We start from the raw sequence: 144,179 nt of genomic DNA, 5'->3' as shown, positions 1-144,179 counted from the left end.
CGGTCTAGTTTGAACTTGCCGCTTGCTAGCAACTGCTTTTAGCGCGGAAGCTTTGCGACTCAGATCAATATTTCATTATTTATATCAATTATTTACTTAAGTGACAAGTAGCCCTGAAATAAGCGGCATAATGTATATCCAGTCGATTGTTATTGCAGAATAAACCCCTTCAGATCGATGCAAGACCTGATCACCCTGTCGGGGTTTATTCTGAGATGACAACCGGCTGGATGTACATTATACCATACATAAATGCTTATAATTCAATACTTTCCTTTAGTGCATATTGTATACTGCATACTATTTTTTTAAGTATTTAAAAACATATATTTTACACTGCCTACAATTTTTCATAGTAATATGAGTGCACCATCTTTGAATATCTGAAGTCTTTGATTAAAAGGCAGACCCACCCCAAACTCATGCCGTTGTTTGAGTCAGAGGTTGACACGTCAGGCATGTTCAGGACATCACCCAACCAATATGTTAACTCATATTTGTTTCTGCGAATGAATCAATGAGAAACATTTATGATTCTGTTTAGCAACAACACAGATGCTGTTATAATGAAGGCAAACCTTGAGCAAGAGTGTCAGAAAATGCACTTGAATGTGTTTCCCCATCGCATTCATCAGCGTCTACAGTGACCTCTACTGGTGGAGGCTGCAATAATTCTCCACTAATGTCCGCTCATCTGTCAGAGAAGTAAGATGTCAAATACTATTACGTCAAACACCAAACATCTCTATCATTCTCAGGCGGACAGAGAGCAATAGAGAGATTTAGAGAGTCATAGCAACAGAGAGCAAGTGTTGCAGTGGGTTTCGTTCACACCAGACCGCAGGCTGCATCTAGGGCAGAAAGCTGTGCTGATGAAAACCGCTTTGCAAACAGTGTAATATACAAATAATTGGGTGGGGACAGGCGGTATTGTGACCTCGGTGACCTTTGAGGGGAATCAGTGTTTTTGATCCCAGATCAACACATGGATGTCCTCCGGCAAATACAGACATGTCCTCTGGTTAAAGACATGATAACACATTCAAAATACGAGTACAAAATCAAACATGCCCAATTATCATAGCTGTGTCTAATTATGTGGTCTGTTAATGCTATTAAGTCCACATGAAATCAAAATTGACCATATTTACTTTGTTTGCCTAAATTGATTGTTTTGTGGTGAACAATTCACACAAAAACATTTTTTGGCTTCGTAATCTTTAATCAAAATCTGAAAATGCCCCTCCCCTCTGCTTTGGAGGACCTTCCCTGATGACGTATGTTTGACGACTTGGGTTGGGAAACGCTTAACCACTCCCCTCAAACCGTTAGTCTGTTATGAGAAGAGATGGAGAGGAGGAGCGCTAGAGTAAAACCCTGCCCTCTGTTCAATATTCCGTTTCACTAGGAAATACGTCACAACACTGGAGAAAAGTCGTTTGCAACTTCCGGTTCACGCGGACTTTAAGACTGTGGTGCACTAATGGTTTCACCTTAGTTATGCACTGGAGGGTCTGGATCTAAATGGTCTACTACAGGATTCAAACTAAGGACTCTGTCGGGCAACAACACAAGGGTGCCCAGGTTTACCGTCCTGTACAGTTCCAACCAAGAAAGCCTATAATACCCGGTGAAAGCTATATAACAACAAAGCTGCCCAGATTGTGCAGTATTACTAGCGGGTCTTTCATGCTTTTTTGGGATAAAATAGCCCACAATCCCTTGCGACATGGATGTGAAAACGTTCAGGTCAGTTGACGAGGGAAAAGTTATGAGAAATTAAATGCATGAGCCTAAAAGAAATAAGGAATTTTAAGGAAATCAAATTAGCTAACACAAACACGCAGATGCAAGCATTAGGTGACATCGGCTCAACCAATCAAGGGCAACAGCGTCTGTACACATATTCAGCAGCCTTCATTCCGGAAATATGTTTTTTTCAGCCATTTATCCCATAGAGATTTTTTTTTAAGTCTTACTTTAAACGTTATAAACCATGAACCACACCAACAAAGCTATGAGGTGAATTACAAAATTACAAACTTTGATTTAAAGCAAAAAAACGTTTTGGAAAATTGGAAAAGACGAAGGTACACGACTGTGAACAGCTTTAATGAGAGAAAAACTGCATTCCCATGAATCATTGTGAATGACATAATTAAATGAAAAGAAATGTATACACAATACACTTATAGTATGTACTAGGGCTGTAGCACTCGAGTCCGGTCTTGGACTCGAACCTCTTTGGGCTTGGTCTTGACTTGGACTCGACAAAGGTGGTCTTGACTACAGCCCTAGTATGTACTCTACCATGTATTGTATGAGGTTTAAAATATTTTTTTGTCATCCAACATCGGAGTCTGATAGCCCTTCCCTTCCACTACATAAGTGTCCACACATTCCACACTCGGTTTTGTATAAGTGCATCATCTGTTTTTTTTTTAAGTAAATGCACTTTTTCTTTTTGGAACTTTCAGTGTGAACACACTTCTGACATTATTATTACAAAATGGCAGAATAGTGCATAAGTAGCCCCTATGGAAAAAGTAGTAAAAGTTATCTGCTGGATTTCCACAGTAGTTTCCCAGTTGGAAGTCCGGCTTGTTGGCATTCTATTGCACTTTTCCAAGTAGGACGTTGGAAATCTGTGGAACGCAGCATGAGCACCCCAGATCTAAAAGGTTTTATTCAGAGGTCTTAAAAACAGCAGCGCTTCTGTGGCATCTTACCGAGCTCATTAAATTTCAGCTGTGTCTACGCGCGCGCGTCTGGTCCGCAACTTGCATTTCTACGAAGCGATGATTATTTAATCAAAAGAAGTCTGTTTCTAAATCAGAGAAAAGCAGCGGAGGCATGCAGTTCGACCCCGAACCTGGCTTTTTCCTCATCGTCATTCTTTTTCATCGTACGGTTTGAAGTTTGATGTCTTAATTGAATCTGTTTACAGAGAAGCAGCCTTCCTTCAATCTGGCAGCAACTGGGTTACCCTGTTTAACTGGAGAGGCTGCGTCCTCTGGTTCACCCCTCTCTCTCTCTCTCTTTCCCTCTCTCTCGCTGGCTGCCTGTTCTCCGCTTTGATCCTTCTCTGCAGACACCAGAAGAGATGACAGCTTTTCATCGAGTGTGCGCCACTGAGAAGGAGAAAAAAATCAGCCAGTTTTGAACATTTTTATCACCAGGTCACATGTAATGCATCACACGAGCACCTTGATAGGTTATGAATGTCTAGGACCTGCTGAGAGCGGATGACACACTTCACTCACACATGCACATGCAAACACGCACCTTTGACGTCCTGGCTGGGTGGTGGCAGCTGACACAACCTGACATGTCGCATTATCGTTTGGATTCGAGAACATAAAGCAGATTTCCCTAACAGGTGGCTGATGTCTATAGAGACAAACAGTTATGACACAATTCAGAATGTCTGTTTACTCACACTAACATATGGAGAGAGCTGCCGCTCATTTGCCTTGCCAAGGCAAACGGCTTAAAATCAAACAATTACATTATGTAGATTGGGGGCCCTTGAAATGCATGTCAACCAGACAGCTTTATGATATGGGATCTATTTGATGAGGATTTAGCTCTATTAGACTGCATCTTGCACACATACATAGACTCTGTGCTGTCGCTAAGGCAGGCATCACTATTTATGAGGAGAGATGTTGCTTATGGAGTGATCAGGCGATAAAACCGCTGAAAACAATACCAAAGGGACCCAAGCTATATCACGCACTGTAAAAAAATATTTTTCAAAGCTGTAAATGAAATAGATTATATGTTTTAGAAAAAAGTTTTTCTACTTTAAAATTACATGTTTAATTCGATGTGTTATTTTGTAATTGTTGGGGATATTTACTAGCAATTTAAAATTGTTCCTGCACCTAATTTTATTTTTCACTATATAGACTTTGACCAATAAGCAGCCGCCTAGAAATATGGATCCTGTACTTTTATTAAAGCACTTATATTAAAACTTAAAATACAAAAAGAAATTATTTTAGCTGTAAAATTACATTGTTTGTGGTGGCACTACTGTTCAAAGCAGATAAACTTCTATGTTACAGGCTTTGCATGATCATGATCATTACTGGATATAACTTTGAACAGACAAGATTAGTAAGTGATTTTATGAACTAGACTTATGTGCACAGCAAAAAAAAAACTAGATATTGAAATCCAGTTTTTCCAATCAAAATACCTTTTACTTGAGAAATAAAATGACTTGATATTAAGTCTTGTTTTCTGAAAAAATCATCAAAAGTAAGCGAGTTTATGCTTAAAGCAAGAAAATAATATCTGCCAATGGGGTCAGAAAAATAAACTTAACTAAATAGTTTTTAGCCTGCTGACATATTTTTTCTTGTTTAAGCATATACTCACTTTTTTTTTTTTTTTTTTTTTCATAAAACAAGACTTAATATCTTCTCGAGTAAATGCATCTTGATTTAGGAATTGTTAGATGTACTGGAAAACAAGACAGAAACACTGAGTAAGAAATAAAAATTTTGCAATGTGAACATCAGAGTGAAATGCATTTTCCCACAAACCTCCATTGTGAGTGCATTACTGTAAACACATGCCACATTTCCTGTCAAAAGACACTTTGTATTGAACACCTTACCCACCAAGACTACCTTGGCCAACCAACTTCACCATAAGAAGAATATGCGTACTGATATCAGGACCTTTAGGTTTGCCTTTTTCTCCAATTGTACAGACTTAATGGAATCCTTTTTAGCAACAGCACTTGACTGTTAGAAATGAACATTCTAAAGATTTAATAATTTAAAGATTTTATCTATCTGTGTGGAAGTTTTTAAACCCTTCAATACGGCTTAAGATTTATTTAAAATGGCTCTCTTGGAAGTTTCAAAGGCATTAGCATTGAATATATTCTAGCATTAAAATGCCTTCTGGCTGAGGAGAATGTTTCATCCTGGAACGCCTTTGTTCTAATTTAAATAAGTTGCTTTGCGGGGTGTTGAAGCTCTGCGGCCCATAATTTTTCAGTCTTGTTGGTTTCAAAGTCCTACTGCAAGCCATCTGGAGTTTACTGCAGATTAAAACTCAATGCTGCTATCTATAAAATGTTAGTAAATGGATCATGGAAACTAATTATTTTCAGGATTAAAGCAAAACAGAAACAAAGAAACGGCTCCTGTCTGGGGCTTCTTGCAATTTATGTTCAGTGACTTAGTGTGAGAAATTAAGTATATCTGGGCTATATATAAAAGGGCCTTATGGAGCTTTTAGAAAATAAACTGATTTTAAAATATCATTTTCAAATCTCAAATAAAATTTTGTGTTGGAATTTACATTTTTGATAAAAAGGGTTCTTCCTTCTCTTAATGAATAGCTAACTCTCTCTAAATAATAGTTAGCTTTTACTAATACACTAAAATAACATTCAAGTTGTCATGAAATGGAAGTTGTGACAGTCTCTTCTTCCCTATTGTGATGTATATCTAAGTGAAATGGCTTTTCAAACAAAAAACAAATACAGGCCGGGAGTTAGTCCATCAGGAATTGATTGGATCGTTGGATAGCTGTGGTTTGCTATTGGTGGATGCTACAGGTTGTCCCGCCCTCACGCCAGTAAATTCTTCATCAGAGAAGAGATGTAAGCGGGGGGGAAAGTTATTTTTGATAAAGGTTTACGACGGCACATGAATTACAAAAAAAAATCATCATGAACATTCATCAACACACACATCAGCTGTGGTAAACGGAAGCTCAAGCATGTTTGCTTGACATGCGAGAACCAATGAGGTTCATTCTCACGTGTCAAGCTGGTTCGGTTGAGCTTCTGTTTATGTTCGCTGATCAATCTTTATATGTGAATTAAAGGCTAAATTCAATCTGTTCATCATATAAAGCGATCAAGTCTGTTCAGAAAATTTGGACTAAACCACTCAATTCATATGGCTTAGTTTTACGATCTCTTTATATGAAATTTTTGAAGCGTCAAAGTGGTAGTTGCGTAGCTGTCAATGGAGGGACAGAAATCTCTCAGATTTCATCAAAAAGATCTTCATTTGTGTTCTGAAGATGAACGAAAGTCTTATGGGTTTGGAATGACATGAGGATAATTAATTACCTTTTTTTCATTTTTGGGTGAACTATCCCTTTAACCCTCTACTGCATAGCGTTGCCCTCAGGCAACGGAAAGTTTTCTTAAGCCCTGTGTTCAGTACATTTTTCTTTAAATGATGGCAACCAATTAGAATGTTTGAAAAAGTATCAAAGAACAGTCCAATAAGGTTTGGAAGTCACTATCAAGCACCATTTGAAGGCGGGACGTCCTTTTCTGACACATGGTCACAGGAGCACATGGTGTGAGATGAAAGCAAGATTATTTGCTTTAGTAATCATATTTAAAATGACATGAACTGTACATAAAAAATATGTGTGTGTGTATGAAGGTGTAGAGAAGCCTTTTGGCAGGTTTTGTGATTTTTTTTTTATTTTGCATGTTCACAAATTCAGTTTTTCTTTTTGTTGCCTCAGGGCAACGTTATGCCATAAGGGGTACTTTTCAAGGGTCTCTTGGACAATACCTCACAATGGCAAATAATGTGTTACAAGTAGGGAAGATGTAGGGTTCCTGGGTGCACAGGAACGACCAAAGTCACCAAAGTGACGCTAATGTGCAGCATCCACAGTCATTTTAGAACAGAAAGGGGCCATCTACAAACTGTTCCCACAAAGTTGGGAGCATGAAATTGTCCAAATTGTCTTGGTATGCTAAAGCATTAGGAGTTCCTTTCACTGGACCTAAGGGGCAAAGCCCAACCCCTGAAAAACAACCCCACACCATAATCCCCCCTCCACCAAACAACCCCACACCATAATCCCCTCTCCACCAAACAACCCCGCACCATAATCCCCTCTCCACCAAACAACCCCACACCATAATCCCCCCTCTACAAAACTTTACACTTGGCACAATGCAGTCAGGCAAGTACCGTTTTCCTGCCAAACCCAGACTCGTCCATTGGATTGCCAGTCAGAGAAGCATGATTGGTCACTCCAGAGTCCAGTGGCGGCGTGCTTTACACCACTGCATCCCACACTTTACATTGCACTTGGTGATGTAAGGCTTGGAAGCAGCTGCTCAGCCATGGAAACCCATTCCATGAAGCTCTCTACAAAGTTTGGAGGTCTGTAGCTATTGACTCTGCAGAAAGTTGGCGACTTCTGTGCGCCTCAGCATGTACTGACCCCACTCTGTGGCCTAGTTGCTGTTGTTCCCAATTGCTTCCACTTTGTTATAATACCACTAACAGTTGACCGTGGAATATTTTGTAGTGAGGAAATATCACGAATGGACTTATTGCACAGGTGGCAACCTATCACCGCGCTTGAATTGACTGAGCTCCTGAGAGTGTTTGTTGAAGCATCTGTATGCCTAGGTTCTTGATTTTAAACAACTGTGGCCATGGAAGTGATTGGAACACCTGAATTCAATGATTTGGAGGGGTCCCAATACTTTTGTCATTATACAGTAGTGTATATGGGGTTGATTAGGATACATGAAGTACATGATATGACATGACGCACTACATGATACAAACCTATGTCAAATCAAGTATATTAATGTGTTTCAAGTGTTTTTCCCTTTTTACTTAAAAAAATAATAAAAAAATGTCAAGAAATCATTTATTTTTGTATTGCTCTCTGAGAATTGTATAATGATCATTTTCTCTATGATTCTTTACCATTGTTGCATAACGTTGCCCTCAGGCAACAAAAAAATATTTTGGGTTGGGGGGGTTGGGGGAGGGACATTTTTCAATAAATCAATAAAATGTTCCCAAATGAGCCAGGAAATGATGTGAAATAATTTTTATCATGTGTCATCAAAATTCATGCAGTAGAGGGTTAAGAGCGATCCATCATAAGTATTCTTTAATTTGGCATGCTTCAATAAAAAATACTTTTGCCCGCCATTTTCTCACTGCAAGCCTCCTCTCATTTTGCTGCAGGGCTCTTGTCCAAGAATAGTCTCCCAGCAATTGTAAATAAGTATGCCTTAAAATTCAAAATCCCCAGACTGGGTTCTCGCCTGCGTGTTTGTGTGTAAAGCGGGCTGCGGGGAGTTGAGATCTATTTGAATAAACTCCCCACAGCACCGAGTGAAGTGTGCTATCAGAGGTTCAGCGATGGGACACAGCTGCTTCTGGATACACGCTTCAGGACGGAGAAGCTGGATGGCGCTGTGGCGAGAGAAGTCTTTCAAAGTGTTTAACTCAGAAAGATATGCATGCTGTTTAAGGAGGGTTCATGCTAGAAAGTACTAGTTTGGGTCTGGTCTAGCCAATCTTAGTCTTGCTGGTTAATGTCCCTGCAGGTTCAATACAAGGCTATCAACAGCATCTGTGCATGCATTTGCAGTAATTCACCTCAAGACATTATACATATTGTAACATACGCAACTATAAACTCTATAGCTTAAACATAACATATACTTACAAAAACACCAGAAAGGGTCTGTTTACATACAGTATAGACCAATAACCATAACCAGACCTACATAGCATATACAGAGCTATTCCATCCAGCTATAACAGGAGAGCTAAATGACAATTTAGACATCTTCAATATATATATATAGAGAGAGAGAGAGAAACCTTGGTCTCTGTATTTTATAAAATGAGTTTCTGTCTCAAGTGGTAAAAAATAAAATAAAAAAAAGAGTAGAATATGCACTTACAAATTATATGAATACACTAATAGCCAAAGGATAAAATAACTTTTTAAAGTGGTATAATATTCTGAATTCACATGAAAAATATAATGGCAATTTAAAAAGCATGGATGTCATTGAATTAGTTATAGCAAACCCTCTGAAAAACTTGCTTGAAAAAGAGTCCTTGTGCTGTCTTTAAAAATAAATGCCTTAAGGTTTGATATTTTGTGCATGGCTTAAATGCTCAAATCCTTTTTGTAGCCTGGTGAGCAGAGGCTTTATACAGAGCCACATAGAAATGACACTAAGTCAGACAGTCTTAATATAATCACAATGGTTTTGCACATGAACTCACTTGAAGAACACACACAAATACTCACATTACATAACAGCTCTATTATTCAAAGAGCCATCTCAGTAAAAAAAATGAATTAAATTGTCTGTGCAAACCATGTCATAGCAGTGCCATACTGCCCTCTCGTGTTCCTTCATTAGCATTGCAACTGTATTTTGAGAAAAGTAAAATGGAGAGGCAACTATGTTATTTGCTTTGCTGGGGGCATTTTAAACATTTTGGTAACAATTCACGTACAACCTTTATACATAGTTCATTATAAAAGTATTTCAATGCATTAATTATGCTTTGTAATGCACCATGTAATGCATTGTATTTTCTCATGAATAATTGTCACCACAATTGTAATACTCATCTATTCATTGAGCACATCTTCGGAAAGTATAATGCATTAAAACACATGACAAACAGCCAATTTCTGATGTAACAGAGAGTCTACAAATATTATTATGCATTTTAACCTACATTATGATTCCTACCTGGATGAATCTCAGTAAGTCCAGGTCACATTTCACCCTAGAATCAAAAAAAGCATGGTAAATTTAAAACAAAAGGCCTTATTTGTTAACATTAGCTAATGCATTAACTAACAATTTAACAGTAAACAAAATATTTGATATTTAATATAACCTTTGCTAATATTAGTTAATAAAAATGTTCATGTTAGTTCAGTGCATCATCTAATGTTACCAGACACAACTTTTGATCTTAAAAATGTATTAGTAAATGTTGAAGATTAAATTAGATGAATAAATACTTTCTTAATAAAGCTTCTAAATAAAAAGTTAATGTTAACTTATAAAAAATGAAATCTTATTGTAAAAAACAACAACATATAGGCCTATGCATTTTGACATTATTTCCGTGCACATTATCTTTTCAAATTCTTAATACCTGTTCTAGACATTTTACATTCTATTCTTTAATCATTTTTTTCTTTCTTTTATTTAACAGGGCTCGACAATAAGGACCGCACACATCCGAAGTGCGCCCACAGAAAGCCACCTCTCAAACAGCGTGAATAGTGAATTGAGCTCTTTCACGTCTTCTGACACATGTCAAATATCAGTCTCGGAGAGTATCCTTCCTAGTAAACAGTCAACGGGTGTGTCTCTGTCAACTCCTCCAGTATTCAGGGCACTGATCAGGGAGTCGGCCATTTTGAGGTCTGTCTCAATCGCAAAAATCGCAAAATACTTCCAGCGCACTGAAATGTTCGCGCCCTAAAAAGTCCCACAAAGCACTGTGGTAACCAGGGAGCATCGATGCTCATATGTCTGCGTCCGAAATCGCATACTCTCTTAAATAAGTACTTTGAATAAGTTATTACTTCAAGACCACTAAAAAAGTACGTTCTATATAGCATGTGTGTAGGATGAATGTAATCTGGACGAACTACAGTACATTTGCCATGTTGCCATTATCATGATGTGACCAACAAGCGTCAGTTATGTCGCTTCACTGTCAATCACAAATCTTCTCCTGTGGCCTCATGGGATAGTAAAGTGTCCATCGTATGCACACTTCAGAATCTCACCGGAAGTAGTATCATCCGGGTGCTTTTGAGCGATCGTGTCTCTTCAGGAAATTTGGACTACACCGCTCAATTCATATGGATTAGTTTTACAATCTCTTTATGAACTTTTTGAGGTGTCAAAGTGGTGGTTGCGTAGATGTCAATGGAGGGACAGAAAGATCTCAGATTTCATCAAAAAGATCTTCATTTGTGTTTCTAAGATGAACGAAAGTCTTGTGGGTTTGGGTGAAAATTTTGGGTGAACTATCCCTTTAATGTGAATCAGACAACAAAGGACAAAGAAAAAAAAATCACACACTGCTCTTGACTGAATAACTTTTTTAAACTTTAATAAGGATTAATCTATATTTAATATATACAGTGAGGAAAATGCTGTGTTATTTTACATTGGATTACTTAATTTTTTGTAGGATACCTGAAAACTACTGTTAAACCAACCTGACAAACCTGAAAAGCATTGTATTGCTCATAATTTGATTATTTGTTTTATTTTATTACTGTTCGCTTGTCTTTAATGGGTCAAACACAATGAAAACAATAACTATTTTAATTTATACCTTTTTTTTGTGGTGGGGCCAGTGAAAATTCTAGCATGGCAAGTTAAAATTTGAACCAAAAATATAATAAATCCTTAGCATTAAGCCCTGAATTTGTTCATTTATTTTTCACATTGCAAAAAAGGAAGGGAATGGTCCTAAAACATGCTTGATTTATTGATTTATTTATAGATTTTAAAGGGATGTTATGACAGGATTCACCCACATTAAGATTTAGTTCATATCAGATCAAATGAGTTTTTGGTCTGACACACAGAAACTAGTGATTTAGTGATTTACTAGTGACTACACTGCACTGCACTTTGCCCATGAGCTGTGAGCAAACACAAGTTTATGCATGTGGCCTCCACACATATGGTGTGATAGCCATTTTTTCACATGTCCTACTTTTTCTGACAGCATTTGTCTTCGAATTTTGATGTGATTTCTGTGTGCACTCCAGGGAGAAAAGTGAGTGGTTGCTGTGGCAACAGATGACATGCATCCAAATAAACAAAAGCAATATGAGATGACTGACCCTCGATAGTAGCCGATTTCCTTCTCAGGAACTCTTCCAGTGATGTTTTGGAAGATTACGGAAGGCTAAAGAAATGAAAACACTGATGGATGGGCGATTAAATAAATATATAAAAATGACGAGAATCATACCTGGTTGCCATGGAGACATACCTTCTCCTCACTTCAATAACTGCTGAGCAGAGAGGATTCCAGGGTCTGCAGCGGAAGACTAGGGGAATAAAGAGGAAGAAATCCCTTTTCCTGGAACAGAAATAAAGGGAAATACACAGTCACTGCATATGATGTGAGAATTAAAATCCTTTGAAATTACATGTTAGATACATTCCTTGTACCTCTGGAGACTGAATATTAAACAGCCTATACTGTTATTCACATTCATTTCCATCAAAATAACAAGGGCAAATATTATTAAAGCTATTACAAAGATCAATATTGAAGTAATGCATTATTATATTTGCAATAATATTCTTTCAATAATTATCAAGTTAGGTCACATTGTCAGGGTAGAAAGTCAACTAAAATCAATACTTTATGGGTTTTAAATCTTTCTAAAATCCTTCTTCTCAAAGCTCTCAAACCATACATTAATTTATGTAAACTTAATTTCAGGGGAACACTCAACTAAAAGTGGACAACATCAAAATAGGACCATTTCTGAGCAATGCTTTCAACAAAACAGCAAACCATGAGGGTGGATAGTCTGGAGACATTAGAATCGACTACAGTACTTTTTTGTTTTCACTGCGATTTAATCTATCACAAAATTCAGCATTTAGAAAAATGGGAATGTGATAAAATATCCAAACATTTATCTTATTTCCCATAAAAACAATAATTAACATTATTATAATATGAACTTTAATGATGGCATATGATATTAGGGTTGAATAATGCTAGTAACTGTTAGCATTCAAGCAACATATTCCTGTTATCAGTATTGCAATAATATAATTTAAAAAGTGATCGAGTTAGGTCTGATTCTAGGGCGGTAGACAACAAAATGTATATTTTCGAGGTCTCAAACCTTCTGTCGTGTGCTTTCGCTTATATAAACTTAATTTCAAAAGAAACAAACGACACAAAGTTGTTCTACAGTTAAACTGGGACATCTTGCATATCGTGAGGGCCTCTTTTTGTTTCTGAGCCGAGCCATGCTGTTCAACCTATCCGCAAACGAGGGGGAGGGTAAATGCTTTGGAGACACTACGTTTGATAGACAGCCACAAAACCCAATCAGAAATCGAACAATCGTTTGAACTGACCAATAGCGTCGCTCTCTGGGCAAATCTAGCAGAGTGGGCTGAGTTTGAACAGCAATGCCCGCCCTCCATCCAATCGTTAGGTTGCGCGAAGGCTGCAGTTTCAGTTTGTTTTATTCACCATTTTGAGTAGCTGAAGGTAAAATTTAAACTAAATACCTTCATAGAGCTGGAATATCTCCCGCATTGTTTGATTTTTACCACAGGGAGAGGGCGTTGGTTTTGCGACGTCACCTCTTGTGTTTTAAAACAGCACATTTTGTTTGCATTTTCCCTGCTTTTCTTTTGCTCTTTCACAATTTTTAACCTCTACAGTATTCCTGCAAAATGGCAAGACCAGTGAGGTACGTGGGTTTCCATTCGTCCTGCTGATGGCTGCTGCATGCACACTGACTTCTAGGCTTCACGCATGTGCCAGGCATCATGTTCTTGTTTTAGAGCTCGATTTTGTAACATTTTGGCTCATTCGTGCATGCATTTTGCTCGTTGTTTCTTCCCCAGTGGCGGAGGGCTGTGTCTTTTACATTTATGGGGATATCGTGCACGTTTCTAATGTGCATCAATCAGGATTCTGAAATCTGTTATTCTTCCTGCATCTTCTACCTAAATTTCAGAATATATTTGTTGTTTGAGAAGCACTAAAAGGCTTCATGTTTCCTTGTAAGCCAGTGAGAATATGGCTTCCCATTCATCCTCGCCAAAGCTTCAGGAGGGGTAATAAAATCCCATTGGAGGTGCACATTGGCCCATTCAAGTGATTTTGTAACCTGTAAAGCGCACATATTTGCGCAGATTTCTCAACGATGCCGAAACAATAGATTGCGAAAGCCCGTTGGTGTTTTAGGGAGGGAAGCGCGTTTTTGATGTATTTTTTTTTTATAGCGGTAAATTAACACGACGCGTGTGACGTCAGAGGGGGGCGGGGTGGCTGAGAGCGACCACACCTCCCGTTTGGTGTTATGTGAAAAACGTGCACAAAATTTTATGTTCAGTGTCCCTATTTTGAGTTCAAATGGCAAAAGGAGACTTATGCGTTGTCGACCGAGGGCCGACATAACGAAAAAAGAGCAAAAATGGTGCGCGCCTTCCTCGCATATCGACTGTAACGTTACAGAAAAAAAACGTAACACGCTGTGCTTACGATCATTAGGTGGTGACTATATGCAAATATAGCGACTCCCGATTTATTACTTCATTATAACTTATTAAATAAGTTATTTTTTAATTTGATATTAGCCACCACAGTTATTTATGAAAAAAATCATTAATAAAATGGCAGATTCTGAAAAGCCTCGTACTGTAATAACTATCACCATGGCATGGTAAATATGAGGAATTACGCCAAAAGAAGACTTGCGATTAAAGTTATTTCACAAAGTTATTTATTTTTTTAATGTAAAATATTTTTTGCATAATTTGAACAAAATCCCTAGTATTTTGTCCGATTTGACTTGGTTAATGGTAGTTGTTGGGGTGTTTTTTTTTTTGTGGTTGGGGGCTGGGGGGGGGATTTTTCTACGTGTGTCACGTGATTGATACTGTGAAGGGTTTTACTGTTTATAAATCAAAATCAAATGTATTAATGAATGTATGTGGCATGTACATGTAGACAAAATATGATAATTACTAGTTTTACATGTCATTATGTATATTATCATGTCCTTTCTGGATTGATGATTCAAGTATTGCAATTTATAATCCAAAACGTCTAATTACTTTAAAGTAGCTTGTGGCTTTTCAAGCATCTCAACACCATGTCTGGCCTGAGTGGTTAAATGGAACAAGACTGCAGTATTAATGAAACCCTCATTGAAATGCTAATTGAGGAACTATTTAACGATCATTAATTTAAGTAAACATAATGAAGCGAGGCATGTTAAATGAACTTTGGTTTTCTGCAGAAATGCTGACCACCTTCCGATGGTCTGTAAGCCTTTAAAACAAGAATTAACGTCACATGCACCGCTGCATCACAAACTCTTGTTACAGTATTTTGTCTTTCCTACAGGAACAGAAAGGTGGTGAATTACTCCCAGTTTAATGAATCCGACGATGCAGGTAATAAACCATCTCTAAAACCTGTAATTTTAGCTGTCTGAAAAGTATTGATGTGCGACAGAATTTCTTTGCAAGTTTACTCGATATTGGAATGCAAATATTCTGCAGGTCGATTGGTGACCTTTCAGAGATTGTTTTAAATAATCAGTTTATGCAGTCATGTACTTCATGGTTCAATCCATCTCATTTCTGCCTCCAGATGAGGACTATGGGAGAGACAAGGAAACAACTAAGAAGATACGTGCTCCACCCCGTGAAATCAAGAACAAGAAGACTAAGAATTCACAGGAAGAGAGGCAAGAATCTTGTCTTTTTCCAGCTTTGGTGTATAACAGTGTATTTGGTGATTAGAATAATGCATTTAAAATAATTTTATATGTATTAAATGGTGAATTTCATGACAGGATTTGTGTGTTTTGGGATCCCCAGGGATCATGAACCTTTTTGAGATCCATTTTCTCCTTATGACCCACATATATGCTGTGGTTAATTATAACTAGGAAATAAATGCCACATACAAGGACATTCTCCTTCATAGTTCAAACTACTAACAAACCTTTTCCGTTACAGCGAGGATTCAGATGACAAACTGTCCAAATCCAAAAATGACTCCGCAGGTAAATTGTGTTATTTCATCTAACCGCAGATGATTTGATTCAAAATAAAGTGGCATAAAAAATGATTAACCTCTAACCTTGTGTTTTAAAGATGACTTCGGTAGTGATGAAGACAACGACTTTGGAGAGGAAGGGGAAGAGGAAGATGGAGGAAGTGACTATGATGATAAAAAGGCCAAAAAGGGAAAGAAAGCAAAGGTGGAGAAGCCAGGCAAAAAGTCACTGAAGAGGAAACGAGGTGGAGGTGAGATGTGGACCGTCAAAAAAAAAAAAGTTATTTCTCCTTGAATTCTCATGCATAAAACATAAAGCAGCAGATGTTAAACTATGAGCATAAAGTTTAGTCTTATTCTGGCCATTAACTGCCCATTTAGACTGAAAAAGACCATCTGACTAACATATAAAGCAACCACAGTTTAGGAGAGCGTGCTCTGAAATGCAAATAGAGCATAAATGCGAATGCATCTGTTCTGCATGTTGTTGACACTTGTGATTCCTCTGCAGATGATAGTGATGATGATAAAGAGGTGAGCAGGAAACCGAGGCAGGTGAGGCAGGCTGCGTCAAAGGCCGTGTCCAAACAGAGAGAAATCCTTCTGGGAGACGGTGGCAGTGAGGATGAGGAGAAAGATGAGGAAGAACAGGCATTCCTGGACCGTAAGTGTGCTGCTTTTTAACTGCAGTGTTCAATATGTTTGACACTTTGACTAAGCATCACTATTAATATTGCTCATACTTGGACTTATGATTTTGGCCTGGCGAATGATAAAACTTTGCCAAATTTACACTGTAAAGGTGGCACGGAAGCGCTTCTGAAGTGACCATTAGGATCCTTCACACAGACTATTCAATGCTTCTCAAATGCATTTACAGAGCAATTTAATATAGTATACTACTACTAACTATATAATATAGTTAATCAATAGTATACTTTTATACTAGCAGTTGAGGTTGCTAGTGGAAAGATGCCTCAAATGAACAAAAAGCCAGTTATTAGACACCCATACCGCCCTGGCAACTTAACATGACATTAACTACTCAGAATCCCTTAGTAACACCATAGCAATGGTTCACATTACAGTAGTATTGCGGTGGCCATTTTTGCTCAGCCAAGCGCCACTCACATTTCATAAAAACTTACTTTCCGATTTTCTCTGCAGAAGAGTCTGGCAGTGATGAAGACTTCATGGTTGATGATGATGATGACAGTGACTATGGGCACTCCAAAAAGAAAGGCAAAAAAGTGGTGCAGAAAGGAGGAAGGAGAGTTGAGAAGAAGGACAAGAAATCCCCTAAACCCCGGCTAAAGGCCACAGGTAACCACTGACGCCGCTAAGATTTTCATGGTTACGGAAAAGAGCAGCTTGGACAGGAGGGATGTGCGCCTCAACTCGTTTAAATGGAAGTTTTGTAACCGACTAGTCTAAAAGAAAGAAATCATCTAAAGACTTGTGTATATATGATCTATTTGAGCACTTAATCTATGAATCAAACAGTCAAATCCCATAGTAAACGCGGCACACTTGGCGAATAAAGCGATGGGCATTTGCTACTAGTTGCAGCTGTACCGTTTAATTGACTAGTTTTGCACATCCCTAGTCTTTACTGTCACCTTTGATCAATTTAGTGTCCTTTCTTTAAAAAACAAACTCTTAGGCCTTGTTTACACCTGGTGTTAAGATGCGTTTTGGTTGATCAGATCGCAAGTAGACGAGGGAGACACATTCCCGTTTACACCTGGTGTTTTAACCCGTCTCTTTTGCCCACTTCTGTCCTGATTTCTTCGAGGGAAGGGTCTATGGGCAGGGAAATACATTGGTTTTTCAATATAATGGACAAAATAAGCTCATGTAATTCACATATATAAACGCGCCCGGAGATGACAGGAAAACACACGGAGAGCAGCAGATTTCATTTCTGCTCTGACAGTCACAATACCAAGCTGAATACTGTGTGTGTTAGAAATCAGGAATGTTGAGAGAGCTTTTCTGTGTGTTTTTCACCTTAAAACCAATTTTGTGTTTCATCCGACAAAGTATAAATCTCGTCTGGCTAGTGCGCTTCCCATAATGTGTTCGCATCCGATCATTAGGCGTCTTTTGTGGCTGTTTGAACACATTCGACCATTTGAGGGTTTACACTACGAAAGCAATGGCGTTTTCAACCACTTCTGGAAGTGGTCGAAAGTGGACAAGCTCAAAATGTTTTAGACCTCGTTTTCACCTGTATTTAGTGTCATCCACTTGTGATCAATCGACCAAAACGCATCTTAATACCAGGAGTAAACAAGACCTTACTGACTCCAAAGTTTTAAAGTTAATGTGAACGTGTGTGTTTGTTCCTCAGTGAACCCCAGCCCCATGAAGGGGAAAGGGAAAGGTCGCCCAAGTGCAGCTAAAGCACTGGAGAAATCCTCACCTAAAGATGACGAGGAACCCGAGAGCCCCCTTGAAGACGAGGAGGAAGACGAGGTGGAGAAGAAAGAGTCTCCTCCCACCAAAAAGACAAAGGATGACACCCCCGAAGATGAGGAAGACGAGGAGGAAGAGGACGGCTCAGAAGAGGAGGCTCCATCCGGGGAAGACTAGCCATGTTATTAACGGCGTCCCTTTCTTCTTCTCTTTCCCTTTACACTCTTTCCTTATCTGCATTTTTTGGGGTGGGGGGTGGGAGAGGGTTGGGCTTGTTTGCTTTTCAGATTTTTTTCATTGTCTGTTGTGGCCTGGCTCAACGGTTTGAACTTTTGATTTCCCTTTTTTTTTTTTTTTTTTTGCCTATAAATTCCATATCGCAAAGGACATTTTCCCAGAACTTGTTAGCGTATATCTATATATATTATTGAGTAAAATGTGTCTGAGTCTGTTTATTTATGGGTATATAATCTCGAGGGAAGCCCATCGTTCCAACCAGTAGCGCCGCTGCTCGCCCAGGGTAATCACATGACCGTATTCTCAAAAAATCTTTTGCTTTAGCGCTCTTGTTCATTTCGGTAACATGTATAAAGCTTATTGCCTACTCTGCATTGTTGCGACCGATGTTCCTCATTCATGAAACAAAATTCTGTGTAAAATATTCGTAAAACCATTCTTGCGTGAATGATCTCCTTTCACACCGCGCAAACAAAACAAGTATTAGTGTAATGGCTTATTGGAGTGTAAATGCAATCGTTTACAAATTATCGCAGTCGATTCGCTGCAATTTGCGCAAGATTGGCTTTACGAACCAATTTTGCTTGCGTTTAACAAATGTCGCATTCGATTTGCGAAAGTACATCATTTTAACGTATGAATAGTTTTGCAAAGTTCTGAAACAGTGTTTAATTAAGGTCCAATGCGTTTGTTGTGTAGTGATTCCTCTCTAGAAAGCCATTCGTTAGGAAGTTTTGCAATCCGTAATAGTTCACGCCGTTTGTTTGGATACTAGCGGCTCTGCTTATCTGAGGATTCGTTTTGTATTTATTCAACATGCGCTCGCTTGGATCATCTGCGGAAGATGGAGAAACTGACATCTAATGCTCGTGGTTTGAGAATTACATTTGTCGTGGTACACTTTATCCAGGGTTTGCTATTCAATTTTCAGTTTTACCTTTTAAATAAACAGTCTCAATTTCTGTAGTTTGAACCATAATGCAGTTACTGTTTTAGTAATATTCTGGATTAAAAATGTCAAAGTCTGCGACATTACCACAGAAAATAATTTCAATTTGTACCTCAGTTTGTTGTGTACTTACAATGGCAAGTGTCTGATGTTTGCCCCATTGTAAGTTCATTTCTTGGTGTGTTTTTTGTTGTTGGTTTTTTTTGCAAACTGAGGTACGAGTTGCCATCCATCAAGCTAAACTCGTTTTGAACCTGGAATATTTCTACAAGAATCATGAATTTAGTTTTTTTTTTGTTTCTCATCCGCCAGATCATCTCATATTAAGGCTGCAGTATGAATGCTTTCATCTCTTTTCTCAAAAGAGGCTCGCAGTGAGCATGCTGAGATCGGGCCTTAAAACGGTTAATTGCACGGGAAATGTGAATCTGATGTCTTTCTGCCTTACCAAGCCTGTTTTTCAAAATCTTGTACCGCAAAGCTAAATGTTCAGAAACAGAGGGCATCTTTGACTCATGCCCGTTTCGCCCAGAGATTGTATTGCTCAATGTTGGGGATCTCTTCAACCAAGCAAATAATGTTTTAAAAAGGTCAAATATTGTTATTCTTCAGCCCTGGATCAGATGTGTTTGTGATGTCCTGACACAGAGAGGCATATTTGCACTGTGAGGATTGAGAAGAATTGTACTATTCATACCTTATGTGTGTTTGCTCATTAAATATAGATTTCTGTTGCTGCTTGTTTTTAATTCCAGACACATATGATGTATATCCCATGATGCATTTCAAGGGGCTTTTCTGTCTACAAGTGCACACATGGCATTCTGACATGGTCCGATCCTTTCTGCCAGGCATCTCTGAATATTTTCCACTCGTGCTGTCTATGAATTGGTTTTTAACCTAGCTGTCCAAAAACGTATGAATGTTTTGTTTTTTTGTGCTTGATTTAATTTTAAACTGGTTTCTTTTGTTTCATTTTTCCTCCTCAGATTTTTTTTGTATTGTTTGTTTTTTTAAGAAAAGAAATAAAATGTATCTTCATTTTAATGAGAAACTGTTGTACGGTGTCTTATTGTCTCTTACAGCACTAGTGTTGATATCATTTAAAGGGAAAGTACAGGTAAATAGTTATGGATATGTTTAGGCTTATATCAATGAAAAAACTATAATCAGAAGCATAATCGTGGAGATGTTTAAGCCTATATCCAATGAAAATATTATAATCAGAACCATGTCCAGCAGTTGCAATACTAAATTCCAACACACTATGCCAGTGTTTTCAGATTTCGACTGAGTTGCCTTCAGTGTATGTTTATCTGCAAGTCTGAGACTGTTCAAAGACGAGTTAAAGGAGAACTCCGGTCAATTTTAACATTGAGCTAATTTTTTTGTAAATTTGGAGTGCTGTCAGTACAGAGAACAACCACAAAAATCGGTGTTGCCTACACCGTGTTATCCTCTTTTTAAAATTTGCACCCTGTTGACTTCAATGGGGCAAGTTTTAAACCTGCTTTTAGCCTCTTAACATCCTTGATGTGTCATTACAAGTGCACAGAAAATGTGAGTGATTCCTTCAGAGTGATCACGGGTGAATCTGACTGCAGTAGATGTGAAAGATATGAATAAAAATGATGTTATTTCAGCCAGTGCTCATACCTGTATTTTCTTCCTGTTTTCGGTCGAAGTCCAAAGTAATCGATTGTCGAGTTCACGTGCGTGATCATAGGTAACTAAACCTATGCGCGTGAACTCGACAAGCGATTACTACGGACTTCGACCGAAAACAGGATGTAAATACAGGTATGAGCGCTGGCTGAAATAACATCATTTTTATTAATATCTTTCACATCTACTGCAGTCAGATTCACCCGTGATCACTCTGAAGGAATCACTCACATTAGCTGTGCACTTGTAATGACACATCAAGGATGTTAAGAGGCTAAAAGCAGGTTTAAAACTTGCCCCATTGAAGTCAACAGGGTGCAAATTTTAAAAAGAGGATAACACGGTGTAGGCAACACCGATTTTTGTGGTTGTTCTCTGTACTGACAACACTCCAAATTTACAAAAAAATGACCGGAGTTCTCCTTTAACCACATTGTGAATTACCAGTAGAAAAGAAAATCATTTTGTAGCAAAAGTTAGCATCAAAATATAATTTTTACTACATTAAAAGTTAACTACTTATCAAATATTTTTATCACTGCTAATTAATTATCCAAATTTTGAAAATGTTTCTAGAAAATGTAAGGGAAGTTTAAAGAGTGACATCAGAAAAACCAGAAATGGCTGGAGGGAGGCCAGAGGTGTGAAACAAACGGCGTGAAAAACGTCAAGTTAGTCTGCTTGAAAATGAGAAACGCACAAAACATTTAAGCACGAATTTATGTTTCAGCATTTCTGCTCACTGAAATCAGTTTTTTAAACTCTTTTAAACAATTTCACAGTAGTTTTTATGTGCTTGATATTGTTTTTTGTTTTAGTCAGCATGAAACAGAAGACTGTGTGCGGTCATATGATCAGCAACAACACTGTGGTGTTTAAACGATCCTCACTAAGGGCCCAAAAAATATCCGCACGCCATTACACTTGTTATGACTGACTCAGAGCCATAACAAGAGATAGGAGACCAAGCCACGAGCAAATGGTGCAACTAACACAGATTTAAACAACAAAACCAACAATGGGGTGTGAGTGTCAGTATCAGTAGTGTAGGGTAGGTGCATGGATGTATTGTGTGTGTTGGGTGAATTCACAAATACAAGACATGAACTTAGACGGACTTAAATGTCCAACTATGTGAAGTCCTGGCGTCACGAGCGAGGCGTGGACCCAGACAACATGAGCAGCGTTCGAGCCTTTAGCCACCAGACCAGAGCAGGAAGAGATCAATGCAGCGGAGGAGCTCCTATTTAAACACCAGCCTCCCAGGTGCCAGCAATTAGGCCTGAAAGAGAGGAGGAGGAGGGGTAGGAGAGCGACCAGAAACAGGCCAAGGGCCGTAACACCCCCCCATGTAGGCTCTGTTTTGGCTTTGTGTTAGTTCTGTTCCTGTTTGCCAGTGTGCCCTGTCATTTGACATAGTTTCTAATGCCTGCTACATTTCGCCAATCCTATAAGATCATTTATTGTACGACAATCCTATAAGCCAATCCTATAAGATCCACACTGTACGACGCAGATCTAATAAACTTGGGTATGACATGTTTGTAGACTTTACGATGATGACACCTATAGAATCATAGGCTACGACGCAAGTTAATATCAAAGAATAAAACATCATTAGCATGCGCTAGAGTAGAGCAAGATGAATCCCGCTTGTGGTTTTTAATGCAGGAAGCGAAAGAGGAGAATATGGACACGGTCATGGCTAGGGAAAAGTGGCCAACTTGGTATTCCAATCTTGCAAATGGAGCTTGAGGTAAGTAGTTTTAAGTTTTAGCGCCTTGTTGCGGTGATCAATACGCCACTTCATGTTGCATTGTTATTGGCTAGTCAGTAGACGTCGGTCGTAGCAGCAAACACAGTGAGTGCTTCTCGATACTCAAAGTAATGCTTCTTCATTTCCTCGCTCCTCCATCCTCCAGCCCGTGACCCGGAAACCGATCGAACTCAGCCATCTTGATGGACATCTCAATTCTCTAATTGCACCACGAGGAGGAGAGGAATGAGGAGCGAAAGATACACCTCGCAACCTAAGGGGGTGGAGCTAAGACGCGACGAAAGGAAACGAGGATGCACAAATAAGAAATGAGAAGCACCCACTGTTAGATGATCATGCTAAAAGGAATTATGAAAATTATTGCAGGCTCTCTTTGGTCACAGGACCGTGACAACGGCAGTCTTTGAACCAACTCTTCTGATTATTCTTTTCACTCCTCTATCAGAAATCTTGCGAGGAGCACTGGTCGAGGCAAATTTATGGTGAAATTATGGTCTTTCCACTTCCGTATTATGGCCCCAAAAGATTCAGAAGCTTAGAATGGCGCCTATAACCAATGCCATCATTATGTTTTGCAACAATTAGGCTGCGAAGGTCTTGAGAAAGCTCTTCGCTTTTACCCATCATGAGATGTGTCTTGTGTGACACCTTGGCAATAAGACCTTTTTGTAGGCCATCATTTGGGACTGAACCAGCTGTTATTAATTTCCACTGACAGGGGGCTAGATTGCTTTTTAATTACTGTAAGTTTTCAGCAGTTATCTTGGCTTTCAATGCCTTTTTGCGCCTCCCTTTCTTCATGTGTTCAATACTTTTTCCCTGTGTCATTTCACATTATTACACATAACTTAATTTCTGAACTTATTTTTGTTTGTTTCTTTGTATGTATGGCTTACTTGGGTTGTTACCAACATCTGGTGAAAATTTCATGTCAATAGCACTTTTGGAAATATATTTACTGAGAAAAATGATGATGTGTTCAATACTTATTTCCCCAGCTGTAGATAGATAGATAGATAGATAAATGCTGTGATAGATAGATAGATAGATAGATAGATAGATAGATAGATAGATAGATAGATAGATAGATAGATAGATAGATAGATAGATAGATAGATAGATAGATAGATAGATAGATAGATAGATAGATAAATGCTGTGATAGATAGATAGATAGATAGATAGATAGATAGATAGATAGATAGATAGATAGATAGATAGATAGATAGATAGATAGATAGATAGATAGATAGATAGATAGATAGATAGATAGATAGATAGATGCTGCTGCTGTGATAGATAGAACACCTGCTGTGCTGTACTTAAGTGGACCTGCCCAAAAATCCACCAAGAATGTAGAAGATCGAGCACAGCCTCTGTGATGTGGCTTTCCAGACGTGTGTGTTCTCACAGCTTATCCCGCCCACTTCCTGCTGCGCCTGGAACTACTCCTCAAACTTCTACTGATGTCACTTCACGGTGTACACGTTCACATGAGAATCAATAAAGACACAAGAGACGACAACACTTGAATTTACACTTTCAGATGGAGATCAAACGTATGTATTTCAACTGTTGTTTTCTGTCAGCATATATCTTGTGTCTTTATAATGGGTTATTTCATGATGTGTAGCTGATGATGCACCTGTGATTGTAAAACCATAAAATCATCAAAAAGGATTTAATAATAATTAATTATTCAAATGTTGTGTATAAGTGTGTAAATGTTAGTGTTAGTGAATTATATTCCTTCACAGACCAGTAAAAAATAATATTTGTAATACTTTACAAAACTGGTCAGTTGGTAAAAAACTAAATAATAATAATATTTAAATGCTTGTTTTAAAAAATGCTTGTTAATTTTACCCTAAAACAGGTGAACTCATACATACACAATATCAAACAAAAGGAATCGCCGGTGCAGCACAGATGTCTACTGATTAAAATAATTTATTAAAGGTGCATAACAATAAATGACTAACGTTTCGATGTGGTTACATCTTCATCAGAGTCCTTGACAATACACAATATCAATTTGAGAAACAAAAACAATTCCAGGACCTGAAGTTCCCTCTGAAAGGCAGTGTCAGGTAAGATGTGATGCGCTTCAGTGCTTTGTCCTGTCTAAAACCTTTTCATGGCTCAGTTATGGTAAACTCAGTTTATATTTAAGACAGGGGTCCGGTCTATGTGGTTGACAGCAAAATAAAAGAGTGTCACCTCTAAGAGTTAAATTTGAATGAGTTTGCGCATGTTGCACTTAAAGACGTGTCTTCTTCCTTCCCAACAAGCTATCTACGAACTGTGAAAAGAGGAAGTTAACAGTTGCCGTTAGGTCAATGAGCAACTATATTTACAAGTAGAGGTTTTGAACTTAAGTGACCTCACAATATTTATGTACACTTATTTTAAGATTATGAATGTAGTAAGCTTTAAAATGTACATTATAGCATTCAAAAGTTTGGGGTAAGATTTTTATTAAACAATTGTGCTGCTTAAATTTTTTTATGGAAACCATGATACATTTTTTTTCAGAATTCTTTGATGAATAGAAAGTTCAAAAGAATAGCATTTATTAAAATAAATAAATCCAACACAATAACATTATCACATAAAAGCATGTTCAGGTTGCCTGCAAAATCATAGGAAAACATTGAATTATATTTTGCATTAAAAAGGCTAAATATTATATATTTATATAAATCAAATAATAAATATAAAATATAAATGGAATAAAAATATAATTAATTAAATATAATGTAAATCAATTAAAAAACAATACAAATTACTAGATTATAGCCTAACTTTTTCATTAACGTAATGACATTTCTGTGGAAATGTGTTTGATTTTCATGAAAGTAATGTCATAATGCAAAAAACAAACAAAACAAAAAAACCTCTCAATAGTCCTAAAACATACTTCAGTTCCTTATTCTTGAAAGCTTTTGTGAGATTCACCCATTAAGTGAAACAGGAGATTTACGGTTTGCTAAATGGACTAAACACAGTCGTGCGTCATTCAAACATTTGTAATTTGCGTCAATGTGAACAGGGAACTCAAATTTTTCCAAAGAAATTTAGAGAAATATTCCATGAGTCTGTTAAACTGGAAAGATCTGAGGAGAATAGCCAACAAACACAGTCTCTTAAGGCAACTAGAAGTCAAAGGCAATGCTAAGCTGACACCGGCAAAGAAGTTGCCTATTGTGGAAATTATTGCCACGTATGCCATTTTTTGTTTGTTGTTACCATTTTAAATGCTTAATAACAATCAAGATGGTGTTATGTCTACAATCAACCATAAAGCTGCTCTGATAGATGTACAGTGTACATAATGTCCTCACAACCCTCCTTAAGTTAAAAGATCATTGGTTGAGTGCTAAGGTAGTCATCATTATTTTATAGTCCTGAACAAACACACTGTGTTGACCAAATGGGTGTATCTGTCACACATCCTGGAGTCAACGCTCACAATCACATGACTGAAATTTTGATCTTTGTCAGCATTAATATGAAGTTCAGGTTTGCGTTCATACATGTGTAAAGAGGCTAATGGAATTCTTCAGAGAAAAGGGAAATGGACTAATCTAAAAAGGACCACATGATTCACTTAAACTATTCTGAGTCTTCTGAATGCGTGAATAATAGCATGAAATTTAAGTCATAATGTTGGATATATGCATCAATATATATTCCAGCGGCTAAACAGCTTCTTTCGTCACTGCAGTGTTTAGAGCAAAGGAGGAAAAAGAGAGAGAGAAGAAGTGAATGAGAGGAAAATCTGGACATGCATGGCAGGATCTCACAGTTGTTCTTGATTAATGCATTAACATGTGGCCTGGAGGTGTGTTTGGCTGCTGGGACCATCTACATCCCACCTATGCTGCTGGAGGCAGGGGTGGAGGAACGCTTCATGACCATGGTACTGGGTAAGTGACTCAAAAAGAGGTCATTGTCATTGTCAAAGTTGTTTTTGGAGGCACAGTGGGTATACCAAGCTAACAACATTCTCAGAACTTTGCTATAACGTTCTGGCAAGGTTCAATGTTAATAGAACATTTATTATTTGAATTATCAGGTCTTTAAAGGTACACTATGCAACTCTTTGTTGTTCAAAATTAACTACATTTTATCTAAGAGTAAACACATCATCAATCATTCTTCCAAAACATGTTTTTGTCCTACTGCATTTCACTATGGTAAGCCTATTAATGGAGAACTCCGGTCAATTTTAACATTGAGCTAATTTTTTTGTACATTTGGAGTGCTGTCAATACAGAGAACAACGACAAAAATCGGTGTTGCCTACACCGAGTTATTCTATTTTTAAAATTTGTAAAATGAAATTAATAAAAATGAAGTTAATTCAGCCAGCGCTCATACCTGTGTTTACATCCTGTTTTCGGTTGAAGGCCATAGTAATCGATTGTCGAGTTCACGCGCGTGATCATAGGTATCTAAGCAATTAGTGGTGAACTCGACAATCGATTACTATGGCCTTCGACCGAAAACAGGATGTAAACACAGGTATGAGCGCTGGCTGAATTAACTTCATTTTTATTAATATCTCTAACATCTACTGCAGTCAGATTCACCCGCGTTCACTTTGAAGGAATCACTCACATTTTCTGTGCACTTGTAATGACACTTAAAGGATGTTAAGAGGCTAAAAGCAGGTTTAGTACTTGCCCCATTGAAGTCAACAGGGTGCAAATTTTAAAAATAGAATAACTCGGTGTAGGCAACACCTATTTTTGACGTTGTTCTCTGTATTGACAGCACTCAAAATGTACAAAAAAATGAGCTCAATGTTAAAATTGACCGGAGTTCTCCTTTAAGCAATAATATTTTATATGGGCGGGATGATTTTCGCGGGAAATTGGATACTTACATCACTCGCCCAAGCTCATTCTCGTTAATGGAAGCTGTTTAAGAGCCATTCCACCGAATGGGTGACATTTATGTCCCCAGAACATCATATGTAAAAAATTGCATGAAAATAACTCTAAAATACATTTTATTATTAAGCAAAATGTCTTGCATATTAATCTAACTACAAATTATAAAATTTATAATTAAAAACATTAATAAAAACTACATAGAACACAAAAAATAGCATTTTCTGCATGTCCCCACTCTCTGTCTCTAAACTTTGCCATGAAATATAATGATTAAAATCCTTCAGAAATCTTAAGTTTTGGGGATTGTTGTGTGACTTTATATCCAATGTATTTAAAATGTTTGTTTGTTTTTATGAGAAAAAAATATTTTATCTAATATTTTAGATAAAATACACATTTTAGTCATGTCCCCGGGTTTTCACTCAGTCCTGTTACCCTAACACATTCCCCCCTCTGAAAAACTTGGAATATTCCACAAGACACATTTTCAACAGGAAGTTGCATCATCTTGATCTTCTAAAGGCAATGGGAAGACCATAAGTTAGTCCTCTTATTTTAATTTCTGTATATTTGATGAAATTGTAACTATGACTGAGAAGGTCAATCTCAACATACTATCCTGTTACCTAAATAATTTCTTAGAATGTATTTGTTTATTTTAAAGATATTAACTTTTGTTAAGTTACTAGAATTTGCTCAGTGTCCTCATGCTATTTGCATGTATGCTATGTGGCCATATGTCATGTATTTGATAACTTTTTGCTTAAAAACTCAATCCTGTTACTTTCAGTCCTGTTACTTATATGAAAAAATAACAGGAGTGAGTTAACGTAACAGGAGTGAGTAGAGTCCTCTGTTTTGTTGATTTAATACTGTAAATATTATTTCTCTTTCCACCTCCTTTGCTGTGAAGTACTACTAGCATATAGTACATCACTTCAACATAGAAATCTTATGCACACACAGTCATGTACACTCTCTCTCGTGCACACACATATGGACACTCATTCCTGTTACCTGTTCCTCATTCCTGTTATGAAATAGTTCATTCCTGTTACCAAGTGTTCAGTCCTGTTACTATTATTTATTTATTTTCTAAAAAAATAAAGTTAAACCACTTTTTTTATCAGTTTTGTTTGGTCCATCATTTATACAATTGTTTAATAAATTAAATTATTAAAAAAAATGTATAAACTTGAGGCTTTGGTCTTCTTTAAAATGAAAAAATGGCTTTGTGTTTTTTATTAAAATACACTTTGCCTTAATAGTGATTTTTTTGTCACAAATATCAGTTATTTGAACATATAACCAACAATATCTTTAAAATAAACACTTTCTTGTGGGGAAAACAAAGGAATAATTGACATGCTTTTAAACATGCTTTTTAAATGTCACATGAGTTTCGGTAACAGGACTGTGAAAACATGCATCCATCTTCTGCTTAGAAACCTTGTAAAAAATTAAATAAAGTTGCCTGAGATTGACCAATACACATTTTGAATAGGTAAATATTTGAGTATTAGATTCAGTGTTGAAAAAAATTAAGTTTAATTTTTAAGAGTTACAACAAGCAAATGTCACCCATTCGGTGGAATGGCCCTTAAAGCATAGGCCTACTAGGCTAGGCTACTTTTTTTAATGTTCAGAGAAAAATCTAAATCTAAAAATCTTAGGCTATAAGGTTTTTTTTTTTTTTTTTTTTTTAACTGCACCTTTGTAACGCACTGGGGACATTCAGAAATAACAATTTCAACTTAATGTAACCAAAACGTTTTTAAAACATATTTTTGTTAGCTGGTTAGTTTAGTGGTGTAGTCGTTAAAGATCTGGACTGGCAACCACAAAGACTGGAGGTGTTGGAACTCCATTTAATGGATTATCATCATGAGTCATGATATTAAAATTCTTTGCAGTTTTCGCAAGTGGAAATAATCGATTTGACTTTGCGAGAAATGCATGCGTTCTTACCATGTCAGAAATATAAAAAATACAATTTCTTAAATTCAGTTAAAAGGTTTTTTGAATTTGTACTTACAATATCGTACATGTCGCCCTTCCATCACAGCAGTTTCCAGTCAGAATCGCTTTTTCAGCGGCGGCGCGTTGACGTAAAAACAAATGTATTATTTGATTCACAAACAAATGACTCTAATGAGCCGGTTCTTTTATCAAATGGTTCAAATAGACGAAAAAGCTCAGTATAGTTACTGGTTTGACTGATGAATCTTTACTGACTGAATTAAAATAAACCGAATCTGCTAGACCGGTTTCTGAACATGTGTTTTTATTTTAGAGAACTGTTCATTGCGTCAACGTTGCTTGACTTCCAACAAGTTTATTTATAAAATAGTTTCAGTTGACTCACTTACTGAACCGCAAATACCACGTCAATGCATCACTTCTACCTCAGGGGATTACAAAATGCTTAAAGCCTATTTTATATCTTCAAATGTAAAGTCAGCTGTATGCTAAGGGTAGGCTACTTTAACATGCACAATCCTATAGCCTACTGCGTGAAAAAAATTATAAGCGTGAAAATTTAGCCTAATTAAATAAAATTAGGCCTAATATAGCCTATAATTTATCATTGTTCAACAGCAGAACAAAATATGAAACATTAGCTGGAAACATTTTCTTTTTAATTACACTTTTTACAATTGTTTAACATAGTAAAAATGTATAGGCTACATATAGGGATGAATTCAGGGTGTTTGGGACATTTTTGCCATCGAGATGATTTGGAAAAAGTGCCCCAATCAACCTGAATTCGCCCATACACATTTAATTAATTTAGCAGACACTCATATCCCAAGTGAATTGACATTTGATGTACTAAACAATGTTATTCCCTGATGTTTTATGATTTTATTTTTTATTTCAGCTGTGGGACCTGTGCTGGGTTTGATCGCTGTCCCTCTCATTGGTTCAGCGAGTGATAGCTTGAGAAGTAAATATGGCCGCCGGCGCCCCTTCATATGGGTATTGTGCATGGGCGTCCTGCTCGGACTCTTTATCATCCCTCAGACGTCCACCAATGTTACCCTGCTCACAAAACAACAGCAGCATTGGCTGAAGATCCCGCTGCTGGTCCTTGCTATTTGTTTGGTGGAATTCTGTGGTCAGGCCTGCTTCACCCCTTTGGAGGCCTTGGTTTCTGACCTCTACCCTGGAGAGGAGGAGAGTCGTAAGGCTTTCTCCATCTTCTCCCTCATGCTCAGTCTGGGCGGATGCGTTGGCTACCTGCTGCCCGCGGTCGACTGGACCACTTCAGACACCGTGGTCTACATGGGTGGACAAGAGGCCTTCATCTACGCTGTGTTGACCTTCATCTTTCTCACCTGTTTGATGGGCACAACCTTCATCTCCGAGGAGCCGACAGTACGAGAAAGGCTGGGGGAAGTTGAGGTGTCCAAAAAGTCTGAAATCCTGAAGGCTTGCTGCTGCAAATGTGTGGTGTTTCCCAGATTTCTGCTTTTACGAAGGACGTTCTCTAGTGCCTTTTCTGTGGTTCCCCGACTCTACTCGCTTTGCAGCCGCATGCCAAAAGTCGTAGCAAGGCTGTTCATCGCTGAGTTGTTCAGCTGGATGGCACTCATGTCCTTTATGCTCTTCTACGCAGACTTTGTCGGAGAGGGATTGTATAACGGCGTTCCCAGTGAAGAGCCAGGCTCCTTAGCAAGGACACGTTATGATGAAGGTGCAGTAAAATACAGAAAAAAGTATTAGTCTTATTTTCAAAATACACACAAATACACACACGTATATACAGTTTTATATATATAGTTTTACTATTAATATACATTTTTAACATTATTAATATGTATAATAATATGTATATGTGTAATAATATATAACCATGTAATTTAGAAGCTTGGGGTCAATAAGATTTTATTTTTTGAAGTAAAAATTAATACTTTTATTTAATATATTGATCAGTGACAGTGATAACATTAGTTATTATTAACATTAATTATTAATGTTACAAAAGATTCCTCTGTTCTTTTATATGTTCTATTCATGAAACAATCCTGAAAAAAATGCATCATGGTTTAAGCAAAAATATTAAGCAGCACAACTGTTTTCAACATTAAAAATAATAAGAAATGTTTCTTGAGCAGCAAATCAGCATATTAGTATGATTTCTGCAGGATCATGTGACACTGAATACTGGAGTAATGATGCTGAAAATTCAGCTTTGCATCACAGGAATAAATATATTAAAATAGACAGTTACCTTTAATTGTAATAATATTTCTCAATATTACTGTATTTACTGGAGAGAGAGAGAGACTTCTTTCATTAATATATATTTAAAAAAAATCGTACTGACCCCAAACATTTGAACTGTGTCTACAAGTATATATAATATAAGTATTTTGTGTGGTTCTCTGTCACAGGTGTGCGAATGGCCAGTCTGGGTCTTTTCCTACAATGCGTGACCTCTGTGATCTTCTCTTTGGCGATGGAGCGTATGGTGTTGTGCATAGGAATTAGGAAGCTGTATCTGAGCAGTGTGGTTCTGCTGGCCGTGAGTACAGCGATTATGACCGTGTCCCACAACATTACACTAGTCACCATCATGGCCGCCGCTACAGGATACACTTTCTGCATCCTGCAGATTCTGCCATACACTCTCATATGCCTGTACCACACCAATGCACAGGTAAGGGATCCTAACAAAGCATTATGCAAAAATGCAAAGAGTTTTTACCCTAACCAAATGGATTTCTCAATTTCCAGGTGTTTTTCTCCAACGACAGGCGGATCAGATCGGCTGAGATACAGCAGAAACGATCCAACGGGTGCCCAGGTGGAGCTTCTTATCCGATACCCTTCCAGAGCCATTTCAAAAGTTCACATTCACAATCAATTGATCTGTCTGTCACTATCGACCCTCGTCCTGCACAACCCTCAGCCTTCAGAGGTATGGGTACAGACATCGCCTTGTTGGACAGTGCATACCTGCTGTCTCAGGTGGTGCCGTCCCTCTTCATGGGCTCCATCGTGCAGCTCTTCAGTGTGACCGCATACATGGCCTGTGCGTCTCTGCTCAGTGTTGTGGCTGTGTATTTCTCCAGCAAGATCATCTTCGAAAGGGCGGATATTGATGCAAGTAGATGATTGAGATGTTACCTAGAGCAAAGGACTCTGGATAGTGAGAAAAACCATAAAGGCTAGCTGGTTCTGTTTAATGTTTTTGGAAAGACAATGTACAGTTAAAACTGGATACTATTAATGGTACACTATCGCTGAGTCCGAAATCGAATACTCCCCTACTATGCGAAAAACAGTATGTTGTATGTCATATTTGAAAAAAAGCAGGCTAAAAAGTACGCGGATGACCTACTATTTCTGATGAGATTCTGAAGTGTGCATTTGATGGACACTTTATTATCCCATGAGGCCACGGGAGAGGATTTATGAACGGCAGTGAAGCGACGCAACTGAGGAAAAGACAAAAACACGTTTTGGAAGAAGGATTGATGCTGTACTGACTCATAATTTAATTTTCTTCATTTTGAAAAAAAAAAAAAAAAAGTTACATAGTGGTAAACAATATGGTCATACATTTTAAAAGGGTATTTTTTGAGCTTTAAATGCGATAAATGATCATTTATATATTGTAATTAATAGTTACAGAACTTTTGTTGTCTAACCTGTGGATTACAATATTATATTTGCAGTATTGAACAATGTTACATATAACGGAGAGCACTTACACAAGAAAATATGCTGAATGTATGTTTTAAAGAGAAAAATTCAAGCTTTGAACCTTGTGACACAACCTTGTACCTGTAAGAAGAAGTGATGTTTACAGATTTGGTGCAGAGATTATTCATTATCTTAAGAGAAGAATAAGTCTGAAGATTTGATGGTTATTCTTTTTATTATTATTATTGTGCTTATTTAATTGGAGAGAAAAAAAAGCCGAGTGTTGTAGCTGTGTATTTCTCTTGTAGGATCATCTTTGAGAAGACAGATTTTGGTCTCACTTTGAGCATTAAATGATATAAATGATCATTTACATTTTATAATTAATAGTTTACAATTCGTATGACAGAACTTTTGTTATCTAACCTGCGAATTACAATATTATATTTGCAATCTTGCACAATGTTATACTAATTAAAGGGAGCAATTACACAAGTAACAGTGAATTGTTAAGGTAGTTGATATGGGTGTATTGAAGGGCAGAAAAGTAATGCTGAATGTATTATTTCAAATGAGGATAAGTGAGAGTTTCAGCTTTGAAACACACAACCCTGTACAACCTGTAAGTGATGTTTACATATTTGGTCCAAAGATTTATATCTTTAGAGAAGGATAAGTCTTTTTGCTGGTTCTTCTTTTATTATTATTATTTATTGTGCTTAATTAATTGGAGAAAAAAAGTCTCCAATGCTTGTCTCAATGATTTATTTAATTTAATAACACTATAGTTGCCAGATAGATCTATTGCATTTCATTTGTAACAAAGAGTTTATTTTTTATGTACATTTGTATTATCGGTTTTGGTTCTAAGATATAATGTAGCAACTCTATCTAAAAGAAAACAACAAAAGAGTTCAAATGTGATCTGTTTATTCTTCATGCTCTGGATGGATTGCATCATTCAGTTCTTTATTATCAGCTACTGCCATCTAGTGTCTAGCAGCTGTTTTCATTTAGTAAACACTGAGATACTCCATCATCTTATTTTACCATTGCTGTTTTTCTCTTTTAGTTCTTTGCAACCACACTCAAATAAAAATTCTAATGGCTGCATTTTCTTTTCACCATCTTTGAAAATAAAATGTATTTAAAAAAAACAAACTCTTTTTGTATTTGTATTATTCTTTGACAAACATAAATAAATAATAATAAAAAATATAATCTTACTGCATAATATTTAATCTGTATCTTTATCCCAATCTTGTTAACTTTTAACAATAAAATTAAAATGATTTTAACAGTCATTTTTAATGATATAATTTAGTATTTACGTTTTCTTGAAAAACAATTTGAATGTTACATTAAAAAAAATTAACGATCTTTGTTGATTATAATTATGGATGCATTTTAAGTAGATATAAAGCATGGTTATATTTATTTTATGTCCCTGGAACATAATTCTGGTTTGAACGGGTCAAAAGTTTAGCTTGAAAATGATGCATGCGATGCATGTATTTAAATGTGCAGAAATACATTGAGTTTTTTTCTGTTGCTTTCGTTGGCTGTTTTTCCAACTCTCATAAATAATTCATGAGTTCTTTTACTCTAACCAATGACGTACCTCGTTTTGAAGCGAGCCTCCGTTACGCAACCAATCAGAAGCCAGGAATCGGATCCGTGCCCTCGAATGCATTGCGATGCGTGTCATGTGACAGGACTCTGCGAGAAATGCCAACATGGAACCGTGGCAAGGACGATGTTCTTCCCAACAATAACACTGAAAGAGACATCTGGATTCATCCTATGTCATACATCCACAATCCGGATATTTCAATCCATATTTACACAAGGTAATGAGACATAAATATATCGTTTTATGGTCGATAAAGCAAATCGAAGTGTATTTTTTTTAACAGAGGGTCAGATTCGATCTAAATGACCCCACTTTGTTGAAGTTGACACCTGTTTCTGGGAATGTTGTGGCTGTGTTGTCCGAAAGCTGCAGTTTTCCTCGGCTGTGTGTTGGGAGCATGTGTGCAGGCCTGTTTTCCTGCCCTGCTGACGCACTTTACTGAAACACATGTCTAGTGCCTCGTGTGTGTGCTGTAGTTCAAGCAGGGCTGCAGTTTTAATGCAAGTTTGATTATGTAGTTTTTCTTCTGAGTTTAGTGTGCATTGTGACTTATGTTGTGATGGTGATTTGTGTTGTGTTGTGATGGTGTTTTTACTGGCCCCTCCTCTTTCTGCTCCTCGGTGCTTTGATCTCTGAAAGCATGGTAGAGATGAGCGTGGGTGCATGTAAATATTGGCCCGTAATAGTATTTGGACACTTGTGCATTTTCGTTGATTCAGATACAATGTACAGAACTTAACTTAAATGAGACATTTTGTAACTAGCTGGCCATAAGCTGATGCTTATTGGATGTATGAATTAAGTTAACAACCAGAAAATGTGCAAATATATATATATATATATATATATATATATATATATTATTTATTTTTTCATAAAAAAAAAAATATATATATATATATGTGTGTGTGTATATGTATATGAAGAGTTCAGATGCAAAAACCTCTAAATGCCATCTGAAATTTCCTCCTAGAATGATCATTTTTATGAAGCTCGTATATTCAAGTTCAGTAATTTCACTTAAATGGCAATGAAAATTACCTATTAATTGCCATTTAAGTGAAATTATTGAACTTAAATATACGAGCTTGATAAAAATGATCATTCTGGAATCTGGAAGAAAAGGTTTTTTGCATCTGAACTCTTCATATATGTATGTATATATATATGTATATATGTATATGTCTTGGAAAATAAATCCTACTTGTTTTGATATATTGTTATCTAATGCAAAGACATTAATCATTGGTGAGTCTTGTCACAAAACCTGTCAAGAACATATATATTTATTAAGAATGAACCTTTATTTAACCAGGCAAGTCACTTAAGAACAACTTATTTGTAACAACAGAATATACAGTATGTCATATTTCACCCTATATATATATATATATATATATATATATATATATATATATCATAGCCTTCTATAATGTAAAGAAATATAATTATTTGAAAAATTAATATAAATAATACATCATAGTAGTACTGTACTGCTAATAATTTATGCAGATGTATTATTTAAATTAGATATAATAGTGCGTAATTATATAATTGACCATATATAGTACCAGTCAAAAGTTTGGAAAATTGACTATTTTTAATGTTTTTGAAAGAAGTTTCTGCATTTATTTGACCAAAAAATACAGAAAAACAGCAATATTGTGAAATATTATTACAATTTAAAATAATGGTTTTCTATTTTAATATACTTTAAAATGTAATTTATTCCTGTGATGCAAAGCTGAATTTTCTTCAGCCATTACTCCAGTCTTCAGTGTCACGTGATCCTTCAGAAATCATACTAAAATGCTGATTTGATACTCTTACTTTTACTCTTACTCTATACTTTTTATAACCTGTGATACTTGTGTAAGTGTCCAAATGCTTAAGCGCGCCACTGTACATTATCCTCATTATTTAACTCCTGACTTTCTTTTTTTGATGCAGTGTTTACAAACCGTGGCAATATCTTCAGCTTTCCTCTGATCCGCACACCAACAAATGGTCTCCATAAGTGACAAAGCGGTGGCCACTGCTAATGAATTGTTTGCGGACCATGGTTTGGCCACCTTGCCTTTCTTCGAGGTGGGCGGCAGTGAGAGCAGCGAGAGGGGCAGCTCCATCTCGTGCTCCAGTCCCGAAGCGGAAGACGCTGGAGCTCGACTCAGCTACAGCCCAGGCGAGGAAGACGAGGATGAAGGCCCGCTACAGATCTTTTTAGACTCCACCGAGGAGTTGTTGACCCAGACGCCCAGGCTGCCTGATTTCATACAGCAACTGCCCAGCACCTTCTCTCCAACCCTGGAGGACATCGAGGAATTCTTGATGGAGAAGATGGAGCTGGTGAGAGATGCTCCAATGAGTCCGGAGGAAATGTCTAAGGGCGATGAGCCTCCCATCCAGCCGTCTTCCCCCAGTGACGCAGAGCCGAAATCCAATACGACCTCACCGGCCCCTGCCACTCAGAGTGTTAACGCCACGGCTAGTCCTGCGCCGGTGCTCGTTGGTGCTCCATTTGTGCTTCAGTTACAACCACTCCAGCTAAGCCACACCCTCCAACAGCCAGACAACCAATCGGGCGTGGCCAACGGGCTCCGAGTGGCCCACCTGGTGCTCGGTGTCCAAGGGGCGCAGAACATTACCCTTCTTTCACCACAGGTGCCCTCAGCAACCTTCCTCCCCATCATGGGCGAGGCCATCAATCAAGACCAAAAGTATGTGAAGATCGCTCCCCTGCCCATTGCCGTCAGGGCGGTCGGAATAGCGGGTGCAGGCCTGGTCAAAGCCATCACACCACGTTCATCCAGGACCTCCACGGAAACCTTGCGGGTGCACAAATGCTCTCACCCAGGGTGCGAGAAGATGTACACTAAGAGCAGCCACCTGAAGGCTCACTTCCGCAGACACACGGGGGAGAAACCCTACCTGTGCAGCTGGCCAGACTGTGGGTGGAGGTAAGTGTTGAAACCAGACGGTTGGTCATAATAACATTCAAATCATCCAGTCAGAATTGATCCTATTTGCTTCCTTAATCCACATTTATGGTCTTAGAGATTTGTTGGCGCATTAAAAACATATGTCTGCATATTCTTTCTTAAAAACTTGCTCCATTTCTTTTTGGCTGATGTCATCAGTTAATGTTTATGCTTTAAACATTTGGGGTTTGTATGCTTTTTTGGGGGGTTGGTTTTATTTTATTTTTTAATTTTTTTATACATGCTCACCAATGCTGCATTTATTTGATAAAGAAATCGGTAGAAACTAATCTTGTGAAGTATTATGACAATGTAAAATTATTTTATAGTTATATATTGAATATATTTTATTAATTTTCATCATTACTTTAGTCTTCAGTCTCACATGATCCTTCAGAAATCATTCTAATATGTTGATTTGCTGCTTAATTTTATATTATTATTATTATTATAAATGTTGAAAACACTGCTTAATATTTGAATAGAAAGTTTAAAAGAGCAGCAATACAAATCTTTTGCAGGATTTTAAATGTCTTTACTGTCACTATTGATCAATTTAATGCATTTCTGATGAATAGAAATATTAATAATAATAAAAAAGTATTGACCCCAAACTTTTGAATCGTAGTGAATGGTAGTTTAAGAACATGAAAATTAAATGTCATTGAAATTTTAAATATATATTGATTTATCAAAACATTTATTTAGAATATTTATCAAATAATAAATATTTATTTATTGAAATTTTTGTAGCTATATTCAAAACATTTGATCGCCTTGCCTTGAAATATCTGTTTGCGAGTGCAATCTCTATAAAAGGAATTTTCTAAATGCTTTGGAGTAGTAAGTCATAGAGATTCATTGGTCGACTAATGCAGGAACCTTGTACAAAAGGTTGAGAGCTGATTAACATCAAAACCTGTGATGAACTGAGCTGACGTGTATGTCCTGCTGTGTTTCATGCTTTCAAGGTTCTCTCGCTCCGATGAGCTGTCCCGCCACCGGCGGTCTCACTCGGGAGTCAAGCCTTACGAGTGCACAATGTGCGACAAAAAGTTCGCCAGGAGCGACCACCTGTCCAAACACACCAAGGTGCACCGGGGTCCTCGTGCCGGCAGACTGGTCAGGGCGAACGTCTGAGCCCGGGATGAAACTGGAGTGTGATTCCTGGAGTCTGAGAGGGAAAGATGTGATATCTAAACGGGCTAACAAGCTGTAACCCTCCGCCTTCATTTTTCTCTCCTTTTCCTCCCCCACTTTTTTATCGTTTATCCAGATGTTTGTGTTTCTTGGTGCTACAGTCAGCTAACTTGAAACTCAGGGATGTGATTGTTAAGCTCAAAGCATATTTCTGGCTTTTTGGTGGGTTAAAGTAAAGCTCACAGTCGATTTCGTCGCGTTTCGTCCTTTGTTGGTGTAGAGATACAGGTTGAGCTGCAACAGATTACGAGATCTGTTTTTATTGCCTTTAAACCGAGGTTGCAGGAAATCTGGATATCTAAAGGACAATACGGAGTTTAATTTGAGGAAACTCGTTTCCTGTACATTTTGTGAATATTGTGTTATAGATCTAACCAGGTGAAAATATAAAAGGAATACAGTATTTTGGTTGGCTGTTGCACATTAACTGAAGCCAGAATGCTGCAGAATTTCCCTTCCTTTTAAATTGAGACGATATGCACTATGATTTAGGCTGTAATATTATGCATTATCAAATATGGCCTTTGTCAGGGTGAATCTCAAGAAAAATGTCAAGAAATGCAATATTATACCTGAAAAAAAGGAGAAAAAGGAAATGACATTTTTGTGACGTTATTTATATGACAGTTAAGTATATTTAACCCTCAAAATTGTCAGTTGTCATGCAAAAACATCTCATTTTTATTACTGTGATCAATGCAAAAACATCTCATTTTCAAAATTGTAATGCCCAAAACATCTCATTATCATATTGTGAAAAAGAAATCTCATTCTTATTACTGCATTGCTAATAAAATGCATCTAAATTGTAGTGTATAGAACAATTGTAAGAGTATAAAATGGTAATGAAATTACTTTATACAGATTTCTATTATCAAAACAAACAAGAAATGATAATAACTGTAATGCGAATGAGATTTTTCACTTAAATGTAATGGGAATATCGGGTGCACTTAACTGAAAATAACACCGAAATGCAAAACAATCTTACAATAAGCTTCATTTTATTTAATTTTATTCGACATTTCTTCGCGAGATTCACCTTTTTGAAGTACTCTGATGGAGTACAGCTTTTTTAAATACATTTTTATGATTAGGTCCGATGGCGTTATTTGTGACACGTCACAGTGTTTTAAAACTGGTGCTGTCAAATCAATTAATTAGCAAAAGTTTGTTTTTATATAATATATGTATGTGTGTATATATATATATATATATATATATAAACTGTATATGTATACACACACATATACACATATAAGCAGAAACTTTTATGTTAGATGCGATTAATCGATTTGACAGCACTATTTACAACACGTTTAACTTTGGACTTTTTCCGAATGTATCGAATGTTTAGTCCCCACCTCTTGCGCAAACCCAATCGTGGAATTTTCTCAGCCCAATCACATCCCTGCGGCAGCTGAAAGGTATTTATGCATCAAGTTGCTTTCCACGTTTTTTTCTCGTGCCTCATCTCTCTCAGTCTGTTGAGAGCGTATGCCAAAACCGTGGATAACATCACTACATGTATGGAACAAACTTATGTACTGTAAAACATATATAAGCTAGAAACAATTTTCTCTTCGATCTGTAATCACTCAAAGAAAATTGTTTCCTTTGTGTCGTCGTAATGTGCTTTGCATTAGATCAATGCATTTTTTTCTACTTAGTGCCGTCACGGTTGATAAGCTACAGTAAATCGCTGAGGACAGTTGTTACTGTTCATAAAAAACTGGCAGCTGATTGCTTCCTGTCGAAATGAAGCTATCTGGACATCATTATACCGATACGTCATTGCACGGGCTACTCTAGCGTCCATGGGACTGTGTTTAAGTTTCTTTCCTGAGAAGGTTCATGCTAATCTCCCTCATCGTCTTGCCTTTGTACATCTGGTCTTAACTACTTTATGCATTTTCTTCCCCGTTCTACAGTACTTAGTAGCTCATGTAGGCTTTCACGATGCTCTACACACTTAGTATCTGGACTTATCAATACTCTAAAGTTTGTAGCAGTTTCTGAACGATCACGTAGGTACATCCTTTTAATATCGCTCGAAGAGCATCCTAATTTACATTGTTTCGATTAGTACTATCATGGACTTCCTGTTTTAAGACTTCCTTTTTTTCTTGTTCTCTTCTCTTTTTTTGAAGGGAGATGTCTGTTTTTATGGGAATTCTAACTTTATAATTCCTTTGCAAGGGCTCATCCTTGATTTTTCTGCCACCACCTTCATCCCAATAAAAGTGTTAAATTATTTCCTATACCTATAACATCATGTTAATGCATTAAAGGCTCGTTCACACTAAGGACGATAACTATAGCGATGACGATAAATATATAGTTCTAAAAATCGTTCTAAATATTAAAGAATAGTCCTCAGCACAACAATAACGATAACAGCACAGAGGAACGATATCGTTGGGATCACTTTCAGAATTTTTTTTTTTTCAGCTGATGAAACATTGACAGCCAATCAGAATCCATCCTGCTCTAAAAAGATTGAGCAAAGACAAAACTGCAGTGCGCGCTTCTAATAAACAGAACGATGTTGGATGCAAATATAGTTATTGTTAGTTATTTTTATAGTTCTTGGTGTGGACGGACCTTGACTGTTTTCATTTACACAGACCATCCAACTATAGCTGCTCTTATACCTTATAGCTGGTCAAATTTAGGTTATATTTTTGAATAACAGAAAAATGCTATTTTCCTATGTAAGAAAATAAAGTAAAAAACAAAACAAAACACAACCTTTTGGAAAAGCTGTGATATGTCACCTTTAAGGTTTAGATGCATCTCGGCTATTTAAAGGAAAGCTCTGGGTTAAATACAAGTTTAAGTCACGCTGGTTTGACTTGTCTCTCGATTTGTAAAATAATGCAAAAATTGAATTTACTGCAATTAATAAACTTACAATGGAAGTCTATGGGGTGATGCATTGCGCCTGGTTGCAATGCAAACTACACACAGCTAAAATACACAGGTTTAAAAGTATAGCCACAATACTTAAATGATATACGTAATAGTAGTGATAAAATCAATGCAGTTTGTGCTGATGTTATCCAGTATTTCAACACCTGGTTCACCATCGCATAATCATTACAAGCAAAGTCCTTTTTTTCTCAGTGTTATTTTAGTATTATTTATATACTATTATAGTAGGCTATTCATTAATATTTTTAATTAGTATTTATATTTTGAATTTGTTTTAGTCATTATTGTATGTTTTAGTAATTTTTTTATTATATATTTCAGTTTAGCTTTAATTTATTTTTATTTCATTATTAATTTTAGTCTTTTTTAGTACTTTATCTTATATTTCTTAATTTTCGTTCTGGATTTTTAACTGTAGATTTTTCAGTATTTATATTTTATTTGAATTCAGCCTTATTTTAGTTAACAATAACAAAACTGATGCACAGAGTTTATGTACAGTATAGCGAAAAACTCACTTACAGGAATTATGTTAGCAATGCATAGCTTCACATTTCTCCTTCAAAACCCTCCGGAATGTTCCCCCCCCCAGAGTTCCATTATAAGTGCATTACTGCAAACATTTTTGATTTTACAAACTGAAGGAAGAGTTGATATCACAGATGAACCTGGACCATTCCTTTAAGAAATAATCTTGTTTTGGAGTTGTATGAACAATATGCATGTTTTTTCCCCCACTCCCTTAAATAAGTAATTGTGATTTTTATAGATCACATGGTTTTCTTTATAATGCTAGCACTTTTATTTTCTGACAAATGCTTATTGTTGATGTTAGCACACATTGCTGGAGAAGAACTGCAAATAATCGTCCACAAAAACCTTCTAGTAAAAGCATTAGTCACTGATCTTGTACGGCAGGAATGCTTGGCTTGTGCCTGCATTTATTTTCCATGATTTTTCCTCAGCGTTGGAATCTGTTTGGAAGGCGTGGTGGCTGGAACTGACACAGAAGACTAAAATTACACACTTATTCTGCCACTCTTTTCCTACGCACATGGCAAATGAGTATGAATGTGAAAGTGTTATAAATAAATGACGGTGGTGCCTGGAGGGTGTGGCAATTGGAGTGAAATATGGTAGTGGTGGTGTTACTGTGCACAATCTATTTGTAATAGTATTATTGTGTAAGGGGATTTACAGTTTAGGACCCAAGGACCAGATGTTTGAAAGAAGACCCGGAGTGAGAATTCTAATAAATTGAAGAAAAGTCTTACTGAAGATAGTTTGCAGTTTTATCAGCAGAGGTCAGCTTCAAGACTCCCACAGGAGTCCGTAGGCTGCCCCGCTTACAGTAACAAAGATCACAGCAGTTACACCCTTCACCAAGGTCTAAGCTACGTCCTTGCTTCAGGTTGCAGTTTCTGATTGGCTAAGAACACATATAGTCTTAGCAAATTTCCACACATGGATAGATGTCACCATTAGTCAAGATAGTTGTCGCACGATTCCTAGATTTAGGTGTGCGGTGACCTTGGAGGTCAGAGAAAGGCGTCCTCGGGTCTGTTGCATGCCGAAATGTCCCATATAGCTCCTATACAAGACCTGCACAGAACATCCAACGCACACACAAAAGCTCTAGGCCTGGAATCGCAGTTTTTCAAGGTTGAAGAGGGCCTGAGCTAACTATCATAAGGATAAACTACCAAAACATACATACATTCCCTCCTCAGTAAGAATACAGATACTATTCACTTTCTAGAGAAATACACATGAAAGAGGTACAATTCTGTAAATCAGGTGAAGTCCAAGTATAGTTGGACCCCTGTAACCTTAACTCACCACGTATAAACAAGGTATAGTTAATGGGTTGTTGCCAAGTAATATTGATTATGTAAACGTAAAACTTTTTTTTATCTTTATAAGAGAAATGTTATATTTGAGATGACTCAAACATCTATCTATCTATCTATCTATCTATCTATCTATCTATCTATCTATCTATCTATCTATCTATCTATCTATCTATCTATCTATCTATCTATCTATCTATCTATCTGTCTATCTATCTGTCTATCTATCTGTCTATCTATCTGTCTATCTATCTGTCTTTCTATCTGTTTCTATTCTATTTTCTATTGTTCTGTCTCTATCGTTCTATCTCTGTCATTTCACACCCTGTCATAATTCTATTATCTATGCAGTCATTTCTTATCTAAATGTCAAAGTACATTCAAACGGATGATACATAATATTTCAACACCATCCGAATTGATATTTGTTTCTTTTTTTTTTAATCAATAAGTGCACTATGTTTATTGATACGTTAAATAACTAAATAGTAGGCTAATATAGATGAAATAAGAGAGTCCATCATAAGATAATCTACATGCTTTGACTGGCTTCACTCCATTTCTCGTGCTGCTGATTTGACATCTGGAGGATATTATCGCTATTCAAACTACATGCACGTCATTTCTTACAGATTCATAAAATCTCAGTCTTTGTTCTGGAGTTTTATTGTGCGCTGTTAGAGTGTCTAATCTGGTGGGCTTGTTGCTTCCTGTTTTGTATTATTGTGGTTGCAGCTAAAAATATCTGTACGTGAGATGGAGAGACTCTAGTGTTGCTCTTTCTCTGCTTCTTTTTTGTCGTTCTCATTGTAAATGCGTCAGAAAACCGCTTTAATTAGTAGAATTAAATAAACTCTAGTTAGTTTAATGAGTCTAAAGTTAGCTAAAACTCCGTTAGCTAGCGGACTAGCACGCTACGCTAGCTGACCACCAAATATCTTTACACGATGTAAACATTCAAGAAAACATTCGGCATTTTTTATTTTATTTTATTACTTTTCTGGTTTTAATCTGTCGGAAAACCCCTCCAGGACCGACTCCGGAGACCACAAAGCTTCTCAGGTGAGTTTGACAGACATTAGCTCGATGCTAACTCAAGTTCTAACACAGGTTGCAGTTTAGTACATTCGCGTCTGTTTTCAATTACTTTATAATTTGCTAACTTTATAAATATTGTAGAGGAATTTGAAAACTAAAATGAATGATAAATGACGCACTATGACCCGTTTGCATTGTTAAATGTGGTTGAGTTGACGTGGAGGTTTTGCTTAAGCTCCTATCTAGATTTCTGAAATTTATAATTTAACTTACACAAAGCTTTACACTAACGAGCATAGAGTTTTATGTGAGTTTTAAAGGATTGTTTAGGGTTAAATGCACATTTAGCATATATTTCCATTGTTTTGCCAACCTTTGATACTGAATTTTCAAGTTATTCTCAAAATAATTAAAGGTATATTGTGTAAGTTAGTTTTAAATTAAAGGTATATGGTCATTTTTATGGATATATGAAATCTGCCATTATAAGTGTAAATTTAGTCTTTTTATTGAATATTCAGATAGGTGTATATAATGGCTATTGATGTGCACCATTATACCATTTTTAAGTGTAATTATGGTGAGATCCGGGATCATTTAGGTATTTAATATGCAGCAACAAAATGAGCATCTAATTTTAGCCATAAAATTAAAGATGCACAAGTGGTATGTTTACAGTATGCAATCACTATCATCATGAAACGGGCCATAATTTTGAGCTACATGTAATTTGTGATACCATCTCAGCCTAGACTCTTTGTGTAGTGTAAAATTCCTAGATCCTGTCTCCTACAGTCGGAGGAATGCTGTCACGTCTCGCCTCTTTGTTTCTATGTTTGTGTGTTCTGTTCTGTCAGATTGTATGTGGGAGACTTTTTTCGCTCCCTTTGGCAACTACCAGCTGGATATCGGATGAGTCAAGGCAGATTTAGTTTTATTTTAAGCTGCTTACACGCACACAGTCGGTCTGCACTGTCCACAGTGCCAGGATTACACTGAAGTCCAGTACCATTTGGTATTTAATATGGTGTGCATATTTACCATGGTTTTATGATTTCAAGAATGGTCGCTCTAGGTTTGGTTTAAGCGAAACGCTTCCTAAACATTTGAGTTTGCTTCATAAAGCTCTCCCTCTTGCTATTACTTTAAAATTCAATTTGTGATCTAATAGCATCTCGATCATTTATATTTCAGCCTCTGTCTGGATATTTGCCGGAATATGCCGTTACGTGTCGGCCAAGCTGTGAGCTCGAACAGGGTTCCGTAAGGTAACGTTTCCCCCACAGCCGTGGATCGAGAAGAACATGGACAGCTCAGTCACCCTGTGGCAGTTCCTGCTGCAGCTCCTGTTGGACCCCAGCAATGACCAGCTCATCTGCTGGACCAACGAGGATGGAGAGTTCAAACTACTGCAGGCCGAGGAGGTGGCCAGATTATGGGGCGCCCGCAAGAACAAACCCAGCATGAACTACGACAAGCTCAGCCGGGCTCTGCGTTACTACTATGACAAGGTGCGTAATGTCTTTGAAAAATAAAAGTTCAGTCATCATTTATGTTCAGCCAGCTCTGGAGATGATTTGTCCAAGCTGTGACTGAGGTCAGCAGTAGCTTTGTGTGAGGAACAGACTAGTCAGTATTCATAATATTCAATATTCTTCAGCATATGGATGCACAATAGGCTTAGGCCTATATCGGGACTGTAATGATTATTGGTCAATATTTGTGATTTTATGATTTTATATGACTATTTCCCCTCCAGAACATACGTACTTGTTTCTGCCTATTTTGAGATTTTAGGTTACTTTTGGCACCTTCTAGTGCTAATTTAGTTTTGTGGTATGATATATTAGATCTTAGCTAAGTTAATTGGGGATTTTTAAATGGTGGTTGATTTTAAATTCATAGATATTTAGCAATCATGTTCTGAAAATGGTGACAATAAAACTAATATTGCCCGATGAAGGTCGTGAGACCGAAACGTTGCTAATAAATTTTTTATACTCGTTTGATTTTTGACCTACACATTTGGTATTTTTTCCCACGCACCGATCACCTGCAGGTGTGCGATGGTGATTCATATTACATACTTTATACATTTAAGAGTACCCATGTGTTACACGGAGACATAAATTATAGAAAGTTGTTGACCGCTAAAATAGCTTCTCCATCTTACCGACGACACTCCACTACAGGATGTATTTACGGATCACATGCGCTCCATTGTCTTCACTCCTATTGGTTGTCGCTCCCGAAAGACACTCTTCATTTGCATAAAGTTTTCCTACATCCTGTCGCCAACGTTCACTGTTGCTCGCGCCACTGCCTGATATGGCCAGCTCTCCTTTTAAATGAATGTGATCATGTTGCTTTGTCGCTGTGTGACGCTGACAGTGTGAACGCAGCTTAAATGCTGTTGTGGTCATATATTTAAAACAGTGTTTATTATAATTGCTAGCTTTCAGCCCTCTCCTTGCCCCCACACTCTTCTTGTCCATCAGGTTATTTTGTTGTTGTAAACACACAATCAAGTCACTCTGAACTGAACAAGAGGGTCACAGAGCCCTGTCAGGTTTATTCTTGAGCGGGAACTGTGTGTTTGAGGGTTTGGCCTCATCTTGGCACCACAGGGCAAGAGGTATCGTTTTCCGCATTCTTCCTGGTCTTTGAACATGGGCTCGTTTACTTAATTGCATGTTATTTTGTTAGAGTGGGTAGAAGAATGCAACTGAAGGGTAAAAATGAACATATGAGGGACGTTTTGGGTGATTGCCTTTTACGTAGATATTATTAGATGCATGTTGGAGAAAGTCATTCTTCAGCTTTAATAAACATGCATTTTCTCTAATCTTTCCTTGCAGAACATCATCAAAAAGGTAAACGGGCAGAAGTTTGTGTATCGCTTTGTGTCGTACCCTGATATCCTAAAGGGGGATGGGATGGCCAGAATGGAGGGTGCAGACGGGGGCTCTGCCGGACCTCTGCCCCTCTCTGACAAACTTGCAAACGTCTCCAGGGATAAAGACAGCAAAGACGCCCCAGACCGAGGTGCAGGCACACCGGGTCAGTCCAAAGCATCCAACCGGAATGACTATATCAACTCCGGCTTGTACACATCCTTCACTTTGACTTCTTTGCAGTCAGGAACACAACTTTTTAAATCCATGAAGATTGAAAACCCAGGAGAAAAGCTAATGGACAAAAAGGCAGGCCAGGAGTCACCCCAGCCGTCCACAGTCATTAAATTTGGGACCATGCCACAGAACAGAAACACCACTCTGTCTGCTATAGGGAGGCCTGAACTTCTGGCACAAGCCGTCCAGGTTCCACCGCGTGCTCCGACAGAAAATGAGACCAAACAGAGCACAGTCTCGCATGTTGTGTGTGCATTTGTGGAGAATCCCACTTCAGAGAATGCCATGACTGGTTTCCCGCTCTCAAGAATCTCTCCGTCACTGCTCCCTCATTCCCAGTCGCCCTCTTCTTCTCCGATGACGGATTCCCAGGAGCTGGTGATTGACAGTGAAATTGAGTCCCTCTCCTCACAGCCTTCAGAGTTACAGTTGCAGGTACAACATGCTAAAATATTGTGTAGTTGTTCTGTCGCAACTTCACAAGATCAACAAGGTGCGTGGAAGAAATATTGGGACAATACCAGCAACACTCAGAAAATGGAGCTGAAAAGATATTACTCTTTATTTTGCCAACGTGTTTTGCTGCACAGACCTTCATTGGCCTAAATGAGCTTTTGTACACCTGTAATCTTTTAGCTCTGATGAGGGCCTGTGCGCCGAAACACCTTGGCAAAATGAAGAGAACATGTTGGAAATGAATATTAGAATGATGTTGGTGTGCCTTAATGGTAATAATATGTGTATATCCATGATGAAAATTTTATTTTATTTATTAAAAAAATATAATACATTTATTTTATTTTGTTTGGTTGCAGAACAATTCATTCATACATATATAATGTTTTTTGTCTTTTCCCCCCGAAATGTGTTAATTTGATTGTATTTATTTTTATACTATTTTATTTTTTATCTATATTTATTTATAACAGTTCATTCAGGTATCATTTTTTAATAATGTCAATGAGATACATTCAGCATTTGACTACAATCTGACTATATTTCAGGCCTTGATTCACTTTGAATAACAATTTGAATATGTAAAAAAAAAAAAAAATGAATATAATACAAATGTAAATATTTATATCAATAATTATATAAGTGTCCACCATTATTTTATTAAAATTCATTATTTAAATTAAAATTCTCTTTCTCTTTCGATCCGTCAGGTTCAGCCCTACTCTGTTTCCAAGGACACAGTAACAGCTTCTGAGATGCCTGACTCTTCACCCCGCAATCTCAGCGGAAAGTCAAAGAAACCCAAAGGCCTGGAGTTGATGCCCACGCTGGTGGTGACCAGCTCTGACCTCAGCCCTCTCAATCTGTCCAGTCCGTCCCTCCCCACGGCCTCTCTCACCCCAGCCTTCCTGCAGGTCAGTCTCCTCCTGACCTCCCCATCACACGAGTACAATGCTATTTTCTGCTGTCATTGGTTTGTTAGAATCATTAGACCATCAGCAGTTTTCGTGTTGGGTCACGATTTCCATCCAACTCACTAGAGGCGCGTCCTCTTGTGCAGTTATTTACTGTTGCTGTCTTATTTGACTTTGCTCATTGTAGCCCGAATTTTGGACCACTTTGCATCTTGTTCTGGCCAATAATTTCCCAATTAGATAGAAAACAGCTGTTTAACCAACATATAAAACAAAAAAACTAATAGCAGTTTGCTTTTTTTGTCATTTAGTCTTAAAGTGCCCCAAAGTGCTATTTTTAAGGTTCCTAATTTAGTTTTGGAGGTCTCCTACAAAATGTTTGCATGCATCCAAGGTCAAAAAACAATTTTCTCATAATATACATTTCACATCACCTCATTTCTCAAAGAGTCTGTACACAATTTCTTTGAAGGTTCATTCTATACCCCTCCTTTCTGAGAGCCTACTCTGCTCTGATTTGAATTACTGAGGATTACTGATCATTTAAAACTTTGCAGACCTCATGTAATATTCACAGCTATATTACATATTTGAAAAGCATAATAGGGACACTTTAAATTAACGCCATGATAGTAGTTCGCCATGCAACAAAGTGGCAGCTTATTTAAATAATTAGTAAAAGTCTCCATGTCATGTTGTACTGACAATTTGGAATAAATTAGTGCAAAACATAGATCTTGTGGTCAGAACATCCAACACCAATTATTTTGCACACAAAACTTAGCAAGTGAAGCAGAATTTTTATTTTTTTATGTGCATTATATGTACATTTTGGATTTTTATGTTCCGAAAAATATGCATACAAATATTTGAATGGATTTTTATGCAATTTATTCACAAATTATTTTTGCCATATTTGCAATTTGGATGTCAAAAAGCTTGTGAACGACCTGTTAAATATGCTTGCAAATGCTACCAGGCTTATGCACAAATACTAAAAATGACCACTGATCACTGTCTCTGAGTGTGGTTTAAAAGAAAATGGCCTATTACAAGCAACATATTTTTCTAATAATTTGAGGTTATCCTGCACAGGAATATGGTGAGGTCACATTGAAATCCTTTTGGTTATGTGGTTGCATTGATATTTCGAGGCACTAGAGGGCAATAGTGTACCATTGTAAGCAATGAGGCTCAGTCGTGCTGATACGCTTCGCAGACACTCATTGGCTGTTATATGATCGTGATCATATGGTGAGGTTTAGCTGGATGCTACTTTGATGGATCACCTCGTTAAGACTGCACAATCTTTGCATTTACGAGCACTCATACAGCCAGCCCCAGAGGATCACCCCCTGCTGTATCTTCAGTGAGATGAAAGATGAAATATACTATAATTCAAATCTATTATTTATGCTTTTTCAGGAAATACAGCACCCTTGCCCTGTGATTAATTCTTATTGCTTCTTAAAGTCTCATTAAGCCACTTTTAATTAAACATTTATATTTCAGGGTTATGCCTCTTGCAAATGCTTTGTGCTATGATGCTCACGAGTTTTTGGGAACGGCATGCTTAATGGAAAGAGAGTTACTTCTGTAAAAGTTCACTTTAATTTTTTTGTTGCAGACACCCCTGCTGCTCACCCCCAGTCCACTTCTGTCGAATATCCATTTCTGGAGCACGCTAAGCCCGGTGGCACCCCTCAGTCCCGCCCGGAGACAGGGCCCGCATACCCTCTTCCAGGTTAGTCACTTAAACTCAAATGATTTACTGATAAGCTGATGCCCTTTTCACACTTGGTCCAAACCTAAATTTGATTCCATCCTCCTTAAAGGGATAGTTCACCCAAAAATGAAAATTACCTCATAATTTACTCACCCTCAAGCCATCCTAGGTGTATATGAGTTTCTTCTTTCAGCTAAACACAATCTGAGTTATATTAAAAAATATCCTGGCTCTTCCAAGCTTTATAATGGGAGTGAATGGTAGCTTAGATTTTGAAGCCCAAAGAAGTGCATTCATCCATCATAAAAGTAATCCATATGGCTCCAGGAGTTAATAAAGGCCTTCTGAAACGAAGCAATGCGTTTTTTTTTTTATAAGAAAAAAAATATCCATATTTATAACTTTATAAATTATAATCACTGGCTTCCCGCAACAGCCGTATAGCCAGTCTAGTTCCTCAAGGCTCGAAATTGCGACCATTTTGGTCGCATATGCTCCTGAAATTTAATCTGTGTGACCTAAAAATATATTTGGGAGCATTTGTGCGAGTGCAGATAATGGTTGTGGTGCGACTTGTTTTCATTTCTCTACAAAACGTTCGCACATTTCTGCACAGTGTATACCTTATGAGCGCTGATACGCGGTGGCTAGACCATCATCCTATCCAACGTTACATAACCAATCAAACTTCATCCTTATGTTTTTAACTTTAAAGCAGATTTTAGATCGGTTAATATTAGCTGTCAATCACTCCCACTCCCTGTCACTGCGCTCCGTTGTCACGTGACATGGAGCTGACTACCACGTGAAATTTAAAAGGCTGAATAAGGGAGAAGATGAAACGAACGCTGACAGATTTCTGTTGTAAGGCGTCACCTAAAGAGGTGGAACACGCCAATGCTGATGGTGAGGATGTATATATTTTTTTTATAATTTTTATCATAATATACTTTGCTTGTTTCATTAACGGATGAATCAGAGTTTTTTTTAACTAATCTCTTGAATGAATGATTCAATAACAAATACATTTAAGTCACTTGTCGCCACATAGTGGTGTAAAAATGTAATCGATACAATTGTTATTTGAAGCTCCATGTTACTTTCAAAAGGTGCTTTTCTCTATTCCTATCGCTTAGACGTCAGTGTTTATATCCAAACTTTAATCTTTAATTCTAGTTCCAATTCAAGTTCTTCTGTGATAATAAGAATATTTGTAACACAGAAATAACTATACTGTGTAGTTGAATATACTCTCTGGGTCCTTAATTTTTGGTTGGTGCTCCTAAATTTAAAGTTGGGAGCACCAGTGCTACCAAGTAAAAAAGTTGATTTCGTGCCCTGTTCCTGTATGTACTTCCTTTGGGCTTCAAAATCTAAGGTGCCATTCACTCCCATTATAAAGCTGGGAAGAGCCAGGATATTTTTTTAAATAACTCCGATTGTGTTTGGCTGAAAGAAGAAACTCATATACACCTAGGATGGCTTGAGGGTGAGTAAATTATTGGATCATTTTCATTTTTGGGTGAACTAAGCCTTTAAGTCTGTCACATTTCATATTTGGATTCAAATCACGTCATCTGTGAGTGTCACAGCTGTTCCTTTTTGCCCAAAAGGGTTTTGCACACCAGCCTGTATTTCCACTGATTTGAGAGCTGAATAGTAAGTCTCATAGCTTACTCAAAAATAAACAAGTTTTGAGAACATATTTGAACAAGTCACAAGCTATCTTTGATGTTAACACTTAGACGTTACTTAAATATATGATGAGTAAAATTCACAGAAATCAGTTCACACATATAATATTTGTCAATTTATTTTATTTCAGACAAACAGGGAAAATTAAGTGGCTGGAATTTCTTTGTAGCAAGATGAAAATCATATGCAACACGATATTGTGCTTGAAAACAGCTTTGTTGATTTCAATGGGAGCAATGTCTTTGTGTTTTGAGGTTTTTAGTCGGTTTAGAAAGACTGAAGTGTGTAGGATTCCCATGGTCCTGGAAAAAAGTTTAAACACTTGTATAATCAGAATAGTTATTACCAGTGAAGTATTTATTTTTATTGCCAAATAATAAACTAATTATTTTTACAATTAGTTTATTACAATATTTTAATAGGTATTTTAATATATATTTTCATTTATTGCTTAGTTATTAATTATTGGACATTAATTTATGATTTGGTTTACAACAGCTTTCTTATCAACCTAATCAAAGCATCCACTCCAAAAACTTGGTGTAAAGTGTGAAAACTGGTGCTATTTTAATATTATTCATATATAGTATTTATTAATGTTTTGAATGTAGCTTTTATTTTATATTTACTTTTTGTTTTAATTTTAGCTTAAGTTTGAGTAATTTTGTTAAGTGCTGTTGTCATTTTTTTGTTAGTTAGGGTTAGTTTATTTTATATATTTCTATTTTTTAATGTATTTTTATTTCAGTTTTAGTAATGTAGTACTTAAACTTAATTTTATTTTGGTTAGTTGCCAAGGCAACATTCTAATTTCCAGTCCATCTCACATTTATATTTCAATTAATACATTTGAATAGTTTTAGTATTAGTTAACGATAATAACACTGGTGAAAACACCAGAGATGTTCCCAATAATGTAACAATATTCCAGAAAGCATGCGTTCAGTTTTTTTCATTCTGTTTCTCTTCTTTTTATCAGTTTCCTTCTGCCCTGAGTTCCACGCAGTTCTCTGTTCCCGTATATAATTTGGACGGCACCAACACTCCCGGCCCTCTCACACCTGACCCACAGAAGACATAAAAGGGGGACGAAATCTTTTCCTCGTGTTCTTGATTGATAAATGTGGATTAACCTCATTCTGTTCACCTGAACTGGTCCTCTTCAGGTAACAAAGATTTATGACCAGCGTTTAAGCGTCAGTTTGACTCTTGAACCTTTGTTATGTCACAAATACTTTTCCTTGGGATGTATATCAAGCCATCATACAGTGTCTGCAGGACACTGTAAATCTTTAATTCCTGTTTTTTAATGCACTGGTCTTCAGGGATTGGCTCTAGTGTGACTAAAGCTGATAGCTGTTGATCTCCACAGCTGCCAAAAGGGGCATCATGTGTGTGCTTTACCATTGTGTTCCTAATTGGGATTCTGAATTCTCACATCATTTGTTTGTATAGCCAGATCTCCGTTCTGCATCGGAGAAAGAGGGATCGTTTTGTACATAATCCAGCAAGTTCATTTCGTCTCAACTCATGTTTTGCCTTTTGTCTGGGAAGTCCTCAAACAAACCTGCCTTGCCAAACCAAACCGCCCCTTCGCCTTGTGATTTTGATAATGGTGACCTCTGTATTATCTTGTATCTTTCCTCATGCTGCACTTACTGCCATGTATTTAAAGTGTTTCGTCATAATAGCCACATGATTGGCACTTAGATCAAAACAAGCTGCACTTACTAGGGCTTTTGCACCTACTCATGTTTACTAGCCATCCAGAAAAGTAGTGAACTTGTCGGCAGGTCAGTAATTACCTTGCGACACAACTGAGAAACGAAAATGCCAGTGAAATGAGTGACTCTTGATTCGTTTCAAGGTAATACGCAAATTTTGGTTTGCAAGTGAGCATTATAAAGGAACTCAGTCGATCTCAGATGTCCGCAGCACCAGCACTGTTTGTGAACGCTTTTCGCTCCAGGTTAATTTCTTCATAATTCCAAATATAATTAGCTGTTAGAGCTTATTATACAACTAATGTCACAGTCACACAGCTACTTTGGGACGCAGTTTGTGTACAGACCATTTTCCTTCTATTGTGTCTGCATCTACAGTCCAGTGCGTCACCTAGTAAAACTAACCGACTAGCTGGTGCAAATAGTGACATTTTAGACAATGTATCACAATCAGAAGCAGCAGAAGTCAAATTTCTTTGTTGTGGTTCACCAAAAATGAAATTCATGTTGTTCCAAACCTCTAAATCCGTCTTTTTTCCGTGGAACGCAATGTTTTTGAGAATATTTCACCTCTTTTTGTCCATGAAACATTACTTTTGTTGAATGGACACATCAAAATATCTTCATTTGTGTTGCACAGAAAAAAGAAAGTCACACAGATTTGGAACAAAATGATATTTCATTCATTTTTGGGTGAACTCTTTATGAAGATTGAGGCAGTCAGGATGTCATATTCTTTGAGTAACCCTCAACATTGGAACATCTTAAAACATTAAATCTACCTGGTGCTTTGACCATGATGCACATTTTTGAGAGGGCATTTAGTAGGCCAAATTGTCGTCACCCTCGTTGCAATGCTTGATGGCGACTGCGTAATGAAGCGTGCTTCCAAACGCCCCAATGCCATCACCGTAACACACCAGATACGCCACTGCGGCAATGCTTAGCATACAAATCTTTTCATAGAGACCATTTTCCCTTTCTGAAAGACTGAAAGCCATTAGGAATGATTTCAGTTGAGTGGGAAAATCCAAGGACTTGCTTTACTCCAATAGACTGGAGATTCACCATTAAGCTAATGGAGCGTACACAGCGTAAAATGGAATGGAACGGCACCGGCTCAGTGCTTAAAGCCTCATCCCACCATTAGGATGGTTGGATTGGTGGAGATCGGTTGGATGTGTACCGTAACTGGATGGCTGTCTGTAGAGCTCAGGCCAAATGCTCAAAACCATTCTTGCATTTGTCAGCTTTCCCGGTGTTGTGCAAGATTCAATCCCCCCGCAGAATACAATCTACCTTGAACAAGCCCAAGCTGTTTGTAATGCCCAGCCAGAAGAGTCTGTCCTTTTGTAGCTGGTTTGGCTGGTTAACCCAATCCAGTGAACCCCCGCTGGTAGAATATACCATATATGTTCTCCCATTGATGCTCATTCAAAAGTTGCTGTTTTCAGAAGGCAATGCATACATTTCATATATAACATTGCACTATAGTAAATGTTTAGTGAAATTTTTTTGGGGGTAATGATTTTATAATGATTTATTTTCATGGTTAACACTACTTAAAGTAATTTTGTGTTTCTGATCATACTCAAAACAAGTTCTTGAATCATTTTAGGGTCCATGGGGCATCGGATTCTGTGAGATGTCTTGCACGACACCGGCAAAGATGCTAGACGTCTGATTCTACAAGCCCCTCTTTGCAGTCCTTATTTGATGTCAGTGTGTGTGTGTGTGTGTGTGGAGTGTTTGGCAGTCTTGCCTCTCCACTTATGAACCAATATAGAAAATAAATGGCCATATGTTGCACAACATAAAACCCTACCTCTTAACAAACTCAAGCCATGATTTATAACTGACATGCGTTAAATACAAAACTGGAACAAGGCTAAAATGCTGACACTCAATTTGCTGGAACTGAGCTCTGTTAGTCCCTCCCTGTAGGACCACTTAAAGTGCAATGATTAAAATAGAAAGGGAAATTATCAAAAGTGTGTGTATGTATAGGAACTGTTCAGCATCTCAAATTCAGCTCTCAGGTATTGTATGATTACCCACAGTCCTTATCCTTACCAACAGACCCAACAAGTTAAAGAAATGGCTTTTTACACCCATGCTAACATGGTGCCTTCTAGTCTTATTTGTTGCCAGTGAAACTAAAATAGGCAACAGGTTTGGTGATTGTTTCTATTCTGAACGGCTTTTTTGTCATTTGCTGCTGAAAAGAGCTACTAACTGAAATTATAGATATTTGAAGGATTGATCTGGTTTCAATACAACCATTGACAGCATTTGATCAAGAAATTAAGGACTTTAATTGTATTAAATTTCTGTTAATGTTGTTTTTTGTGTGTGTTGAAGGGATAGTTTATCCAAAAATGAAATTTATTGTCATTTACTGACCCTCAAGTTGATATTTTGTAGAATGTTGTTAACCAAACAGTTCCTGGTCCCTATTGACTTCCATAGTGTTTGTCTTTCCATACTGGGGACCAGCGACTGTTTGGTTTCCAACATTCTACAAAATATCTTCATTAATGTTTAACAGAAGAAAGAAACTCATAAACATTGATTAAATGAGAATCAGTTTAATTTTTGGATAAACTATCCCTTAAGTTGTATTTAACCCAGAACATTCTTTTCATGTAATATGTATCATCAGCATAGATTATAAAAGCTAGAATCTGTATTCAGATCCAGTAGAAAACAGATCATATGAAATATTGTTTACTCATACTTTCCAGTACTAGTATCAGTTCATATTTTCAGTCTGTATGCATAAATCAAGAATAGGAACATTTTGTTTCATTTATTATCTGCCATTGTAGTGCAAGTGTGCAAACATCTAACATTTATTTTGTTTTTTTTTTGTTTTAAATCTGTTGTTTCAAACCTGCATGATAAAAATTAGATGTTTTGCAGAAAGTCTTTTCCATACACAAACATCAGTAAATAAATTAATATGTAAAATGTAAATGTATGATTTGTGCTTTGTTTTTTCTGATGCACTGTTTTCTGCGATGAAGAGACTGAAATTTGAACAATTAACTACTCGACACTTTAAATTGTGGGTTTTTTTGGACCTTGAAAGTATCAATCTTCCACTTTCTTTGTATGGAAAAAGAGCAGCTTGGACATTCTGCAAAACTTCTCTTTTTGAGTTCCACGGAAGAAAGAAATTCATTTTTGTTTGTTTTAGGCGGGTTTTTAACTATTCCTTTAAGGAAATGAGTTAATTGTACATACAGTAACACGTGATGGGGTGTCAGTAGCATTGTGCTGTTGTTTTGTAGTATTTTCACTTTGACCTGTAGCGTCTTCATTTGTATTCCTGCAGCATTCAGACTGAGTTTGATTGCTCTTGCCTGTATCGTGAGCACTGCACATGCAATTGCCTTCTCATCGAGGGGATCTTGAGTTGCTTAATGCCTTTTATATTTTGAATAATGGATTTTGTGCAGTGTGCAATGACTTTTTTAACCTGTTTCCATTATTTTAGTTTAATGCTCTCTTACCCATGTAGTAGATTTTTTTTTTTTTTTTGAGGAAAAAGCAGCTTAGTTTGACTGCACATTTTACTTCATTAAATAGTCATTTGTTTTGTTTCGATGAAAATTCACATTTTTCTCTGTAGGATCAAATGGGTTTGTTATATGTGTTTAGCTTTTAAACAATGATGTCTTATGTTTTTTTTCCTTCTCTGTTTGCTTGAGTTTTGTTCCCCCCCCCCCCCCCCCCCCCCCCCCCGAGCACATTTAACTATTGTAGCCATACTGAACATCTGTTGTACTTTAATGTGAGTCTAAAGCACTTAAACATTTTTCCTCTTACCGGCACTTTGTGTTTTTTAGAATCTGTTGTAAAACTAATCTCATCTTATTAGTGACTCCACCACCCCAAACACTCACATTTTGGTTTTGGATCAACATTTGGAAACTATGCATTCAAGCTATTTGCTGCACAGAGATTTTGTAATGAATTTGAAGACTTTCTGGCATGATAAAAAAAAAAAAAATTCATGATTACTTTATCGATTACTAACAGTATATTTTCTCTTACTCCAGAAAGTCTAAAAGCCCTGTTTTTTACTACACTTGAAAATAAATGTAGAGAAATTGCACTTTTCACGAGTAGGGTATACTTTTTTTTTTAAGCGATTAAGGCTAATGATGATCTTTAGAGAGAACTATTGTGTTGAATAAAATATTGTCTTAACATAGTTAACATGGCATGAAAAGTAATTGATATTCAATTAATTATAGAAATAATTATTTACTGTTATGATGTAACATTTAGCTGTTCCACTGTGCTTAAAGGGATAGTTCACCCAGAAATGAAGATTAATAGAGTAATCATTAATTACTCACCCTCCTGTTGCTCCAAACCTGTAAGATTTTCATTCATCTTCGAAACACAAATGAAGATCTTTTTATAAAAGCCTAAATTAAATCTGTTCAAGTCTCTTCAGAAAATTTGGACTAAACCGCTCAATTCATATGGATTAGTTTTACGATCTCTTAAAGGGGGGGTGAAATGCTATTTCATGCATACTGAGTTTTTTACACAGTTAAAGAGTTGGATTCCCATGCTAAACATGGACAAAGTTTCAAAAATAAAGTTATACGTTTAATGGAGTATTTCTGTGGCAAAAATAGTCCTTCCGGTTTGTCACAAGTTTCGGAAAGTTTTTTTTTCGAGTATGGGCCTGTGTGACGTCAGATGGGGCGGAATTTCCTTATATGGGTCACTTCTCCCGGAAGGGTGCGCGCGCACCCGTACCCGTAGACCAGAGCGAGAGAGCGAAAGCAGTACGCCCATCAAAGCGCTGTGCTCGGCTTTAGGGAAGTATTTGCCGGATTTGCAGATCGTAATGCTTAAGGATGGAGCAGTCCCAACGATAAAGGTTCACGGTCATGCATTGGAACCGGGCGGTGAGTAAAACTGCTTCAAATGTCTGTGTTGTTAGTTAGCTATCGGCGCGTAAGCACAGCTTTAGCTCCGCCCACACGGCACGCCTCCAGCCGCTTGTTTTTTTGTGGAAAGACTCGGTACAGCCTATCTTTCTTTTATAAATATGATAAAACTAAAGACTTTTTTGAGAGATGAAGGATCCAATACTACTCTATAGGTACTCTGGATTAACATGAGATTGACTGAAACTGAGTGTTTCACCCCCCCTTTAATGAACTTTTTGAAGCATCAAAGTGGTAGTTGCGTAGCTGTCAATGGAGGGACAGAAAGCTCTCAGATTTTATCAAAAAGATCTTCATTTTTGTTCCAAAGATGAACGAAAGTCTTACGGGTTTGGAACGACATGAGTAATTAATGAAATAATTTTTATTTTTGGGTGAACTATCCCTTTAAGAGCTTATAAGCACATGATTTTCAACCATTATTTGGACTCTTCAGTAGAATGACAGAATGGACATTTACATAATCTCATTCCACTGTCAATGTGTACACTATATTCTTATCAACATGACTTTTTTTCTTGATTTATATGACATGTTTTTCATTGACTACAAACCAACATATGGGCCAAAGAAACTATCCTCTGGTGTGTGAGAAATGAAATTTGTAATTTGTATTTCACATTTATTGCAAGAAATCACAAAAAAAAAGTTACACATTAGTTTTTAAAACCATATTCAGACATTTTCCAAATTCTGATAATGGAATAAAAGGAAAATGCTATACACAATAGAAAATGAATCAACATATAATAATGTATTTAATATCTTAATTCTTCTGAAGTGGACAAACTTTTTCTGCAGAAAACCTTTTAGATTCCTATTTTCTACCCTATTCATGGAAAGTGCCGATGCTAAACTTTAAGACACTGCCCTGTAACAGAATCAGATTTTCTCATCCTCTAAATGTCATGACTGCACTGTATTTTGAACAATATTTTGTTTCTCATGAGCAAAACTATGTGAAAAAAAGGATGTTATACTCAAAAGTGTGACTGTAATGGTACAATAGACACCAAATGTTTTCAATATTTTTGTGCAAATGTATTTTCAGATCATCTCTGTCTACCAGCTCAAATGTTTACAAATATATGTTCATTGGCGTACCTGTTGTACTAATCTGTGGATGTTGGAAGGGAAGGAAGATTTCTATAAAAAAAATAAAAAAAGTGTAACTTTTTTTTGGCCTGTGTCTTCATCAAATACAGCTGCAGAAAGCTGACCTCATTTATGCAGCAATTGTGTTAACGTTAGCATGTTTGACACCTGCGTAAACCAGAAAAAACAAATACAATGTTACCCAGGCCAAGAGAAATCCGCTGACACATCAACCTCTCACAGTCAGGCTGGCCCACCTGAACGCCGAGGTCACTGGCTTTAGAGGGACCGTCGAACCTGAAGCCACACAACACAATACAAGGAAACTTTTCCAGGAAGACAGTAGGATGTCCTTTTTTAACCTCTATCTCTTCACCACAAACGTGTTACGAGCACACCGGCTTTGGCAGAGAAGAACTGATCGACTGATTTGGCAACTGATCTGTGCATTAGACGGAGCGTCAGTAGGATTTGAATGAGGTTACGAAGAACAAAATTAATGCAATCCTCCCAAATCCAGTCAAATTATTCAGATTCATGGAGTTGCTTTAAAAGAAAACATTGTAGGGCCTTTACATACAGGGTTCCCACACCTTGGTTAACTTCAAATTCAAGGACCTTTCAAGGACTTTCCAGGTCCAATACCCTCAAATTCAAGGACTTAATGTGGGGACACATTTGTTGTGACGTTCTACAACACAAAGTACCTCACGCGGGAAACATGTAACGTAAATCAAGCAAGCTAGTATGCATAGACCATGAAGTGTGGGCGAAATAACACATTAGGGGACCGGAGTGAATATGGATTTTTTTTTTCCAGAAAAATTGTTGCACAAAATAAATTCAAGCACTTTCAAAACATTGGGTCTTGAAAACATTTTTTCAGATTCACAAACTTTCAAGGATTTCAAGGACCCGTGGGAACCCTGTACATAATCAAAATATATTTCTATTGTTACTTTGATCCAATAAGAACCCATCTTCTTCAAGCACCAGCTATATTCAATTGCTGATTGGTCAGTGTGTTTCTGACAATAAACTCTAAACCATTTCTTGTTAGAAAAGCTTTTGTATTGCACATAACATGACATTGCAGCCATCAAGTATGATTAGATAACATTTGTACATTCATTCATTCATCAAAAACATTTAAATACAAAAATAAACCTTTGGTTCAAGATCTCTTAACACTCCATGTTGTTTTTTTAGCTGTGAAAATCATGATTTTCATGACTGTAGGATATGTTTGATCCTGTCCCATTAGCGATGGGAATGTCCCTGAGTCAACGACACTATTGCTCCTTTGCCCCTGTCATTATTTTCATCCAGCTTCTCCGTTGTTAAGGATCGATGGGTTCTTTCCGCTTTGACACGTCCCATGAGTTCGGCACCGCGGCAGAACAGGTCTTGATCCCATTTTGCTCAAGTCTTTCCGTATAGGAGTTATTGGGGAAAGCTGTAAAATAATTGAGAAAATACGTTAGAAAGTGACCTCTGCATCTCACGAATGATGAGAAGTGTTATTTGATAAGCCAAACCAGGGATGGGCAACTTCAGTCCTGGAGGGCCACTGTCCTGCTAACCCTGATGAAAACTTCACCTGTCTGTAGTTCTCTAGTTCACTCTGGTTCAGGTGTGTTCGATTGGTTAGTTCGATTAGTGACTGAAGTTGCCATTCCTTAGGCCAAACTGTACTGGTTTTAGCTCACAGGACAACACTATTTTTATTTTTATTATTTAACTGGTAGAGCATGGCACCCTCAACGCCAAGGTCATAGCTTCGACTCCCAGTGAACACACAAGTAAGCTGCTCTGATTAAAAGTATCCGCTAAATCAGGGGTGTCAAACTTACGGCCCGGGGAATGATTTGAACAATACATAAAAATAGAGATGCACCAGTCGACCGGCCATAAATCTGAATGGTTTTAAGTTTTTTTTTTTGGCCGATCTCTATTCCAGACTTTGCAATCTTTTCCCAAAATGTAATTTGTGTGGGAATATTACGTATTAATATTAATGAATATTACATAAGTCTGTAAACAGGATGTCAACAGTGGGGAAGACGGACGCAAACAGGACAACACAGCAGAGCAAAAATTGTACCAGGCACAGAAAACTCAGTTTGCGAAATATAGGAAAAAAATATATAAATATTGAAATGGGGGTAGGGGTTTATATGAATGTATCTATGAAAGGGAACTGTCTTCAGCTCCATATAAAGTAGTGTTTATAGACGCAGCGCTGCTTTGTGGATAGCAATGAACATGGAAACGCGATATTGCTGCTGTTCCATAAGCGCCACCTACTGACAGAGAGTGAAGTTGCAGTTTCATTCAGTCTGTCTGCTGTTCTTGTGCTGGTCTCTTCTAGCATAATTTAATTTCACAAAACAGAAGTCAGACCATTATGTTTTTTGCTTTAAATCTTGAAATTATACAATCTAATTAAAAAAAAAAAACTGCTTATGCTACATGTGTAACATCTTTGTTTGGATCTTGATTGAATTAAGTGGTTACCTCATTTCAAATGGCTACAGATATTATAGAGCAAATACACAAGTCATTTACTTAAAGAAATTTGCAACCGATACCAGAATTGGCCAATTTGCTTATAAAAAAAAAAATCGGAATCATCCATGAAAAATCATTCCTAATAAAAAATGTAAAAAATAAATTCATTAAAAAACAGTTTTCACAGAGCAGTGTTTTATTAATTTGTAGTTTGTATGGTTAATAATAATAATGTAGGCTCATTGTCAGTGTATTAGGTTTTAAAAAAGGTTATATATTATTAGCATTATTATATGTGTTATATATTTCCCAACCTAAAATGAGTTTGACACCCCTGCACTAAATGCATTAGAAATTCGGTTATGAGCGACTATGTGCATTCAGAGAGTCAGCGCACCTTCCGTGACGTCTTTGTGACTTTGCTGGACGAAGAACAGCAAAACGAAGGATACGAATCCCAGGCAGCCGAAGATCATTCCGCACAACAGGAAGCTGAAGCTGCCTTGATTGTGCATCACCTGAAGGAGGAAAGAGACTCAAATCAGTAAAATTACATCACAACATTCCGACATTGCATTCCCAATGCAGTGCAAGTCAGACCTACCGAACCCACGAGCACCTGGAGTACCATCTCTCCCATCCCTGCGCTGGTCACCAGGACCGTGGTGGCACAACCTGAGGATGACACACAACAGTCAACTCGGATTTTCATCTGCCGCCATCTTGCCAACAGTCTGGCAATAAGTATAAAAATACTTCAAAAAGGCAGAAAACTCAAACTGTTTGTCAAGATTATGTTGCCAATAAAATGTAATGACAATTGTACAAAACTTCAGCTAATGACGTTAACTTCAGAGCGTGCGAGTTGGGGAAAAACCTAAATGGTATTTTTTTTTTTTGTATAAAAATTTTCGATTGTGATTTAAAATGTGATTAAAAAAAAAAGGTGCTTGTCTGTAGGTATGCACAATTTGGCAGAGGATTTTGTGATATGAAAATTACTAAGAAAAAGAATAATAATTGTGAAAATATTTACCCCAAAAATATTAATAAATTAAAAAAAAAAATAATAATAAAAAAAAAATATATATATATACATATATATATATATATATGTATATATATATATATATATATTTTTTTTTTTCCGAAATGTGTTAATTTGATTGTATTTATTTTTATACTATTTTATTTTATATTTATATTTATTTATAACAATTAATTTAGGTATAATTTTTTAATAATGTCAATGAGATAAATTCAGCATTTGACTTAAATTTGACTATATTTCAGGCCTTGATTCACTTTGAATAACAATTTGAATATGTAATAAAAAATATATATATATATTTTTTTATATATTTTTTTTTATTGGTTACCTCATTTCAAATGGCTACAGATATTATAGAGCAAATAAACAACAAACACATGTACTTAAAGAAATCTGCAACTGGTATCAGAATTGGCCAATTTAACCCATCTATCAAAAAACTGATTGGCTCTTTTAGCTCAAAGCAGCGATGGGATTTCTCCCATTTATTTTTCTTCAAGTGGTTCATCTCATCTTTGGATTCATATGCATTTGTAACATCTGCGACAGCTGCAACCGTTCATTTCAGGTCCAGATCTGCAGGATATTTTTAATATACTTTTAATCACTCTACCCTAACCAAACCCCCAAAGTTGCAGCGTACAGAGAGCGCTCAGTAATTAGCCATTTATTTTAAAATAATTCCTCCCAGAAGCTTTGACCGCTGGGTTTAAAAAGGATGGTCTCCGCTGTAAGACACAAGACCTGTCAGGCCGAACCTTCCAATAAAGCCAAAGGCCAACAGCGAAGAATTAAACAGGGCGGCTCCTGTTGCCTTCGTCTCGGCAGTAAACCTTGAGTAAATACTGCACAACCACCACTGGCTACAGTCAAATCAATGAAAGCCATAGAAAAGAAGGCGATTTAACATTGCCGGAGACAGCGGCGGTCCATCTGGCGCAATACCTTTGTACTCCAGGATGTCTTCAGTGAGCGCTAGCATGCAGGGGAAAATACTGCTTATAAATAGGCCGAGACCGCAGGTGCCGATGAAGAGGAACACACTGCTGTTGCAGAAGATCAGCAGAAGAAGAAGTGTGACTATCACACCCACCTACGACAGAACACAAGGGAGAGGATTTGCATTTGGACACGCTCCAGCAACAAAGCCTTTATTGTTTGAGGTGAACACCCCTGCTTTATCTGCCGAGGAACGGAAATTAAGCGGCCCGCTGTCATAAACTTTTGGCGCAAATAAAAGCGTGACATGACAAAGGACCAGATTGACAATGTCCCTACTGGACGGGGCAGAGCAGGATGCAGAATAAGGATGTTTGGTTTCCCTTGGTGCATCGTGGGTGACACACCTTTTTTTTTTTTTTTATAGTGTAAACCACTTTTATAGTCCACTGGATTTAACACGAGTCTGTGAAGTGACTAAGGAAAGACTGTAGTGGACTGATAAATGATGTTTCTCTAAGCTCCGCCCCTCTTGGTTACCGTTGCCAAATCAGACAAGTTTCACAGATCATCCCAGAAGAATGAACTTGGAAATTTCCATTACATTTCTACAACGCATTCATTATGATACTGTGTACTGATGATCAAAACTGCCAAAAGATTTACATAAATAAATAAATAATAATAATCATAATACTTACTTAAAATAATAAATAATAACATTCTTTATATTACATTAAAATTAAATATTTTTATTCATTTACTATGAGCCTGTTCATTTTTACAATTTCACTTTCACCATTGGGCAAAAGTTTGGAAAATATATATATATATATATATTTTTGAAAAAAGTATCTTCTGCTCACCAAGGCTGTATTCATTTGATCAAAAAATACAGTAAAAACAGTAATCAGGGTTTCTGCAGGTTACTGAAGTCAAATTTAAGACCTTTTTAAGACATTTTAAGACCATAAAGATTTAAATTTAAGACCTACATAAAATGTAGTTAGCGGGGTTAGCTAGCTAATGCTAGCGGGGTTAGCGGAAGGGGCGGGACTTACCAGCTCTATAGAGCTGGTAAGTCCCGCCCATCTGTAAAACCCGCCCATGTGAGAAAATAATTATTTTCTGGTCCCGTTTGAATTGTGCCATGAATGTGAACATATGTTGTCTGTGAATTTTTTATATAATTTTTCATGTTACGAGTTTGACAGTATATGGTATGATTCTTCGGCTAGCAGTTGTGGAAAAGACATAACGAGAAAGACTACATGTCGCCTATGTGGCGTCACCCCATAAAGTTGACTTAGCCGTGGTTTTCGCCAACCTCAACGATTTTGTCCTCTCCCTGAAAGAAGGCGGTGCCTTTTTTCCCCCCTACTATGTTATGTCATGTCTTTTGTCATTTCTCACATTTTCACACAAAAAAATGAGGTCATGTGTCATTTCAACCATAAAAAAAAAAAAAAAAAAAAAAAAAATTACAGACCCAAACCTTTTGGACGCTAGTTTAAATACCACGTGTCTTACAATTATAAGTGACTTAGCAACAACGTATTCCACATTTGATCAAATAATTCCCATGAAAATGTGCACACCTGATTGACGATGAGCAGTCGGATGGGTTTAAAGTGGTAAGACAGAGGTATGGCGGACAGGCGGCCGACGGTAATCGCCGCCCAGAAGACGCTGGTCAAGTACCCGGCGGTCTTGTGAGGTAGATCCATAGGGGGCGCCACTGCGTAGCTGTACACGAAGCCTGTGTATGAGCCCTGAGGAGCGAGACATTCAATAATACATGAGTTCAAGTAATTAAGCAAATGCTCTTAAATTACAGAGCTGAAACGGCTGTGAAGTGCTAATCCTGCTTACCACTATACCGTCAGAAAAGAAGAGCACCAGACCCCCGAGGATATGGATCCAAAAGAAAGACGGTGGAAAGCTGTTCGCGTTGCCAAGGAGACAGCAGCTGAACAAGCCTATATGGCCTGTAGAGACAGACACAAGAGCTGGAAGATTACAACAACATCCTTTCTGGCTGTTATGAACATCTAACGGCATGTTTCTGACTTCATGCACTTTCAATCACGCTCATGTCTGATCCAACATGGTAATTATTTCATCAACTTCAGTGGTGCAGGAGTGCTTACTTCTGGAAGACTCTTTCTGATGTCCAGCTTCTTCCGTCAGACCTGTGGTTCCCCAGGTTTTCATCGCTAGCACGTCTCCATCTAGTAAACGTCGACTGGGGTCTGATCCGCATGCGAACAACCGCTCATAATACATCAGGATGAAAATTGCGACTGGTACTGGGAGCTACACAAAGACAAGACAGAGTATAAAGATGGAAATTAGGGATTTTTGATTCATTATGGAATCGTTCTTTTGAACAGGTGTTCTTAAACGACTTTTTAGCATTCATAAAACTCTATAATAAAGAAGTCTTGATGGAAACTGTAAAAACCATCTATCTATCTATCTATCTATCTATCTATCTATCTATCTATCTATCTATCTATCTATCTATCTATCTATCTATCTATCTATCTATCTATCTATCTATCTATCTATCAAATATTGTCTTTAATAAATAAGCAAATATCCAAATATAATTTTTGCTCATTCAGTGGAAAACATCCCTTGATTATTTAACTAACATTTGTGTACTTGCATAAACATATATTTATAATAAACTTTCGTCATTTTTATTATAATATATAGATATACTGCCATTCAAATGTTTGGGGTCTGTAAGATTTTTCAATGTTTTTCAACTGAAATATTGTGAAATATTATTACAATTTAAAAGGACTTGTTTTCTATTTGAATATATTGTAAAATGTCATTTATTTCCATGATGCAAAGCTGAATTTCCAGCATCATTACTCCAGTCTTCAGTGTCACATGATCCTTCAGAAATCATTCTAATATGCTGATTTGCTGCTCAAGAAACATTTCTCATTATTATCAATGTTGGAAACAGTTGTGCTGCTTAATATTTCTGTGGAAACAGTGTTTACATTTTTAAATACAATTTTTAAAGTGTTAAAAAAAGTGAAAAAGAACAGCATTTATTTGAAAGAAAAATCTTGTATAATATTATAAATGTCTCTAATGTCATTTTTTAAACAATTTAATGCATCCTTGGCTAGCTGAATAAAAGTTTTTTTTTTTCGCCCCGTGGTTTAAAAGGGACACAACAAAAATAGGGACACACGAGAAAGCCGAAATAGAATGCAAAATTTATTAACAAAATAGAACTACACAGAAAAATTCATAATCCGTGCACGCTTTTGCAATTGTTGTTTTGTAAATCGTTCTTTCGCAATAGTTGTTTGTAATATTCAGTTACACAACAATATGCTGATTGATTACATAACAATATTTGGATGTAATATTCAGTTCCAGTAAAAATCTGTTCCAGTTAATGGAGTAGGCTATACACAGGTGATGTGTAATATTCAGTACCAGTAAACTCCACCCGCTGGAACAGTTTCTTACAGTAAATGAATATTACACAACATCACCTGTTCAGTTTTGCAAACTGTACTCACAGATTTTAGAAATCTGTTTTTCTGTATATTGATTTGTTGTGTATTGTTAAGATGAATACAACTGTCTTAACTGAATTTTTCTATGATTTGGAGATGAGGTGTGTAATGTATAGATGACATGAAACCGCATGTGGTTGAACTGAAACACCCCCAGGTCTCCTGTATTTTGGTACCCAAATGTTGATAGGTGTGCTATATTGCCCAGGCGTGTCAGTTATACTATCGCTATTTATCTAGTTTAGTCATTAGACATTATAGCCAGTGTTTATGCAGACATGTTTGATGGAGTGCAGTCGCCAAGGTGACAATCTTAGTTCATTTCTTTTATTCAAATACCCTCCCAGCTGGCTCTTCCTCTGACATTAGAGCTGAATGAGCATTTAGTCTGCACACTAACCGTACACAACCTCAGTATCACGCCGCCATTCACACGATAATCCATTAGCTAGTGTTCTGATGGCACGCCACTCTTAAAAACTCAAAACTCAAGACAGATGGATCTTACATTGATGACAGCCATGATCCAGAAGGCGTAGGAAACGTTGGTCACCACCTCTCCCTCGGTGTGGAGGTGGACACTGGACACGTTGTGCACATGTCTGCCAGCGAGCCTGTGTCTCAGATGAGTTAATGATGTTGCATTGACACTGCTGTTCCCAATCACACAGCTGGTCTCAGACAGAAAGGGGTCAGCGATGAGGGGACTCACTAACGCCCCGAGACCTACAAAGAAGTGAAGGGCCTGGAAGAGATCAGAGACAACCCAGATAAACAGGAGAATCAAAAGAGGGATGTTCGTTTTCTGATACAAGATTCTCACAAAAGTTTTTAAAGCAACTTTATAAAACACAATTCTAGAGTCTGATTGGATGCATGTTTAAAGCTGTTAAACGATGCTCAGCAATAGGCCAATATTCAATCATGCTCGAAACAGCCTATAGTTATGCTAATTAACCTAATGAAAAAAGAATACATTGTATTATTTATTGAACATTGATGTGTTATCCAGTGTTATTTTAGCATTACTTATATTCTATTAGTTTTTATTAATATTTTTAATTGCTTTTTATTTTTTATTTCCAGTTTTCATTTTTTAATGCCATATTTTATAAAAATGTATATATTTTCTCGTAATATTAATATTTAGGTTTAATGTATTGTTTTTTATTTCTTTATATTTTTTTTCTTTGTATTTTCACACACACACACACACACACACACACACACACACACACACACACACACACACACACACACACACACACACACAAATTTCTATTTAGTTTTTCACCTAATATTTTTATTTTATTCTATTTAAAATTGTATTTTAGCTTTATTTCAATGAACATACATGGTTTTGATAGCTTTAGTTAACAATAACCCTGATGTTTTTAAATATTGATATGTTTTAAACAGAACACACCCCTCAAGATATGCACTACAGTAATTTTACCACTCTACTTGAACCCAACTTCACCCTTAACCATGGTAAAATCAATAAATCATGCCATTCTGTGTCATATTGTTTCAATATGACTGTAAACAGAATCAGTGTGTGAAAGGAGATCGATTATGTTTTTTTTTTTTACAAAAAAATAATCTACTAATTATATATAACTGGTACAGCAACGTCACATGGGTTTGCTTAAATATTTCTTATTGTTAAGCATTTTTAACCCTTTGTATACTGAGGGCGTGCTTTCTTTTTTTACTTGGAAAAGAATGTTGTTTACATTACCAATTTTTCAAATGTCAGTGAAATCTTTAAAATGATAATGAACTGGTTCTGTGAGTGCCTGACTGCTTCCTATTGGCCAAGGGGAGAACGACTGCTGCTATGACTGCTATTCTTTATTATTTTTTTCCACAACTGCCACATCGCTTCGTCTTGTTGTTAAAGTAGTGCATATTTACTTATTATGAATAACCATTTGAAGGATATTGTATGTTTTATACTCAGAGAAAATAGACTGTTTTTGACTGAAATACCAGAATTTAATCTAGATAGCGGGGTGAATGTTTATATGGTAGTCAGTGAATGGGATGCTGAATATCATTACGATTTTTCCAGTAAATAAGCAAGAATAAACCTGGTGTCCTCCAAGATTCCTATTCTGACAACAAAGCACTTGAATGTGACAAGCTTTTAATCACGATTTCAGAAGTGGGAAATTTCCGATAGCATAGCATAAAAGGCATTTGCATTCCGTATGTGTGAGGGATGAATGAAAAACACATCAGCTCAAATGAACCTACAATTTAATCTACCAAATCAATCATTTCCTTAAATATAAATACTTTAAAATGCTAAATTTAACACACACAATCATTCACTACAAAGTTTCATTTTTTGGGTGTATTCGGGATTAAACGCATCTAAAATAAAAGGTTGTTTATATGTGTGTAAGTATATGTATGTGTGTGTGTGTGTGTGTGTTTGTATGCAAATATATATATATATATGTGTGTGTGTGTGTGTGTGTGTGTGTGTGTGTGTGTGTGTGTGTGTGTGTGTGTGTGTATGTATCATATGTAATCATATGTAATGATTTCTGAAGGATCATTTGACACTGAAGACTGGAGTAATGATGCTGGAAATTCGATCTTTGCATCAAAGGAATAATTAACTATATTACAAGTAAATTTTATATTGTAATAATATTTTACAGTTTTACTGTAGTTTTGATCAAATAAATGCTAGCTAAGACTTCATAAAAACACATAAAATAAGATATGTTCAAGGCCTCAAGTTACCATGTTAATTTAATTTGAAAGAAAGGGTTCAAATCCTGGCCTAATATGTAACATTATTTTTTATTTTTTAAACAAACCAAGCAAAATTGCTTTCAGTGATCATCATGCTTTTGGAAGAAGCATCTCTGGAATTCATAATAACTCCAATAGTTCTCCTTTTGTAAAAGTCAAACAGGTTTTTCTAGGGTGGGAAACTAACAACAGAATTTTCTGTTTTAAAGCAAATGATCGGAGTACATTGCGTGTAAGGACTTAATATAGACGTCATTGGAAGATTTGTGTCTCAAAACTTCAGACAAGATACTATTGTCTGACTGAATACACTGACCTGCAGAAAAACAGTGGAGTCTTTCTGGTAGATCTTGACCAGTTGTAGGTTTGATATGGTGTCAATGATGCCCATGGCAAGACCAGACACCGCCATGGCAAACGCCAACATGAGCAGCTTATGGCATAGTGGGATGACAGCGAAAACCACAGAGATGATGAGCGTGGACGCTGCCAAAGCTGACAAAGAACTCACAAGCCTGAGACAAATAAATAACACATTGTGTTTTAATCAGAAGGCAACAGTAATAGTACTAGTAGTAGTCAGGGTTGGGTGGCATGAAGAATACGCAAACGCATTTCTGTAGGGTTAAAACCTTTTTAATGTGGAAAAACTGAGCACGTTTAGTAGTAACATGTATATAAATGTTATATATAAAGTAAAGTTTCAATCAGATCCCACCTGAAACAAAATTCATTAAAGTATATTTGTATTGTACTAAAAACATACTCAAGTACATTTTTAATACATTTAATAGTACGTCTTTTTCACCTGTTATTTTCTCCTTGGCCCAATTCAGTTCTGTTTACATGGCTTATCAAATGCTACTTCTATTGATAGCAGATGATACCAGTGGGTACATGATACTAGTTTACTTTCTTCCAGTTTCATGATGACACAAACTGTATTACCATAAAGCAAAACAGGCAAAAGTAAACATGAATGTTCTCTATTTAAATACATTCAGGACTGTAAAATAAGAGATAAAGATCAACCATACACAAATCCACAGAGATAACGTATTATATGACTATCTGTGATGAGAAAAAAAGAAGAAAAAGAAAAGGTTTTGCAACTACTCTGACTCCAAGTTTCCTAATATAAGCAATTAAAGGGTCAAAACATGACTAAAGCAAGAGAAAGAGAGTACTATCTATTACTACAGCCATGCTCGCTACTATCTGCATGGTTTTACCTATTTTCAAGTTAATACGTGGACAATTTCCGTGGTACAGGCTTAGAACTGTAGGGTAACCAAAAAACAAACTGTAAACAAATATATAACTATGCCATGGAAATATTTGCGTGTACATATAGCTGTAAAACATACTCAGTTCTTCCTTGAATGTGAAATTATGTCACTTTAAAAGAGCAAATATTGTTCCAAACCTTTCCTATGAAAAGCATTTTTGCAACACATACAAAAATGAACTTTACAAAAGTGAAATTCTTTATCTATCAGGCAAAACAACAGCAGGCCAGCGTGTGTTTTTATGGCTCGAGTCCCAGATAACTGAGAAAGCAAGACTTTAATGAGCACATGACCACTACAGACCGAGGCCACGGACGGGTTAGAAACTGAGCAGTCCCAAAGAAAACAATAGTTTACTATCGTATTTACATATGGGTAGGAGTCAGACACATTTAAATTCCTTATCACATGAGGAAGTGTACAAGATACATGATAAACAAAACATCTCACATTACAAGTTTAACATTCGAGACAACCATATCAGAAATGTCAAAAAAGTCTAGGGGAAGTAAAACATGTATATTGTTTTTTATTTTTTTTTACAAATAAACAAATATTATGCAAAGCATATGGATTACCAATAGAGAAACACAGTGTTGGGGAAAGTTCCTTTTAAAAGTAATTCATTATAATATTGCATTACTCCCTAAAAAAGTAACTAATTGTGTTACTTAGTTACTTTTTATGGAAAGTAATGTATTACATTACTTTTGCGTTGCTTTTTCTCACCTGGGCTGGGCTTGCTTGCTTGTTTTTTAACAACAACAACATAAAAACGTGTAAAGGCCCTTTCACACCAAAAGTGACATGAATAAGTCCCAGGCTACAAAAATGCTTTTGTGGAATCCAGATTACAATACACACAAAGCACTGCAGTATGGTTTTTAATTTCAGTCATTATACAGTTAATTATCAGCCAGCATAGGCTAAAATTGTAAATAAATAAATAGATAGATCTTTTTCAGTTCCTCTTTATTTTGAGGAAGTATGCTAGTAAATACTTTTCTAAAAACTAAAACCAAATTTGTATGTACAATGTTATTTAAAGGAAGTTGACATAATGGTTAAAAATGTATATAAGTGTATCTCTTTAGGGGTCACAATTTATTTTTTTCTGATTTAAATTTATTTGGAATTTTATAAGTAGCCTACAATTTCTATATTCCATTAAGGTCATGAAGAATTGGGACGTTTAAAACTGCAGCTGACATGTCAACCACTCAAGAATGAAATAAATAAAATATAAATCCATTGCAAAAACAGCTGTATTTCTTCAAAATACTCACGTTTTACTGAAGAAACCCCCAATGGTGCTTCCAATAAAGAGGAAAAACTGTTGTGAGAAGAAGACCAGAGTGATCTCCTGTAGGGTGGACTGAGTCTGACATCTCAGGTCCAGAATGGTCGGACCCAGAAAAGCGACACAGAGCCCAAAACTGAAGAACACAATCCAGTATGTGAAAGTATGCTGCCAGTTACTGCGGAACAAAGCCCAGATACGTTCATTAAGCAGATGCTTCATACTGGAGAAAGTTTCTGAGGTGTTTCTTCAGCATTTGCTCAGCGCAATTCACCCTAGGGACGAGAAAACTTGTCCAAATTGAGAGTCGCGTGTTCAGAGTGAACGCGGAGTGATGCTTAACCGATTCGCGAACGAGTTGTTCTTTGAAATCGGTTCTTTTGAAAGATTCGGTTAAACCGACTCCTTAGCGGAGACGCGTTGGTAAAACATTTTAGTTATGTTTAGCTTCAAGTGTGTTACTGGTGTTTTATATGTTTTAGTTTTTTTTATGAAAGTCAAAGAAAATCTTTAGGAAATTATGTTATTGTGGAGCCTGCTTTAGACATAAATTAAAATCAACAAAACACATCGGATTCCCAGCAACATTTGAGACAGTAGGCTATTAGCCTACCAATATTCACACACAAGTATTTTTGACTAAATATTTATTTATTCAGGGAGCGAACGAACTGGTCCAATTAAAGCGAATCGATTAGCTAAAATTATTCCATCACTGTCGGGAAGAGGTCAGTGCTTGTGCCAAAAATAACACTATCGACTAGTAACCCAAGCGAACCGATTCACTAAAACAAAATGATTCACTTAAAAGATTCAAACATCCAAAGATTTCAGTGCAACAGGTGTGTTTCCCAACAGTTTGATCCTGTCACAGAATTCGTCATAAAACTTAAAGCCAAAATACACTTGAAGGTAAGAAATCACGCATGGTTGCCTGAGGCATCTTTTGTATTTCGACTCTTTTGTTTTATATTTTCACATCCAGCGTACCGAATATATCTGACAGGTCCGACGAGTTTTAATAGGTTATGTCTTTTGTTACAGCTATGAACACAAACCCACTCTAATTTATACACAGGTTTATCTGGTTTTCCAAGTGACAGTAATCATTTATGTTGCTTAGACCAAATCCTATTTTAAGTTTACTTTGTGAAGTGTAGGCTACTAATGACAAACAGCACCATGCAAGACAATAAGACTATTGTTTGAGACGAGAGTAGAAACACTCCCATAGTTCAACTCAACTTCATAATTTATTTAGTTATTATTTAATTACTTTTGGCATTTTTGCAGTCACAATACATTCAGCTTCAGAATATCATAATAGAATAGACAAATCACACAAAATATTTAATATCACATTTCATACAAAAATCTAAATCTTTTATAAAACATTTAGACATCATCTAAGATCATTTAATACCGTAGTTTTTTTTCTTTTCACTGAGAATAAAGAAAACACTTGTCAAAATACATATATTTATATATTAATTCTTTTCAATAGAGTATTTAAAATATTTTCATTTACCACAAAACACATAAATTAGTGCCACCGCTGCAGTGATGTTAAATTAAATCTTCATAAGTCATTATATTTTCTGTCAGTCATTCTCAATATTTCTGTTCCCGGGTGGCCTTTAAATGATCAAGCTTTTCATTTCTGTCCACTAGCATGTGCTCAGTGCCATTTACAATAAAGAGTCATAGTGCGCTCATTTAAAAAAAACTACAAGATACAGTAGGAGAAGGTGAACAACATTAGGTTTCATTTCCAGGACACTTGTATGCCATGTGCAAATGCGGAGTAGCAATTAGCCTAACTGGCAAAACTAATATCTGTATGTGCAATTACTTGAAAGGAGCAAGATCCTTGAGAAAATTTAAGTAGATGGTTTTTCGAAAATTGGACCCCATCATCTCTTATGGTCTGCAAAAGGCACCTTTTGATGATTTCATAAATTAGTAACTAGTTAAAAGATGGTGTAAGCGATTTTCTTTTGGAGTACCAAAGCTCTTTTCTAGCCAATCGAAAACGGGTGGTCTAAAGGCCCGTTCACACCAGTTTTGTCATCTGCTGTTTTAAATGCTCAAACTCTTTAAAGAAGGGTGGATTCTGATTGGCTTATAGTTATCGGCCATTTTGCTTTCAAAACACTTAAAATCGCTTACAGCACCTTTAGTAGCTGAAGTTCATTAGTGTCATCATGACATAATTCAAGTAATTCTCTATTCAATGGCTCAAATATTTATGACAATTTGCATTTTTAATGCTTCAAAATCAACACTACTAAATGTTATAGTACTGAATGAATGTTTGTGAAAAAAAATCGTAATATGTGCAGTGACTCATTAAACACGTGTGGCAAAACAAGTCAAACCTCAAACTGAAATGAAGGAAATTGAACTCAATGGGAAAAGTACATGAAGCTACCATGTTACACACACACGAATGAAAATACTAAATCAACTAGAACTTTCAGGTGTTCAGATCTACGTCTCCAGAAAGAGAAGAATCTAGACACACTTTAAATGCCTTTCCTAGCTCTGAGCTTCAAGATCAGCATGGTGTTTAGGTTTGAAAGAGATTTGATTGAGGCTTGGTTACACTTATCCATCTCATGTTATTTACTTCCATTCAGTCTGTTTTCTGAAGTCCAGACTGTAATAAAGTACTGTGTGTATGAATGGATGTGTGCATGCATGTTTTGGATGCTTTTTCCTTCATAATGATTTTGTTCTGCCGATCTCTTCATGGACACCACTTTGATTCTATTCCTCAGAATATGCTTTGTCTGCGGTTCTTGCCTCGACCTGGATTTGGAGAAAATGACCCCGTGTTAGAAAGATCTGCAGGAGTGCAGGTAAGCAAGTATTAATGCGTGATTTAATCTTACAGGTTTACAGATGGGATTAATGCGCTTTATGCACGACTAAACATGATCAAGTTGCGCTCTGCAAATAGAGATGACTGTTGTCAAAGCAATGGAATCGAATACCTGGTGGCTGGAATACTGAACTCCTTAGTCCCGGATCCTTCTGTAGCTGGATCTCCCTCAGTGAAAACACGGATGAGGCTAGAGAGGATGGAAGACAAGCGGGTGATGATCACAGCAAATGCGTTGTTGTTTGTTGTTTCGCCAAGGTAAAAGACAGATTATGAGGCTTCTGTTGAGGTGATGTTATATAAGCAGACTCTCCAGAAATGATGTAAATATTGGGATGAACTCACTGTCAGGTATGGAGTGGATGTTCTCGCCAAGCGTCAGGAAGTAAGAGTGTGTCAGAGACAACTCGGCTGACATTCTACTCCTGGTGTCGTACTGAAATGGAACAAAACACAAAAAATAGAGGGAAAATGTAGAGTTATGGGTTTTTCATTAATTGGAAAACAAACACACACACACACACACATTTCATGTTGATCTATAGTGATCATAATTAGCCATATATTATGATAATTTTATTACCTTATTATTTATTATATACATTATAAAAATAAAATGATATAAATATATAAATTGAATGTGTTTTTAATATTACATTTCATATTTTAATTAATTGACCACAATTAACCATATATTATTATTATTTAATATACATACACATATCATGTATGTGTGTATATATTTATATTATAATATTTTTATTTAAAATGTGTAAATGTGTAAAATGTATATATAGATGTATTCATTCAATATATATATATATATTTATATACACATATAAACACATATATATATATAATATATAAACAGTATATATATATATATAATGTACTGTATATGGTTTGTATGTATAGAGATTATTAGAATATATATACATTTTACACATTTACATATTATAATATAAATAATGATAAATATTATAATTATAATAAATATAATATACATTTCTTAATACATTCAACATTTTTCAACTTAAGTTTGAATAATTTCAGACAGTTTTGATTTTTGAAGTGCAGTAGATGCACTAAAACTCCGGGAACTTTGACTTTTGAACATGCGTAGTGCTTCTTTCAACATTTTCTGCTCTAGAGCTCAAGTTACAGTTCCTCTGATCCGCGTCTTCACTAATAACTCGATCTGAGCACAACTCCCCTGACTTGTTGATCCCTGAGCTATGAAGTAGTTTTAAATAATGAAGCACCCATCATCCTGCTGTCATCTCACACAAAGTTATAAAATTGTCTCCAGCGAAGTTTGGCGTTGTTTAAAGTGCGCATTGTGTGAGCCAGACAGCGCGATCAGTCAGCGGGGTTTGATGAGAAACAGGTGCACGGTTCGGACTCATTAAGGCCCCTGTCACCATTAACGAATCGCGCGCTCCGTGGTCTTTCATCATAATGACAGGTCAGCGTGCACTCAAGCTGCGCATGCCATCAGAACGCACAAAGAAAGAGAGAAACGCATTCACGTTTCTTTACAAATGCAGCATATTGTACTGAAATACATACGCACACAGTCTAAACCTGCTTTTGAAGACCTCCCATTCAGTCTATTGTTGTCTTACTAATCATAACTATTACAGTCTAACACTACTTTGTTTTTATGCTTACAAAAAGTACCATGGTATTACCATCTGATACCATCAGGGTACACTGTATTGATCAGAATCAGAAAGAGCTTTACACACACACACACACACACACACACACACAAGAAATAAAAGTCTTGGTGATAGCCGCACAAGTGCCACAGTTTGTAGGTGCAGATGTTATTTAGGACATTATTAGGCACATTTATAAAACCTTTTTTAACACATTTATGTAGCTGTCACACTGAAGACTTTATGGTATATTGAGTTTTACCCCCGGTTTCACAGGCAAAATGCATAAGCAACTTCCACTGACAAATCTTAAAACATGTGCCATTGGTTTGTCTCAAGATGCACACTAATGTTTAAGGCATGTTTATAGAAGCTACTTAAATGTCCTAATTGAACTAAGGCCTAATCCCGGTTTATTCTAAGACCTGTCTGTGAAACCGAGCCTTAATGTTTGTAAATCAAGCTATATTTTTAGCTGCTTTATGCTGGCTTTCCTGCATGACCAGCTAAAAAGTGGCCAAAACCCTTCTAAAACCAGTAAAAAGACCAGTCTGACCAGGACCAACAAAAACCCTCTTAATCCCTATTCGCACTGGGTTAGTATTATCTGGGGACCACGTGTGATTTAGAAAATACCCCCCACATCTGAATTTCGTGTTCGCATTCGCACGGGATAAGCGAAGCCTGTGATTTTACTCGAATTTACTGACTTATCTCCTGGATATGATGTCAATAGGCTATTGCTTGGAAATGTCTTGTCGTTACAGGTCTAGCTGTATGAAATATCATAAACAGAATGTTCCTTACCGCATGCTGCTAGTCATCCATCTCCATCTAATCATTATTTTAGTGTTTGCTCTTCTGATGGTTTTCAGCTTTCTCTCTCTGCAAATGATATAGTTGCATGGGTGTAGGCTATAGCGATATGACCCAGCACCCAAAATACTATCAAAACACTCCAACGCAGCCTCCATTCTTCGCGAAAGATGGATAAAAGAGCGCACAGGAAACAAAAACCTTGAAAAATATATACGACGCCGCCAAATCACAGAGATGCCGATTCGCACAGGATTAAGATCACAGACAACCGCCGCAATTATTACAAATGACTAGAGGTCACCAGGTAATACTAATCCCATGCGAATAGGGCTTTAATCTGTTGTTTTTTTTTTAACAGTGTAGACAAATCGTATTCCAAATCCTAAACCTAAAAAACTTTCATCGTTTTTCGACGCGTATAAAGAAAATATTTAGTCGCTCTGTAAACTTTTCTGAGCCTTTTTTGTCCCCAAAAGTATTGCTAGTTCACCAATATGCATTACTGTATCCTACGTACATGTGTGAACTACAGCCCAAAACACTGAGATCAGCATTGAGTCTCTGAAAGAGTCTTTAGCCTGTCGCACCCCTCTGTGTTCATTCGTTCCCCCAAAATAATCTTGAACTGTATTCCTCTGAAAGGTCCTTATACGCTTGCCTGTACCTGAGTGAAGCGACGAGGTGTCATCCTGCGTTTGTTTACCTGTGTTTTAATAACAATATAATGCTCCGCGCCTGACACCCCTGCCCGTAGCAAACTAATTGGACCTGGAGGAGAGCAGGCAGAGAGGGAAGTTGACACCATAATTATCTTCAGAGCTCACTCCATCTCGCCAGCCAAACTCTTAACAAGGGCTTTTCTTCACCCGGGGATTGGGAGCTGAAGACAGTTGCAGGGCCATGGCATTAAACATCACCTCACTGGCCTCTGCACATGTGCTGTGTGCTTGTTAGAAATCACACACAAACCTCTGTTTTTATATAGAAGTTAACCAGAATTTGTTTATTTTTTTGTCTGATACAGATTTATTTAAAACTAATTACAATTGATTGATTTTAAATGATTAGTAGGCCTGCAGATCATTTTTTATTGATTAGTAGTTAGTATTATTATTTATTTCTCAGTTTTGACAATGCATTATGATTGGACTATTAGAATACTAGAAATTTTTGCTGTTAAAAATAAATAAAATTTTTGAATAATCATTCTGATTGCAAAACAATATGAGTAATAACAATACTAATTTAATTGATTAGTAGTTGATCTTTTAATTAATCTGATAATTTATTTTTAATAATTATTCGATTTTTGACACAATAATATATAATTAATAGGCTTTTAAAATATTAGGGGGCTGTGTTGTTTTACATAAATATTGTTAATGATAAATATTAGGTAACACTTTACAATAAGGTTTCATTAGTTAACATTAGTAAACTACTTTAGTTAACGTAAACTAAGAATCAACAATACTTCTACAGCATTTATTATTCTTAGTTGATGTTAATTTCAACTTTTACTAATACAAAAAGTTGTATTAATGCTCTGTAAAGTAACATTAACAAACAATGAACAACTATTTTTTTTGTTAACTTGTGTTAACAAAGATTAATATATACTGTAACAAATGTACTGGTTATTGTTATTTCATGTTTGTTAATACATTAAATAATGTCAACAAATGAGACCTTATTGTAAAGTGTTACCTATTATTATTATTATTATTATTATTATTATTTCATTAATTAACACTATTATTGATTCTATAACATTTTTGCAAAGTTGTTTTTTTTTTTCCCCGGAATGGTCACATTTGTTGTACAGGCTTAAAATGTTCCAGAAATGTGTTTCTCGCCTAAGATGGCGTAAATGAAGTGTGTGACGTAAGTTCATTGAGCTGTAAAGGCTTTGTTGGGTGCTATTGTATATGGAGACCTGCCAAATGGTGGTATTTATCAGCATGACATGATGATATTAACCAATAAAAAGCAACTTTTCAAGCATGGTTGCATACCTGTAATTACAGGTAAATACCCAGCATTATTGTTATCATCTGTTGAGAATCATGATTCTTGGACAGCAGTGTTTTTAACAATAAATGGACACTTTATCAGATGTATCGGTAGTGATTTGCTTCAACATTTCTATAAAAATAAGCAGTAATATTCCTGTTTTGTCTGTGCTGTCCCACTGATGACTGGTATCTGTGTGATTTAGACTATTCTTAGTACATCCCAGCAAGGCTGTTGTTTCTGGCATCTGACATAAACTGGTAAATCCTCATTGCTTAAATCTATCGTCTCATATTGCATTGGCTCCTCCTCGACATTTCAAAGGAAAGCCGTGTACACATTTCAGTAAAGATGCACTCTATGCAAGTACATAAAAGATATGCACGGTAGATTTTGATGTTTATTGCTAGTTACCTGAAAAGTATCCTATCTGGTTTAACTGCACAAACATTTAGTGGTAACTCTGCTGAGTATGTTTGAACCCACACAGTTGTGACGCGTTAGCCAAGACTTCACATTTGTGTTTGTATACTTGCATGAAGTAGCTCAAATCAGAATAATACACCATTTTAAATGTTTCAGATCAATTCACTCACCATCAATAGAGCCGAAAGAAGGTCTATCCCCTCCGTGTCGAGCCTTGAAATGAAAAAAATAGCTTGTATATTATAATATACATAGGTAGTCCTCTATTGTTTTTTATAGATACAGGTGTGTTTTTGTTCTGTCAGTGTGCTGTGTTTCTGTGGTACCTGGGCACATGATTAATGAGCGCTTGTGCTCGGTACTGAGGAAACAGGTAGGATTTGAATTCCTCATTAGCTGTGATTCCGGGCCAGGTTTCCTCAGTTGGGGTGCCTGGTTACGGGAAAAAAGTTGTTTTTTAGTATGTGTCCTACAGTGAGATAATTAGACCTCCATTAGGCTTCAGGCGTGCACCTATGGACCACCCACAGTCTGATCACTGACCGCCTGATGCATATTTTATCAAAGAATTACAGATAATTTGTTCATCTGGCAAGCTATGATCTGGTTGGCTGGAATCGAAGTGCAGGTTGTCATGTTTACAAGATTGCTGATTTCTGGAACAATTGCTTTTTACATGTAATAACTGAATCTGACAAGGCTTGCCAGTAAGTCACTTAGTAGTAAGTAAAGTTATTTTTGTGAAAAGTCCTTTTGGATACAAAGTAATTATTTGTAATTTTTTAGCGATTCACATGAAACCAAATTCGTGCAATTAGCACAAATGACCAGTTTTATGCTTGATAAAAAACATTGCAAACTTTTGTTTTTATGCCAATAGTCAAAATCTGGCAGTCTTCATTAGAGTAGTGAAGTATTTAAAGCTTGTGTTAATTAAGTACAGTACCTTTCCAAAGTTTTTTTTTGTTTTTTATTCACCAATTAAGGACACAATAAATTGATCAAAACAAAAGTAACTTTCACTTTTAAATCAGCATATTAGAACGATTTCTGAAGGATCATGTGACATTGAAGACTGCAGTAATGATGCTGAATATTCAGCTTTGCATCACAGAAATAAATTACATTTTAAAATATATTCAAATAGAAATCAAAACCGTTTTAAAAGTACAGTAATATTTTGCAGTATTACTATCCTTACTATATTTTTGGTCAAATAAATACAGCATAAGAGACGTCAAAAACACCTTACCAACCAACTTTTGAGTGGTATAGTGTATAATTATTTCAACTAGACAGATAAATAATTTTGCCAAATTTAAAACCGCCTTCAGTGCATATGATATTCTCTATATAATATATAATATATATATGTGGAAAATTAATCAAATTATAGGCTATATAGGGATGCACTATATATCGGCCACCATATCGGTATCGGACAATATATGTTCATTTTTAATGCGATAAGAACATTTGGCCAATATATTAAAGCCATAAATAATGGATTGTTTCCTTCAGCGGAGACACTTCAGATGCGCACTGTTCTCCATGATTCTTTTGAATTGCTTGAAATATGATTGCAATCACTTTAAAAAGAAAAATAATTTTAAGTGCATGATTTGCAGCACAAGTCTGTCACAAAGGCTACATAACATTATAATGAGAAAATCATCATAATTGTGTGCTTGGGACATGGCTTTTAATGGTGAGACTTTTGCTCTCAAATTTCGATTTATCAGCCAATATATCGGTTATCGGCTTTTAATTATAAAGAATTATCGGTTATCGTATCGGCCAAAATTTTCATATCTGTGCATCCCTACTATATAATTTCTATTTCCTACCACCATGAAGCATTTTAAGTGCCATAAATGACCATAAATGATTATTTTATACATAATTAAAGTGACATGAAATGTCTCTCTTACCCATGAGCCGAAATATCAGGTGTAGTTCCTCTTTGACAGTCGACCCAGGAAACATGGGACGCCCCGTCGACATTTCGTACATGATACAGCCCACGCCCCTAGTCATACAGAGACATCCATCATCCATCATTTCAGTGCTGTTATTCTATACGTCAAATCTTTTAAATGAACCCCGCAGACATCATTTGAATATATCAGATCAGGACTGTCACAGATGTTTTATCTGAGAATATTCTCCTATCTCAGTTTGACGTCTGCTTGACTGGAGGGTTGTCTCGGGAAAGCTGTGAGGTGGAGATACGGGAAAGACACATGTGGCTGCTGTCACGCTCGGATTGATTAGCCCACTGGACTAATCCTGAGGATTAAACAACACGGGATTTTTTTATCGGCTTAGCTTTAAAAAAGCATTTGTGTCCGAGTCCGTGTCAGCTATCCAAGGTTGCCCGAGGAGCGTGTGTCAGAGTGCGTATGTGACGTTAAAAGGTTGTGTCAGGAAAGACGGAATTCAATTTTCTAACTTAATGTTTCTTCTGGAGGACTGAGCAACAGTCAAGAGCTCTTTGGCATGATCAAAAGGTAGTCTGATGTATTATTTCATAAAGTTCATAAGTGGGATTTCCACCCCAAAAAAAAAAAAAAAGGTTATATGAACCCATTAATTTAGTTCTTTTGACATGAGATGATGAATAAATGAAATAGACTGAAATTGAATGTGTTTGAGTGCTGAAAAAGCAAAAAAGTTCCATTGATGGCCATTACAATCCAGCTATCTAAAACACTTCATAATAATAGTAGTGCTGTCAAATTGATTAATCACATCTAAAATAAAAGTGTGTGTGTGCACTAGATAGGTAGATAGATAGATAGATAGATAGATAGATAGATAGATAGATAGATAGATAGATAGATAGATAGATAGATAGATAGATAGATAGATAGATAGATAGATAGATAGATAGATAGATAGATAGATAGATAGATAGATAGATAGATAGATAGATAGATAGATAGATAGATAGATAGATAGATATTTTATATATATATATTTAATGTACCAAGGTAAGATAATTTAACTAATTCAACTAATTTCTAAATTAAATTGGTAATTTGGTCTTTGCAAATGGTTAAATTTGCTGAAGAAAATATGTGAAAATGAGTGGTTCTTTTTGCAAATTGATGTGTGTGCTTTCTGTGATGTTGCTTACCGAATCAAAAGAGTCCGCCCTCCAGTAAATATGATATTCTGGTCTCTAGATATTATTTTATTCTTAGGAGTTATAAGTTATAGATTATAGCCTATTTTCACTTTTTCTGTTCTATGAGCATTGTGGATAAACAGTATCAATAGTTTTGCTCCATGCATGGTTTCATAATGTTAACAGCACATTGTGGCTGATGCCGTACTGTACTGTTATGCACGGTTGTGTTCTATGTATTCTAGCAGCGGTTGATGTGAGAAACGTCTTACCACATGTCTATCGGTGTGGAATACTCCGTGGAGCCCAGTAGAACATCAGGAGGTCGATACCACAAGGTCACAACCTCGTTCGAATAGGTTTTAGTTGGGACTGATTTTGCTCTGGCCAAACCTTAACAAGCAAGATAAGACGGATAGTTAAGGCATTGAACAAACGTTGCTGGGAAACCCAGAATCCCAGCCAAGAGCCAATATAAGATGGGAGACACATGGGAGACCCGCTGCTGAGTAATGTGCTAAAACAAAAAACAATCTAGATATTCTTTGTATAGCACACCAAAGTAAATTCATCTATGAATATTTAGGTCTTGTAAGAAAGTCTCACCAAAGTCTGCCAGTTTGAGTTCTCCCTTTTCATTAATGAGCAGATTCTGAGGCTTCAGGTCCCGGTGGAGAATCTTCCTATGATGACAATATGATAAACCACGAAGAAGCTGGAACATAAATATCTACAAGGACAGAAAGACAGATGTTAGCACTTCTAAATCTTGAACTACCAACAAAGACTGCTTTTTATTGCATCCAAAATGTAGGCAGCTGCCTTCTAAGATACCACTTTTTTAAGGCAACATCACATGTATCAATCCCAGAATACAGTGCAAAATTTTCAAATGTCAAGAGAAAATTCAACTTTTTTTTTTAATCAATACTGACAAGTATAGATGAAGTTAGTATAAAGACTTTTATTTAATTTTATTTGTGCCTGACACTGCATTTTATCCAGGCACATCTTGATAAAGTGACATGCAAAAAGCTATTAGCTATCAAATTAGGTACGTTTATTATTGCTGTAAGTGTAGTTTTTAATAATTTATTAATTTTTCAGTTTAAATTGTCCATTATCATAAAACATATGGGCTATTTCCAAATCATTAGATGCCGTTAATCAGTGTTTGAAATGTCACCTAGAGATCTATACTTCATTTATTTTTAATTTTCTTTAATAAATTGACTTATTAGTCATTTAAACAAACTAATTAGTCAATTATGGGTTTCCAATGCTCTAATTTCCATCAAAGTCTTCCCTATAAAAAAAAAGAAAAAGTCACGAATGAGATCTTGTGAATATCGCTGTTGCTTCTCTGGGTCTGTTTGGTAGCCCCGCCCAGTGAAATCTCATTGGTGCAAAATCCTGCTCGTTATAACTCTACATTTAAATATATCTTCTGATTGGCTGTGATCATGTTGTCGAGCAGTGTTTTGCTCACAATCTATTGACAATTTGCTTGTTGTTGTTATCTTAGCAACTTGTTAACATGTCAGACTCTGTCAGAATCAATTGCGAGGCACGTCTCTCTTGTGGTATTTTGCTGTCTTAGCTGTCTATGTAAACCACTCTATTGACTTTTAATTGGTAAGCTTGTTGATTGTTTTTCGATGGTCTTTGAGCTGTTACCTTCACGTTGTGCATGCTCATGAGGTTTCCACAGTTGTCGAGGTACTGCTTCAAGTCACTGTCCTGCAAAGATAGTTAGGTTATGACGTCAAAACGGCCCTGGCCTCTTTTATGGGGTTGTTATCTTGCTTATAATAGGTGAAGAGGGAAATATTTCAAATACCACCCCACCCAATATCGCAAAGCATAATGGGATTGACAAAAGGCTGGGGTAAGAGCTTGCCTGCCATTGTTGTCAACATTGAAAAGAAAAGCTGTGCGATGTGGCTTACCAGATACTCAAAGACAAGGGTGAGACATCGGTCTGTATGGATGATGTCATGGAGTGTTACGATGTTGGCGTGTTTCAGATTCTTCAGCAGTGACACTGTCGCAACACAACAAGAATATGACAATAAGCCGCTTCAACAATAACCTCCAGCAGGGTGTGCAACATTCAGAATTAAATTGAAATGCTAATCCAGTTCCTGAATTTAAATCAAGCCAAGCAGGATGCAGACTTTTCGTTCAAAAAAGAAAGATGATAACTGCTGTTACTTTTTAATAATTCATACTGAAAAATAAAATGTTATTATGTATTAACATCCAAAATATTTGCTATTTGTCACGTGGATCAATTTTTTGAATCTGAGATTTATACATCACGTGAAAGCTGAATAAATAAGCTTTCCATTGATGTATGGTTTGTTAGTATAGGGCAGTATTTGGCAGAGATTCAACTATTTGAAAATCTGGAATCTGAGGGGGCAAAAAAATCGAAATATTGAGAAAATGAGAAAATGTTGAAAAGTTGTCCACTTATGTTCGCGACTGTGCTGCATTTACTCACAAAAATAAATGTTTTATATATTTACGGTAGGAATGTAAAAAATATCTTCATCTTTACTTAATATCCTAAAGATTTTTGGCATAAAAGAAAAATCGATAATTTTGACCCATACAATGTATTGTTGGCTATTGCCACAAATATACCCGTGCGACTTGTGATTCGTTTTGTGATCCAGGGTCACATTTACAGAAACATGTAAAAAAAAAAAAAAAAAAAAAAAAAAATATATATATATATATATATATATATATATATATATATATAATATATGAAGAGTTCAGATGCAAAAGCCTCTAAGTGCCATCTGAAATTTTCTTCTAAAAGTACGAGCTTAATTTTTATCAAGCTCGTATATTTAGGTTCAGTAATTTCACTTCAGTGACAATTAATAGGTCATTTTCATTGGCATTAAAGTGAAATAACTGAACATAAACATAGAAGCTTGATCAAAATATCAATATATCAGATGGCACTTAGAGGCTTTTGCATCTGAAGTCTTCATATATATATATATATATATATGTGTGTGTGTGTGTATGTATGTGTATGTGTATGTAGCCTACTGTATATGTATGTGTACACACACAAATCATTAATTCAACTAAATGAATTAGAACTAATAAAATACACATATTTGATATCTATATATCTTAATGTTTAATACAATTTATGTATTTGTTATTTTACTTTACTAATTAGTGGTTTTATGGATTTGTAAGAATGCTCTAATTTACCCCTATTTTAATGCAATATAAAACAATTAAAGATTAAAGGGAGAATGAATCGACACATTTGTCTCCTGCTTATCATATTTTTGGCCTGAGAAAAGGCAGCAGAAATCTTAGATCTGAAACAAAGTTTATACTTGAATGAAGTCCCAGAGCTATAAAAGAATTGGTTTCTGCATTTTGCCAAACCCTGACCTCCAGTGACATGTTTTGTAATGCAATGCATCACGGTGTTGTGTTTCCTCATGGGCCTGTGTGTGTGTTCCCTCTAGCGTGAGCTGCATTAGATGTGTGTGTAGCAGCCACTGGGTGGCAGCCTTGCTTTATATCCTCGTCTTTCATTAGCAACCCTTCTCACGTACTCCATCTCATTTAGATGGAGTGATTCAGGCTGGGTGAAGAAGACGCCTGTGGCTCGCTAGTTTAGAATGTATACTCTTTGTGACAATTTGGCTTTTGAACAACTGAGAGAGAAGGACGCTACCTTCCCGTATGGCTGTGCACGGGGCGCCCTCTTCGTGCTCGAGACGAATCTCTTTCAGAGCCACCAGGTTTTCTGTGAGTTTGCTGCGACCCTTGAATACCGTCGCGTATGTGCCCTGTGTGACAGACAGGAAGAAAAAAATATGTCAATCTTCTGGGAAATGGGAGCGGTGCAGAATAGATCAGTGGTTCTAAACTGGTTTTGCTTAAGGACCCAGATTTTAGTTTATAACACCAAAATGATTTAAATTATAAAAGCAAATAGAAATGTCCTTGAAAGCAAACATTATAATGCATTATTATTACCATAAACTGCATAAACCCAACAATATGACCAATTACATTTGGTTTCCAGATGTTTCAATTTCGATGTGCTAAAATATTGTAGAGGATTGCCTGGATACATGATCATTGATGTCAAGAAACAACATAGTAGAAAAATATATATTTAATAGTTGCATTGCTTTTTTGCATTCGACATTGTTTTTATTTGTGCTCTCTGAAACCACATCAGACCTGCAATCTATTGGATCTCAACAGTCGACACTATAGGCATGTTGATCTAGTTTCTAGTTTGGTTAGAGACTATTTGCTTAGTTTTGTTGAAACCGATGCAGGATTCTCTGAATAGAAAGTTCAAAAATACAGCATTTATTAGAATAGAAATCTTTTGTAATATTATACATGTTTAAACTGTCACTCTTGCTCAATTTAATGCATCCTTGCTGAAAAAAGTATTCATATCTTTCAAAAAACCTGACCCCAAAATTATTAATGGTAATGTTGGTACGTTTCAAAACCTTACTTAGGGTATATCCAAGAAATATATCTCATCACATTTACATAGGAAGACTTATAATCCCAAAAAATGTATTTGTATAAAAGTGTCTGCTAAATGACATGCATACAGTATAATACGATAAGGATTTTTAAATATGATATTAGAGATATTTCACTCACAAAGAGCAATTTGTAGCTGATGGAATATGTTAGAGCCGAGTATAACTAGAGAAAAACCACATCACATGAATTTCCATAACTTTTTATGTTTTTGTTTTTTAATATCCATGACTTTTCCAGGCCTAGAAATTCACCGAGCTGAAACCACATTTTAGACGCTAATGAAAAAGTTTATAACTTGCTGATACAAAGATATAAACCTGCTTTACCGTTATTTGTTTCGTTATTGAAGAGAATTCATTGCAGTCTGTGTCCAGTATTTTTTCCAATATTCATGTTTTTCCTCACATATGGTATTCCTCAGGGTTGTATGTAGTACATTATTTCTCACAATTTGCAATGAGCATGCTTTGTTGCACTTAATGGAAAATTGACGGGCTAGTCGCGGTACAGCTTTAAGCATATTAGAGACTGATGTCTCTTCATGGAGAAAAAAAAAAAAAAAAGTCCATTAAATCAGAATCCACAATTCAACACGACTCGTATTCACTCTAATCGCCTGGAGGGAATCTCGTAATGAACACATTTGATTCTTTATTTTGAAAACTGCTGTTTTACATTCTTCATTTTTGCCTATAGAATCTTTTGTCTTCACCTAGGGAAGAGAAAACATCTTACCTCTCCTAGTTTGCCCAACTTCACGTAGGTCTCCAATTTCCCAAAGCCAATGTCCGACTGGAAAAGAATGGAATACTGTGTTACCAAAAAGTTTGCTGCAAACATTTATGAATTGTTTGGGAGCCATATCTTGGAATCAATCTTTTTGACACATGCAATTGAGCGTATTTAAGAGCTAGAACTGTAGATGTTTGCGATTATTAGGAATGCTAGGATTGTTTAATGTGGAGTGGAGCGAGCAAGGGCTTCTGTTATGGTTCGTTTACGGTAATGTTTGCTATAGCAGTTCTTGCAGCTACGCTGTAAATGCACCTTATGTTGTGTTATAAATCAGTGTTTTGTTTTTTTTTAGCTGAGAGGCATGCCAAGGATACAAATGTAGACAGATATGCTAGGCCAACGCAGTGAAAGTGATCAAACCTGGTGAGATTTATTTGTATAGCACTTTTCACAGTATAAAGTGCAACAGTCAGGTTCTGGATGTAAAAATCCCATTAATCCCACTTTCTTTCTTTTCAGTACTCCCTAAGATATAATGTGATCATTAGGGATGTAACAATATATTGTGTCACAATATAGCGCAATACAAAAATGCAACAATATGTATCGTGGATAGTGACAATATGTATTGTGGATAGTTCACCCAAAATAAAAAGTTTACAGAGTTTTAGTGTCAGTACTACATTAACTACTATATATAATGTTGAATATAATGTATAATAATGCAATGGAGGAATATTTGTGGGTCCTGATAGTGCCAGATGTCTTATGTTACCAGTAAAAAGTGGCCTACATTATTTTAAACACATCTAGTCAGTGACAGAGTGCAAGCATGTTCGTCTAAAATAATTCTGTATTTTCAGCTTCAGAATGATGAATATTTTTCGTTACTATATTCTATATGCTATTACTATATACTATATTATATTCGTTACACACCTAGTGATCATACATGACATTGACCTCATTTTTACGTGCTGCAATGCATTCTGGGATTGTAATATCTGCAAAAATACAGTTGCTGGAGATTTTGTCAGACAAAAGAAAATTGCATGTTCTATGATGCCAAAGAGATGTTGCCTATAGTTAGGAGGCCCTCATGGTTTTGGAATGTAAATAGACAGGTTTACTTTGCTACTGTAGCTACTTTGTTCCAAGAAAATAATTACATCTTTCTATTCTATTTTCAATGAAAAACGTTGTATTGCATCAGTAGGGTTGGGTTAGTCTGTAGATATTAGCATTAATTTAGACTATGATATATCCTTGTTTGATTTCTAACGAATCATCTGTGTGAGTTTAGTTTGGTTACTAACCAGTGAGGCTCTTCTGGACATGCGACTGAGAGGTTTGCATGGTGGAGTGCTTTCCATCTGTAACTTCTTCAGAAACTCCGGTGGGAGACGAATATCCATGGGCAGAGACATCCTCTTAGTTACATCCTGCACACACATCAAAGAGCTGTCAGCCATTAGCGTTCAGCTTGCACACATATAAAGCACAGCGAGTCAAGCTGAATATGACAGCTTTCTCCACTGCGCAACACAACTCTACGCCTATAGGCAGAGCTGACTATTCTTACCAAGGTGAACTTGGCATGACAATGAGAACCTGTCACTTGTGACGACTCACACTCAATAAAGGATTCTGGCGTAATCTCAATACGCCAGGACAAAATATTGTATCATGCAACGAGCTGAAGTATCTCCAACAATCTTCTCGCATTTAAGAAGCTCTGATGGAGTTAGTTCGTAACTGGATTCATCGGCACGGTTAGGCGAGGCCCAAAAATAGCACGGCAATGAGGGGGAATCTTATGTGCTCTGAAAAATGAGAGCGTTCCCTGTGAATCCTCCCGCTCTGCCTTGTGGCTGAGTTTGTACGGCCGTGCAATAAAACTAGCGAGTAATTCTCAATAAAACCAGGGAATAAAAAGTCCTCCCTTTCTCCTCGCGCTCTCCCGTCATGCCCATGGGAATAAAATAAGGGTGCATGGTGCAGATAAAAGGTTCGCGAGAGCAGAAAGAAGCTGTCGCATTTGAAAATAGGAGAGGGCATTCATTCCAATTTTCCCCCTGTAGATTCATGCCCAGTGAATAAGAAAGCTGACAGCTGAGGCAAAGAACACTCCGAATGCAGAGTCTGTCTTTTGTTGCTCGAGACTAACTTACAGGTAATACTTCCACTCCATTTAATGATGGACTCCATCTTTCTCATGCGCCTCTAACCGAGACTTTTCTCTCGTACACCCGATATAGAATCGCATGGATGATTATGGTGGAGGAGGAGAAGAACGAGGAAGATGATCAAGGCAGGAGCCTAGTGCAGGCTCTGATTAGTCTGTTCTTGACATTCGACAATCCAATTGGCATGGTTTATTTTGAATCCAATTTTCTAGCAGGTAGAATGCAGCACTATTATTTGTGAGACATAGATATGTCACTGAATTACAATTTACATTTACAGATTACATTTACCGATGCATGAAATAAGTGTTATTATGTAATGTTTTTTGTATTGTGAAAAGCATTATAGAAATACATTTTGATTAATAAATTATTTGGCCAGAAACTGTAGTTGCCAGAAACTTCCTGAGTTGGGAAGAAAAAAATATATCAATGCTCCAAAACCGTTTGAATTTTCTCTCAAAATTATTGAGTTCCCTCGAGAAGCTTTGCGTTCTCTCTTAAAGGGTTAGTTCACCCAAAAATGAAAATTCTGTCATTAATTACTCACCCTCATGTTGTTCCAACCCCGTAAGACCTTCGTTCATCTTCGGAACACAAATTAAGATATTTTTGATCAAATCTGAGAGTTGGCTCACTCCTTCATAGGCTGCAAGGTAATTGATATCTGCCAGCCCAGAAAAGTTAGTAAAGACATTGTTGAAATAGTTTAACAACCGTAAGTTTATCAAGCGACGAGAATACTTTTTGTGCGTAAAAACAAACAAAAATAATGACTTTATTCAACCATCCATCTCTTCTCTTCCATGTCATTCTCTTAAGCTGTTGACGTATTGTAACAGCGCAGCGCTTCTGGGTTGTACGTCAGAAAGTAGGCTCACTATTGGCCGACGCTGGTCATGTGTGTGATGCTGGCCAATAGTGAGCCTACCTTCTGACGTACAACCCAGAAGCGCTGCGCTGTTACACTACGTGAACTCACTCAGAGCTCACACACTTCTGCACTTCCACACACTTCTGCAGAAGAAAATTAATAGTTGAATAAAGTTGTTATTTTTGTTTTTTCTTTTGTGCACAAAAAGTATTCTCATCGCTTGATAAACTTAAGGTTGAGCCACTGTAGTCACTTGGACTAATTTAACGATGTCTTCACTAACTTTCCTGGGCTGGCAGATATCGATTACCTAGCACTGCAGCCTATGACGGAGTGATCCAGATCTCAGATTTGCAAGAACTTTGCATTCTCTCTCAAAACTATTGCTTTCCCACAAGAAACTTTGCATTTGCACTGGAAACGTATACTGCATTCCCCCGAGAAACGTTGATTTTTTTCATTAAAGCGCTGTAATATATTTTTCATATATATTCATATCATTTCCATCACAAAATGGGGAATGCAAAAGTTGTAAAAACTTGCCATCTCTTTAGTTCTTTTTATTTTACCTGGTGTCACCTTACAGAGAAACAAAGCTTTTGATAACGAGGCTTTTGTGCCTCTGGCAAGGACTTTATTAAGGACTCAGACAAGATTACAAGCAGAGCTTGTGTTGTTCTGTTAGGATCACTGGGTCTCCATCAAAGGAAAGAGCTGGAGAAGGATGAGATGAGACCGTACTCACCTCCATGGAGAATCGGCGGTGCTGGACTTTGTTGCGGTACTGCAGTTGAGTGGGAGATTGAGCCTGGCTGTCTGGAGCCACTGGACTGGGTTGCAGGCTGTGTAGACCCAGACTATTGGGCACCACACCTGTAGGACACAATCACACTCCTTACAGTTATAGATCTATAGATGACTTTGTACCCATAGTTCTCTGTCTACATCTTTGATTCATACAACTTTTTTTACTTAATTGTGCTTAATATATTATTATTTTGTTCATTATTTTAAGTTATTGTGCTAGTGTTTGTTGTGAAGAAATTGTTTGGGATTTTAGATCATTTCCTCAATTGAATTTGGTCATATAATAGCTACCAGAAAAACAGGATATGATTATTTGGTCAATACTGTAAGGATTTTCTGTCTGACTGTAGTTCAGTAGATGGAGCTGATATTCAGAAACCATCCTGTAGTCTCAGTTCATTTAATATTTATAAGAAGTATTTGACAGTGTTCTAGTGTCTGGTGGTATTGAGTGATAGGTGAGGAAAAGTACATTTTATGGAAGAATGGAAGAAGCAGGAGATTGTAAGTGAGCGCTTCTGAACATGTTGAAAAGATTCACAACCCCCCCCAGTTCTGTAGCCTGTACTCAAAGCCTATAGTTTTAGTGATCCCGCTGTGCTTTGTTTGGTTGTTGGTTCTATTAATCCGGAAACTTCAATGGTAACAGTTGCATTCATTAGGTCATAAGAGTCGTTTGAAGAGTCGCTCAACAATCTCTCGTGCTGCTTTTGAGTGCGAATGAGCCATAGACGTCCCACCTCTTCTCTGATTAGCCCGCTAACTCAATAACCGTGAGGTCAGCTTTGGCATATGCTGATGACGGCATCATTAATCAAGCCCACCGCAGTTAGTGGAGCGATCGCAATTATCGCGCTGAGTTTCATGCATTTATGATGTGGCTATCTAAGTGCGTGTCAATCCAGCCACCCCAATTAATAATGTCTGTGTCAACAGACTGTCAGCACAAATCCAATTACGCCCCTATGCGGCACGTCCGATAGGGACCCAACGACCCCCTTAGCAAGCGCACGGCAGATGCCCACGGCAGCCTGGCATTATCACTGCCAAACCGTGTTTTCGGAGGTGAGAACGAAAATCAAAATTGGCTTTTCTGCTCCATCAGTTCAATTTAGACGAGGGGGCTTGAAGGGCCTCCAGAGGCGTCAGGGTGGGAGACCCCAGTCCATTTCACAGTGCCACGCCGGCATAATTGAGATCCACCTCATTATTGGGCCGAGCCCATCGCTGAATGAGAATTGCCTGCCAGGTTCATCCGTTCTCATTTATGCAGGTGCCATCCTCTCCGGACCGCACAAGTGAACTCTTTATCGAAGCCGTTTAGGCGGGAACGCCGCGTAATGCCACATCTGGCGGAGACGGCTGGCCGACGCGGTCACATTATCCACGGTTGTTTTTATCCTATCTGAGATGATCGCGACAGTTGTTTTGGAGTCCCTGTTATGACCCTGAATATAAGGGCTGGGTTGACAATATTGATTAATCAATCTTCATTTTTATTTGGGATTCTTAAATCCTAAAATCAATCTCTTACTGTTTTCTGTGCTGTTTTCAGTTGATGCGTAAACAAAACTGCACTAAATATTATTTTATTTTTTGTGCGCCTGCCATATAATAATTGCAATAATCTTTGTACTTGTTACTTTTTATAAAAAAGAAACCATCTCACTGTTCAAATTCTGTCAATTTTCTCTCTAAATTCAAACTACAAATGCTGTTTTAATGCTCTTTAACCCTGTAAAGCCTTGCATATGAAATAATATTCTGAAAAATAAAAATTTCTTTAATGAAACAGTGAATCTGCCATGAAAACAAGTTCTGTACCTGATATATGTCCAAATGAGTTGATATTGAATCGAGATTGGAATTGAATTGAAACAAAAGCTTGTGAATCGAATTCAATATCCAGCCATACTGAAGATATGAGTGAATCGGACCCTGCAGTCCCCCGCCTAATACGACATTTGAATTCATTGTGGTGCGCCCAATGTTTAATATTGACGGCTCTAATCTTACTTGGCATTTGGTGTTGTCCCGAGTTTGTGCAGGGATTAGAATCCCTCCCTACCGACAGTCCGGAGGTGTATTTGAGTCTTGACCCAGGTGCGTGTGCCGAAGACAGGGTCAGAAATTGGATCTGAGCTGGTTGAATGACTCGGGTTCCCACCGAACATCAAAGCCCATCTCATCTGATCTAGGCTGACTCACAAACTGACCCCCAACATCACACTCTCACTGTACTTCTCTGCTCGGGCTAACAGCGACATGATGAAAGGTAAGGATGACCACCTGCACTGACTCGCTATCCCAGACTGTCACCACGCACAGTCGCTGGTTTCTGTACTATCATACTCAGGAGGAGAGATGTGAAGCTTTGAAAATCATCAAAGATGCATGAGGGTGAGAACGATCCAATTGTGCGGATGGAGGGACAGACATGACTCTAAGGTCACAGATGGGAATAAAAAAAAGACTGAGACAGATCACATTTCGTTATTAATAAAGGTGATATTTTGAGGTTGTAACCCTTACAAGTGTAGTATTAAACGCCATAAAATGCCATATATATATATATATATATCAGTGGCGGCTGCTGGTCTTTCAAAGAGGGGAAGCTCATTTTCGGCCTTCATCATAAAAATTATTCATTTATTTATACGTAAATTCTACGTTCCTTTTCAAGAAAATGCTCTTTGAAAAATGAATGTAATAATATTTTATTATATAGTATAATAATTTTTAATCATTTTAATAATTATTTTTTAATTATTACTAATAATAATATAAAAAATAGAATAAGTAATTATATACTAAAGATATAAATGTATAATTGTGTGAAATGTATTATTGAAAATTGGCTAGCAATTTCGACAAGCAAATACCAAGAAATAGGTTGCAGCAGTTTGTCTTTGAAAAATCGGCGATGGGACTGAGCTCGAACAGCTTCAACATCAGCGACTTTTTATTGTATGAAATCGCTGTCAATCAAAAGGAGATGCAGCCTTTCGACAGACCCTCCAATCGTCACGCGGAAGCCCGGAGTCCAGGCCAGCCCACTCCTCATTCACCCCCAGAGAAGCTGAACTTCCACGGGCGGGACATAATCGCAGCATTTATCCAATGACAGTCTAGTTTCGAAGCACTGGAAAAAAAAAATGTTTGAAGCAGCCCCATAGAAGTCAGTGAAGCTGGGCTTCAACAGGGAAATGCACTGTGACGCTACGGAAATGTATGAGAAGGAAATCGAATCAGCCGACCTGTTATATGTAACTGATTCCGAACGAACTCGTCTTTGAGATGAACGTTTTCTAACGCATTTTTTGTCAATAAAATGTTAATACAATTGTACATATTTGACCATTCATTTTTTTACATTATGGGGAAGCCGAGCTTCCCTTGCAGTCTTAAAGAAATCGCCACTGATATATATATATATTACACAGTATATAGTTAGTTAGTTGCTGGCTTTGTTCCTGAATGAATCAATGTTGTCAAACGAATCTATTGACAAAATGATTCAGTGACTCATTAAGGAACGAATGAATAATGAATGAATCAGCCTTTTCGAAAGAATTGGTATAGTGAACGATTCAATAAATTCTTGTTTCGAACAAACCGGTACAATGATTCACTCATCAAGTCGGTCACTTTGCCACCTACTGGCGTCACGCAAATCCTCACCACTAATACACTGACAAAAATCTTCATAGTTTTTTGGTATATTTGTTTATTATTAGTAACTCAGCTTTATGTATTATCTAATCAGCAGACAAATGAAAAACTATTTGGTAATAAACAATATTTTTTAAGAGTAAGCAAGAAATATTTGCTTAAAATATGCCATTTCACACTCAGTTCAAATGAGGCTGTATATTTGAAAACATGCTTTTGGAAGGAGATCATCATATCTCATTGGCATTCTCATTGGTTCAAGAAAACCCCTGACATAACTAATAATAGCCTAATCATTATACCGGTGAAGGATAAGATGTCAGTACATGAAACAGCTAAACACTCACTCTAGTTTAAATAAAGAGAATAACTGACAGATCACCCTATTCTTCTTTTTACTCAGTTTCATTTGTTTTGTTGTCTTTCATGCCTCCTCTCTTTATCTTTTTAAAACCCTTTCTAGCTGCACAAAAGATCACTAATGCTCCTTTATGTCAATGACAGCCTTGAAAGCAGGAGTAGGCCTTGCTGGGTGATCAAAAGCCCTGTCTCGCCCCCTCCCTCTTCCAGCATAATGAGACTAACGCTTCAGCCCGTTCTGTTCTTTATTTGGCAAACCCGAGTATCCCCATTAACACGCCGAATTGAAGGATGAATCACCGATTCCGTCCAGCGATATTTGATGTTTCAGGTAATAAGCGTGGCTTAGCGCTAGCATATTCAAAGACTATCATACTTGGGTAATTTGCTTTTTCAATGGAAGATCATTAGTAATAGGATTATAACTGTAGAGCGAACCCTGAAGGTTTTTCATTTTCTCAGTGTCAACGCCGCTCAACACGTTGACACATTGATGCATGGCTCCTAGAGAGGCATTTATGTAGATGTTTCCTGATGCAACCTCAGTAGCGTGATTTCTGATTGGAGGACGTCAAAGACCTCAACCAATCACATGTCCGCTTTATACTTTTGAGTACTGAGTGCAGTAGGGATCTTGAAGTAAAAATCACATTTATTTTCTTCAAAGAGAATTCGATTTTTAGTGAAAATGACTTGCCATGAGCTCTGAGTTTAAGTGGTAATCAAGTTTAGTGGTATTTCAACTTCATAAAAGTATGTTTAATAACCAAATTAACTCTGAAGAACTAAACTACCTATAATACTAATGAGATATCGACCAACGATAAAACTAGTTGTTACCAGAGTGCTCAGCACTGACTGCATGCTCCCATAATGCATTTTTGTGTATGTGTGTGTTGTATAAAACTATAATAGTATAATAATTATGCTACAATAACCTTTCTATACCTATCTGTTTTGATGCGGAAAAACTGAAATCTGCACAAAAAAGGTAAAGATTCGTTTTTTGAATGACAAATTTTGTTTGTTTTTCACCTTTCATTTTTCTACAAGTGGTCTGTCTCATCCTCATAAAAAATAACTGGAATTTATGTCTTTTTATCATATTTTCATTGACTTTTTAGCTTGAAATCAATTGTTGGAATGCTGTGATTCATTTAGCTAGCCGATTCGTTCAAGGCTTTACAGGAGATGTTTTTGAAATGCCTATAGAGAAAATGAATGGAAAAAAAGTCTGAGGTCACTGTTATATAATATACGTGTTAGATGTGCATTTTAGAGAACTAGGCTTCAAGCTCTTATATAATTTGAGACAGAGCGCATGTCAGCATTTACACTCTTTGTCTACACTCAGTATAGTGGTTGCTCGCAACTTTTCTCTCTCACTGAAATGTTTTTCCGATTCCCCTAGCAATCACACGCAGCCAGCGTTTTTTTTTGTCCTCCTCTATTGTTCGGCAGCATGAATCTCAACTTGTCTCTGATGTTTAAATGCATGCTGCCATTTAATTGCTTGTTGCTATGGTGACGCAGACTGTTAACAAAGGCAACGTCGGATCCGGATAACAAGAGATAGCTATTCTGTCTCTCAGGTAGCCATCTGATTCATCAATATTTATATCACATCCTGCTTTTCAGCAGATCTGAAATTCAATACCAGGTCCCCCACACAGCTTTAGATGTTTTATCTCTCTCGTGCTTTCTCCATCATTCTCATATTGATTTAATTACATTTTATGTTCACACCTGGCCTAGGAATGCAGCGGGGGACAGTTTTTGCCGAAAACAGGCAGGTAAATGTTTTGCTATCCTTGATTTGTTAGGATGGAGGTAAATACTCCTAGCCCACATATGCTAATTTAAAAAACAGACAAAGTGAGAAAAACTCAGAACGAGTAAAGAGAGGAGCGTTGATGGGCTGGTTGGTGTTGCATTTCAGTAAACATCAAGAGAATGAAGCTTAAAGGAATAGTTCAGCAAGAAAATTCAAATTCTGTCATCATTCACTCATTCTTATGTCGTTCCAAACCTGTAGGGTGGACTTTCTTTTGTGGAAGCAGAAAGCAGAAAGTCCTGTCGAGTCGACTTGCATGTAATTTGGAGAACGAGGAGCTCAAACTCCAATAAAGCACCATAAACTATCATTATATGACTCAATATGACTCTTGCGCTATATTACAAGCCTTCTGAAGTCATATGATTGCTTTGTGTGAGAAACAGATTGAAGATTATTCTGTGAAAATCTTCCTTGGCATGTCTGTTTGTTTCCTGCATAAATCTATCATATGGCTTCAGACTCAGAGGATTTAAAATGTAGTTCATAATTCAAATGGCATACTTTAATGATGTTTTATTGTGCTTCTTTCAGATTTATAGCAGTGTTCACTGAGTGTACATAAAAAAAGAATCTCCTTTTTGTTTTTCATGGAGAAAAGAAAGTCATACGGGTTTAGAACAACATAAGGGTTGACTCATTCTGTGTGTCCAAATATAATGTATACTCGTACATCCACACATTTTAATCGAACAATGATTCTTTTAAAATCTGTTCTGACACTCTGTTTGAGCTAGATCTGTCAGTCGAGTCAAATCAAATGAATTACATATGTTGATTATGAATCACCTACATAAATATTTTTCCTCAGAAAAGATTCAAGACATTATTTTACATAAATCATTGAATGGACATTACATAAAATGGTTTTAGAGGTCAATAAATTGTTTTATTTAAGTGATAAATGTCTATACCTTCTGTGTTGTGTTCTTGCTGGTTTTTTTTTTTTTTTCACTTTCACTTGCACTGTTGATAGTCTTAAAGAGACAGTACCATTTTACCACTTGTAATGCACATCATTGCAATATGCAGGTAGTTCAAATGGTGCATGTAAACAATATGGTGTAGACATTTAAATGACAATCATACATTCTAAAATATTTAAAATGGAAGAATTTGTTAAATAGGCTCCTACAGTTGGTATTCGGTTTCATTAATATTTGGCGGTAGGCGAATGAGACTGTTATATAGCGCTTTCAAACCACAGCACAAAGACACCGTGAACGAGCGAGAGAGGGAGAGGGCGGTAGTGGGCCTTGGTTTCCTTCATTTGCAGATATGAAAAGCGAAGCCCTATCCAGGCTCATCATTTAAATATCACAGTGGCAGCGAGCTCTTTGATCTCCTCGGTGGTAATTGGGGTCGTAGCAAGCGAGTCATTTTCCGCTCTTTCTCGCTCTCGCTTCCTCTTTCTTGTCCTCTTGCGCACTATCGGAGAGATTTTCCTCTCCAGGAAATCCAGCGGCAATATGGACTCCCCACCAATCTTTCATATCCGTCCTAACCTTCATCTACCTACTGTACGTGTCAAATTACATCTTGGCCTTCTCTAGTGACACAATCCAGACACGCCGCAGAAGGTTCCAGCAAATAGCTTGCAAGGCAAGCAAATACAAGGGGATGTGCTCTGGAGATTCGTCTTGCCTTTTTATTTGAGGTGTCCAGAATAGAGGAGAGATTGCGTAAGCTGTGAATCTTCGAGATGAAAGAGCAAAGGGTTGTGATGGTCGACCAGTTGATCTATATATATATATATATATATTTTTTTTTTAGCTATGCTGCTTTAAAGGGATGAATTCATAAACGCAGAGAAGGTTTTAGTGTGCTGACACCATGCAGTTAAACTGTCAGGATGGTAAATGCTCTCCATAAAGTTGCATCTCTAAATGTACCCATTTTAAAGCACCACTTTTACTGCTTTTGTAACAAATCCACTGTCTTCAACAATAAATTTCAAGACATGATACTTTTTTGGGGGTAGACTGTGGTAGTTTTGTGCAATAAAGGTTGAATAGTTGTTTAGCTCATATATTTGTTAAATGTCTTTCAGTTATCCATTGTTGAGTTTAGTCAGTGCTATTTTTTTTAGTTGAGTGTTGATCTATGTACACATACAGATGGATGGCAATGTCTCAAGTCAAAACTCATCTCGTTCTGTTCTGTCCTATCTAGCTGTTTTCAACACAAGACTATATATATATTTTGCACAGATGAGTAAAGTTACTGTTGGATGAAATATTGGAGTAGAAAATGGAAGAAAAGCCCTGAAGTTTGACCCTTTGTAGTAGCTCCCCACAGTCTGTGAATAGGTCAAAAGGAATAATAGATATGTCTGACAACAACTTAACTGCGAGTTTCCTGGGCTCTGTCCTGAAATGACTTTCCATGCACCGGGACCTGCACTAGTATTTGTGTGTGCCCTGCCAGTAGGCTGCTGCCGACCCTGGATGTTGGAGTATGTGTGTTTCCTATTTCTTGAAGGCCTCCGGGCTCAGACTGCCTTTCTCCCAATGGACTCCAGCAGAGTCTGTCTGCACATCTAAACACACCTATCAGGTCTATAAAGAATCTTCCTACATCTCTGTGAACTTCCAAGAGCTCAAACCTCCCTTGTGGAATTGTATCTGAGGCTTATATCTATATCAAAGCTATCTCGTGAGTCCCATGGGGGCATAAAACAGCTGGTGAACTAGTAGCTGCTGTGGGAACGTGAATTGTTTTGGATATTCCGATAGTGGTGTGGTATTCCTAGGCAACCGGAGAATGATTAATGCAAAAGAACATGAACATTCCGTCATCATTTACTCACCCTCATGTCACTTCAAACACGTATAAAGGCCCGTTTTGTCATCAGCCACTTTAAAGGGGTGGTATAATGCCCTTTTCACAAGATGTAAAATAAGTCTTTGATGTCCCCAGGGTGTGTATGTGAAGTCTTAGCTCAAAATACCTCACAGATATTTTTATATAGCATGTTAAAGTTGTCAATTTTTGAGGGTGAGCAAAAACGCACCGTTTTTGTGTCTGTTCCTTTAAATGCAAATGAGCTGCTGCTCCCGGCGCAGTGGGCGGAGCTTCAAGAGCTTGTGTCCTTTTACCTCTCACAGACATGCACTGGAAATTTCTAAAACTTTTAGCCTTTTTATGTTCAAAACCGAAGTCAGAAAGATGGAGAGACTCAAGACAACATGTAGACAACCGTTCTGAGTGGTTAGTTGGTGAATTTATGTAGCTTATGTGTAGTTATCTTCTAGTCATTGATTAGCATATTCTGTCTTGATAATCTATAAATCACATTCCTGGGCGCGGGGTTTATGTAAATTTTAGGGTTAGTGATGTCACTAACCCGGGAGGAAGCTCCTGTAGTCCCTACCAGCCGTTTGTTGTAGTCCTTAAAAAGCTATTTCTTTAAAATAAAATATCTCCCTTTGCTTTGAACTTTGAGCGTTGTAACTTTGCAGATGCTCAAACAGCAACATTACACACTAACTAAAGTTAGAAAAGTGAAAACATATTCAACCACCCCTTTAAATGCTCAAGCTCTGAAAGCAGGGTGGATTCTGATTGGCTGTCAATGTTTTTAATTAATCAGCTCTAAAAAAATCACTTTGTGTGAATGGGTCTTAACTGTCTTTCATAAAAGGAGATGTTTTTGATGTTTTGAATGTTCATGCAACACTTTTACTTACAAGAAAATAATATGATTGAAAATAAGAGTGACTGCAGCAAAGTCCTATGGATTGCAGCAGCATGACAGTGAGTAAATTGACAAAATTAGAATTCCTTTGAATAAAGGAAATGAAACATTTTTTTCTGTGCTTTCGGTCTGGGCCTAACTTCCTTTTTTTTCAAGTAGACATCCCCTGTTCTGAGACAAAAGCTCTCAACTCATTAATAATGCAGAGAAATCGAGCTGTCATTGAAACAAAGGTGGCTCAGTGGTTGAGGTGAATGACTGATAAGCCGTGTTACTGTACCCTTGTGGGTCTGAACCTTTCTGTGGGGTGGTGATTAAATATCTAGGCTGGTAACTGGAAGGTTTGCAGGTTTGAACCCTGAGACACTGCTTGTAAAGCTAATTTTACTCTTAACTTAGCCAGTGATATTTTGCTTCATTATGGGGTTACAGGTGGCGCTCAAACTCAGCTAATTATACAGAATTGATTTTAGTGTCCAGTTGAAAGTCGGTCATCAGATATTAGGCAAATTGTGTCGAAATGATGTGACCCACTGGACCATAATTCATTATGCAGAAAAAGATTAGCCTTATGAGTGAAAAAGTGAATTAATAATAGAACTTGGAGAGCTAAATATTTAGACTAAAGGTCCTTTCACGCGACTTGTGTCAGGGCTTCAGGTCACCTTTCAACATATCCGCAATGCTTTCACCTCTGTATATACATGTTTAGGTTGGTAGTAAAAAAGGTTTTTATTACTAACAAAGGAAGATTTTTAATGTTCATGAAAGAAGTCTCAAGGCTGCATTTGTTTGATCAAATTAAAATTTTTGAGAAAATGTATTACAATTTAAAATAACCTTTTTAATAACATTAAAATGTAATTTATTCATATGGTGGCAAAGCTGAATTTTCAGCATTTGTTGAAACGTGATAATTATTTAATTTAATAGAAAGTTCAAAAGAAGAGCATTTATTTGAAGTATAATTTTTTGGAACATTATAACTGTCTTTACTGTCACTTTTGATCAATGTAATGGATCCTTATTGAATTAAAGTATTAAAACAAAAACAAAACTTTTTGAACAGTAGCGTACATAAAACTGTTTAAACTTTTGAGCGTTGCATTACAAGAGCCTCAGGTCCTCTTTGGTCTAGTTATTTTTCTCCTGATGTGTGTGCTTGAATATAAGCTATTTTATGCACACCTGAACACCTGTTTCCTTGTTGTGGTGTTCGTATGATTGTTTTGATCCGTACCTCTAAGCGAAACCATCTAGACACTGCAAACCTTAACGTTTTTCATCGGAAATGAACACACTTTTCATTCATGCCTAGCCAGAGGGCCACACGACAGCTGGTGGTTATTTCGATGGCTGTCTCTAAATGACATGCCTCTCCTTTCAATTCTGCCTAACAAACATTACATTCATCTTTTGCGGTATAAACTACTCAATGAGATTTAGTGTGCTTATAAAAGCCCTCTCGCTGTGTGTGTGAATGTGTGTGGGTGTTTCTGGGTCTGTAATTATGTTCGAACCCTCCAAGGAATCTGTCGAAAAGCCATTTTGGAAGCATTATCATTAAATATAGCTGACATCTTTGTGGTAATCAAGAAACACTTGTTAACTAAAAGACTGCCGCCAACATTTGCGTGATGACTCCATCATGGGTGTCTCTCCATGGAGAATTACTTTGTTGCACCTCGATCAGCGATACATCACAAATGTAACGAGATAATGGGGGTAGACGTGCTGGCAGGGAGGAAATATGAGGTCCGACTCCCTAACGTGACTCGGATCGGTTTCTTCCACATTAACCTTGCGGTAATTGAGTTTTAATAATCTTAGATATATAGGCGAGTAAATTGGAACGAAGCGTTCTGTTTCTCAGGGCGCTTCCGACGCCTTTTTCCATCCCGACCTGCAGACGTCTCTCCCTCCACGCTTGGTTTGGAGGTTCATTTGCAGCTGGAGGGAAGGGGACGGGGTAAATAGACGAAAACTGCTCTTGCATTCTTGGATCCGCTCTCTCCTTCCAAACTCCAGCTGTCTCCACTGCTGCCATCTCTCCTGGGGGGTGGAGGAAGCAACAGCGTCCCGTACCCTCAGCCAATCAGAGCAGCTGGTCCGTGTTGGGGGGAAAATGGGGCGTTGTGGAAACAGCTGCCTCAGACAGACAGCTGAGGAGCCTGAGTGCTCCCCAAACAAATGTTTTGTTCCCAGCATTCAACCAGGTCCAATTCCCCGTCCTTCCACGGGCCGAGGGTTCATCGCCCAGTTTCGCTTCCGAGTATGAGTTTATTCGGTCGTGTGTAACCAGACTTTTGACTTTCAACAAAGTTTGATTTACCATGCAGCCTGTTCTGACCAGGAACCGCTAGCTTAGACAGGAAGAGACACAGTTTGTTTAGTTTTTACATGCCGTTTAGCGGTGGATTTATCTGATTTGATGCCACTAACCTGCAGTTACTGTTACTGCGGGTTCGCTGTGGGCTTTGGTTGAAGGCCGTTTTCAGACCTCTAATTTGTTTGTATTTGTTGCAAAATGGACTAAATTGTTACAAAGTTGCATTTTCTCTTATGTTTAATTAATTTTCACTGGGCAACATTTAAAAATTGAACAAGTTTTGAGTCTTCTCATTGGTAAGAATGTCTGTGTGCCGTTTACACTATCGTTCAATCATTTGAGGTAGTACGATTTTTTTTTTTTATGTTGCTGAAAAGTCTCTTATAGTCTCATTTATTTGATCAAAAATACAGTAAAACTGATATAATAAAATATTATTACACTAAAAAACTTTTTTTACTTAAAGTTTTAAAATGTTATTTATTCCCTTGATGGCAAAAATGTTATTTCTTCAGCCATTACATTATTGCTGATTTGTTGCTTATGAAACATTTCTTATCAGTGTTGAAAACTTTTTGAAAAATATTTTTGTGAAAACTGCAGATACTTTGATGAATACAATTTTCAATAGAACAGTGTTTATTTGACACAGTTAACATTATAAAAAGTAAACATTATAAACACCTTCATTGTCACGTTTGAACAATCTGATGTATTCTTGATAAATTAAAGTATTAATACTTACAAAATATTAATATTTTTCAGTTTGAGCGGGAACCAGGGACAAGTCTGGAAAACAATATTGCTGGGCATTTTCGATTGCGCACCAATTTGCACCACTGTTGTGGTCATTAAAATCATATAAATCTAAACATCATGGGTGTAAATTTGTTTTGTAATATAATGCAAGTGTACAAAATATACAGTGACATCAAATAGTGAAGAGTGGAACTTGATTTGATTTTGAGTTACAGTGAAGTTCTGACCCACAGATTTCACATTTAAAGATCCCTCAGAATACTACATCTGTTACAGAAATGTTATCGGTTGATACGTTGATGAAGTGGCTCAGATTGCATTCACACCAAATACAATCCAGAGTTCACTGTAAATCAGACTGAGATAACAATCAGACTTGGATCTACACCAAAATATACCTCAGATAATCTTTGTACTCGGTCCATTTGTTTTGATGTGGTTCCAAGCACAATTTATTTGTTCATATATGCCTAGACAAATCCAACTAAGAAAGAAAATGAACTTGCTTGCTCCCAGTTACCATAAAATGGTGCATTTTTGTTCACATGAAGTTGATTGGAATTCAAAATAGAGTATAAAGACCTGTTCTTTAGAGTTAAATAATTTACAGACCAGCCAATAACAAGTATTATCGTTTTATATTTTAAGACCGCAGGTGTGCGAAAACCCCTGTACATCTTTGACAGAGTCTTAAATTCTTAAAGCGGTCCTACTTGTATTCTCTCCCTTGAAATTCGATTCAATATTGACTCGAGAAGGTGTTAAGACCATAGAGCCCGACAGCAGAGCAGAATAGTGCTATTACCTCTGCATTAATAATGAAGGCTCAAGGATAACCACCACTGCAATTTGTGACTGAAGAGCGAAGGCGCTGGAGAGTCAGAATCCCGTTTCCTCCTCATCTTCTCTGGACCGTCGCAGGTCCTCACAGGCCTCTAGACTCATCTCTCTCCCATCTCTTGAAGAAATTATCAAACCCTTATGGGTTGCTCACTCTACAACATCTTTCTGAGATCCCATTCCATTTGAGAACAATCCAAAGGGCTTCAAATCGAGACAAGGTAGCCTCAGTTGGCTTTAAAACTGACACTATTTACTTTCTTAACAAAGGTTCCTGATTGTAAAAAATGAGTTTGAATAGGTATCTGGAGAATATCTCTCTGGGTTAACTGTGGCTTTCTTGCTGTTTATCAGCATTACTTATATTTTTCAGTTTGAGCAGGAACCAGTGCCATGAAGTCAAGGTTTTGAATGCCTTAAGTTGATTTTAAAGGAACAAAGTTGTATTTTAATCAAAATGTAGTACTTGTTCGTTCCACCTCTGAAACAACTTTTCTGACCTGATGACCCAAGGCAGCATGGCTTGGGAAAATAATAATAGCCCACTTTCCATAATCCATGCAAATACTGATGGACAAAATGAAGCCCCTATAACCTCTTTCAATACAACCCCCATTTTTGCAAGTAAGTGTGTTTTTAGAGAAGGCTAACAAAAAATGATTGCCCCCTATAAGCTCTATTGCAGTCTATAGTCGATGTCTGGTATGGCGAACTACCCCATTCATGTTTCTATTGTTCTCACTCGACAAACCTTTCACACTTCTGCCGGGTAAGAGAACTAATCTTCATTATTCTTTGATCATTATTATTTTCTATTCTGTTTTGCATTAAAATATCACATTACGGACGTTAAAAGTGTGTATGCAGTTTTCTGGATTTATTAAATTAAAAAACCCACAAAAGGATTAAAAATTCTTTTGTTATTATAAATTCTTGATTATGCATGAAATTAATGAAAAACGAACAGTTCATATTGTAGGATTAGACTAAGCCCTGTTTGGACATGACTAGTAGTTTTCCCTCAGGAAGTCAGGTACTTTTGTGTTTTACAGATTTCTTTTAAAACAATTTTTTAAATCTCTTCCAAATCTAACATGTCTGTGTTTTTTGGCTAACACAGGCATCCTTTGAGAAATCGAATCCTGTCTGGATAGGACTATCTGTGATTATGGTATACTATCTACCCTTCTCCTCATTTATTTTCAACTTCAGACACAGATGAAGCTCATTTCTCACTGCGCCACATGGTGCTCTTTCTTCATGGATTAAGAAATAATAATACCTTTTTTTTGGCAATTTTCTGGGTAAAATAATACTTGGTGCTTCAAGTGGATCAATAAGGAGTACTTGATCACTGTAGTAGCAGCATCAGGTATAATCCATATAATAAATTACATATTTAAGTCTTGGTTATTGTGACCCATACATTCACACTGATTGGGGGATATGAATGTTGAGAGGAAAACCGTACCGTCATTGCAGCAAATGTTAAGCTGGTTTATCTGTTCTGTGAACTCGTTCTCCTCTATCGTCTCTGTTCGTGGCACGGAAAGTGAGAAACGCCTCTTGAAGTTCTTCATCTTGTTCATGTCGCTGGACCAGAAGTCCTGTGGAGGATGCAAGAACAGTTTGAAATATGTGTTACTTTATTTTCTGCATTTCTGAAAACAAGAAGATGACATTTGTTTTGTTGCGCTCTCTCTACAGTACAGTACATGAAAGCTGTCATGATACGTGTTGTTGTCTTTCAGAATCTAGTTGAATGAAACTGAGATTGACTCAGTGTTTACAACTTCACAAAGATTTGCCTTTCTTCTGTCATCGCTGGCTGCTTTACGCTCTGTCAGAGAGCCAAGTTTGATGTTTATTACACAAAAACTCTAAAATAAGTCTGCAATCAAAAGTCAGAGATCTCAGTTGGAACTCAAATATTTCTCATTCAATTGTTCCAAGTACAAATGGTCTGATCTGCTATCTGGATTAATTTTATAGCTCTGTACTCTTACGCTGCGTCCGAATATGCCTATTTCCATACAAAAAAACATAAGTGTGCATTTGATGGACACTTTACAATCCCATGAGGCCACGGGAGACGATTTGCGAATGAAGGTGAAGCAGCGTAACTGACATCATAGGTCACGTGATAATGACAACATGGCAGATGACGTACATTCAAAATTAATTACTACTTACATTTATACCATATAGAACATACTTTTTTTTAAGTCGTGAAGTAGATTTCAAACCAATTGTAGTACCTGCTATACAGTATGCATTTGCTGAGCTTTTCTTTAGGTAAACTAGGTTGAACCAGTATTGTCTATATTAATTTTGCCAAAATAATTTTGTATAATGTCTCATGAGCTATAAAAGAGCAACCTCTGAGCAATCATTTTTTTCTCTCTGTAGATGTACACCCTCAAAACAGATATGTTCCTATCCATCCAACATCAGTGCTTTCTATAGGGCACAAAAGAGTTAAAGAGATGATATTTTTGTTGCAAGACATCTTTCCTAACATTTTAAATTAACTTGAGGGAAAAATAGACCATAAAAGTGTAAATTATGTCCTTTATAAATGATAAAGGGGTTTCTATGGTTTAAAGACACAGATTTAATAGATTTCTAACGATATTAAATCTTTTTACTGCTGAAGTTCAGCTTTGTCTCACTACAGCTTGCCTTTCCGCTCTAGGCAGAGAGGTTGTTAAGGGTTCCAGTGCGGTTCATTTATTTCTGTGTGTTAGATTGTGCTGTGTGCTTTACTAATTATTTTGAAAGTGGGAGACTAGCCAATACTCCCATTGCCAATTAGCGTCAGCTATCCCCAAAGTAACTGCATCTCAGAGCACCATTGTTTCTCAAATGACTCTCTGAAATGAAAAATAATAAAATAAATACAAGTGCTAAAAAGTTCCCTTGTCAGCCGTCATGGTGGGCTTTTTTCCCTCTCTCTCTCTCTCTCAAACTTGTTGTCTGCCTCTCTTTGATTATAGTGGTTGTTTTTTGCTAAGGATAATGATTTAGTCTTCCTGTCTTTGAAACATGGCTCTCATACGACGATAATTGCACCATGCAGTCCCATCATAAGGCTGATGAAATGCAGACCAGCATCTGTCTGAATAATCTCATCATCTACCACGTATTTATGGGAGGTTAACAGTTCTAGCATGGAACAACATTCTGCTCAGTCTTCTGTGCTTTGGTTGTGATTGTGAACTAAAATCTTTGGCGCTTTTTTTTTTTTAACAATTCTTTTAAATGAATGAATTCTGAAATCTAAATTTGTAAATTGACACAAATCCCGTCATTGTAAAATAAGTGCTGTGATTGCTTTTTTTCTGCTTTGGTAACCAAACAGTTGTTGGACCCCATTTACTTCCATTATATGGAAAAAACTATACTATGGAAGTCAATGGGGCCAAATCAACAGTTTGGAACAATTGATTTTTTGGGGTGAACTATCCCTTTAACTGAACCATGTCAACCAGCAAAACTTTGACCCCCTTGGTGTCACCTACTGGTCTCTAATCGAATCTAAACGTGTGTTTTTGGTGAACGAAATCAAACGATTAGCGTCATTGACATCTTAGACTTAAGAGTCTAAAACCGTTCAGATTCAAAGGGCAGAATATTAACATGATTTTTAAAGATCTCAGCATCTTTTAGCTTCCTAGCATTAATCACACAGTTGAAATATTTTATTGATATTCTCTCCCACTTCCATATTCACTCTGATTGAATCCAAAACCTCATCTGAGTGTAATTACATCTCAAACTCCAGGGACCCTCCAAAGATGTGAGGGTGTCATAAGCAGATGTTAACCGAATCATCCGGAGAGGTGACCTTATATTCTCTGTCAGACTTCCTCTGGCGGCTGTTTTTTCCGTCTGTAATTTATTCGAATTCTTGTCCTGAAGAAGAATTTCGTCTCTCTAATGCTGATAAAACTGAGTTTGCAATCGTCTGACTTTACCAGTGTGCTGCTAACTTACTTACTCCCAAAGATGCTTCATGTACTTCAGTAATTCACAGCCTTCTCGTTTCATTTGACCGACCCTGTCCATCAGCCACACCGCCTCGCTGCCTTTTGCATTTGCTACGTGCCTCGGCTCCGCGGGGATTGCTGTGACTCAAAATAGAGACACCTATCCTCCGCCGTGATGCGATCTCCTCCAGACGCGTCTGAAGAAGCCGGAGGAATTCTCAGCGTGACTCATTCGGCGCTCTGTACACACTACTTTCAGCGGGGATGTGACTTCTCTTCGACACGGAATCTATTAATAAGGTTTTTTCATTTGGTCGGTGGGCTGGTGGCATATGGAGGCTGACGGACTGTGTGTTCCCGGAGTGGGCCGCTTTCTGTTGATCTGAGACACCACAGACCGAAAGTACTTTAAGAATAACTGGTGATGGTGTGCTGTTCACCTCTTGTGTGCTGAGGATTTGGCATTAGTCAAACACGCTGACATTTTTTAATGATTTGCTGGATATATTTAAAACAATGACGTCAGCTTGCTTTAGGGCAGGAAGGCTATATTAGTAGCAGGTCTTGCCAAGTCAAGCTATTACTTGTGCCACTCATACTAATTTGCAAAAACACCAAATTCAAATGAACCATCTTGCCAGTCTTCTTTAGCGTGTTTCTATGAGGTTGCTAGGGTCTTTTGAGTCTTCTGTTGTGTGTTGCTGTGTAGTTTCTAGGTTCACGGTGTTCTGACTTTAGAATGTTGCTAGGTTATTGCAACACAACTCAAGGTAGCTGATGTCCGGATTTCATGTTCATGTAATCATGCATTAGCATTAATCTAGATGTCATATAAATCAGCAGATTATGATTGCTTGACTCAAATTGCTTATAATCCACTTGAATAATGGTCAGTTGTGTAGGCTCAATACCATCATCAGAATTAAAATGTCATTGACGTCCATTTACATTTTCACCAGACTGATTTCACTAAAAGTCAAGCCGGCAGTGTAGAAATGTGAGGAAATGTTTCCAGAAGCATATTAAAATCCTTTGTATTATCTATTATTTTATTTAAGTATGTATGTGTATACGGTATTTATTTCATTAATTTAGATTTTCTTCTCATTACCTTTGTGTTAATATTCAGCTTCATATAGTTTATTAAAGCCCTAGAGCAGGTAGTGCTTTTCTCATAAAGTTTTTAATTAGTATTCTCTCATGATCAATTCTGCCTGTATCATTGCTGTCGGGCGGAAATCTCGTATCTGCATTACTATTGGTTACCCTTTACATCTGGCTGTGGGTTTTGCTAATATTTAACCAATGAAAAGTATTAAAAAGAGCTTGTGACTAAACCTCGTAACTCCATTTGATGCTGAAACCTCAAATCCACACTGCCTGTATCGTGAATGAAGTGCCACACGCAGTGGTGCAACTTGGACACAACATCATCATCATCATCAAGAAACACCATATATAAACGCTAATGTTTTATGTATTTAAGGAGTGGAGAAGAGTGCTGTGTCATTGCCAATACTGTCTTAAATAGCCTGTGCGTAGCACTTCACCTTTAATAACATGAGATGTTGTCAAAATGACAAAAAAAAAGAGTGCCCACATATAGCTACAGTAAACTTTATAACCCATAGGTTGATGAAAAAGTAACGCAATGCACTTACTACCTCAGATGCGGGCGGCCATGACAGGCAAAACCTGTCCTAAATTCTCAGAAATTCACTGGTCAAAAACCTCCTAACTCCATTTGAGCTTGGTTTTGGTAAAATGTTGATAATATAATGACTCATGCAAGTGTCTCACTATATATAAAGCCACAATATCAACTTTGACAACACTGTGTTTAATTATTTTTTTTAAATACAGCGCGTTTTCCATTTCCTGAAAAGTAGCATTTTTGGATATGTGAGGTTTCCGCCCGATAGCGAAGATATGTAATCTAAAGGTGTCTTGGGAATGAAATTAGTCAATTCCATGTGCTCCCTTTAGATATTAACCCCAGTATTTATGAAATTCATTTCTGATCTTATAATATAAGCTTCTGTAGGGCATGTTTTACATGCAGCCATGCTCTCTTTATGGGTGACTTTTGTCTGATCTGACCCTCGAGCTAACATTAGGATAATGACAGACGTATCATATCAGAATCACATTCTATTGTCTTTATAATCACATTGTTTGCCCTTTTTCTCCTTCCAGCTATTCTGTTTCTCATTACGTAATCTTCCCACTGTCACATCCATCTCTGCTTACATTCCCCTAATGTAGTGCTCTTAATTGAGCTCTGCACTGTTAGCAAAGCTGAAACACTGCAGTCTGATATGTGTTGACCTCTGAATGAGTCTGTGGATGAACCAGCGAGGAACAGCTGTGCTCGCCAACCCTCCACCCAAAATCCCCTGCTGTCCTTGACTCCCTCTCTCTCCATCTCCTGGCAGACGCCAAGATCAAAGATGGCATTAACATTGGTGAGGTGTGCAAAGACACTGTATGTTTAACCTCTCTGTCTGTGTGTACTTGTTGTGTGCCACGAAACCAGCCGCACAAGGTAGATAAAAGTAGGGCTGGGTAAAAAATACAGATCTATTCTCATTTTAAAGAACCAATATCGATTCTTAAATCCCAAGAATCGATCTTTCAGTCTGTCGTTTTCAGTTGATGAATGAACAATGCTTTGTTGCGGGCCTCCCATCCAATATATCTCAATAAGCTTTGGGCTTGATATGAAACAGAAACTGTGTTTGAAATATACCCTCATTCACTATCCCCTACATTACTCCACTTATATAGTCCACTTGAAGGAGCGAATGAAAACGAGTGAGTGAATTCGGACACTGAGTGCGCTGGAAGGGCGGCCGCTTTTGCATAGCTTGTGCTTGCTGTTTAATAATCATTTGAAACTTAGCAAACTGGCAGCTCCAGTAGTAATGGAAATATTTATTTATTATGATATTACGCTGTAGCCATATTCGACCAACGGTTTGGAAAATGGATGACCATCTATTGGTCAGATGCGGGAATTCATTCGGCACGACTGTCACAGGGCATTATGGGTATTCTCTAGCTGTTGAGTCTACATCGGTTGTACACTCATTATTGTGGTGCATTGTGGGATTGAATGAGGGCACTTAATAACGTCCACTATGATTACGGACACCACTACAAATGGCTGTCCCTTCAAATAGTGCCCTATTTAAGGGTATCGGGAGCGATTTCGGACACAGCCAAATTCTCATCTTTCAAATTCTGTTAATTTTAATTTTTGAAATTCAAACAATAATTTGCCGCTCTGTAATGTGGCTTGACAGATCGATCATCTCTTCTGCTTTAGTTACAACACAAACATCTGAAGGTATGCTGAAAGATACATTACAACTTACTAAAATCTGTATCATGTCTCATGTAATCGCTCAGTTTCAACCGCGGAAAGATGTCAATAAAACAGCTTGTAAATAATGTCACGTAATGCCTCAGAATAGCCATTAAATTTCCAAAAAACTCAGCTAGAAAAATTATCTTGGAGAAGAGCATTTAGCTAAATATGCACTATATTGCATATTCATTGTATTTTTACTTAATCTGTTCTTCAATATTTAATGTGTTTGAATAAATTCTTCATGTTTTTCCATTATCATTTACTCAACCCTCATGTCGTTCCAAACCTGTTTGACTGACTTTCTTATATAGAACATAAACGAAGATATGCTATTTGAAGATATGCTATATGCTATTTGGGAAACATTTCTCAATATATATATATATATATATATATATATATATATATATATATATATATTTTTATAAATATATTTTTTAAATATATTTTTATTTTGTTCAAATTATGACAGTATGTTCTTTTTTTTTCTTTTAAGCATCGGTGATATTCTGTTCTCTAGATCTTTTTTATTTTTGCCTGTTTGCAGTCCGCCTGTCGGAGTTTAATACTGAGCTTTGAGCAACAGTAATAAATCTGTCTTTAGAAAATGGCGAACAGAAAAAAGACAGTTCAGGCACTTTGATTTGATCTACCTTTTTCTCTCCTCTTTCACTCGAACTTTCCAAAGCAGCTTAATTGCTCATTGCCAGGAATGCATTCCAAATCAGGATGCGCCCCATTTGTCATCTTTACAGACTACAGATCTGGCTCAACACGAATCAAAGAGCACACACTGGCAGACTGTGCACCCGGCCAAAGGCCAATATCCATGCAGGTCTCATTCAAGGCCCCGCATACACAACGAAAAGTGCAACCAGAACCCCTGCATGGCGAAAACACACCGAAAAACATAGCTTAATTTAGTTTTTCTATGGACTGGTCACTCTGCGGGGTATGGCGGTTTTGATTGAGAACACGACTTCCCACATGAAAAGATGTGAGAATATAATGAGAAGATTCTGATCTCTCTGACAGAGTTTGGCCGTCTCGTCTCTGGCTCGCCATCATCAAATGGCATCTGCTCTCGTTCTCGTGCCAGATCAACTTGGCCCTCGGCTCAGAGCGGGAAAACCCATCATTTGGCAGCGAGAAGCCCTTGATGGTGCAACAGTGATGTCTCAAGCTGCTTTCTCTACGGTGGTGTGTCAGGACAATTCGCCTTTTTCTTCGTCCGTCCAAACTAGAGAGAAAACATGAAGGCGTTTTTTGACTCATCTGCCTATTAGATGCCCGCGAGTGACAATCGGATGGCGTTTGATTCTGGGTTTGCCCTCTTTTTTTTGCTTCCCCAAAGATTCATCCAAACTCAAAGTCATCCTCATGTGGCCATAATTAAAAAAATGGAGATCAAATCTAGTTGCAAGTCTGGTAACTGAATGTGTAAGAAAACTTTTCAAGCATCCAAACACCCTGCAGAGATTGTTTGTGACATTAAAGCCAATGGTTTTTCTCCCATCTGGCTTTGCTGCTGCAATTACAGTACTGGCATTACTGCACAGATCTCCGTCTACCGAGTCCATTTATTGAACAATGAGAAAACAACATGACATTTGCCTTTGGCGAACACGGCTAAGCCCTCCAGTGGAGTGGCGTCAGAGCATTGTGGAGGCGGAGTACTGACGTACAGAGAGGGAAATCATTTCACCTACACTTTAATTGATGCTTAGGCGCCCGTGGGTTCAGTTCATTCAATACTGCAGTTGATCAAATGCTAGTTTTTGTCCAGGATGAGAGCATGCAGAGACGGCCACAAGGAGACCTCTGAGAGCAGCTGGTGGTGCTGAATAGTATTGTGAGTTGATTTGAAGGTGAAAAAGGATATCCTCTCGTCATGCACAAAGAAAAACAAACAGCTTGTTGCGTGTAATCGTATGGTGGAAATGTCACTGTTAATCAACAATAGCATTGCAGTTGTCATTTTCAACTTTTCGTGAAAAACCAGGGTTTTGATTTGGGAAATCACACGCACACACACACACGCACGCACCCGCACGCACGCACGCACACTTGATTTTAGTGTTTAATTTATAGATTTATTAATAATTTTTAGTTTAATTTATTTGTATTTTGGATGATATAGTTCATTTTGTATGCTCATTTCTACCTATTTTTCACCTTTAAAAGTGCTAGATTAAATTTAATTTTAAATCACTTTAATGATAATTTAATAACAACATTAAGCATTTGCAGAATTTGAAATAAATAGAAAATATTATAAAACATTATAATATTGTGATTCCTAAATTCACTTGTAGAATTTAAAATGTATTATTTATTTTTGTATTTTTTTATATAACAATATACTTATTTAGTATATTTATTTTACATTGAGTTTTAATATCAACGATTTATTGGTTATCAGACATAAAATCATAATAACTAATGGCTTATCATTATCGGCCAGAATTGTAACATTTGTGTATTTGTCAAGATTTTTTTTTTTTTTTTTTTGGAATAACATTCAGTGAAGAATTGTGTACAATATGATTTTAAGATATTTAGTGTATGATTCGTCCTCGACATAGTACATACTGCAGCTTTTCTAGAAAACAACTCATCCAGAAACAATAATTATATTTTGTACGAACCCCTTGAATCTCTTAACATGTGTCTGTAAAAAGATGACCTAGATCCTCTCTGACGCCCAGGGGGATCGACTGAGTCATTTCATCCAGAAGTGCACTCCTGTAATGTCGTCTCAGGAGGAATAAAGGTGCTGCTCCAGTAAAGGGAAAAATCCAGTGTTCAATGTCGCTTACATTGGCTCTTATATTACACGACATGTATGCTATGTATATTGCAACAATTTGTTGAGACAATGGTGCTAAAAATTGTAAAACCATTCAGGCCTGAAATTGTGGGGCTGTTTTGAAAGTTGATAATGAAAGTAAACGCCAGCAACAGATAATGACATGTTTTACCTCCAGATTTGCCGGTATTCTGAGTAAAATGAGTGAAAACAATGGCAATTTGGAGCAGATGTGTAATTTAGCCTTGCTGTTGTTTGAGTTAAATCAGTAAAGCGAGGAATGACTAACTAGGGATAGTGTCTCAGCGGCAGCACAGAGCGCTTTCTGCATATTGCTCTTTGGTGTTAGTTTTGGGAAAGTCGTGAGGATACAGTGGAAGTGGAATAAAGATTAATGAGGAGAACATTTCCTTCATCTCGCACTTGATTTACTTTTGTTCTGAAATTACCACTGGCGTTGCTGTGGATCATGATCTTCAAATCATAGATGATTGTTTCTCTATATCAAAAAACAATAATGTCTTAGTCTCAGTGGCCTTGTGTAGAAATACGTATGTGGAAATGGCCAGAGGAGAATTTGATTGGCTTCTTCAAAATTTCAGGGTACATAATTTTCTCAGTTAATTATATTTGACAGTTATATGTCTTAAAATTACAATAGATGCAAGTCAATAGTTGGCATACATTAAGAGTACAGAACTATACAAAATTTATGTGGATAATAGCTCAGTTTGGTCTTGGGAAAACTTTTTGTGCACAGTTTGTGATCTCTTCTGATACTGATCGAGAAGTGAAAGCAATGCATTCATTTTTAGAAAAAGGGAAATCAACTGTTAAATTAATCTTGTGGCTGACTAGGAGAAACAATTGAGATATTAAAGATATCACTGAGGAATATTTATGACGTGTAGTTTTTTTTTCCACAAAATGGGACTGTTGTTGACAGTTTAAAGAAATAATTAGATTTTTGACATTTTATATTACTATTTATTTTTATTTCTGGAAGAATTTGAGAAATTATTGCTTTCATATTGTCTTTTTTTTTGGAATGGAGAATTTGAGAAGTGTTTACTTTCATATTTAACATCTTATTTTATTTTACTTTATGAAGAATTTGATAAGAAGTAGCCTATGTTATTTTAGATTGAGCCCACTGTTGCTGTCTATGTGAAACAAGTGAGATATTGACAAGATGTCATTTGTGATTTGTCTTTCCCATGGGTGATTCCAAAGATAATTTCCAAATCCGTGTATCATATGCAGTATTAATTTAGCCTACCTGTCCATCAGAGGATTCATGTCCATCATCTCAAGATGGTTTGCCTCTGCAATAATGCTTTAATGGCTGCATTAGGATGTAACCCAGATTTTCAATTCTGACTCGAACCCAAACCACATAAAGACAAGCCACGCTCAGTCCTGCGGTCAGATTAGTTTACGCCTCAGTGACAGAAGCGCTCGTTCAAATCACGCTTCAGTGCGGTTTTACAACTCTCAATATGCCAGCACAACGTTGCCCTTGTTTCTCTGAATGACATACAAGCAATTACACTGGATCCCTTCTATCCCACTAAAGCCTTATTTTTTTAGAAAGCCAAAACCTGAGTAAAGCGGTTACTTTTTCACTTTTTTAACTATTAACATGATACTTTGCTTGTGTTTTCAGATCAGAGCTACAGACTACAAATAAAATATGTACACATTTTGTAATTTTCAATGTAAATGAGCTAAGGATGAGATAACTTTATTTTCCTCAATGTGTATTTTTATGACATTGATTTGGTGTTAGTAAATCACATCTTTAGAGTGTTTGTGATTGTTCACGGTGTTCGAGGTGCCTGATTCTCTAATGAATGACTCTTATGAATCTGAAGTAGTCTCAAACTCACAAGTATATTGGTTTGAAACAACTGAATCACTCGCTAAACTGTGAGTCATTTTTGGTCATATCTGATTTGATGTTTGGCTAAGGGATAGTTCACCCAAAAATGAAAATTCTGTCATTATTTACTCATCCTGATGTCGTTCCTAACCCATAAGACTTTCGTTCATCTTCGGAACACAAATGAAGATCTTTTTAATTAAATCTGAGAGCTTTCTGTCCCTCCATTGACCGCTACGCAACTTTGATGCTTCAAAAAGTTAAGAGATCGTAAAACTAATCCATATGAATTGAGCGGTTTAGTAAAAAAATTCTGAAGAGACTCGGTCACTTTATATGATGAACAGATTTAATTTAGGCCTCACATATAAACATTCATCCACTCACACATCAATTGTGGTAAACGGAAGCTCAAGCATGTTCACTTGACGATTTGCTTATTTCCTTATGAACTTTTTGAAGCGTCAAAGTGGTAGTTGCGTAGCTGTCAACGGAGGGACAGAAAGCTCTCAGATTTCATCAAAAAGATCTTCATTTGTGTTCCGAAGATGAACGAAAGTCTTACGGGTTTGAAACGACATAAGGGTGTGTAAATCATGACAGAATTTTCATTTTTGGGTGAAATAACCCTTAAATTACCAACTGATTGTTCATAAGTGAACATGTAGTTAAAGATACACAACACTTTTGTTATAATAAGTAAAAAAAATAAACAAATAGTACTGGCTATTGTTTAGTATAGTTAGGCATAATTGAACAAAACTTTGCTTCTGAACAGCCGTCTATAGTGAGAGATTATGTTATTTGACTGCCTAGTCATTTGGTTCCTAAACATTTCATTTTGGGGGCCAGTGGTTCTCTCGTCATGTTATTATATGGAGCCAATGGTTGATTGAATGCACTGTAACTCGTCCAGCCCCAGCGGTTGTGAAATTGAGACGTCCCCCTTAAGACGGATGGCGATACCTCAAACGCGTATCGCCCCGATACAATATTCCTGCCTGTCAAGCTATAAAATCATGCGACTAAACTAAGATAAATGGGTTCCATGAACACAAAGACAACTTAATATTTGGCAAAGCCGAAAATGACATGACAGGAAGGGCCATTTGTCATTGCCTTTGGCTTCACGGCGTGTGTGGACATAGATAAAGATGCATATTACTTTGACTGCCACATTAGACTGTCTTTTTCAGAAAGGAGCGAGCTGTGAATGATGCATTAGTAATGCTGTTAGTGCTGGTGTCATATAATTTTCCTTCATTTGCTCGTACGCTTTTCATTACTTGAGTAAACACTTGACTTGACTTCAAAATGCACATAAATCTGGGGGAGGGAGTGATCATATATTTTTAGAAAGCCTAGCAGCAGTAAATGCCTGGCTCCCATATAGATGAAGCAATAAAAACGACCTTTTGTTTTCACTGTCCGCGTCATTATGGCCGACACCAGAGATGTCTTGTTTCACTACAAGAAGCTCTTTCTTTAGTTATGTAGATGCACAAACAAAAAAAAAATGTTCTGGCGTCAAGCTAAAACAATGGCTCTAGTGTTCCTCTTATTTAAAAAAGATATAACCAAACAGAACTGGCAACTATCGGCTAAACATCTTTAATAGTTGTGCTAGTGTTCGTTCAGCTGGCTCACAATTACGTGAAAAGAAACTGAGCCTGGTGAGAAAGAACAAACTGTGATTTTTATCAAGACTACATGGTCATTTTGTCGCTCCTTAGATGCATTGAGTTTCTACCCTCCTGCTGTGACGATTGCTAGCAGGCACTAGCTGTTATCAAAATCTTTAGCGATCCATAAATACAGCATTTACTTTAGCTCGACACGGAGGTCAGTATATTGCCCTTTTATGAGTAAAACTGGATTTTCTTGAAACGTTGGGCAACATTTCCTTCCTTTATTTACTGCAAACAGCAGGCTAGCTACTGTAAACATTTCAGGGAATCAGCTAGTCTGAGGCACATGAACGCTCATGTTTTTGCTAAGCTATATATCTCTCTTATAGCAGAGACTTTTTATTTTACCCGTTTATGTTTGATTGCTTTATGCTCACTGGTTGCCATTTCATATTTCAGGGGGCTTAATAGGGTTTTGGGTGATGTTTTATGTATTTCCTAGACATGCTTTATGAAAATTGTCCTTTTTTAAGACTAAAGCTATAACAAAAATGGATGTGAATATTAGCTCCGATAACTTGCTCTTGGAATCTTATGAGAAATGTTTGAGTTTATGTTGAGGTCATTGACTTTAGATTGCAGACTTCTGAAATTAGAGATGCATTATTACTGTATATTATATTTTTATGTAAGTTATATATTGTTGTATAAAATAGTCTATATTTGTGATTACTTATATATATAATAGGGACCTTTTACATATACATACAGCATATCGGGACCTTTTCTAAGTGCAGACTTTGGTATTATTGAGGGGAAATAAATTTGGGATTTTTTGGGGGGGGATTTCTTTCCTGAGACCAAAATTAAACTATGAGTCTGAGTCAGAAAATAGAGCTATACAGCTAAATGGCTGGCTGGCTAATTGTGAAATATGGATTTAAGATGACGGTATGTCCTGTGTTGAAGGAACTGGTCCAGTGCTGGTTTTCTAGAGGCTGCACAGAAGTTATGACCCATAAATAGCCTCAACGAGACATGATTAATAGAAATGAAAGTGTGTTGACGGGCTAACCACCTCAGATCTGCTGGGTGACTAGCTCTGTTTGCACTGTGGGTGGCACATCTTCACCCTGATATTCACAGAGAAAACACTGAACTGAGAACAGTTTGTGCTAAAATGAAAGACTTTGAATGGGGAAGTTAAATGAACACAAACAGGCACATGCAACACATGGGGGAATGACTAACATGACTAGTGTTTGTCTATTATTACAGGTATAATGAGTCACCACGAGTCATTACACATTCCAGGGGGCAGTTTAAATAACTTCAAATCAAATTCAAATTAAATATATGAAATGAAAGTGGAAAACCTTGACAGACCTACAAGGGCTAACATTACATGCATCTGAAGCCAAATCTTGACTTACAGTTTATCTAAATGTGTTGGTGTTGCTTTGCTAAGCTAACCTAATAGATTAGCCAAGTGGTTTTTATATGGTGTTGCTATGTGGTTGCTAGTCTGCTCTGAGTGTTTTTTGTTGCTATGCGGGTGACGGTCCGTTCTGAGTGGTTTGTGCATTGCTGTGTGGTTGCTCGGGTATTCTGAGGGATTTTTAGTGTGTTACTTGGGGTATTCTACATCATTTGTACTTTGTTTATAAGGTATTAGAGTGTTGTTATTTATTTATTTGTGTGTGTGTGCACTTTAAGCAGTTGCTCAGGTGTTGTAAGATGGTTTTTGGAGCATTGCTAGACCTTTGCATGGGCGTTCTGAGTGGTTTTTAATGTTTGACTTTGCAAATACCATTAATAAGCCTATCCCTCAGATCATTCCTATTATTTAAAGAACTACTGCAACAGAGAATAGATTTGTTCTGCAGCAAAAGCAGCTCTGACATACATGCTAAGCTGATGTATGCATATATAGCCAGTTCTAAAATACACAGTAGGTTACCTTTGCCTGTAATACTTAAAATACACCGAATTTACAAGCTTTGTCACCTGTTCAGGTGCCATATGCTGTAAGGGTTATAAAGGTTATTAACTATAAGGGTTTAATCATTTGTCTAGCAGCACACCATTAGTCTCCTGTAATCACTCACAGGTTTATGGTGATGTCATCAGAGCTCTAAAGCACCGCTTGATCAATAAGCACTCCTCCTATAAGTTATTTCTAGTAAATCAATTGAGGCCCTATAGAGACTTTAAACACCATAATTAGTCTGTGCAGATCAATAGTGTATCTCTCTTTTTCTCTCACTCTTCCTCTCCGTGACTGTTCTGAGTGCGACTTACAAAGGGGGGAGAAAAGAGGTCAAAACAGAAGGATAGAGGCTGGAGTTAATGAGTAAAATGCATATATTACAGTAAAAGTTTAATATGGCATATTACTCAAGTTTTACTCTAGCTGTTAGGATGAGTACCAGTTTTTATAGTTTATATTTCAAAGTATAGAATCAAAATGATCACTGATTGTTATCTAGCTGTGCTTGGTGTATCAAAATACAGTTTAAGTTGTGTGAAACTAATTTAAATTCTCATATTTGCTCACTGACTGTATTTCTATAACAGAGCAGGATGTGTCAATTAGTGAGTCTTAATTACTCATTATTTACTTTACTGATTAAGTGTAGTACAAACTTGAGCTGGGTGTTGTGAGGATGTGTATACGGACTTGTAGAAAATTCTGCTTTGTTATTTACATGTGAGAGCGACAAAGAAGCGTGGAGTTAATGTAAATATAGAACCGGATGTATCCCATACACAGGGCCGGATCTAGACATTTGGAGGCCCTAGGCAAAATTCATGTTGGAGGCCCCCCACCCCCAATAAAACACACTTGAAACAAATATGATTCCTAACCTTTTTATTTATACAACATTTAATTTTAAATTTAGTATATTTTTACTTACACAGTACATAAGTTTGGACAAATTACTATTTGTAATGTTTTTGAAAGAAGTCTCTTATGCTCATCAAGCCTGGATTTATTTGATCAAAAATACAGAAAAATAATATAGTGAAATATTATTACAATTTAAAATAATGGTTTTCTATTTTACTAGGCTATACTTTAAAATATATTTCTGTGATGCAAAGCTGAATTTAGTGTCACGTGATCCTTCAGAAAACTTTATAATATTCTGATTTATTATCAAATGTTAGAAATGGTGCTTAATATTTATTTTATAACATGTGATACTTTTTTTCATGATTCTTTGATTATTAAAAAGTTGTTTTAAAAAAGTCTTCAATATCACTTTTATAAATTTAACACATCCTTGCTGAATATTCCTGTTTTTTTTCTGTATTTTTGATCAAATAAATGCAGGCTTGTAGCATAATAATAAACTTCTTTCAAAAACATTAAAAATAGTAATGGGTCCAGACTTTTTACTGGTAGCCTATCAAACTTTATCTAAGCTAATCTCTTTTTTTGTTTAATGAAGATGTTATTGTTATTGTTGTTATTTTGCTGTTTTATTCAGTTTATTCACAGTTCCAGAATACCACTTCAGTAGATGAACATGAACGTGCTTTTATCATTTTTCTGCGTTATGGGCAGGATTTTTCCCTCCCATTTAATCAATATTGACTGCAGATATTGTCATATTATTAATATCAGTAATATGTTATTATGTATTGCATTGCTACCTTAAATATGCTATACACAAATCAAGTGGAAGAGAAAGACACGATCGCTACTGAGCAGGAAAAAAAATCTAAACTAATATTCCTATAGGCTTTGATGTCAGGGTATTATCTAATCATCAGCATCAGAATATAGAAGATAGACCCATATGAGATCTTTTATTTGAAACATTTAAAAATGTTGCAGTGTGTTGGTTTTTTAACTTTGAATACAAACGTCTTGTCTTTTACTTTTGTAGCTTTTTTACTAGTCAGCTCTGGACGCGATGTTATTCATTGATTGTACGCGCAAATTCAAAGCGTCGCGTCTGGGCACGTTAATGACGCTCGCGCTCTTTTAAACTCATAAAGCGGTGAATGGTTTTTCCAGAAATGACGCTGATCTACAGTATCCCACAAGTTTATATTTAAAATACATTGCAATCACACCAAAATCGATGACCTGCATTACGAGCTGTGCTTCTTTGCGTGCCTATTTCTGCTTTTGCTTCGCACTCAGCACCTGATGGATGCGTTCGTTGACCGCCTCTGATCGCCTCTGACGTCCCCTCGGACTAAACTGGCTGGCGCCTCTACAGTCATGGGCTGGCGTTAATGTGACGTAATGTAACAGTCTATGGTTAAGATAAACATCGTCACTATTTTTAGTTGATTAATAGGCTACATTTTGAAATAAATTGTAGATAGGACATTTAATTTTTTTTTTTTTTTTTTTTTTTTTTGTCCCTCTGTCTGGGCCCCATCCCGCCAATCGGGCCCTAGGCACGTGCCTAGTTTGCCTTTGCGTTAATCCGGCTCTGCCCATACAGAGTTTAGTTGCTTGCTTATGGTTGTTGAGCAACATCGAAACTTGCCAATTTTATAGAAATGTAGCAATGTACACTCACAAGTGTGTAACCCTATTAATACTATTTGTTTTACTCCTTCTAACTTGAATGTTATATACAAGTTAACTTTTTATTTGCATCCCTCAAGTTCCAAATTTTCATTTTATTTGGAACCCGAGGAAACTTCAATATAATGGTTATTTCATAAGGATATGGTTAAAACATTTATATTGTAATATATACCGTAAATGTACTCTTTAATGCTTTATACAACACATTCCTATTGCAAACTCTCCATGCGCTGAGTAAGTTCATTGACATCTGCACTCTATCACCGGCGAAATCCAGCATCTTGTTTTGAGTGATAAATCTGTCGGTGGTGTGAACGTTACTCAGAAACGCTGGCTAGCGGTGTGAACAGAGGTTATTAGTTCACAGGGCCGTGAGCACTGATGCCAGTGAGGCGAGAGATTGTGAGAGGGCAGATGGTGAAGAGGTTGAACGGAGATCTCCGCGCCGCCCCAGGCCTGTACCCTGGTGTCCATGTTGGGTCGACCTTGTTCTCATCATCTTGTTTTCACCATCAAAGCACAGCAGCTCTTTTGATTAATGAGAATCATCCACAATACTGGGTGGAGTTTGTGCATATTCAGTCTCCTGATGTGTTATTTCCGTCTCTAGGCAGGGAATTTTGTGTCATTTCCATTTCAAAGGTGGAGAAGAAAGGCAAAAAGCACTTCTTTATAATCACAGGGGTCTGAAATTGTATCCCAGCTTGGGTACAAACCACAGGGAAATTCTTGAAGGAACTTTTGTTGTTTCCTGATACTTACACAGAGCCATTAACAACACCGGATCCAAGCACATGATATACGATACGTTTTGCTTAGCCGTAGGACATTTGTGTGCGTCACTGCAGCCTTCGCAGCCGGGACTATATGAGAGGCTCGGTTTATCTCAAATGAGCAATAAAACCTCTCATTTGATGCTCTCCTCCTAGACCCATTTGGGCAATTATCTTCAATCGCCTTCTCCAAGTAAGTCTCCACAGTCGAGGAAGGAAATTAACCGAGTTAGAAGACCAACAAACCTCAATTGCTCCTCCTGAATACACAATTTAGCTTTGAGAGGAAATGCTGGCTGTCTAGACTGAGGTGATAATATCTGTCATATTCTCATTCTATAAAGGAACTCATAAACTTATATAATGCCATTCTCTCCAACGCATCACAGGTTTGACCTCATATTCTCTGTCTTTTAAATGAAGGTTATCTTCCACACATGGAATACAGTTTGCGGAGCAAATTATGAGGAAACTGAGTCACCATGACTAACTGATTAAAAATACCCATTTCTATTATTGTTTCCACTGGTTTTCCGCCCATAGGAAGGTACATGCACATGTGATCTCTTTAATATCTCAATTGTTTCTTCTAAATGTACACTCATGTGTCTCTAGTGTTTCAAAAGTCTTAAACTGTGCTCAGATTTGCCAAGATACCAACACATGCAATCGAATGTCAAAGATCTGAACCTGAACTTAAGCATTTCTCATAAGTTCCATCAAGACCTGAAAGAAGTTGCTACTTAATGCAATTAGTCTCACAAACAACATTTGCTCAGTTCCAGAGTTATTTTAACATTTTAATATAAAGTAAATACAAGTCATTTTGCCCTCAAGCAAATACAATGTGCCCTGGATCCTCTTTGTGGTCACATGAGCATCTGAGATCTAATCTGAAGAGTTGCGAAAGTGAGATTTGTTTGTGAATCCATGCTTTGACAGGAATCCAAATCATGGTGTACTTTAATAGAAGGCTTTTAAAGTTTATCAAACAACTTTTTACTCTCTTGTTCTGTGGAAAACCATCACATACTGTTGCTTTGAAGATCCAGAAACCAAAACACTTATCTGTAGACCTTCATCAAGAACTTTTTACTCTCATTATCAGCCTAAAATACAGCCCAAAACGACCTTGATGAGCATAGAGAAGCTTTACATTGAAAGTACAGCCTCAGCTAGTGGGCTGCTTGACTTCAAGATACATGACTAGTTTATTAATAGACCTTTCTGCAGTAATGAGCCACCGCCGGCCGCCTATTGTGGCTTCACACCGGTCCTGCTTCACACTAATGTTATTGACCGACTCTATTTGTGCGTTCGAGTGCTGTCAGATTGGCTACAATAAGCAGGCGTGTTATGTAAACATTACAGTGTCACATCTCAGGACTCTCTCTGCAAATCTATAGTCCCGGCCGTACATGCAGCTGTGAATCATGAGTGTGTGTAGGCTTTGAACACACATGACCCCCGAAGCCGCATATGTTGTGTCAGTGCGCGTCAGCATAACGCCTGCATGTGGGTTTATTAAGATGAGCGAAACCTGAAGGGAAAGAGCACGTTTACGGCGTTAATCGAGCGCTAGGTGTAGGTCTCAACACGGTTTTAAGTCTAGATCTAAACAACAATCACAGCAGCAGTGCACATAAGTGCAGACACAGTCAGAATCATCTCAAGCACGTCATAAGGTCATGACAGTTCATGTAACAACACAGACACGGTTGCATACTCACAGGAGTGGCTGGAGTCTGCAGGAGGCAAACAGTATACCGTCTCTACTCTACTCTTCCTTCAGTGTGAAAGGGAGGAGAAAGAGGAGGAGGAGGGCGGCCTCCAGGTCTGAAGGCAGTCAGCGCACCGGCACACAGATAATCCAACACTGGAGGTGTCTTATTTAGTCTGCAGCACGCATGCATGGGTGCATGCAGTAGACACAGGCACAGGCGTTTATCTTGCGTCCCCTCGCTGCGATCCCTCCTACTTCTGCTCATGAGAGACCCTCCTGACAGGAGGAGATGCGGGAAACATAACAGAAAATAAATAAAAAAATAAAAACATACAGGAAGCAAATGTGTCTCACTGAAGGATTTTATAATCATGCAAGGTCTCCACCCCCACTTGGCTGTCTCTCCTCCCCTATTGTTATAGCAACGGCCAATCAGAGCGCTTCATCACACAAGCCCTCTCCGCCTGCCGAGAGACTGTGATTCTTTCACACCGGAGCTTGTTCAATATGGCTGTGGACCAAAAGTGTGTGTGTGTGTGTGTGTGTGTGTGTCCTGTGGATGCTGTTAATTAGCTGATCTGTCTAGTGAAAGGTTAAACAGCATTTCGCTGTACTAAGCTGTCAAACTATTCTGCTTTGTGGTTTACCATCTTATCATTAGTGTGCTCTTCAAAGAAAGATATCAAACACGTCGGCATAGACTAATTAGGGAAGAGCTTTGAAAACATGCAGGTTTTCACTATAAGTCAGTTGTTGATTTAGGTTTAATAGTGAAATACACTGTTAAAAGACCTAATTAGACATTACTAAGTGTTTTTAATGAGTGTTATTGTCTTGTTTTTCTTCTTTCCTCTAACTTTCTAAAAATCTTTAAAATTAGATAATTTACTTGAAGCAACACTGCATAATGACATACTATTAGCACTTGTTTTCTTATATTTTAGCTTGAATATAAGTATATTTACTGCAGTGTTAGATTTATTTATTTATTTATTTTTATATTTTGTTTTATACTTACAACAAGTCTGACAAATAAAATACACGGTTAAAGATATATTATCTGAAAACAAGTATTAATATCTTATGCAGCATTGCTTCTCAAATAAATGCATCTTGTTTCAAGAAATGTTTGATATTTTGTTCAAAAACAGTCCAAAAACACCATTGTAATTTTTTCATTGCATGAAACTCAAAATGAGATATTCTGTTGAATGTCCAAGCTGCTCTTTTCCATACAATGAAAGTGGAGGTTATGGACTGTCAAGCTCCAAAAAATGACAAAAAAGCACCATAAAATGATCATAAAATAGTCGATTTGGCTTGTTTTTTAAGTCTTCTGAACCCATGCGATAGGTTTGTCATTGTTCATTCACTTCAGAATGTATTTCCCTCCTCTCTAGCTCTCGAATCTCATTTACGGCATTTCAGGGTGTTTCATGCTAGTGTTATTTTAGTGCTATCATAGCATTTATTAATATTTTGAATTTGCTTTTATTTTTATTTTGTCAGTTTTCATTTTAATTTTGAGTAATTTCTTTGGTGCTTTTGCCATTTGTATTCGTTTTTTAATATTCCTGTTTGTATTTCAGCGTTAGTTTTAGTGCTTAAAATAATTTCAGTTTAACACGTCTACTTTTCGTTCAAGTTTTTTTTAAGTTGAATTTTTTTAATCTAATATTTATATTGTATCTAGAAATGAAAAAAAAAAAAAAAAAGTACTTTTCTGATGCTTTTTGAGCTCAATGGACACATGCATTAGTTGAACTGCAAAACATCTCTTTTTGTATTCCATGAAAGAAAATCACAGGTTTTGAACCACATGAGGATGAGTAAATGATGTTTGTCTGAACTATTTCTTCAGTTCTAGTTCTGTTCCTTTAAAAGCAGTTTTGTGTTTTAAAACTCCAAGGGCTGTTAAAAAGCAGCTACAACTGAACAAAACCCCTGTTAGATCTTGTGCATCTCACAGAGGTAACACAGTAAAAGCTCCTTTTCATCAGGCGAGCAGTTCAGACGTTCAAACAACTTTCAGCTAGTTTCAAACACGAGGTTTGTTGATGTTTGTGTATCCGTATGTGTGTATTTACCCGCTGTATACATAGCACACTACATATAGCAGGAGACTTCAGAGGCAGTGACCCAGACAGCAGCAGAAACAAGTACTCAGCAAAAATTCAGCATCCAGATGAGGTTTTCTAATTGAAGGTTTTGGTAATTTCACTGAAGTGAGGTTCAGAGAAGCATGCAATGGAGGCTGAGGGGAAAATGGTTGTGCACCTTTCACACATTTTCTTCATTAAAACTGAAGCATGTCAGCAGCATTTATTTTTGATATTAGAATGAGTCAATAATTGATAGAGATGTTAACAGAAGACCTACATGTCTAAATTTACTAGCACAAAAAACAATGAAAGGCTTTTCGGTACTTTCAGTACGTTCCGAACACAATTATTTTTAATGAAACAGTGGCTTTCTAAAAAGTTCTCAGTGAGGGATCATGTACAGTTAGATGGTCATTATCGCAAAATAAGCCCTCAAAACTGATGGGAAGTGAAGCGAAAATAATGAAGACCTTAATTATAACATTTTGTTTAATTGCACTTAAATCTCTTCTCTATACTGTCTGTTTTAATGCACTTCCAGTTCTGCTGAAGAAATATACTATTGTCTTGTGAAGTTTGGTCTGGAAGCACTTCTGATATTGTTTCTCTCTTGGATTAATCAGTTCTGCTTGTATTATCCTCATTTGCAAGTCACTTTGGATAAAAGCTTCTGCTACATGAATAAATATCAATGTTAATGAAGTATTGGCCCTATGTTACCCAGCAGCAGTTCAACGGAAGTTCAGTTGATAACTTTTACATTTAAGGTTACATTAAAATATAATAGAAGTACTATATTTAATATTAGTAAACTAATTTATAGAAGCGTTAAATGCCTTTTTTGTACTATAGACTTTTATTATTTATAAATAATATATGTATATATAAATATATATTCATATATATACATATATACATTCATATATATACACATATATATACATACATATATGTGTGTGTGTGTGTGTGTATATATATATATATACACTCACCTAAAGGATTATTAGGAACACCATACTAATACTGTGTTTGACCCCCTTTCGCCTTCAGAACTGCCTTAATTCTACGTGGCATTGATTCAACAAGGTGCTGACAGCATTCTTTAGAAATGTTGGCCCATATTGATAGGATAGCATCTTGCAGTTGATGGAGATTTGTGGGATGCACATCCAGGGCACGAAGCTCCCGTTCCACCACATCCCAAAGATGCTCTATTGGGTTGAGATCTGGTGACTGTGGGGGCCATTTTAGTACAGTGAACTCATTGTCATGTTCAAGAAACCAATTTGAAATGATTCGAGCTTTGTGACATGGTGCATTATCCTGCTGGAAGTAGCCATCAGAGGATGGGTACATGGTGGTCATAAAGGGATGGACATGGTCAGAAACAATGCTCAGGTAGGCCGTGGCATTTAAATGTTGCCCAATTGGCACTAAGGGGCCTAAAGTGTGCCAAGAAAACATCCCCCACACCATTACACCACCACCAGCAGCCTGCACAGTGGTAACAAGGCATGATGGATCCATGTTCTCATTCTGTTTACGCCAAATTCTGACTCTACCATCTGAATGTCTCAACAGAAATCGAGACTCATCAGACCAGGCAACATTTTTCAAGTCTTCAACTGTCCAATTTTGGTGAGCTCGTGCAAATTGTAGCCTCTTTTTCCTATTTGTAGTGGAGATGAGTGGTACCCGGTGGGGTCTTCTGCTGTTATAGCCCATCTGCCTCAAGGTTGTGCGTGTTCTGGCTTCACAAATGCTTTGCTGCATACCTCGGTTGTAACGAGTGGTTATTTCAGTCAAAGTTGCTCTTCTATCAGCTTGAATCAGTCGGCCCATTCTCCTCTGACCTCTAGCATCAACAAGGCATTTTCGCCCACAGGACTGCCACATACTGGATGTTTTTCCCTTTTCACACCATTCTTTGTAACCCTAGAAATGGTTGTGCATGAAAATCCCAGTAACTGAGCAGATTGTAAAATACTCAGACCGGCCCGTCTGGCACCAACAACCATGCCACGCTCAAAATTGCTTAAATCACCTTTCTTTCCCATTCTGACATTCAGTTTGGAGTTCAGGAGATTGTCTTGACCAGGACCACACCCCTAAATGCATTGAAACAACTGCCATGTGATTGGTTGATTAGATAATTGCATTAATGAGAAATTGAACAGGTGTTCCTAATAATCCTTTAGGTGAGTGTATGTGTGTGTGTGTATGTGTGTGTGTGTGTGTGTATATGTGTGTGTATGTATATATATATATATATATATATATATATATATATATATATATATATATATATATATATATATATATATATATATATATATATATATACACACACGTATATATATACATACATATAATATGTATATATTATACATACATATAATTTGTATATATATATATATATATATATATATATATATATATATATATATATATATATATATATATATATATATATATATATATATTATTTATATCTATATATATAATTTATATTATAAATATTATCAAGGTAAGCAGAATATTGTTATTGTGAGTAATTCTAACCAAGCTGTAATTATGGCAAATAATGAAGAAGTGTGAAAATTACAGTACTTAATTGTGTGTATTTAGGATGCATAAAATATTAGCTGCGTGTGAAATTAGCAACGAAACAGTTTTATTCCAAACAAATGCTTAGATGTCATTTCCTTCTGCTAAAAAATATTTCAAATCACCCACTGGTTCTGTCGCAGAACTTTTCTGTAAGTGCATCCATACTAGTTATTTAAGATATTTATATTTATAACTGCAAAAAAATGCAAAAACAAAACTATACATTCGATCTTTTAAAAAAATGTAATGATCATTATCATTTTGAATGGATGAGAATGATGTGATATTTGAAACTGGGATTGTTTACACACACTGACAGCTTTCATAACTCTGATCGTTTATCAGCTTTGATGTCAATAATAGCTTGAGGTAGGTGAAGTTAGTTAAGCCGTATGATATCTGGCCCTGCTGAAGCCGTCAAACGCCTCTGTGCTGTCAGGACTGAGAGGATGATAGTATCTCATGCTCCTCTGTGATGGAAACTCCCGACACACATCAAACAACATGATCAAAGCTTGTGTATGCCTCATAACTTTGTTGTTGCAGTGAGCAGTACGAATAAGTTTTGTATGCTGAAGTTCAGTGTAGATTTTCCTTCTTAATTTCAAATGTGAGATCTTTGTTTGTGTTTGTAAAAGTAGCAGTGGAGACCCGATGATGGTGAGCTTTTTTCTGTAAAAGTTTCAAACTGAAAGGCTCTTTTGACATTAAAAATGGACGGTTGTATTGAGCTGATTTTAATTAGATGAATTGGTCTGAAATTCCAACATAAATCAGTCCTTTGATTTCATAGCTGCTGCTGACGATGGAAAAAGGAATAAACCATAACTGCATTATAGTGTGATACAGCATATTTAAAACCATGACAACCTAATTTATCTGCCCTTTGTTTTATTGAATCTGTTACATTTATTATAAGTTTTGCTGAATGTACACAATATGGGAATACATTTCCATTTTCTTCAAAAGATCTTGATCAGATTGGCATACTGCTAGACTTGCTAAATGCAATATTTCTGCATTTCGGTATTTTTTTTTCTTTCTTAGGTACATTTCTGGAATACATTTTTAACTCCTTGTTAACTAAGTAACTTTTGGTAAAAATATTTTTGCCAATATTGAAATGAACTGTGCTGGATTTTTTTTTTTTTTTTTTTTAAATTATTGAAATTATCATTTTTTCAGTATATCATTATTTCAATCTTTGTTTACACTACTGATCAAAAGTTTGGAATTAAGATTTTTTTTTTAAATGTTTTTGAAAGAAGTCTCATCCAAGGATGCATTTATTTGATCAAAAATACAGTTAAAACAATAATATTGTGCAATATTATTATTACCCCTTGGGTCTGTAGCGACCCGGAACGTCATTTACTACCCTCCCTCTCATTAATTTTTTAAAGTCAGACATTAGTATTCCTCAGTCTTTTCATTATAAACAATATTACAAGAAAACTGGTATAAAAGAATATTTTCTTAAAACATTTGTATTTTACAAGTGTATAGGGTCGCTTGCGACCCTAGGTATGTAAAAGTGTGTAATAGTATGTAAAAAGTCGCAATTATCGTATGCATAAAACAAAAGAATATACAAATATCATGAGCAAAACTTCCAGTGGATTAGCTATTTATACTAGCCTGGCAAGCCAGACCTACATCAAGATGTTAGGTCTGGCAACTCACCATAGACACGGCTCAATCCGAGGGGCGGGATAAACGGCTGTCTTTCAAATTCCCTCTCTACGCAATTGGACAGCGCTTCAACCAACCAGAGGGTTTTCCCAACAGCAGAGCTAACCTTAATTGATAGATTTAACTTTTAAATCTGGCCGGCAAAACTACGAACCCATCTTCCTTTTTTAAGAATGACTTAAGTGCCCTTCTTTGCTCTTTTCTCAAAGAAAAACTTAACCCCAAGTCCTCCAGAGTCGCGGCCAAAGCCGATTCGAAAGACTGTTCTCCAGCAGTAGCCGCCATTCTTTGTCTTCAAGTAGCAGGGAATCGTCACAACTCTGTCGTCATTATGTTAAGCCCGCCCCACATACTCTATACGCGATGTGATTGGCCTGACCTAATTTTGTTTTTTCCAGCTCGAAAGTCAACGGAGAGTTGCTAGACTACCCTGGCTGCAAAATAAATTTTGCTGCCGCTAGGGTGCGTCTAGATTTCTAGGCTATATTTATACTGCATTTATTCTGCTATTGACTGTATGCAATTAAATATTAGTGTCACTGTCACCTGATGGTGGATCTGGTGAAGAAGCTTGCAGCTCTAGATCATTCATGCTAAACATTAAATCTGACATGATTATTTTGAGGTGTGTTATAATGTCCTGAGTCACACAGCCGATCAACCTAGAAAACTCTGCAGACAAAGGCCGCATTTACATTACGTGGTTCAAGTGACCCAATTCCGATTTTCTTTTACCTCCCATGTGGCACAGATCGGATATGACCCACAAACATGTAAGCAGGAAAAAGCACGTGGATTCCGATATTCTCAGATCAGATTCTGGCCTCATTCTATATGAAAGAAAAATCTGATATGAATCAGATACGTGCATTTGCGTCTGCCTTGTAAGTGGACAGATTCGAAATTCCCGTCAATGCGAGTCGCGACGGCAGAGAATGACGTTTTTCGATGCCCAAGCTTCAACAAGGACTCTCCTCTTTTTTTTCTCCGCCTTAAATACATTTTTTTGATCAAAGAAGAAGTTGTCAGTAAATCAAAATATATATTTTGCAGATGTTAAAAATGAGAATATGGTTGAGATCGCAAATATGAAAATATGAGCCAGATGCTGCATGTACTGGGGAAATGAGCTCTGACGATGACAGTTATGATGGTAAAAACCATCTGCTCAAATTGCACCCTTCAAATTTCCAAGGTAACAAAACATGCTTTATTTTTATTCTTTTGCAATTCTTGTTAAAATATCAAGAGAGCTTGCAGTTAGAGAGCCATACGTGTTAGATATAGATCCGGGTCGCTGAAGACCCGAATGTGTAATAATGATTGGCGGAACATTCATGCATTTAAAGGGTTAAAAAAGTCGTACATCATTGAAAAAGCGACGGTGTTGAATGACATCAACTCAGGCCTTGAAAACATATCTTTTTCTCTCCGTTTTGGCCTCCCGTCCACACTGAGACAAAGTTTTTATAAATGAAAACGCTCTCCAAAGTGGATAAATTTGAAAACGCCGTTTTCACATTGTAGTGTGGACTGTAAAAACAGAGTTATTTAAAAACGATGACATAAGTTTAGTCATGTGATGCATATTGTACCAATAGATGTGCCTGTTATGTGCTATTCACTTTCACACAGTTGCTAAAATGTTACTTTGCACACTCTTCATATCACAGTCTTGCTAAGATGACAGAAAATGTACTTGCATTTGCTGTCCTGCGGCAAAACATGAGAGCAGTTCCATTTAGCCAAACATATGGTGACTCAGTGAATGCTGAGATATTTTGCTAAATAAAATGATCCTGTCAGAAGAATTGCGCAATAACTTATTTATTTTTCTGTCTGTGTCTTATTTATTTTTCATCTCAGTGCGCTTTTCTTGCGTTTCTTGCGTTTTCCAAAAGTTTCTCATCTACACTGAAACTTGGGAAACGCCTGAAAACGCTAGTGTGGACGGAGAGTGTTTTCAAATGTATCCGGATTCATGTAGACGTAGCCTCAGGTGGACACCGACCGTGATAACGTGACTCTTTTCAATGCCCAGGCTGCAACAAAGGCTCTCCTCTTCTTTTTTTAAATTATTTTCCCCCTAAGAGATCATTGTTTTTCTGACCTTTTAAAGATGGTGCGGAAAGCAAAAGCTTGTATTGTCATTTCAAATCGCACAGTTTGGCCTAAGCTTTTCTGGGTCAGTACCATAGCTTTTACAGAGTCTGCCTAAGGTTGTTCTGCCAAGTATATATGTAAATGCAGATATCGGATATGGGTCACTTTTAAAAGATGATGTAAGCTGGTCATCAAACAAAATCGGATATAGTCAACACATCGCAAGACCTGCAGTGTAAATGCGGCCAAAGAGACCGAATCGGCTGAGTGACCTTGTCGGGAAGGAAAGAGAAAGAGATTGAACAGCAGAGGGACAGAGTTTTCTCCCCACAGGCAACATGCTGAGATCTGATTAGATCAGCGATGCCCTTCACAGTGGACTCAGATCCGAGCTGGGACAAAACGAACGCTCCGGAAAATGAAAATCTATTTCAGGGAGTAACGGGGACCAAACGGCCAGGGTTAATATTTAATGAACAAACAGGAGCGTGATGCGGTGGCAAAGCTGCAGGACCCGCCGTGTTTGCACAAGAACAATCTGCAGCTTTTTTTTAAAGAGCTGCTTTGATTTATGCTGTGAGAAGAGACGCCCTGGGAGAGAGGACACGTCTGATGGAGTTCTGTGCTGGGAAAGCATGGAGTCAGCACATTGACTGGATAACAAGATTTTTCATCAGGCTTTTCTCCTGTGAGAGAACTTGTTTCAGTGGCTTTCGATCGATTTAGCTGTATTCTTGTTTTGGGAGTGTTTCTTCGTTGTGATGGTGTGTGCATTGTGTAGAAGTGCCTGATGGGATGCCTGCTGCTCTTCTTCAGAATTTTAGTGCTCATTATGCTTATGTTAAAGACCTTGTGCTTGTGCACACTAAAGGCTATGTTCAGACTGCAGGTAAATGTGGCCCAAATCTGATTTTTTTGCTCACATGTGATCTGTTTTTCTCATGACCTTTTCAATTTTGATTTGGGCCACTTCCATATGTGGAACTAAATCAGATCCTGGTCAGTTGTTTTGCAATTCGCCGCAGTAATATCAGCATTCATGCGACTTTCACGTCACTCTAGATCAACATTCGTCACAATTCTGATTATGGGAGTCACTTCAAAGATTTTACATATCCAAAGCTCAGAGAGTTGTGAAAGGTATAGTCAGTGAAGGACAGTGATGTGTCAGAACTCATAAGTATTACAGTGACAGCTCTATATACAAGCAAATCACGAGGGCTCGTATCATAAATGTTTAAAAACTCTGCTCTCTTTTTTCATATGCTTGTCTTTGTTTTTTTTTTAATTGCCTGCACATACATTTTCTGGCTTCTGCGGCAGATCACACTATAAATAAACTCATAATCGCTCACTAGGTGCGTTTCCATTACAGATTTGCGCAAAACTCTAGCAATTTTTTCCCCCCTGAATGTCGACAAAAAACTATTGCGAAATGACGCAGTTTCCATTAACCGATGTTTTGCGACTATAAAACATTTTTTCCTCTCGTGATAAGTCATTCCAAAAATCATAGCAATGGACATTGGTAGGTTTATGTATATCTCAGCCACCGCACTGGCCATTATTATTAATTGAAGGAGACGTTTGTGTGCTGTCCAATCATTAGCCGCGTTTCCATTACCCTTCAAATTGCGCAAATTGAAATTGCGAATTGAAATTGGCTTAATGGAAACACGTAATTTTCACAAAAACTTCCATTTAGCGCAAAAAAGTTTTTACGCTCGCATGAGGTGGTTTTTCAGGCAATTCAAAAAAGAAATATTTCGCAAAACTGCAATGGAAACAGTTTTTGCACATTATGGGTCGTTTCTTACCCTTAATGCTTGGAAAACACACATACATCTCCTTCGATTAATAATAATGGCTAGTGCAGTGGCTGGGATTAGTAGGCTACATAAACTGTTTCTTCCATTGCAGTTTTGCAAAATATTTGTTTTTCAAATTGCCTGAAAAACCACTTCATGCAAGCGTAAAAACTTTTTTGCAATAAATGGGAGTTTTTGCAAAATTGACGTGTTTCCATTGGGCGTATTTTCAATTCACAATTTCAGTTTGCGCAATTTGAAGGGTAATGGAAACACGGCTACTTTAATGTCCTCTGTCTTTACTTCCGTATGGCAGCGTGCTACAGTACGTAACTTCTTTTTATCGATCTTTTGATCTGTTCGCACTGGAATCTGATATCGGCCACATTGAGCTCCAAGGCTCGCAGTGCGAATGTAGCCTAAGAGGTTTTTGCTTTATATTAAAGATTGTTTAACCCTATAAAGCCTACTGTATCATATTTGGTACGTACATTTTTTAAGCCTCTAAACCTGTTGTGCACAATATGCCATCTGTCCTCTGATTGATAGTTCATACTTTTTAGCAGCCTAAATAAAAGGGATTTTAATATAATTGCAAAAACGTCCCCCTTCAGGTCGTGGTTCTTGTGTCTTTTTGATGTGAAATCTTTAATGTTTTTTATAAATGAATAACTTTTATATTTCAACATTAACTGGCCTGACGCAACTTGATTATGAGTTTGAGCAAGTCAAGATTTTCAGTTTCGTTTAAAGCCAACATGAAAACCGACATACAAATTGACCCTATTTTACTTGTCTTAAAACATGTTATTGTACTCGATTCATCAGTTCACTCTATTCTAAAGAAAAACATTTTCTTCACAATCAAAAAATGTAATAACTTGCTCACCCAAATAGCAATTTAGACTTTCACTCAGAAATGGGCCACAAATGTCTTGTTGACTTTGTTTAAAAGAACTATTCCTTTAACTGACTTTAATAATACTGCTGTCATTTACTGTATCAGAGAAGGGCTGAAGATAGATGTAAACATCCACTAAAAACAATAATCTAGGTAATTTATTCGTTGATTAGAGGGAATGGGTGAATTGTCTGAGCTCTGTGGTACAAGAAATATGATCACCCCATAAGGTCAGAAAATAAGAGTGATTATTCTCCTGGCGGAGATTCCATCTGAACCCAACCGTGAGGTGAGCCGAAGACAAAGGAACAAACTGTGTTCTTGAGATTCCTCTCAATTCATCTCATTGGAGATCTCAGTGAGGGTTAATTCTGATTAGTGATGCTCTTGGTCGGCGGGCCACATGCACACTGCGTTCAGTCAGGTTTTCTGATGACCTTGGTGGCAATAAAGGCTCCATTATCAGACCGTGATGTCATCGTTCTGTTACACTGCGTGAAGATGATATATTGTCGCAGGCCGGAACAAAAGAGATTTCACAGTAAGTGCGATTGGTGATCTCAACGTTCTAGAAATACACTTAAAGGGATAGTTCACCCAAATAAATTCTGTCATTAACTACTCACCCTCATGTCGTTACAAACCCGTAAGACTTTCGTTCATCTTCAGAGCACAAATGAAGATCTTTTTAATGAAATCTGAGAGATTTATGTCCCTCCATTGACAGCTATGCAACTACCACTTTGAAGAGTTCGTAAAACTAATCCATATGAATTGATTGGTTTAGTCCAAATTTTCTGAGGAGTCTCGATCACTTTATATGATGAACAGATTTAATTTAGTCACATTTAAATATTGATCAGTGAAATAAACCAAAGCTCAACCGAACTTGCTTGATGTGCGAGAACAAACCAGTAGGTTTGTTTACAAGGTACAGTATTTTAGGCTGCTGTCACTTTAAGACCGAATGCTTGGATCTAATATACTGACACAGATCAGGTGAGATGCTTTACATGATGGGCATTTTGACAACGGTGTCTGTATTCGACCATTCAAAGAGAAATGAATTTGAATTGCGCGCTGTCTGAGAGCGCTCTTCTGGTGTGTGTTATTCAGCGTGATTCAACATTGAGTTATTTTTTCACAACTTACTGTACTGCGCATGAATGAATATCCTCTTTAAATGTACACACACGTTTCTTTGACGTCTTCGCATCTGACGTTCCCTCCCGCTCTCTCTAATATCCCACCTTCACTAACTACAAGTTAGTAGATAACGAATAGTGATCGGATGGTAATTTTGTTCTCCAAAATATACTATGACAGATTGGCTACCTTTGATTAGGCTATTCTCCCGTGACAGAAGACTACTACTCGCTTTTATGATCACTAGCAAAGACAATTTAGGAAAGAAGAAATATGAAGAAAAATGTTAATATTTTTAAAGTCAGGACTCTAAAAATAGAGCTGAAATGCGGGACTGTCCCAGGGAAAACGGGACGTCTGGTCACCCTTTGCATAACTCGAGAATGAACATTGGTTTTCGCACGTCAAGCGAACATGCTTGAGCTTCGTTGTTTATATGTGAATAAAAGCCTAAATTCAATCTGTTCATTCAGAAAATTTGGACTAAACTGCTCAATTCATATTGATTAGTTTTACAATCCCTTTATGAACTTTTTGAAGCGTCAAAGTTGTAGTTGCGAAGCTGTCAATGGAGGGACAGAAAGCTCTCAGATTTCATTAAAAATATCTTCATTTGTGCTCTGAAGATGATTGAAAGTCTTACAGGTTTGGAACGACATGAGGGTGAGTAAATAATGACAGAATTTTCATTTTTGGGTGAACTATCCCTTTAAGATTGGTCACCCTTTTTTCTTGGAAGTGGAAAAAATAACAAATCTGGCCTTTGAATAAATATCCCCATGACTTTCAGGAGGCATAAAGGAATTCTGATTTCACTTAACAATTATGGGCCTAAGGACAAAGAGAGAGCATGTATGTAAATATATAGATAGTATTAAATAGTTCATTGTTTTTGTGCTTCATTTCATGTTTTCTACAGGGCAAGTCTTGCCTGAAACTACTGGTAGCATCACATGAGAGGCCGCATGAACTCTCTGCATGAGTTGTATAAGTTATTAAACCATTGCAATCTTTTGCAAATCATATGCAGTCACATTTTTAAACAATTATTCATTCATATAATTTAATTACATTTTATGTGTAATTTAAGTATTAATTTAAATTAATAATCAAGTAAAAAGCTTGTTGGTTTGACTAAAAATTTTTTTTATACTGTGGTTTTGTAAGTTGTTGTTAGGGTGTAAACAAAATAAGCTATTATAATCAGTCAAATCTTTGGTTATTTTTAGCATTTTTTATTATTTATTCCAGTATTATTTCTTAGCGTACCCTTAAAGGGATAGTTCGGCCAAAAGTGATATTTAACCCATGATTTACTCACCCTCAAGCCGTTCGAGATGTATATGTCAATCTTTTTTCAGACGAACACATTTTCATTTATTTTAGAAAATGTCTTAGATCTTTCAGTGGTTATAATGTGAAGCTATGGGGTCCACCTTCTTCAAGTCCCAAAATGTGCATGCATCCTTCACAAAAGTAATCCATCCGGCTCCAGGGGGATAAACGAAGGCCTTCTGAGGGTAATCCGTGCGGTTTTGTCGTAAAAATATACACATTTAAAACTTTATAAACTTCCGGTAGCGGTTGACGCGCGTTCATGGAGATGGATGCTGGCGTATGACGTAGGACGTAGCGTAGGAAGCGTCGTGACGTAGAACGAACGTGACAGCGCAGCCAGAGAGCAGAGCAAAACAAAACTCTACGTTCGTTCTACGTCACGACGCTTCCTACGCTACGTCCTATGTCATACCAGTTATTTTCGTTTATAAAATTTTAAATATGTACATTTTTATGACAAAAGCGCACGGATTACCCTCAGAAGGCCTTCGTTTATCCCCCTGGAGCCGGATGGATTACTTTTGTGAAGGGTGCATGCACATTTTGGGACTTGAAGGAGGTGGACCCCATAGCTTCACATTATAACCACTGAAAGATCTAAGAAATTTTTTTAAAATAACTGAAAATGTGTTCGTCTGAAAAAAGATTGACATATGGATCTCGAACGGCTTGAGGGTGAGTAAATCATGGGTTAAATATCATTTTTGGCCGAACTATCCCTTTAATTCCAGCTTTGTAAACAAATCAGTTTAAAAATGTTATTCAGTATATGCTCCACTTTGGATCACATTGCCAACTCCACTCAAATGCAACACAACTATTGCTCTCGCTTTCACTTGCTTTCTTCTCCCAAAAGTGCGTCTCTCATCTGTCTTATTGCACAAGTGAGAGCAGAACTCTCTCTCAGCTCTGTGTGTGCTGTGTGGTTGCGGCTCAGCAGCGCCGGCTCCAGGTTTCACAACGGCAGCTCTGAGACGCTGAGGGATGAAAGGCACAAGCCTCTCTCAACAAAAGCATTAGCTGGCCTTTGAATTATGCAAGTTCCACACTTCAAATTGATAATTTTTTTTTTTTAAGTCAAAGAACAAAAGAGATGAAACGCAAAGGCGTCCCTGTGAAGACGACTATCTTCATTCAAAGAAGAGGCTCGTCTTGAGACAATAAAAATTGGCACAGTATTTTGCAGGTCTCTGCCAAGGATTTCATCCATATTTGCCTTTTATCATATGTCAAACGTATGAGGAGTAACAGCCAACAACATTAGCGTAAACTAACAAATTCTAATAGCTCTGATTCATATGTCATAAGATTATACAAGCAAGACTTTAGTCAGAACTTAGACACTGCATTTAATTGGATGACTTTGAAAGCGAGGTTGTGGGAGATGAAATAAGTCAGTCTCACGCCACCACACTTACTATACCAGACGAAAATCTGATCCATTTTAGAGCTTCTTCTGGGCAAGAACCACCCACTTAGACATGAAATGACAGTCTGATTGACATTTAAAGAGATCAAACAAATGTGTGTGTGTGTGTGTGTGTGTGTGTGTGTGTGTGTGTGTGTGTGTGTGTGTGTGTGTATATATATATATATATATATATATATATATATATATATATATATATATATATATATATAATATATATATAATATATATGTGTGTATATATATGTGTGTGTATGTTAAAGTTGTATATATGTATATGTGTGTGTACATGTGTATATATATATATACAATTTGCTGCCACTAACTTGGAAAACGTAGGCTAATCTAGTCCTTTCTCTTAATAAATGGTTGTTATAAATCCACTACCTTGTAAACACGACTTTCCAGATGGATGAGTGCATCCCGGACTTCCGACTCCTGGAAGATATTTAATGCCAGCCAATCTGTTTGGAACTGCCAATTAACTGTGGCCTTCTCGACTCTTCAGAAAATGTTGGACTAAACTGCTCAATTTATATGGATTTGTTTTACGATCTCTTTATGAGCTTTTTGAAACGTCAAAGAAAGTGGTAGATGCGTAGCTGTCAATGGAGGGACAGAGAGCTCTCAGATTTCATTCAAAAGATCTTCATTTGTGTTCCGAAGATGAACGAAAGTCTTACGGGTTTGGAGCAACACAATTTTCATTTTTGGGTGAACTATCCCTTTAAGATTTTTTTTTTATGTTTTAACCTACCTGGAAAATAAGGCATGAACAGTTGTAAACA

General features: G+C 37.0%; 6 protein-coding genes across 9 annotated transcripts; 4 read left to right on the top strand and 2 right to left on the bottom strand.

Annotated features, from left to right (window-relative positions):
• Positions 1 to 12,955: 12,955 nt before the first annotated feature.
• On the top strand, positions 12,956 to 20,246 carry nucks1a (nuclear casein kinase and cyclin-dependent kinase substrate 1a). The gene is made up of 8 exons (XM_081357906.1): positions 12,956 to 13,266; positions 14,931 to 14,980; positions 15,180 to 15,276; positions 15,551 to 15,597; positions 15,689 to 15,841; positions 16,102 to 16,254; positions 16,758 to 16,913; positions 17,944 to 20,246. The coding sequence occupies exons 1-8, from the start codon at positions 13,250 to 13,252 to the stop codon at positions 18,183 to 18,185; spliced, it is 915 nt and encodes a 304-aa protein (XP_081214032.1). The 5' UTR covers positions 12,956 to 13,249; the 3' UTR covers positions 18,186 to 20,246.
• A 3,836-nt stretch (positions 20,247 to 24,082) lies between these two features.
• On the top strand, positions 24,083 to 34,337 carry slc45a3 (solute carrier family 45 member 3). 2 transcript variants are annotated; one of them, XM_081358058.1, is made up of 6 exons: positions 24,083 to 24,194; positions 24,645 to 24,725; positions 26,363 to 26,564; positions 30,418 to 31,233; positions 31,934 to 32,199; positions 32,277 to 34,337. In XM_081358058.1, the coding sequence occupies exons 3-6, from the start codon at positions 26,423 to 26,425 to the stop codon at positions 32,655 to 32,657; spliced, it is 1,605 nt and encodes a 534-aa protein (XP_081214184.1). In that variant the 5' UTR covers positions 24,083 to 24,194; positions 24,645 to 24,725; positions 26,363 to 26,422; the 3' UTR covers positions 32,658 to 34,337. The 2 variants fall into 2 exon arrangements, with proteins under 2 accessions (XP_081214184.1, XP_081214183.1); XM_081358057.1 differs by having other exon boundaries at positions 24,107 to 24,725; positions 32,277 to 34,331.
• A 561-nt stretch (positions 34,338 to 34,898) lies between these two features.
• Positions 34,899 to 39,574, top strand: LOC308685924 (Krueppel-like factor 15). Its single transcript, XM_081358059.1, has 3 exons — positions 34,899 to 35,038; positions 36,772 to 37,778; positions 38,771 to 39,574. The coding sequence occupies exons 2-3, from the start codon at positions 36,826 to 36,828 to the stop codon at positions 38,937 to 38,939; spliced, it is 1,122 nt and encodes a 373-aa protein (XP_081214185.1). The 5' UTR covers positions 34,899 to 35,038; positions 36,772 to 36,825; the 3' UTR covers positions 38,940 to 39,574.
• Positions 39,575 to 44,488: 4,914 nt separating this feature from the next.
• Positions 44,489 to 57,439, top strand: elk4 (ETS transcription factor ELK4). Of its 3 annotated transcripts, XR_014029510.1 has the most exons (7): positions 44,489 to 44,845; positions 46,016 to 46,332; positions 47,680 to 48,387; positions 49,119 to 49,322; positions 50,950 to 51,066; positions 53,723 to 53,909; positions 56,086 to 57,439. XR_014029510.1 is itself a non-coding variant. In XM_081358052.1 (6 exons), exons 2-6 carry the CDS (start codon positions 46,126 to 46,128, stop codon positions 53,822 to 53,824), a joined length of 1,338 nt encoding a protein of 445 aa, XP_081214178.1. In that variant the 5' UTR covers positions 44,489 to 44,845; positions 46,016 to 46,125; the 3' UTR covers positions 53,825 to 56,290. The 3 variants fall into 3 exon arrangements, 2 of the variants coding, with proteins under 2 accessions (XP_081214178.1, XP_081214179.1); XM_081358052.1 differs by having other exon boundaries at positions 53,723 to 56,290; XM_081358053.1 differs by lacking the exons at positions 50,950 to 51,066; positions 53,723 to 53,909; positions 56,086 to 57,439 and having other exon boundaries at positions 44,717 to 44,845; positions 47,680 to 48,445; positions 49,119 to 49,290.
• Positions 57,440 to 60,027: 2,588 nt separating this feature from the next.
• mfsd4aa (major facilitator superfamily domain containing 4Aa) lies at positions 60,028 to 74,724 on the bottom strand. Its single transcript, XM_081358051.1, has 10 exons — positions 73,932 to 74,724; positions 71,673 to 71,871; positions 69,096 to 69,332; positions 67,187 to 67,352; positions 66,909 to 67,024; positions 66,635 to 66,808; positions 65,043 to 65,190; positions 63,651 to 63,721; positions 63,444 to 63,564; positions 60,028 to 61,991 (listed from the first exon to the last, which is right to left on the bottom strand). Exons 1-10 carry the CDS (start codon positions 74,165 to 74,167, stop codon positions 61,876 to 61,878), a joined length of 1,584 nt encoding a protein of 527 aa, XP_081214177.1. The 5' UTR covers positions 74,168 to 74,724; the 3' UTR covers positions 60,028 to 61,875.
• Positions 74,725 to 76,193: 1,469 nt separating this feature from the next.
• On the bottom strand, positions 76,194 to 128,526 carry cdk18 (cyclin dependent kinase 18). Its single transcript, XM_081357243.1, has 16 exons — positions 128,271 to 128,526; positions 109,003 to 109,138; positions 93,979 to 94,106; positions 91,490 to 91,615; positions 90,174 to 90,230; positions 88,597 to 88,711; positions 86,828 to 86,922; positions 86,556 to 86,618; positions 85,485 to 85,608; positions 85,151 to 85,271; positions 83,680 to 83,777; positions 82,075 to 82,180; positions 81,919 to 81,961; positions 77,175 to 77,265; positions 76,942 to 77,019; positions 76,194 to 76,756 (listed from the first exon to the last, which is right to left on the bottom strand). Exons 2-16 carry the CDS (start codon positions 109,118 to 109,120, stop codon positions 76,722 to 76,724), a joined length of 1,398 nt encoding a protein of 465 aa, XP_081213369.1. The 5' UTR covers positions 109,121 to 109,138; positions 128,271 to 128,526; the 3' UTR covers positions 76,194 to 76,721.
• Between the last annotated feature and the right edge of the window lie 15,653 nt (positions 128,527 to 144,179).

Source organism: Scardinius erythrophthalmus, assembly GCF_964197995.2.
Source record: "Scardinius erythrophthalmus genome assembly, chromosome: 25".
NCBI classification, from domain to species: domain Eukaryota; kingdom Metazoa; phylum Chordata; class Actinopteri; order Cypriniformes; family Leuciscidae; genus Scardinius; species Scardinius erythrophthalmus.
The sequence above is the reverse complement of the archived record's forward strand: the minus strand, read 5'-3'. Positions and strand labels throughout refer to the sequence as shown.

Coding starts and splice junctions, on each gene's coding strand:
- cdk18 (XM_081357243.1), bottom strand. CDS start 109,120: ATGAACAAGATGAAGAACTTCAAGAGGCGTTTCTCACTTTCCGTGCCA. Junction 94,107..109,002: donor TAACATTTGCTGCAATGACG/GTACGGTTTTCC, acceptor TGTGTCCTACAG/GTGTGGTGCCCAATAGTCTG. Junction 85,609..86,555: donor TGAGCATGCACAACGTGAAG/GTAACAGCTCAA, acceptor CTGTCCTTGTAG/ATATTTATGTTCCAGCTTCT.
- slc45a3 (XM_081358058.1), top strand. CDS start 26,423: ATGCATGGCAGGATCTCACAGTTGTTCTTGATTAATGCATTAACATGT. Junction 26,565..30,417: donor CTTCATGACCATGGTACTGG/GTAAGTGACTCA, acceptor TTTTTATTTCAG/CTGTGGGACCTGTGCTGGGT. Junction 32,200..32,276: donor TGTACCACACCAATGCACAG/GTAAGGGATCCT, acceptor CTCAATTTCCAG/GTGTTTTTCTCCAACGACAG.
- mfsd4aa (XM_081358051.1), bottom strand. CDS start 74,167: ATGAAGCATCTGCTTAATGAACGTATCTGGGCTTTGTTCCGCAGTAAC. Junction 66,809..66,908: donor TCTTTTCTGACGGTATAGTG/GTAAGCAGGATT, acceptor CTCGCTCCTCAG/GGCTCATACACAGGCTTCGT. Junction 63,565..63,650: donor TCCAGGTGCTCGTGGGTTCG/GTAGGTCTGACT, acceptor TTCCTCCTTCAG/GTGATGCACAATCAAGGCAG.
- nucks1a (XM_081357906.1), top strand. Junction 15,277..15,550: donor AAGAATTCACAGGAAGAGAG/GCAAGAATCTTG, acceptor TTTCCGTTACAG/CGAGGATTCAGATGACAAAC. Junction 15,598..15,688: donor ATCCAAAAATGACTCCGCAG/GTAAATTGTGTT, acceptor TGTGTTTTAAAG/ATGACTTCGGTAGTGATGAA.
- LOC308685924 (XM_081358059.1), top strand. CDS start 36,826: ATGGTCTCCATAAGTGACAAAGCGGTGGCCACTGCTAATGAATTGTTT. Junction 37,779..38,770: donor TGGCCAGACTGTGGGTGGAG/GTAAGTGTTGAA, acceptor CATGCTTTCAAG/GTTCTCTCGCTCCGATGAGC.
- elk4 (XM_081358052.1), top strand. CDS start 46,126: ATGGACAGCTCAGTCACCCTGTGGCAGTTCCTGCTGCAGCTCCTGTTG. Junction 48,388..49,118: donor CTTCAGAGTTACAGTTGCAG/GTACAACATGCT, acceptor TCGATCCGTCAG/GTTCAGCCCTACTCTGTTTC. Junction 51,067..53,722: donor GCCCGCATACCCTCTTCCAG/GTTAGTCACTTA, acceptor TCTTTTTATCAG/TTTCCTTCTGCCCTGAGTTC.